The sequence below is a fragment of the Hypanus sabinus genome (assembly GCF_030144855.1).
Source record: "Hypanus sabinus isolate sHypSab1 chromosome 1 unlocalized genomic scaffold, sHypSab1.hap1 SUPER_1_unloc_12, whole genome shotgun sequence".
In the NCBI taxonomy this organism is placed as follows: domain Eukaryota; kingdom Metazoa; phylum Chordata; class Chondrichthyes; order Myliobatiformes; family Dasyatidae; genus Hypanus; species Hypanus sabinus.
Window position 1 is genome coordinate 459,899 of NW_026778906.1, and position 133,210 is coordinate 593,108.

Below are 133,210 nucleotides of genomic sequence, written 5' to 3' on the forward strand. Positions count from 1 at the left end.
CTCTCACACACGTCTGCATTTTTTCACCCCTATTCTCTCACACACGTGTGCATTTTTTCACCCCATTCTCTCACACATGTGTGCATTCTTTCACCCCTTTCTCTCACACACACGTGTGCATTATTTCACCCCCATTCCCTCACACACGTGTGAATTCTTTCACCCCCATTCTCTCACAGATGTGTGCATTTTTTCATCCCCATTCTCTCACACACACGTGTGCATTCTTTCACCCCGATTCTCTCACACACGTGTGCATTCTTTCACCCCGATTCTCTCACACATGTGTGCATTCTTTCACCCCCAGTCTGTCTCACACACGTGTGCATTCTTTCACCCCCACTCTCTCTGACACACGTGTGCATTATTTTACCCCCATTCTCTCACACACGTGTGCATTCTTTTACCCCATTCCCTCACACACGTGTGCATTCATTCACCCCATTCTCTCACACACGTGTGCATTCTTTCACCACATTCTCTCTCACATGTGTGCATTCTTTCACCCCGATTCTCTCACACACGTCTGCATTTTGTCACCCCCATTCTGTCACACACGTGTGCATTCTTTCACCCCCATTCTCTCACACACGTGTGCATTCTTTCACCCCCATTCTCTCACACACGTGCGCATTGTTTCACCCCATTCTCTCTCACACGTGTGCATTCTTTCACGAAAATTCTCTCACTCACGTGTGCATTCTTTCACCCCATTCCCTCACACACGTGTGCATTCTTTCACCCCCAGTCTCTCTCACACATGCGTACATTCTTTCTCCCCCATTCTCTCACACACGTGTGCATTCTTTCAACCCCAGTCTCTCTCACACATGTGTGCATTCTTTCACCCCGATTCTCTCACACATGTGTGCATTCTTTCACCCCTTTCTCTCTCACACACGTGTGCATTCTTTCACCCCGATTCTCTCACACACATGTGCATTCCTTCACCCCGATTCTCTCACACACGTCTGCATTTTTTCACCCCTATTCTCTCACAAACGTGTGCATTTTTTCACCCCATTCTCTCACACATGTGTGCATTCTTTCACCCCTTTCTCTCACACACACGTGTGCATTATTTCACCCCCATTCCCTCACACACGTGTGAATTCTTTCACCCCCATTCTCTCACAGATGTGTGCATTTTTTCATTCCCATTCTCTCACACACACGTGTGCATTCTTTCACCCCGATTCTCTCACACACGTGTGCATTCTTTCACCCCGATTCTCTCACACATGTGTGCATTCTTTCACCCCCAGTCTGTCTCACAGACGTGTGCATTCTTTCACCCCCACTCTCTCTGACACACGTGTGCATTATTTTACCCCCATTCTCTCACACACGTGTGCATTCTTTTACCCCATTCCCTCACACACGTGTGCATTCATTCACCCCATTCTCTCACACACGTGTGCATTCTTTCACCACATTCTCTCTCACACGTGTGTATTCTTACTCCCCGATTCTCTCACACACGTGTGCATTCTTCCACCCCGATTCTCTCACACACGTGTGCATTCTTTCACCCCCATTCTCCCACACACGTGTGCAATCTTTCAACCCTAGTCTCTCTCACACACGTGTGCATTCTTTCACCCCGATTCTCTCACACACGTGTGCATTCTTTCACCCCCATTCTCTCACACATGTGTGCATTCTTTCATCCCCATTCTCTCACACACATGTGCATTCTTTCACCCCGATTCTCTCACTCAGTTGTGCATTCTTTCACCCCGATTCTCTCACACATGTGTGCATTCTTTCACCCCTTTCTCTCTCACTCACGTGTGCATTCTTTCACCCCCATTCTGTCACACATATGTGCATTCTTTCATCCCCATTCACTCACACACATGTGCATTCTTTCACCCCGATTCTCTCACTCAGTTGTGCATTCTTTCACCCCCATTCTCTCACACATGTGTGCATTCTTTCATCCCCATTCTCTCACACACACGTGAGCATTCTATCACCCCGATTCTCTCACACGTGTGTGCATTCTTTCACCCCCTGTCTCTCTCACACACGTGTGCATTCTTTCACCCCCAGTCTCTCTGACACACGTGTGCTTTCTTTTACCCCCATTCTCTCACACACGTGTGCATTCCTTTACCCCATTCCCTCACACACGTGTGCATTCATTCACCCCATTCTCTCACACATGTGTGCATTCTTTCACCCTCATTCTCTCACACTCTTGTGCATTCTTTCACCCCCATTCTCTCACACACGTGTACATTCTTTCAACCCCAGTCTCTCTCACACACATGTGCATTCTTTCACCCCGATTCTCTCACTCACGTCTGCATTTTGTCACCCTCATTCTGTCACACACGTGTGCATTCTTTCACCCCGATTCTCTCACACACTTGTGCATTCTTTCACCCCCATTCTCTCACACACATGTGCATTCCTTCACCCCGATTCTCTCACACACGTCTGCATTTTTTCACCCCTATTCTCTCACACACGTGTGCATTTTTTCACCCCATTCTCTCACACATGTGTGCATTCTTTCACCCCTTTCTCTCACACACACGTGTGCATTATTTCACACCCATTCTCTCACAGATGTGTGCATTTTTTCATCCCCATTCTCTCACACACACGTGTGCATTCTTTCACCCCGATTCTCTCACACACGTGTGCATTCTTTCACCCCGATTCTCTCACACATGTGTGTATTCTTTCACCCCCAGTCTGTCTCACACACGTGTGCATTCTTTCACCCCCACTCTCTCTGACACACGTGTGCATTATTTTACCCCCATTCTCTCACACACGTGTGCATTCTTTTACCCCATTCCCTCACACACGTGTGCATTCATTCACCCCATTCTCTCACACACGTGTGCATTCTTTCACCACATTCTCTCTCACATGTGTGCATTCTTTCACCCCGATTCTCTCACACACGTCTGCATTTTGTCACCCCCATTCTGTCACACACGTGTGCATTCTTTCACCCCCATTCTCTCACACACGTGTGCATTCTTTCACCCCCATTCTCTCACACACGTGCGCATTGTTTCACCCCATTCTCTCTCACACGTGTGCATTCTTTCACGAAAATTCTCTCACTCACGTGTGCATTCTTTCACCCCATTCCCTCACACACGTGTGCATTCTTTCACCCCCAGTCTCTCTCACACATGCGTACATTCTTTCTCCCCCATTCTCTCACACACGTGTGCATTCTTTCAACCCCAGTCTCTCTCACACATGTGTGCATTCTTTCACCCCGATTCTCTCACACATGTGTGCATTCTTTCACCCCTTTCTCTCTCACACACGTGTGCATTCTTTCACCCCGATTCTCTCACACACATGTGCATTCCTTCACCCCGATTCTCTCACACACGTCTGCATTTTTTCACCCCTATTCTCTCACAAACGTGTGCATTTTTTCACCCCATTCTCTCACACATGTGTGCATTCTTTCACCCCTTTCTCTCACACACACGTGTGCATTATTTCACCCCCATTCCCTCACACACGTGTGAATTCTTTCACCCCCATTCTCTCACAGATGTGTGCATTTTTTCATTCCCATTCTCTCACACACACGTGTGCATTCTTTCACCCCGATTCTCTCACACACGTGTGCATTCTTTCACCCCGATTCTCTCACACATGTGTGCATTCTTTCACCCCCAGTCTGTCTCACAGACGTGTGCATTCTTTCACCCCCACTCTCTCTGACACACGTGTGCATTATTTTACCCCCATTCTCTCACACACGTGTGCATTCTTTTACCCCATTCCCTCACACACGTGTGCATTCATTCACCCCATTCTCTCACACACGTGTGCATTCTTTCACCACATTCTCTCTCACACGTGTGTATTCTTACTCCCCGATTCTCTCACACACGTGTGCATTCTTCCACCCCGATTCTCTCACACACGTGTGCATTCTTTCACCCCCATTCTCCCACACACGTGTGCAATCTTTCAACCCTAGTCTCTCTCACACACGTGTGCATTCTTTCACCCCGATTCTCTCACACACGTGTGCATTCTTTCACCCCCATTCTCTCACACATGTGTGCATTCTTTCATCCCCATTCTCTCACACACATGTGCATTCTTTCACCCCGATTCTCTCACTCAGTTGTGCATTCTTTCACCCCGATTCTCTCACACATGTGTGCATTCTTTCACCCCTTTCTCTCTCACTCACGTGTGCATTCTTTCACCCCCATTCTGTCACACATGTGTGCATTCTTTCATCCCCATTCACTCACACACATGTGCATTCTTTCACCCCGATTCTCTCACTCAGTTGTGCATTCTTTCACACCCATACTCTCACACACATGTGCGTTCTTTCACCCCGATTCTCTCACACACGTCTGCATTTTCACCCCCATTCTCTCACACACGTGTGCATTTTTTCACCCCATTCTCTCGCACTCGTGTGCATTCTTTCACCCCCATTCTCTCACACATGTGTGCATTCTTTCATCCCCATTCTCTCACACACACGTGAGCATTCTATCACCCCGATTCTCTCACACGTGTGTGCATTCTTTCACCCCCTGTCTCTCTCACACACGTGTGCATTCTTTCACCCCCAGTCTCTCTGACACACGTGTGCTTTCTTTTACCCCCATTCTCTCACACACGTGTGCATTCCTTTACCCCATTCCCTCACACACGTGTGCATTCATTGACCCCATTCTCTCACACATGTGTGCATTCTTTCACCCTCATTCTCTCACACTCTTGTGCATTCTTTCACCCCCATTCTCTCACACACGTGTGCATTCTTTCAACCCCAGTCTCTCTCACACACATGTGCATTCTTTCACCCCGATTCTCTCACACACGTCTGCATTTTGTCACCCTCATTCTGTCACACACGTGTGCATTCTTTCACCCCGATTCTCTCACACACTTGTGCATTCTTTCACCCCCATTCTCTCACACACATGTGCATTCCTTCACCCCGATTCTCTCACACACGTCTGCATTTTTTCACCCCTTTCTCTCACACACACGTGTGCATTATTTCACACCCATTCTCTCACAGATGTGTGCATTTTTTCATTCCCATTCTCTCACACACACGTGTGCATTTTTTCATCCCCATTCTCTCACACACACGTGTGCATTCTTTCACCCCGATTCTCTCACACACGTGTGCATTCTTTCACCCCGATTCTCTCACACATGTGTGCATTCTTTCACCCCCAGTCTGTCTCACACACGTGTGCATTCTTTCACCCCCACTCTCTCTGACACACGTGTGCATTATTTTACCCCCATTCTCTCACACTCGTGTGCATTCTTTTACCCCAATCCCTCACACACGTGTGCATTCATTCACCCCATTCTCTCACACACGTGTGCATTCTTTCACCACATTCTCTCTCACACGTGTGCATTCTTTCACCCCGATTCTCTCACACACGTGTGCATTCTTTCACCCCGATTCTCTCACACATGTGTGCATTCTTTCACCCCCTGTCTCTCTCACACACGTGTGCATTCTTTCACCCCCTGTCTCTCTGACACACGTGTGCTTTCTTTTACCCCCATTCTCTCACACACGTGTGCATTCTTTTACCCCATTCCCTCACACACGTGTGCATTCATTCACCCCATTCTCTCACACACGTGTGCATTCTTTCATCCCGATTCTCTCACACACGTGTGCATTCTTTCACCCTCATTCTCTCACACTCTTGTGCATTCTTTCACCCCCATTCTCTCACACACGTGTGCATTCTTTCAACCCCAGTCTCTCTCACACACATGTGCATTCTTTCACCCCGATTCTCTCACACATGTCTGCATTTTGTCACCCCCATTCTGTCACACACGTGTGCATTCTTTCACCCCCATTCTCTCACACACGTGCGCATTGTTTCACCCCATTCTCTCTCACACGTGTGCATTCTTTCACGAAAATTCTCTCACTCACGTGTGCATTCTTTCACCCCATTCCCTCACACACGTATGCATTCTTTCACCCCCAGTCTCTCTCACACATGCGTACATTCTTTCTCCCCCATTCTCTCACACACGTGTGCATTCTTTCAACCCCAGTCTCTCTCACACATGTGTGCATTCTTTCACCCCGATTCTCTCACACATGTGTGCATTCTTTCACCCCTTTCTCTCTCACACACGTGTGCATTCTTTCACCCCGATTCTCTCACACACTTGTGCATTCTTTCACCCCCATTCTCTCACACACATGTGCATTCCTTCACCCCGATTCTCTCACACACGTCTGCATTTTTTCACCCCTATTCTCTCACACACGTGTGCATTTTTTCACCCCATTCTCTCACACATGTGTGCATTCTTTCACCCCTTTCTCTCACACACACGTGTGCATTATTTCACCCCCATTCCCTCACACACGTGTGAATTCTTTCACCCCCATTCTCTCACAGATGTGTGCATTTTTTCATCCCCATTCTCTCACACACACGTGTGCATTCTTTCGCCCCGATTCTCTCACACACGTGTGCATTCCTTCACCCCGATTCTCTCACACATGTGTGCATTCTTTCACCCCCAGTCTGTCTCACACACGTGTGCATTCTTTCACCCCCACTCTCTCTGACACACGTGTGCATTATTTTACCCCCATTCTCTCACACACGTGTGCATTCTTTTACCCCATTCCCTCACACACGTGTGCATTCATTCACCACATTCTCTCACACACGTGTGCATTCTTTCACCACATTCTCTCTCACACGTGTGCATTCTTTCACCCCGATTCTCTCACACACGTGTGCATTCTTTCACCCCGATTCTCTCACACATGTGTGCATTCTTTCACCCCCTGTCTCTCTCACACACGTGTGCATTCTTTCACCCCTGTCTCTCTGACACACGTGTGCTTTCTTTTACCCCCATTCTCTCACACACGTGTGCATTCTTTTACCCCATTCCCTCACACACGTGTGCATTCATTCACCCCATTCTCTCACACACGTGTGCATTCTTTCACCCCATTCTCTCACACACGTGTGCATTCTTTCACCCCCTTTCTCTCACACACGTGTGCATTCTTTCACCCCATTCTCTCTCACACGTGTGTATTCTTTCATCCCGATTCTCTCACACACGTGTGCATTCTTTCACCCTCATTCTCTCACACTCTTGTGCATTCTTTCACCCCCATTCTCTCACACACGTGTGCATTCTTTCAACCCCAGTCTCTCTCACACACATGTGCATTCTTTCACCCCGATTCTCTCACACACGTCTGCATTTTGTCACCCCCATTCTGTCACACACGTGTGCATTCTTTCACCCCCATTCTCTCACACACGTGTGCATTCTTTCACCCCCATTCTCTCACACACGTGTGCATTGTTTCACCCATTTCTCTCTCACACGTGTGCATTCTTTCACGAAAATTCTCTCACTCACGTGTGCATTCTTTCACCCCATTCCCTCACACACGTGTGCATTCTTTCACCCCCAGTCTCTCTCACACATGCGTACATTCTTTCTCCCCCATTCTCTCACACACGTGTGCATTCTTTCAACCCCATTCTCTCTCACACGTGTGTATTCTTTCATCCCGATTCTCTCACACACGTGTGCATTCTTTCACCCTCATTCTCTCACACTCTTGTGCACTCTTTCACCCCCATTCTCTCACACACGTGTGCATTCTTTCAACCCCAGTCTCTCTCACACACATGTGCATTCTTTCACCCCGATTCTCTCACACACGTCTGCATTTTGTCACCCCCATTCTGTCACACACGTGTGCATTCTTTCACCCCCATTCTCTCACACACGTGTGCATTCTTTCACCCCCATTCTCTCACACACGTGTGCATTGTTTCACCCATTTCTCTCTCACACGTGTGCATTCTTTCACGAAAATTCTCTCACTCACGTGTGCATTCTTTCACCCCATTCCCTCACACACGTGTGCATTCTTTCACCCCCAGTCTCTCTCACACATGCGTACATTCTTTCTCCCCCATTCCCTCACACACGTGTGAATTCTTTCACCCCCATTCTCTCACAGATGTGTGCATTTTTTCATCCCCATTCTCTCACACACACTTGTGCATTCTTTCACCCCGATTCTCTCACACACGTGTGCATTCTTTCACCCCCAGTCTGTCTCACACACGTGTGCATTCTTTCACCCCCAGTCTCTCTGACACACGTGTGCATTATTTTACCCCCATTCTCTCACACACGTGTGCATTCTTTTACCCCATTCCCTCACACACGTGTGCATTCATTCACCCCATTCTCTCACACACGTGTGCATTCTTTCACCCCATTCTCTCACACACGTGTGCATTCTTTTACCCCATTCCCTCACACACGTGTGCATTCATTCACCCCATTCTCTCACACACGTGTGCATTCTTTCACCACATTCTCTCTCACACGTGTGTATTCTTACTCCCCGATTCTCTCACTCACGTGTGCATTCTTCCACCCCGATTCTCTCACACACGTGTGCATTCTTTCACCCCCATTCTCCCACACACGTGTGCATTCTTTCAACCCCAGTCTCTCTCACACACGTGTGCATTCTTTCACCCCGATTCTCTCACACACGTGTGCATTCTTTCACCCCCATTCTCTCACACATGTGTGCATTCTTTCATCCCCATTCTCTCACACACATGTGCATTCTTTCACCCCGATTCTCTCACTCAGTTGTGCATTCTTTCACCCCGATTCTCTCACACATGTATGCATTCTTTCACCCCTTTCTCTCTCACTCACGTGTGCATTCTTTCACCCCCATTCTGTCACACATGTGTGCATTCTTTCATCCCCATTCACTCACACACATGTGCATTCTTTCACCCCGATTCTCTCACTCAGTTGTGCATTCTTTCACACCCATACTCTCACACACATGTGCGTTCTTTCACCCCGATTCTCTCACACACGTCTGCATTTTCACCCCCATTCTCTCACACACGTGTGCATTTTTTCACCCCATTCTCTCGCACTCGTGTGCATTCTTTCACCCCCATTCTCTCACACATGTGTGCATTCTTTCATCTCCATTCTCTCACACACACGTGTGCATTCTTTCACCCCGATTCTCTCACACACGTGTGCATTCTTTCACCCCGATTCTCTCACACGTGTGTGCATTCTTTCACCCCCTGTCTCTCTCACACACGTGTGCATTCTTTCACCCCCAGTCTCTCTGACACACGTATGCTTTCTTTTACCCCCATTCTCTCACACACGTGTGCATTCCTTTACCCCATTCCCTCACACACGTGTGCATTCATTCACCCCATTCTCTCACACACGTGTGCATTCTTTCACCCCATTCTCTCACACACGTGTGCATTCTTTCACCCCCTTTCTCTCACACACGTGTGCATTCTTTCACCCCATTCTCTCTCACACGTGTGTATTCTTTCATCCCGATTCTCTCACACATGTGTGCATTCTTTCACCCTCATTCTCTCACACTCTTGTGCATTCTTTCACCCCCATTCTCTCACACACGTGTGCATTCTTTCAACCCCAGTCTCTCTCACACACATGTGCATTCTTTCACCCCGATTCTCTCACACACGTCTGCATTTTGTCACCCTCATTCTGTCACACACGTGTGCATTCTTTCACCCCCATTCTCTCACACACGTGTGCATTCTTTCACCCCCATTCTCTCACACACGTGTGCATTCTTTCACCCCCATTCTCTCACACACGTGCGCATTGTTTCACCCCATTCTCTCTCACACGTGTGCATTCTTTCACGAAAATTCTCTCACTCACGTGTGCATTCTTTCACCCCATTCCCTCACACACGTGTGCATTCTTTCACAGCCAGTCTCTCTCACACATGCGTACATTCTTTCTCCCCCATTCTCTCACACACGTGTGCATTCTTTCACCCCGATTCTCTCACACATGTGTGCATTCTTTCACCCCCTGTCTCTCTCACACACGTGTGCATTCTTTCACCCCCAGTCTCTCTGACACACGTGTGCTTTTTTTACCCCCATTCTCTCACACACGTGTGCATTCTTTTACCCCATTCCCTCACACACGTGTGCATTTTTTCACCCCATTCTCTCGCACTCGTGTGCATTCTTTCACCCCCATTCTCTCACACATGTGTGCATTCTTTCATCCCCATTCTCTCACACACACGTGTGCATTCTTTCACCCCGATTCTCTCACACACGTGTGCATTCTTTCACCCCGATTCTCTCACACGTGTGTGCATTCTTTCACCCCCTGTCTCTCTCACACACGTGTGCATTCTTTCACCCCCAGTCTCTCTGACACACGTGTGCTTTCTTTTACCCCCATTCTCTCACACACGTGTGCATTCTTTTACCCCATTCCCTCACACACGTGTGCATTCGTTCACCCCATTCTCTCACACACGTGTGCATTCTTTCACCCCATTCTCTCACACACGTGTGCATTCTTTCACCCCCTTTCTCTCACACACCTGTGCATTCTTTCACCCCATTCTCTCTCACACGTGTGTATTCTTTCATCCCGATTCTCTCACACACGTGTGCATTCTTTCACCCTCATTCTCTCACACTCTTGTGCATTCTTTCACCCCCATTCTCTCACACGCGTGTGCATTCTTTCAACCCCAGTCTCTCTCACACACATGTGCATTCTTTCACCCCGATTCTCTCACACACGTCTGCATTTTGTCACCCCCATTCTGTCACACACGTGTGCATTCTTTCACCCCCATTCTCTCACACACGTGTGCATTCTTTCACCCCCATTCTCTCACACACGTGCGCATTGTTTCACCCCATTCTCTCTCACACGTGTGCATTCTTTCAAGAAAATTCTCTCACTCACGTGTGCATTCTTTCACCCCATTCCCTCACACACGTGTGCATTCTTTCACAGCCAGTCTCTCTCACACACGTGTGCATTCTTTCACCCCGATTCTCTCACACATGTGTGCATTCTTTCACCCCTTTCTCTCTCACACACGTGTGCATTCTTTCACCCCTATTCTCTCACACACATGTGCATTCCTTCACCCCGATTCTCTCACACACGTCTGCATTTTTTCACCCCCATTCTCTCACACACGTGTGCATTTTTTCACCCCATTCTCTCACACATGTGTGCATTCTTTCACCCCTTTCTCTCACACACACGTGTGCATTCTTTCGCCCCCATTCCCTCACACACGTGTGCATTCTTTCACTCCCATTCTCTCACACAGGTGTGCATTCTTTCATCCCCATTCTCTCACACACACGTGTGCATTCTTTCACCCCGATTCTCTCACACACGTGTGCATTCTTTCACCCCGATTCTCTCACACATGTGTGCATTCTTTCACCCCCAGTCTGTCTCACACACGTGTGCATTCTTTCAACCCCAGTCTCTCTCACACACGTGTGCATTCTTTCACCCCGATTCTCTCACACATTTGTGCATTCTTTCACCCCTTTCTCTCTCACACACGTGTGCATTCTTTCACCCCAATTCTCTCACACACTTGTGCATTCTTTCACCCCCATTCTCTCACACACATGTGCATTCCTTCACCCCCATTCTCTCACACACGTGTGCATTTTTTCACCCCATTCTCTCACACTTGTGTGCATTCTTTCACCCCTTTCTCTCACACACACGGGTGCATTCTTTCGCCCCCATTCCCTCACTCACGTGTGCATTCTTTCACCCCCATTCTCTCACAGATGTGTGCATTTTTTCATCCCCATTCTCTCACACACACGTGTGCATTCTTTCACCCCGATTCTCTCACACACGTGTGCATTCTTTCACCCCGATTCTCTCACACATGTGTGCATTCTTTCACCCCCAGTCTGTCTCACACACGTGTGCATTCTTTCACCCCCAGTCTCTCGGACACACGTGTGCATTATTTTACCCCCATTCTCTCACACACGTGTGCATTCTTTTACCCCATTCCCTCACACACGTGTGCATTCATTCACCCCATTCTCTCACACACGTGTGCATTCTTTCACCCCATTCTCTCTCACACGTGTGTATTCTTACTCCCCGATTCTCTCACACACGTGTGCATTCTTTCACCCCGATTCTCTCACACACGTGTGCATTATTTCACCCTCATTCTCTCACACTCTTGTGCATTCTTTCCCCCCCATTCTCCCACACACGTGTGCATTCTTTCAACCCCAGTCTCTCTCACACACGTGTGCATTCTTTCACCCCGATTCTCTCACACATGTGTGCATTCTTTCACCCCTTTCTCTCTCACACACGTGTGCATTCTTTTACCCCATTCCCTCACACACGTGTGCATTCATTCACCCCATTCTCTCACACACGTGTGCATTCTTTCACCCCATTCTCTCACACACGTGTGCATTCTTTCACCCCCATTCTCTCTCACACGTGTGCATTCTTTCACCCCATTCTCTCTCACACGTGTGTATTCTTTCATCCCGATTCTCTCACACACGTGTGCATTCTTTCACCCTCATTCTCTCACACTCTTGTGCATTCTTTCACCCCCATTCTCTCACACACATGTGTGCATTCTTTCATCCCCATTCCCTCACACACGTGTGCATTCTTTCACCCTCATTCTCTCACACTCGTGTGCATTCTTTCACCCCCATTCTCTCACAGATGTGTGCATTTTTTCATCCCCATTCGCTCACACACACGTGTGCATTCTTTCACCCCGATTCTCTCACACACGTGTGCATTCTTTCACCCCGATTCTCTCACACATGTGTGCATTCTTTCACCCCCAGTCTGTCTCACACACGTGTGCATTCTTTCACCCCCAGTCTCTCTGACACACGTGTGCATTATTTTACCCCCATTCTCTCACACACGTGTGCATTCTTTTACCCCATTCCCTCACACACGTGTGCATTCATTCACCCCATTCTCTCACACACGTGTGCATTCTTTCACCCCATTCTCTCTCACACGTGTGTATTCTTACTCCCCGATTCTCTCACACACGTGTGCATTCTTTCACCCCGATTCTCTCACACACGTGTGCATTATTTCACCCTCATTCTCTCACACTCTTGTGCATTCTTTCCCCCCCATTCTCCCACACACGTGTGCATTCTTTCAACCCCAGTCTCTCTCACACACGTGTGCATTCTTTCACCCCGATTCTCTCACACATGTGTGCATTCTTTCACCCCTTTCTCTCTCACACACGTGTGCATTCTTTTACCCCATTCCCTCACACACGTGCGCATTGTTTCACCCCATTCTCTCTCACACGTGTGCATTCTTTCAAGAAAATTCTCTCACTCACGTGTGCATTCTTTCACCCCATTCCCTCACACACGTGTGCATTCTTTCACAGCCAGTCTCTCTCACACACGTGTGCATTCTTTCACCCCGATTCTCTCACACATGTGTGCATTCTTTCACCCCTTTCTCTCTCACACACGTGTGCATTCTTTCACCCCTATTCTCTCACACACATGTGCATTCCTTCACCCCGATTCTCTCACACACGTCTGCATTTTTTCACCCCCATTCTCTCACACACGTGTGCATTTTTTCACCCCATTCTCTCACACATGTGTGCATTCTTTCACCCCTTTCTCTCACACACACGTGTGCATTCTTTCGCCCCCATTCCCTCACACACGTGTGCATTCTTTCACTCCCATTCTCTCACACAGGTGTGCATTCTTTCATCCCCATTCTCTCACACACACGTGTGCATTCTTTCACCCCGATTCTCTCACACACGTGTGCATTCTTTCACCCCGATTCTCTCACACATGTGTGCATTCTTTCACCCCCAGTCTGTCTCACACACGTGTGCATTCTTTCAACCCCAGTCTCTCTCACACACGTGTGCATTCTTTCACCCCGATTCTCTCACACATTTGTGCATTCTTTCACCCCTTTCTCTCTCACACACGTGTGCATTCTTTCACCCCAATTCTCTCACACACTTGTGCATTCTTTCACCCCCATTCTCTCACACACATGTGCATTCCTTCACCCCCATTCTCTCATACACGTGTGCATTTTTTCACCCCATTCTCTCACACTTGTGTGCATTCTTTCACCCCTTTCTCTCACACACACGTGTGCATTCTTTCACCCCCATTCTCTCACAGATGTGTGCATTTTTTCATCCCCATTCTCTCACACACACGTGTGCATTCTTTCACCCCGATTCTCTCACACACGTGTGCATTCTTTCACCCCGATTCTCTCACACATGTGTGCATTCTTTCACCCCCAGTCTGTCTCACACACGTGTGCATTCTTTCACCCCCAGTCTCTCGGACACACGTGTGCATTATTTTACCCCCATTCTCTCACACACGTGTGCATTCTTTTACCCCATTCCCTCACACACGTGTGCATTCATTCACCCCATTCTCTCACACACGTGTGCATTCTTTCACCCCATTCTCTCTCACACGTGTGTATTCTTACTCCCCGATTCTCTCACACACGTGTGCATTCTTTCACCCCGATTCTCTCACACACGTGTGCATTATTTCACCCTCATTCTCTCACACTCTTGTGCATTCTTTCCCCCCCATTCTCCCACACACGTGTGCATTCTTTCAACCCCAGTCTCTCTCACACACGTGTGCATTCTTTCACCCCGATTCTCTCACACATGTGTGCATTCTTTCACCCCTTTCTCTCTCACACACGTGTGCATTCTTTTACCCCATTCCCTCACACACGTGTGCATTCATTCACCCCATTCTCTCACACACGTGTGCATTCTTTCACCCCATTCTCTCACACACGTGTGCATTCTTTCACCCCCATTCTCTCACACACGTGTGCATTCTTTCACCCCATTCTCTCTCACACGTGTGTATTCTTTCATCCCGATTCTCTCACACACGTGTGCATTCTTTCACCCTCATTCTCTCACACTCTTGTGCATTCTTTCACCCCCATTCTCTCACACACATGTGTGCATTCTTTCATCCCCATTCCCTCACACACGTGTGCATTCTTTCACCCTCATTCTCTCACACTCGTGTGCATTCTTTCACCCCCATTCTCTCACAGATGTGTGCATTTTTTCATCCCCATTCTCTCACACACACGTGTGCATTCTTTCACCCCGATTCTCTCACACACGTGTGCATTCTTTCACCCCGATTCTCTCACACATGTGTGCATTCTTTCACCCCCAGTCTGTCTCACACACGTGTGCATTCTTTCACCCCCAGTCTCTCTGACACACGTGTGCATTATTTTACCCCCATTCTCTCACACACGTGTGCATTCTTTTACCACATTCCCTCACACACGTGTGCATTCATTCATCCCATTCTCTCACACACGTGTGCATTCTTTCACCCCATTCTCTCTCACACGTGTGTATTCTTACTCCCCGATTCTCTCACACACGTGTGCATTCTTTCACCCCGATTCTCTCACACACGTGTGCATTATTTCACCCTCATTCTCTCACACTCTTGTGCATTCTTTCCCCCCCATTCTCCCACACACGTGTGCATTCTTTCAACCCCAGTCTCTCTCACACACGTGTGCATTCTTTCACCCCGATTCTCTCACACATGTGTGCATTCTTTCACCCCTTTCTCTCTCACACACGTGTGCATTCTTTTACCCCATTCCCTCACACACGTGCGCATTGTTTCACCCCATTCTCTCTCACACGTGTGCATTCTTTCAAGAAAATTCTCTCACTCACGTGTGCATTCTTTCACCCCATTCCCTCACACACGTGTGCATTCTTTCACAGCCAGTCTCTCTCACACACGTGTGCATTCTTTCACCCCGATTCTCTCACACATGTGTGCATTCTTTCACCCCTTTCTCTCTCACACACGTGTGCATTCTTTCACCCCTATTCTCTCACACACATGTGCATTCCTTCACCCCGATTCTCTCACACACGTCTGCATTTTTTCACCCCCATTCTCTCACACACGTGTGCATTTTTTCACCCCATTCTCTCACACATGTGTGCATTCTTTCACCCCTTTCTCTCACACACACGTGTGCATTCTTTCGCCCGCATTCCCTCACACACGTGTGCATTCTTTCACTCCCATTCTCTCACACAGGTGTGCATTCTTTCATCCCCATTCTCTCACACACACGTGTGCATTCTTTCACCCCGATTCTCTCACACACGTGTGCATTCTTTCACCCCGATTCTCTCACACATGTGTGCATTCTTTCACCCCCAGTCTGTCTCACACACGTGTGCATTCTTTCAACCCCAGTCTCTCTCACACACGTGTGCATTCTTTCACCCCGATTCTCTCACACATTTGTGCATTCTTTCACCCCTTTCTCTCTCACACACGTGTGCATTCTTTCACCCCAATTCTCTCACACACTTGTGCATTCTTTCACCCCCATTCTCTCACACACATGTGCATTCCTTCACCCCCATTCTCTCACACACGTGTGCATTTTTTCACCCCATTCTCTCACACTTGTGTGCATTCTTTCACCCCTTTCTCTCACACACACGTGTGCATTCTTTCGCCCCCATTCCCTCACTCACGTGTGCATTCTTTCACCCCCATTCTCTCACAGATGTGTGCATTTTTTCATCCCCATTCTCTCACACACACGTGTGCATTCTTTCACCCCGATTCTCTCACACACGTGTGCATTCTTTCACCCCGATTCTCTCACACATGTGTGCATTCTTTCACCCCCAGTCTGTCTCACACACGTGTGCATTCTTTCACCCCCAGTCTCTCGGACACACGTGTGCATTATTTTACCCCCATTCTCTCACACACGTGTGCATTCTTTTACCCCATTCCCTCACACACGTGTGCATTCATTCACCCCATTCTCTCACACACGTGTGCATTCTTTTACCCCATTCCCTCACACACGTGTGCATTCATTCACCCCATTCTCTCACACACGTGTGCATTCTTTCACCCCATTCTCTCTCACACGTGTGTATTCTTACTCCCCGATTCTCTCACACACGTGTGCATTCTTTCACCCCGATTCTCTCACACACGTGTCCATTATTTCACCCTCATTCTCTCACACTCTTGTGCATTCTTTCCCCCCCATTCTCCCACACACGTGTGCATTCTTTCAACCCCAGTCTCTCTCACACACGTGTGCATTCTTTCACCCCGATTCTCTCACACATGTGTGCATTCTTTCACCCCTTTCTCTCTCACACACGTGTGCATTCTTTTACCCCATTCCCTCACACACGTGCGCATTGTTTCACCCCATTCTCTCTCACACGTGTGCATTCTTTCAAGAAAATTCTCTCACTCACGTGTGCATTCTTTCACCCCATTCCCTCACACACGTGTGCATTCTTTCACCCCCAGTCTCTCGGACACACGTGTGCATTATTTTACCCCCATTCTCTCACACACGTGTGCATTCTTTTACCCCATTCCCTCACACACGTGTGCATTCATTCACCCCATTCTCTCACACACGTGTGCATTCTTTTACCCCATTCCCTCACACACGTGTGCATTCATTCACCCCATTCTCTCACACACGTGTGCATTCTTTCACCCCATTCTCTCTCACACGTGTGTATTCTTACTCCCCGATTCTCTCACACACGTGTGCATTCTTTCACCCCGATTCTCTCACACACGTGTCCATTATTTCACCCTCATTCTCTCACACTCTTGTGCATTCTTTCCCCCCCATTCTCCCACACACGTGTGCATTCTTTCAACCCCAGTCTCTCTCACACACGTGTGCATTCTTTCACCCCGATTCTCTCACACATGTGTGCATTCTTTCACCCCTTTCTCTCTCACACACGTGTGCATTCTTTTACCCCATTCCCTCACACACGTGCGCATTGTTTCACCCCATTCTCTCTCACACGTGTGCATTCTTTCAAGAAAATTCTCTCACTCACGTGTGCATTCTTTCACCCCATTCCCTCACACACGTGTGCATTCTTTCACAGCCAGTCTCTCTCACACACGTGTGCATTCTTTCACCCCGATTCTCTCACACATGTGTGCATTCTTTCACCCCTTTCTCTCTCACACACGTGTGCATTCTTTCACCCCTATTCTCTCACACACATGTGCATTCCTTCACCCCGATTCTCTCACACACGTCTGCATTTTTTCACCCCCATTCTCTCACACACGTGTGCATTTTTTCACCCCATTCTCTCACACATGTGTGCATTCTTTCACCCCTTTCTCTCACACACACGTGTGCATTCTTTCGCCCCCATTCCCTCACACACGTGTGCATTCTTTCACTCCCATTCTCTCACACAGGTGTGCATTCTTTCATCCCCATTCTCTCACACACACGTGTGCATTCTTTCACCCCGATTCTCTCACACACGTGTGCATTCTTTCACCCCGATTCTCTCACACATGTGTGCATTCTTTCACCCCCAGTCTGTCTCACACACGTGTGCATTCTTTCAACCCCAGTCTCTCTCACACACGTGTGCATTCTTTCACCCCGATTCTCTCACACATTTGTGCATTCTTTCACCCCTTTCTCTCTCACACACGTGTGCATTCTTTCACCCCAATTCTCTCACACACTTGTGCATTCTTTCACCCCCATTCTCTCACACACATGTGCATTCCTTCACCCCCATTCTCTCACACACGTGTGCATTTTTTCACCCCATTCTCTCACACTTGTGTGCATTCTTTCACCCCTTTCTCTCACACACACGTGTGCATTCTTTCGCCCCCATTCCCTCACTCACGTGTGCATTCTTTCACCCCCATTCTCTCACAGATGTGTGCATTTTTTCATCCCCATTCTCTCACACACACGTGTGCATTCTTTCACCCCGATTCTCTCACACACGTGTGCATTCTTTCACCCCGATTCTCTCACACATGTGTGCATTCTTTCACCCCCAGTCTGTCTCACACACGTGTGCATTCTTTCACCCCCAGTCTCTCGGACACACGTGTGCATTATTTTACCCCCATTCTCTCACACACGTGTGCATTCTTTTACCCCATTCTCTCTCACACGTGTGTATTCTTACTCCCCGATTCTCTCACACACGTGTGCATTCTTTCACCCCGATTCTCTCACACACGTGTGCATTATTTCACCCTCATTCTCTCACACTCTTGTGCATTCTTTCCCCCCCATTCTCCCACACACGTGTGCATTCTTTCAACCCCAGTCTCTCTCACACACGTGTGCATTCTTTCACCCCGATTCTCTCACACATGTGTGCATTCTTTCACCCCTTTCTCTCTCACACACGTGTGCATTCTTTTACCCCATTCCCTCACACACGTGTGCATTCATTCACCCCATTCTCTCACACACGTGTGCATTCTTTCACCCCATTCTCTCACACACGTGTGCATTCTTTCACCCCCATTCTCTCACACACGTGTGCATTCTTTCACCCCATTCTCTCTCACACGTGTGTATTCTTTCATCCCGATTCTCTCACACACGTGTGCATTCTTTCACCCTCATTCTCTCACACTCTTGTGCATTCTTTCACCCCCATTCTCTCACACACATGTGTGCATTCTTTCATCCCCATTCCCTCACACACGTGTGCATTCTTTCACCCTCATTCTCTCACACTCGTGTGCATTCTTTCACCCCCATTCTCTCACAGATGTGTGCATTTTTTCATCCCCATTCTCTCACACACACGTGTGCATTCTTTCACCCCGATTCTCTCACACACGTGTGCATTCTTTCACCCCGATTCTCTCACACATGTGTGCATTCTTTCACCACCTGTCTCTCTCACACACGTGTGCATTCTTTCACCCCCAGTCTCTCTGACACACGTGTGCATTATTTTACCCCCATTCTCTCACACACGTGTGCATTCTTTTACCCCATTCCCTCACACACGTGTGCATTCATTCACCCCATTCTCTCACACACGTGTGCATTCTTTCACCCCATTCTCTCTCACACGTGTGTATTCTTACTCCCCGATTCTCTCACACACGTGTGCATTCTTTCACCCCGATTCTCTCACACACGTGTGCATTATTTCACCCTCATTCTCTCACACTCTTGTGCATTCTTTCCCCCCCATTCTCCCACACACGTGTGCATTCTTTCAACCCCAGTCTCTCTCACACACGTGTGCATTCTTTCACCCCGATTCTCTCACACATGTGTGCATTCTTTCACCCCTTTCTCTCTCACACACGTGTGCATTCTTTTACCCCATTCCCTCACACACGTGTGCATTCATTCACCCCATTCTCTCACACACGTGTGCATTCTTTCACCCCATTGTCTCACACACGTGTGCATTCTTTCACCCCCATTCTCTCACACACGTGTGCATTCTTTCACCCCATTCTCTCTCACACGTGTGTATTCTTTCATCCCGATTCTCTCACACACGTGTGCATTCTTTCACCCTCATTCTCTCACACTCTTGTGCATTCTTTCACCCCCATTCTCTCACACACATGTGTGCATTCTTTCACCCCCATTCCCTCACACACGTGTGCATTCTTTCACCCTCAGTCTCTCACACTCGTGTGCATTCTTTCACCCCCATCCTCTCACACACCTGTGCATTCTTTCACCCCCAGTCTCTCTCACACACGTGTGCATTCTTTCACCCCCATTCTCTCACACATGTGTGCATTCTTTCATCCCCATTCTCTCACACACACGTGTGCATTCTTTCACCCCGATTCTCTCAAAGACGTGTGCATTCTTTCACCCCGATTCTCTCACACATGTGTGCATTCTTTCACCCCCAGTCTCTCTCACACACGTGTGCATTCTTTCACCCCTAGTCTCTCTGACACACGTGTGCATTCTTTTACCCCCATTCTCTCACACACGTGTGCATTCTTTTACCCCATTCCCTCACACACGTGTGCATTCATTCACCCCATTCTCTCACACACGTGTGCATTCTTTCACCCCATTCTCTCACACACGTGTGCATTCTTTCACCCCATTCTCTCTCACACCTGTGCATTCTTTCACCCCCATTCTCTCACACACGTGTGCATTCTTTCACCCCATTCTCTCTCACACGTGTGCATTCTTTCACCCCAGTCCCTCTCACACGCGTGTGCATTCTTTCACCCCTTTCTCTTACACACGTGTGCATTCTTTCACCCCGATTCTCTCACACACACGTGTGCATTCTTTCACCCCTTGTCTCTCTCACACACTTCTGCATTCTTTCACCCCCATTCTCTTTGTTACTCATTCACTCTCTTGTCTCCCTGCACTCTCATCTCTTTGTTCTCAATGTGTGTCTCTCTCTTTTGCCCACCTCCCTCCATCCCCCAGCTCTCTCCCCTCACTCTCTCCTCCTCCCTTCCCTACTCTCCCTTCCTCTTCTTGCTAATATATACATTAAGGAAGATTCCCATTATGTGGACTTCAACTGACGATTGGAGGACCTGCTGAAGCCAGAAACACCCAATGGGTCATGCAGCCTCTGTGCAGGAAGAGGCAAAGGGAACAGTTCACTCTGTTGTAATGAGGAAGAGGTAAGACAGCACTGCCAGTCGTAGAACCGTTGTGGGTCCAGCTAAGAAACTGCAAGGGGGAGAAGAGTTATATGCTGACCTCCAGACTGTAGCAAACCTGAGATCTACAAATTTCAGAGGTTTCAGAGCTACATTTAATGTCAGAGAAATGGATACAATATACATCCTGAAATGCTTTTTCTTCACAAACATCCATGAAAACAGAGGAATGCCCCACAGAATGAACAACAGCTAAATGTTAGAAAGCCAAAGTACCCCGCTGCTCTCTCTCCCTTCCCCCCACGCCTAAGCAGCAGCAACCAGCATTCAGCAAACCACAGGTTCTCTCTCTCCTTCTCAAGGGAGAAAGAGGTCTCCGTTTCACAGCACATAACGAACAGCTTGCTGGTTTACGATGTTCGAAGTCCATTGCATTGCTTTTTCCAAGCTCTGTGCCCAAAGATCTCGGGTGTCTGGGCTCACAGCCTTAGATCTTCCATCTCCCATGACCACACGATCTGCCCTTCACTGACTTTCGATCCACCCACCTCCAGAGCTACAAGACCCCGGCCCTCCAAAGGCGAGCTGAGCTCTTGGGCCCAGCCCTTGATGTGCCGAATAACGGCCGGTCATGAAACCCTGAGAACAGGTCCCATTCCCACAAAGAACCGAAGTCAGCGTGTAACTCCAGGTCAGGGTCTTCATAAGAACCCTGAAAGGGAAAAACAGAGATATTAAAGATGGAAATAGAGCAGATTCCAAAGATGCAAGCAAAGGAGTTGCCGTTAGGTGCCATTAATTCTCCTAAGCTACTACTCCTCAAATAACAACGGGAGATAGAAAAGACAAGTCAAAAGGCAATGTTACAATGGTCATGGGGGTTCCAGTGACGTCATCTCTCGCTCCTCTGGAAAAACGCGTATAAAGCCCCCTTAACCCATCAAATATATTTTTCGAGAAATATTTGAACTGAAAAGAGGGGCAAGAATGGGGAGAAGAAATGGAAATAAAAAAAAGCGACACTGTGGAGGGAGCCTGCGTCCGAGAGGAGTGCAGCGAGTGGCTCTCCTACCCAACCGCGTGCTAGCAAGGTGGACGCTGGGCCTCGTTCAGTCAAAGCGGCGAATGTCTTCGAAATCCTGAAAGAAATAATGGAGGTCCAGAAAGATATAAAGCAGCAGCTCCATGATATTAAGTCAGAGCTCGCCAGTGTTAATCAAAAAATAGCGGTGGCAGAGACTCGCATTGAGAAGATGGAAAATCGCGTTCAAAACGTGGAACGGATACCGAGTAAGATGATAAAAATATTAAATCACCAAGAAGGTAAACTGCTTGACCTGGAGGGAAGATCAGAGCGGAAAAATATCAGAATCTACAACATTCCCAAAGGAGCAGAGGGCCCGTCTATGACAGAGTTTGTTGGAAAGTTACTGCGGGACGCTCTGGATCTTCCCCTGGCTATGAAGCTGGAAGTCGAAAGAGCCCACTGCGTGTTAGTCCCAAAATCTACCGGCGATAGAAAGCCTCGCTCAATAATAGTTAAATTCCTTCGGTACAGCACCAAGGCGGAGATTCTACGAAGGGCCTGGGGTAAGAAGAGAGTGTTTTTAGAGGATAAATTAATATATTTCGACCAAGATTACCCCCCACCCGCAGTCCTGCAGATACGCACTCTGAAGTAAAGCGAGTATTAAAGCAAAATAAGATTAGATTTCAAACTCCATACCCTGCTAAACTTCGAGTGTTCTATGACAATGGGACGTGGTTGTACCAGACAGCGGAAGAAGCGACTACAGACATGAAGAACTCTCAGAGGGTTGCCCGTCAGCGTGACCAAAACGAGGGAAAGCCTGGCTGAGGAATTGTCCCGCTCGGCTTGGGAAATAGTGCAAGAATCGAGAAGGCAGGAGACGGGAGGAGGCCGAGAGAAATATATCAGGAAGAGACCGGGGGTTTCCCAAAGACAGTCCTCACCCCCTCCAGAAGAGCCACAAGGTTTGGTTAACTTTTAAAATGTTGAGAGGCTAAAAGGAAGCAAAAGTAGACGGTGATATACCTATCTCGAGAAATACTTATTATAATGTGGATTTTATATTACTTAGTTGTTATTCTTTATTCATTCACTTACTCCTTTATCCCCACCAAAATGAGAATATATATTATATATGTGTGTGTGTGTGTGTGTGTGTGTGTGTGTGTGTGTGTGTGTATATGTATGTAATGTGTGTGTGTATGTATGTATGTATGTATGTATATGTATGCACGCGCGTATGTGTGTGCATATATATAGGAGGCGTACACAGGGAAATCTTTTCTGTGTAATGGATTTATTCACTGACTTTTATGAATGCTGCACTGGGGGCCCTCAACTCACAAGTAGGAGGGGTTATCCCCCACAGCTAGACGTTTCCTCTAGCTCAACCCAGGGTCGTCTACTAGAGACCTCAGCCTTGGAATCACACGTTCGTTGCCATTTTTGTTATTATTTGCATTTCTTGGTTCTTATTTGTTCAGGGAGTAGATTGATTAAGTTTTATTCTGCTAATTTCAATGATACATTGACAGATAAATACAGATGGCTGACAATGTAAAATTCATTTCTTTTAATGTCAATGGGCTATTAAATCCAATCAAACGTAAGAGAATTTTATCCAAAATGAAAAAAAGAACAAGCCCATGTAGTATATTTGCAGGAAACTCATTTAAGTGATAATGAGCATAGAAAACAAAAGAGAATGGGCTTCACTAATCTGTTTTTCTCCTCATATAAATCAGGACATAGGAGAGGAGTTGCTATTCTTATCTCACATAAGCTAAATTTTGGAAAAAATATTCGAAATGGGAGATAAAGAAGGCAGATATATTCTGGTAAAGGGGAATATAGACGGCAATTCAGTTACTCTATTGAATATATACGCACCCCCGGGAAGTTATATTGGTTTCTTTCAGAAAATTACTGATATTATGTTAACAGAAACAGAAGGTCTCCTGATATGTGGGGGAAACTTAAATTTACAATTACAACCAAACTTTGACTCTTCCAATAGAAAAACCTATGAAACAAAATCTTTACATAAGAAAGTTAATACACTTTTTGAGGATGTTGGTTTAATTGATATATGGAGGGACCTTTTCCCTGACAGAAGGGATTACACTCATTATTCTGCTCCCCATTCTGTATATACAAGAATAGACTATTTCATAACATTTGGAAAAGACAAAGACAAAATAAGCACCTGTGAAATTGGGACAGTAGATGTAAATGACCATGCACTTATATATGTATCTGTTGATTTTGACCTACAACCAAAGAATACTATTTGGAAACTAAGTTCAAGTCTACTCAATGACCCGTACTTTAAGGAACAAATTAAAAAAGAAATTGGTCTCTACTTAGAATTTAATGATAATGGAGAGGTTTCACCTCCCATTTTATGGGATACTCTGAAGGCGGTCTTAAGAGGGAAAATTATAGTGATATCTTCACATAAGAAAAAAATAAAGAATAAAACATTAGAGGAATTACAACATAGGCTGAAGGAACTAGAGAAAAAAACACAAATTGAATTTGGCACAGGATACATTAGGGGAAATTAAAAGAATTAGGAATGAAATAAATAATTTGGCTATGCAAGAAATCAGGAAAAACTTAATGTTTCTGAAACAGAGACATTATGAAAGTGGATCGAAATCTATGAAAATACTTGTGTGGAAACTGAAAAAAAGATAGCAGAAAATACAATTCATAGAATTAGGGACCCAAGAACGAAAATGATAAAAAAATAAGCTAAGTGAAATTCAAGAAGCTTTTGAAGTGTTTTACAAAACTCTATATTCCAAAGTTCCAGGGGGAGCATAATCCAAATTGACACCATCTTGAATTCTCGAGAGTTACCCACTTTAAGTGAAGAACAAAATAGGATGACTGCTGACATAACTGAAGTTGAATTAAAAGCTGCAATTAGTAGGTTTAAATTAAGCAAGTCACCAGGATCAAATGGGTATATGGCAGAGTGGTACAAAGAATTTAAAAATGAGTTAATTCCTATTTTACTCCCCACACTGAACTGGGCTCTAAAAAAGGCTCAAATGTCACCCAGTTGGAAGGAAATGATAATCTCAGCTATACTGAAAGAAGGCAAGGATAAAATGGAATGCAGGTCATTTAGACCAATATCCGTTCTTAATGTAGATTATAGATTATTTACCTCCATAATAGCCAAACAATTAGAGGAGTTTCTACCCATACTGATAAGTAACAATCAGACAGGTTTTATACGACAACGCCAGACACAAGACAATATACGAAGGACACTTCACATTATGGATCATATACAAAAAAATTAAATCGAAGCAATAGTGATAAGCGTGGACGCTGAAAAGGTTAATTGGAATTTTCTTTACAGAGTTTTACATATATTTGGCTTCCAAGACACAATTATTAAAACTATACAGACACTATATGACAATCCTACTGCTAGGATTAAAATCAGTGGATATTTATCAAATAGCCTTACCCTAGAAAGGGGCATGAGACAGGGTTGTTCATGGTAACCGTTAATCCGCGTTATATCTGGAACCATTAGCTCAATACCTCAGACAAAATGAAGATATCAGGGAAATTACTATCAAAGGGACAGAGCATAAATTGGCTTGTTATGTAGATGACATTTTGATCTATCTAGGGCAACCAACATACTCTTTACTCAAATTGATGCAATCCTTTGAACAATATGGTCAATTATCAGGATACAAGATCAACATAGATAAAATCCAATTACTTTCATATTACTATAGCCCACCAAGAGAAATTGAAAGTCGATACCCCTGGGCATGGCACACAAAGTCTTTCAAATATTTGGGCATCATTATGCCAAAAGATTTGGCAAAATTATCAGAATGTAATTATCAGCCTTTATATAAAAAAATTAAGGAAGATGTGGCAAGATGGAACCCGATTTCGTTTTTCAGTCTCAGTTCAAGGATTGAGTCTATTAAAATGAATATACTGCCCAGACTGTTATATCTCTTTCAGACCCTACCAACAGAGATGAATCAAAATCAATTCAATGAATGGAACAAGATGCTATCAAGGTATATTTGGCAGGGTAAAAGGCCTAGAGTTCATCTCAAAACTTTGCAAATTAGCAAAGGAAAAGGGGGGTGGGGCCTACCTTCTCTTAGAGATTATTATTTTGCAGCACAGTTGAGAGCTGTGATATGTTGGTGCAACCCATCATATGACGCTCAATGGAAAAACATTGAGGAGTGGATACTTCCCATCCCCATACAAGCAATTTTGGCTGATAACAACCCGCAAAGGTACATAAATACTATTGATAACCCATGGGTGAAATTGACTCTTAAAATATGTAAAACTACTATAAAAGAATATAATCTAGAGGGAGATATTGCAATTCTTAAATGGTGTGCATATGATTCTGATTTTCCACCAAATAAATTTAAGTACTGGACAGCTAAAGGAATAACAGTTCTTTGCAATATAATGAAAGAAGGAACACTGTTCAGTTTTGAACTGCTTAAAGAAAACACTTATTAGAAAAACAAGATTTTTATCAGTATTTACAGATGCAACAATATGTTAATAAAAATGTAATTAAAATGTAACCAAGGCAAATACATGCTTGATAGAGCTATTTAGAAAAGCATATAATTCAGATAATGGTAGTAGAATCACTTCAAGCGTGTATAAGGGTTTGTCAAATCTTAAAACACATTTGACTTCATACATTAAAACAAAATGGGAGAAGGAAGGAGGGATAATTATATCTGAGGAAGAATGGACAACAGTATGGAGATATCAATGGAAGTGTACCAGTTCACAGAAATGGAGGGAGTTTGGATGGTAAAACTTGATAAGGTATTTTATTACACCCTCTCAGAAATCCCATTATGATAGTAACCTCCCTGTTTGCTGGAGAAATTGTGGAAATCAAAATGCAAATCATTATCACAATTTTTGGGACTGCTCTGTTATCAAAAACTATTGGAGGGGGGTACACAATGCCCTACAAGACATCTTTAAATGTGAAATACCCTTAGAGAGTAAGACCATATATTTTGGATATATACCTCAAGAATGGTTGAAAAGAGATAAATATTTAATGAATATACTGTTGGTGGCTGGTAAAAAGACTCTTACTAGGAAATGGTTATCACAGGAGAGCCCAACTTTAAATACATGGATGGAAATTACAATGGATATTTACAAAATGGAGAAGATAACAGCATCTATTAATCATAAGCTGGAACAATTTGATTCATTCTGGGGAAAATGGTTTAACTACATAATGCCTCATAGGCCTGATTTTATTCTCACAAATCAATGAATCTGTTGTAAAAAAAAAGATCACTCCCTACTTGTACATAGTTCTTTCCTTTTGCTTGTTTTTTCTTTCCACTCTTTGTATACCCCAGATAAATACTTTGTGGAGATTTGTGATATATATGATTATATGATATATATATATATATATACACAATGTCTGAAATACATCTTATGGAAATGTTTGTTTGATGATGAACTTCAATAAAAAAAATTACAAAAAAAAACAATGGTCATGGGGGATTTCAATATTCCGGTAGATTGGGAAAATCAGCAAGATCGCGGGGGGTGGAATTTCTAGAATGCCTATGAAATGCCTTTTTAGAGCAGCTCCTGGTAGGGGAGCAGCTATTTTGAATTGGGTCTTCTGCGATGAAATGGAATTGGTTAGAGAGTTTAAGGTAAAAGAACCCTTATGAGGAAGTAAACATAATATGATTGAATTCAATCTGAAATTTGCGGAGAAGCTAAAGTCAGATGAATAAACATTCTAGTGGAGTGAAAGGGGTTACGAAGCATGAGAGAGAAGCTGGCCAGGATTGATTGGAAGGGTACACGAGCAGAGATGACGGCAGAGCAGCAATGGCTGGAGTTTCTGGGGGCAATTCAGACACGTCCCAAAGTGGAAGTATTCTCGAGGCAGGATGAGGCAACCATGGCTGTCGAGGAAAGTCACAGGCAACATAAAAGCCAGAGAGGGCAAAAACTGGTGGGAAGTTGGAGGATTGGGAAGCTTTCAAAAACCAACAGAAGGCAACTAAAAAGTCAAAAAGAAGGAAAAGTTGTAATACAAAAGTAGATAATATATAAAATGTAAAAGAGAACTGAGAGTGGATATTGGACCATTGGAAAATGCTGCTGGAGATGTAGTAATGGAGGACAAGGAAATGTGGACAAACTGAAAAAGTATTTTGCGTCAGTTTTCACTGCGGAAACTATACCATGGCTTATGGTTGTTGACATCAATGGGACTGTAGTTGAGAGGGTGGGTAGTTTGAAGTTCCTCGGTGTACACGTCACTGAGGACCTCACGTGGTCTGTACACACCGGCTGTGTGGTGAAGTAAGCACAACAGCTCCTCTTTCACCTCAGATGGTTGAAGAAGTTTGATAACATCTTTCTACAGGGGCACAACTGAGAGCATCCTGACTGGCTGCATCACTGCCTGGAATGGGAACTGTACTTCCCTCAATCGCAGGACTCTGCAGAGAGTGGTGTGGACAGCCCAACACATCTGTAGTTGTGACCTTCCCACTATTCAGGACATTTACAAAGACAGGTGTGTAAAAATGGCCCAAAAGATTATTGGGGACCTGTGGTGAACTACATATACCTGTCTGGACACGCCCCCCCTACCCCCCCCCCCCCCCAGACTGCTCCTGTGGCTCCTCCCACTGACCCCGGTATAAAGGCGATTGTTGACACCGCCCCGGCTTCAGTCTCCAGGATGTAGTGTGGTGGTCAATTGCTGCTTGTTCTTTCTTCCAGCCGATAAAATTGATGCACCATCAATAACTCTCGGAAACGTACGCTCAATGGGTCCCCCATTACGCAGACAAGGCCCGTCCTTTGGTAAAGTCCACCACATTTCCCCTCTCAGCTGAGGCCCGCGAGGCCTTCAGCCGCATTAAAGGGGACATTGCCAAAGCAACGATGCATGCGGTGGACGAGACCATTCCCTTCCAAGTAGAGAGTGACGCCTCCGACTTTGCGCTGGCTGCTACCCTCAATCAGGTAGGCAGGCCAGTAGCATTCTTCTCTCGTACCCTTCAAGGCCCTGAAATTCAGCACTCCACGATGGAGAAAGAAGCCCAGGCCATAGTGGAAGCTATTAGACACTGGAGGCACTATCTCGCCGGCAAAAGGTTCACCTTGCTGACCGACCAGCGCTCAGTTGCGTTCATGTTCAGCAACCAACAGCGGGGCAAAATCAAAAATGATAAGATTTTGCGGTGGAGAATGGAACTCTCCACCTACAACTATGATATCCTGTACCGGCCTGGAAGGCTCAATGAGCCCCCTGATGCCCTATCCCGGGGATCATGTGCTAGTGCACAGCTCGACCAGCTGTACGCCCTTCATGCACAACTTTGCCATCCGGGGGTCACCCGATTTTACCATTTTGTGAAAGCCCGGAACCTGCCGTACTCCCTGGAGGACATCAGGACGATGACCAGGGACTGCCAAATTTGTGCTGAGTGCAAACCGCACTTCTACCGTCCTGACACTGCACAACTTGTCAAGGCCACCCGCCCTTTTGAATGACTGAGTGTTGACTTTAAGGGCCCCCCTCCCTCCACTGACCGCAATGTCTATTTTCTCAATATTATCGACGAGTACTCGCGGTTCCCCTTTGTCATCCCCTGCCCCGACACCACTGCCACGTCCGTCATAAAGGCCCTGCGCCAGCTCTTCACTCAGTTCGGATATCCCTGCTATATCCACAGCGATAGAGGGTCCTCCTTTATGAGTGACGAGCTGCGCTGGTACCTGCTGGCTAGGGGCATTGCTACTAGTCGGACCACGAGTTATAATCCCCGGGGTAATGGACAGGTGGAGAGGGAGAATGCCACAGTGTGGAAGGCCACACTTTTAGCCCTTAAGTCAAAGGGGTTGCCGGTCTCTCGATGGCAGGATGTCCTCCCCAAGGCACTCCACTCCATCCGCTCTCTGTTATGTACGTCCACCAATGCCACCCCTCACGAACACCTATTCTCTTTTCCCAGGAAGTCTGCCACTGGGAGACTCCCTAGACTCACAAGTCTCCCTGCCAGCTTGGCTGACATCCCCGGGGCCAGTGCTGCTCCGGAAACATGCGAGGAGCAATAAATACACCCCGCTGGTCGAGAGGGTTCAGTATGCCTACGTGGTCTTACCTGATGGGCGGGAGGACACGGTCTCTGTCCGCGACCTGGTGCCCGCAGGAGCAGCAGACCACTACCCCGAACGCTCCACGGTAACTATGAACCCTGTACCCGAGGTGACACCGCGCACACCAGGCCCTACACAGACTCCTCACAACACTCCCATACCGGGCGTCTCACACGCACGTATACCAGGTGGCTTGCACACGCACGAGGGATCACTGACGCCTAGTGGGCTGACACCTCCAGTTAGGCTGGAACCAGCACAACCTCCGTCTCCGGTGCAATCACCACCACCGTCTCCGGTGCAATCACCCCCACCAGCACCTGTGCAATCACCCCCACCGACACCTGTGCAATCACCACCAGCACCTGTGCAATCACCACCACCGGCACCTGTGCAATCACCACCGGCACCTGTGCAATCACCCCCACCGACACCTGTGCAATCACCACCACCGGCACCTGTGCAATCACCACCAGCACCTGTGCAATCTCCACCACTGGCACCTGTGCAATCACCACCGGCACCTGTGCAATCACCCCCACCAATACCTGTGCAATCACCCCCACCAACACCTGTGCAATCTCCACCACCAGCACCTGTGCAATCTCCACCGACACCTGTGCAATCACCCCCACCAGCACCTGTGCAATCACCACCGGCACCTGTGCAATCACCCCCACCAGCACCTGTGCAATCACCACCACCGGCACCTGTGCAATCTCCACCGGCACCTGTGCAATCACCACCAGCACCTGTGCAATCACCACCACCAGCACTTGTGCAATCACCACCACCAGCACCTGTGCAATCACCACCGGCACCTGTGCAATCACCACCACCGGCACCTGTGCAATCACCACCACCGGCACCTGTGCAATCACCACCGGCACCTGTGCAATCACCACCACCGGCACCTGTGCAATCACCACCGGCACCTGTGCAATCACCACCACCGGCACCTGTGCAATCACCACCGGCACCTGTGCAATCACCACCACCGGCACCTGTGCAATCACCACCACCGGCACCTGTGCAATCACCACCGACACCTGTGCAATCACCACCACCAGCACCTGTGCAATCACCACCGGCACTTGTGCAATCACCCCCACCAGCACCTGTGCAATCACCACCACCGACACCTGTGCAATCACCACCACCGGCACCTGTGCAATCACCACCGACACCTGTGCAATCACCACCACCGGCACCTGTGCAATCACCACCACCGGCACCTGTGCAATCACCACCACCGGCACCTGTGCAATCACAGCCGGTGCTATGTAGATCGCAGCGACAGATTCAACCACCTGATAGACTTAACCTGTAAATATACTTGTGAGAAACCTCGCCCCATGGGGACTCTCTTTTAAAACAGAGGGGGTGTGAATGTGGTGAACTACATATACCTGTCTGGACACGCCCCCCTGCTGACTGCTCCTGTGGCTCCTCCCACAGACCCCGGTATAAAGGCGATTGGAGGCACAGACCCTTCCTCAATCTCCAGGATGTAGTATGATGGTCAATTGCTGCTTGTTCCTTCTTCCAGTCAATAAAAGCCGATACCTCGCCTTTACGTCTCCGAGAGTTATTGATGGTGCATCAGGACCTGAGTCACCCCAACCACAAACTGTTCCAGCTGCTACCATCTGGGAAACGGTACCGCAGCATAAACGCCAGGACCAACAGGCTCTGGGACAGCTTCTTCCACCAGGGCAACAGACTGTTTAATTCATGCTGATACGATTGTATTTCTATGTTATACTGCATGTCCTGTTGTACCTACTATTTATTATAATAAATATTATAAGGTGGCTGTGGAAGCGAGCGAAGTCCTCAATGAATACTTGTCTTCGGTATTCACCACTGAAAGGGAACTTGAGGACAATATGAGTGAGGTTGATGTTCTGGAGCATGTTGACATTAAGGGAGAGGAGGTGTTGGAGTTGTTAAAATACATTAGCACGGATAAGTCCCCGGGGCCTGACGGAATATTCCCCAGGCTGCTCCACGAGGTGAGGGAAGAGATTGCTGAGTCCATGGGAATGGTATCGGAGGATTGGAGGGAGGTGTATGTTGTCCCCTTGTTCAAAAACGTAGTAGGGATAGTCCAGGTAATTACAGACCAATGAGCCTTACGTCTGTGGTGGGAAAGCTGTTGGAAAAGATTCTTAGAGATAGGATCTATGGGCATTTAGAGAATCATGGTCTGATCAGGGACGGTCAGCATGGCTTTGTGAAGGGCAGATCGTGCCTAACAAGCCTGATAGAGTTCTTTGAGGAGGTGACCAGGCATATAGATGAGCGTAATGCAGTGGATGTGATCTACATGGATTTTAGTAAGGCATTTGACAAGGTTCCATATGGTAGGCTTATTCAGAAAGTCAGAAGGCATGGGATCCAGGGAAGTTTGGCCAGGTGGATTCAGAATTGGCTTTCCTGCAGGAAGCAGAGAGAAAACAGAGGAGATTTACCAGGATGCTGCCTGGTTTAGAGAGTATGGATTATGATCAAAGATTGAGGGAACTAGGACTTTACTCTTTGGAGAGAAGGAGGATGAGAGGAGACATGATAGAGGTGTACAAGATATTAAGAGGAATAGACAGAGTGGATGGCCAGCGCCTCTTCCCCAGGGCACCTCTGCTCAGTACAAGAGGACATGGCTTTAAGGTAAGGGGAGGGAAGTTCAAGGGGGATATTAGAGGAAGGTTTTTCACTCAGAGAGTGGTTGGTGCGTGGAATGCACTGCCTGAGTCAGTGGTGGAGGCAGAAACACTAGTGAAGTTTAAGAGACTACTAGACAGGTATATGGAGGAATTTAGGGTGGGGAGGGATGTATGGGAGGCAGGGTTTGAGGGTCGGCACAACATTGTGGGCTAAAGGGCCTGTAATGTGCTGTACTATTCTATGTTCTATAAATTACTATAAACTGCACATTGCATTTTTAGATGGAGACGTAAAGTAAAGATTTTTATTCCTGGTGTGTATGAAGTAATGAAGTCAGTTCCTCAGTCGAATGGAGGAAGTTCCAGGTGCCGGATGGCAGAAGTGAGTGAAGTTGCCATCACTAGGGTGAAGGTGTGAAAGGTCTGAAGGTAGATAAGTCATCTGGACCAGATGATCTGCACCTCAGGGGTCTGAAAGAATTAGCTGAAGAGACTGTGGAGGCATTACTAATGATTGTCAAGAGTCACTAGATTATGCCATGGTTCCGGAGAACTGGAAAATTGCAAATGTCTGCCACTCTTCAAGAATGGAGAGAGGCAGAAGAAAGGAAACTACAGGCCAGTTAGCCCGACCTCAGTGGCTGGGAAGGTGTTGGGGGATGTGGTTTTGGAGTACTTGGAGACGCATGATAAAGTAGGCCAGAGTCACATGTTTTCCTAAGGGAAAGTCTTGTCTGACAAATCTGTTGAGATTTTTTGAAGAAATAACATTAGGATAAACAAAGGGTGAATCAGTAGATGTTGTGTACTTGGATTTTTAAAAGCATAGAAATATAGAAAACCTACGGCACAATACATACAGGTCCTTCGGCCCATGAAGTTGTGCCAAATATGTCCCTACTTTAGAAATTACTAGACTTCTCCATAGCCCTCTATTTCACTACCTATCTAAAAGTCTCTTAAAAGACCCTATCGTATCTGCCTCCACCACCGTTGCCCGCAGCCCATTCCATACACTCACCACTCTCTGAGTAAAAACTTACCCCTGACATCTCCTCTGTACCTACTCCCAAGCACCTTAAACCTGTGCCCTCTTGTGTTAGCCATTTCAGCCCTGGAGAAAAACCTCTGACTATCCACATGATCAATGCCTCTCATCATCTTACACACCTCTATCAGGTCACCTCCCATCCTCCGTCACTCCCAGGAGAAAAGGCCGAGTTCACTCAACCTATTCTCATAAGGCATGCTCCCCAATCCAGGCAACATCCTTGTAAATCTCATCTGCACCATTTCTATGGTTTCCACATTCTTCCACGTTCTTCCTGTAGTGATATGACCAGCCTTTGAGAAAGAGCCACACATGAGACTGCTAAACAAATTAAGAGCCCATGGTATTAAAGATATCAAGGATACTGAGGTGGATACAGCATTGTCTGGTTGGCTGTCAGTGATTAGTGGTGTTCCATAGAGGACTGTATGCCACCCCTTCTTGTTATGTTATATGTCAATAATTTGGACAATTAAATTGATGGCTTTGGGGCCAAGTTTGGACACTACTAATGTAGTTGGATGGGCTGGTAGTGTTGAGAGAGAGGCTACAGAAGGACTTAGGAGAAAGGGCAAAGAAGTGGCAGATGGAATATGGTGTTGGGAAGTGTATGGTCATGCACTTTGGTAGAAGAAATAAAAGCGTAGACTATTTTCTATGTAAATTGAGAGAAAATTCAAAAATCCCAGGTGTAAGGGGACTTGTGCAGGTTCCCCAAAGGTTAATTTGCAGGTTGGGTCAGTGGTAAGGAAAGTAAATGCGGTATCAGCATTAATTTTGAGAGAATTAGAATTAAAAGCAAGGATGTAATGTCAAGGCTTAAAAGCCTCGCTTGGAGTATTGTGAGCAGTTTTGGGCCCCTAATCCAAGAAAGGACGTGCTGACATTGGAGAGCGTTTAAAAAATGGTTCACGAAAATGATTCCAGAATCAAAAGTTTTCTCATAGGTGAAGTTTTTGATGGCTGTGGGCCTCAGAAGAATGAGAGAGGATGTCATTGAAACACAACGAATATTGAAAAGGCTCAAAATAATAGGGATGTCAAAACAAGAGGACACAGCCTCAGAATAGAGGGGCGTCCCTCTTAGTACAGAAATGAGGAAAAACTTCTTTAACCAGAGAGTGGTGACTGTGGAATTCATTGCCACAGGTGGCTGTGGAGGCAAGGTCATCAGGTATATTGAAGGCAGAAGTTGCTAGATTCTTGATTAGTCAGGGCATGAAGGAATACAGGGAGAAAGGAATGGCGCTGAGAGGGAAATGGATCAGCCACGATGAACTGGCCGGTCAGACTGGGTCAAATGGCCTAATTCTGGTCCTGTAGCTTAGGGTCTTACAATCCTTGAGCCTGATGGTATTTGCTTTTCGGCTTTTGGGAGAGGGGAGAAGAGAGAATGTCTGGGATGGGTGGGTGGGGCTGTGAGAAGTGTATGCAGAGTCCATTGAGGGGAAACTGGTTTCCGTGACGTGCAGCTACCATACCACAGCGTGACGCTTCCAGATAGGATGCACTCTGTGGTCCATCTGTAAACACTGAGGTCATTAGGGACATGCTGCATTTCTTTAGCCTCCTGAGGAAGTAGAGGTGCTGGTGACCTTTCGTCAGTATGTTTGGACCAGGACAGGATGTTGACTCTGGGAACTTAAAGCTCTCAATCAACCCTCTCGACCCCAACACTGTTGATGTACAGGAGCTTGAGCACTGCCCACTTCCCGAAGTCAATGACCAGTTCTTTTGTTTTGCTGAGAGGAAGGTCGTTGTCATGACACCGTGTCACTCAGCTCTCCATCTCCTTCCTGTACTCCGACTCACTTTGGTGGTGAGGTCTGCAAACTTGTAGATTCAGAGCTCCCTGCATGATCCATGAACCCTTCCTCAGTACTTTTCTCTCTCTCTTCCTGTACTATTTATTCGTTTTTTATATACTGCATACTTATTTGTAGTTTTGTTATTATACATTGCAAAACAACACATTTCACAACCTATGCCAGTGGTATTAAACCTGGTTCTGATTTTGACTGGGAGTTCGGGACACAGGGCGGAACTAAAGGAGCGGACGGAACTGTTTTGTGGGGAACCGGCAGACCGGCCGGATCTATTTCTCAGAGGTTCCGATCGTGCAGCCCTGGTGCTTGGCTGAGGAGGGTCCGGGCGGAGTCGAGCTGGAGCGCAGCGGCGGCGCCGGGGCGGTAAGTAACTTGTAAATATACTATTTATGCGCAATAATCCGGTTGTGCTAGTCCTGGGGGGAGCTGACATTCCTCTGGTTACATTTGTCCGAGATATTAACCGTCTTCTGTTATACTAGTTGTACCCATCACCTGCCATTTCTACTGGTCTGTGATACTAACTGCGTCCAAGTTAGACCAGTGCTACCGATCCGCTGCTGGTTATACTAGTTTAGGTTATTAGCTGTCTTATTGTACGAACTTGTGATACTATCTGCCTTCTAGTTATACTGGTGATACCAGCTGACTGCTAGTTAAGACTGGTGTGTGATATTAACCTTTAAGATTCTGTGTCCTAGTTTTATTAGTGATGACAGCTGTCTCCTTGTTATACTAATTATCTAGTCATACTATCAATAACTGCCTTTAATTACATTTGGAACATTAACTGTCTCCTGGTTATAGCAGACTGCGATACTTGCTGTCTCCTGTTATACTAGGAGAGGGTACTAACCACTTCCCATTTACACGATGGGACACTAACTGTCTACCTCCTACAATACTAATATGGAATACTGACTACTTATTATTCTAGTGTTGCCAACTGTCTTCTGGTTATACTGGTCTGTGGTGCTAACTCTGTCCGTTTAACTGGTCTGTGAAACTAGCCCTATCTTGGTTGCATGGAACTGTGTGGAAAATGAAGATGGCGCTGATAAGTGGCGACTCTGTGTGATCAGAAAATGCTGCAGAAAGCTCCAGACACAATCAGCTCCATCATGGGCCCTCACCCCATCATCGAGGACGGCTTCAAAAGGCAATGGCTCATTAAGGACCCGATTACCCAGGACTTGTCCCTTCTTATTGATGCCATCAGGGAGGAGGTAGGGGAGCCTGAAGCCACACACTCAACTTTTCAGGAACAGCTTCTTCCCCTCCACCATCAGATTTCAGAATGGACAATGAACCCATCAACAATTCCTCAGTATTTTTTTGGCTTCCTTTTTGCACCACTTATTTAATTTTTAACACATATTCCTTGTTGTAACCTAGTCCTGATGAAGGGTCTCGGCCCGAAACGTTGACAGTGCTTTTCTCTGTAGATGCTGCCTGGCCTGCTGCATTCCACCAGCATTTTGTGTGTGTTGCTTGAATTTCCAGCATCTGCAGATTTCCTCGTGTTTGCTTGTTGTAACTTAGTTCTTTTTATTATTATGTATTGCAGTGATCTGCTGCCGCAAAGCAAGAAACTTCAGTCAGTGATATTAAACCTGATTCTGCCCAGGGGTTTGGGACGCAGGGCAGCTGAAGGACTGGATGGTATGACTAACTAACATATCATAAGATATGGGAGCAGAATTAGGCCATTTGCCCATTGAGTCTGCTCTGCCATTTCATCATGGCTGATCCATTTCCCTGTCAGCCACAATCTCTTGCTTTCTCTCTGACTAATCAAACTCTGTGTACCTCTGCCTCAAATATACCCAATGACCTGGCCTCCACAGCTCCACTCTCTGGTAAAGAAATCCCTCCTCGTATCCGTTCTAAATGGATGACTTCTACTCTGAGGCTGTGTCCTCTGGTGAGGGACAGATCCTCTCCTCATCACCCTGCCGAGGCCTTTCAACATTCAATAGGTTTCAATTCGATTGCCCCTCATTCTTCTGAATTCCAATGAGTACAGGCCCAGAGCCACCAAGCAGTCCTAATGTGATAAGCCTTTCAATCCTGGAATCATTTTTGTGAACCTCCTTCGAACTCTCTCCAATGTCAGCACATCTTTTATTAGATAAGGAGCCCAAACCTGCTCACAGTACTTCGTGAGGCCTCACCAGTGTTTTCTGAAGTTTCAACATCTTGCTTTTATAATCAGAATCAGGTTTATTATCACCGGCATGTGATGTGAAATTTGTTAATGTAGCTGCAGCAGTTCAATGCAATGCATAATCTAGCAGAGACAAAAATAATAATAATAAATAAAATAAAACATAATAAATAAACAAGTAAACCAATTACGTATATTGAATAGATTTTAAAAATGTGCAAAAGCAGAAATACTGTATATTTTTAAAAAGTGAAGTAGTGACCAAAGCTTCAATGTCTATTTAGGAATCAGATGGCAGAGGGGAAGAAGTTGTTTCTGAATCACTGAGTGTGTGCCTTCAGGCTTCTGTACCTCCTACCTGATAGTAACAGTGAGAAAAGGGCATGTCCTGGTTCTGGAGGCCAATAATAATGGACACTGCCTTTCTGAGGCACCACTCCTTGAAGATGTCCTGGGTACTTTGTAGACTAGTACCCAAAAAGGAGCTGACAAGATTTACAACCTTTCGCAGCTTCTTTCAGTCCTGTGCAGTAGCCCCTCCACACCAGACAGTGATGCAGGCTCCATGCTCTCCATGGTACATCTATAGAAGTTTTTGGGTGTATTTGTTGACATCCCAAATCTCTTCAAACTCCTAATAAAGCTAATAGCCACTATCTATATATAACCACATTGATATGTTGGGACCAGGTTAGATCCTCAGAGATCCTAACACCGAGGAACTTGAAGCTGCTCACTCTCTCCACTTCTGATCCCTCCATGAGGATTAATATATGTCCTTCATCTTACCCTTCCTGAAGTCCACAATCATGTCTTTCATCTTACTGACGTTGAATGCCAGGTTGTTTCTGTGACACCACTCCACTAGCTGGCATCTCTCACTCCTGTATGCCCTCTTGTCACCAGCTGAGATTCTACCAACAATGGTTATGTCATCAGCAAATTTATAGATGGTATTTGAGCTATGCCTAGCCACACAGTCATGCGTATATAGAGAGTAGAGCAGTGGGCTAAGCACACACCCCTGAGGTGTGCCAGTGTTGATCGTCAGTGAGGAGAAGATGTTATCAGCAATCCGCACAGACTGTGGTCTTCCGGTTAGGAAGTCGAGGATCCAATTGCAGAGGGAGGTACAGAGGCCCAGGTTCTGTAACTTCTCAGTCAGGGTTGTGGGAATGATGATAATAAATGCTGAGCTATAGTCAATGAACAGCATCTTGACACAGGTGTTTGTGTTGTCCAGGTGGTCTAAGGCCGTGTGGACAGCCATTGAGATTGTGCCTGCTGTTGACCTATTGTGGCGATAGGCAAATACAGTGGATACAGGTCCTTGCTGAGACAGGAGTTCAGTCTGGTTAGAACCAACATCTCAAAGCATTTCATCACTAGTCCTTTCTCATCCTTTCAAAATGAATGCAAACATTGCATTTGCCTTCTTCACCACAGACTCAACCTGTAAATTAGCCTTCAGGGAATCCCGAACAAAGGGACTCCCAAACCCCTCAGCACCTCAGATTTTTTAATTTTCTCTTTATTTCTCCCACAGTGCATGACTCTACACTTCCTGACTCTATATGTCATCTACCATTTATTTGCCCATTTCCCTAATCCATCCTTCTGCAGCCTTTCTGCTTCCTCAACACCACCTGCCCCTCCTCTTATCTTTGTATCATCGTAAACTTTGCAATAAAACCATCAATTCATTGACTTGAGAAGTGTTGGTCCCAACACAGATCCCTGTGGAACGCCGCTGGTCACTGGCTGCCAACCAGAAAAGGCTCCCTTTATTCCCACTCTTTGCCTCCTGACGATCAGCCAACGTTTTATCCAGGCTGGAATCTTTCCCATAGAGCCACGGGTTCATAGCTTGTTAAGTAGCCTCATTTATAGCACCTTGTCAAAGGCCGTTGGAAAATTCAAGCTTGCAGCATTTACTGTTCACCCTTTGTCTATCCAGATTGTTATTTCTTCAAAGAATTCCAACAGATCAGGCAGGATTTTCCCTTGAGGAAGCCATGCTGACTATGGCCTGTTTTATCATGTGCCTCTAATAACCTGAAACCACATCCTAAACAATCGACTGCAACATCTTCCCAAACACTGAGGTCAGACTAACTGGTCTATAGTTTCCTTCCTTCGGCCTCCCTCGCTTCTTGACGAATGGAGTGACATTTGCAATTTTCCAGTCCTCTGGAACCGTGTCAGAATCTAATGATTCTTGAAGGAGCATTTCTAATGCCTCCAGTTAGCTCTTCCTGAGCTGCTGGTTTGTGATGCCCACCCCCGTGAGTTATACCCCCCCCCCAGGGAAAGGGGGGATGTGGTTCACCTGGAGGCAGGAGCTGACTATGAGCGGTTGGCATGGATTCGATCAGATCACACCCGTTGAGAAGTAGATCAGTTAAGGCAGAGCTGTAGACGTACGTGGCTCTTTCTGTTCCCTTTACAGCTTGGTAACGGGTCCAGCGAGTGTGCGCTGCCTGTGACCAATCCCGTAGGAATGGGGGAGGAAGCCCGAGAACCTGGGAACCCACACGGTCACGGGGAGAACGACAGGCAGCGGCAGGAACTCACTGACCGATGACCTTCCGTGCTGCCGTGTGTGTGTGTGTGTGTGTGTGTGTGTGTGTGCGCGCGCGCACACCCTACAGACCCGTGCCAGCTCACCGTCTCTCTCCTCACCCCACAGGCTGTCAGTGACCCACCAGTAGACACGGCCATGCAGAAGACACCGATCATCCTCGCTAAACCGCCCACCGAGAGGGTGAGATAGACCCCCGGGTGACTACGCGCGTTGAGGTGGGGTGGTGAGACACTGAGCAGGGTCAGTGCCCCCAGGGTGGGGGAAGTCTCTGGCTGATAAAGCCCAGGAAATGCATGGAGAGTCTCTGGGACAGCAGCAAACCAAGCCCAGATAGACGAGGGTCAGGGGAGCACCACCACCCACAGGATCCCCATTCCGCTGTCTGCACTTCTTCCTTCTCTCTCACCAGGTCTGAAACCAGGGACTTCCTTCCTCTCCCCAACAGCACCGTGGGAACCCCATCCCCAAAGGGACTGTGACAGCTTGGAGGGGCAGCTCCCCCCCACTGTGGGGTGGGGGGGCCTGGGACAGAGGGGGCAGATCATATTCTGGGGCAGATCATATTCTGGTGCAGATAATCAAATATATTCAGATTTTATCTTGCATTGAAATTTGCTGAATTCTCCCTCTCTCCAACCCTCACTTCCCCCTTGACCACTGACTCCCTGACAAATGCTTCTATTCTCCCCATTCCATACACCCCCCCTTCCCCCTCTCTTCCCCCCTCCCCCTCTCTTCCCCTCTCCCCCTCTCTTCCCCCCTCTCTTCCCCCCTCTCTTCCCCCCTCTCTTCCCCCTCTCTTCCCCCTCTCTTCCCCCTCTCTTCCCCCTCTCTTCCCCCTCTCTTCCCCCTCTCTTCCCCCTCTCTTCCCCCTCTCTTCCCCCTCTCTTCCCCCTCTCTTCCCCCCTCTCTTCCCCCCTCTCTTCCCCCCTCTCTTCCCCCCCTCTTCCCCCCTCTCTTCCCCCCTCTCTTCCCCCCTCTCTTCCCCCCCTCTCTTCCCCCCTCTCTTCCCCCCCTCTTCCCCCCTCTCTTCCCCCCTCTCTTCCCCCCTCCCCCTCTCTTCCCCCCTCCCCCTCTCTTCCCCCCTCCCCCTCTCTTCCCCCCTCCCCCTCTCTTCCCCCCTCCCCCTCTCTTCCCCCCTCCCCTCTCTCCCCCTCTCACCCTCCATCTGCTCCCCTTCCTCCATCAGCCCAACAAGCTGGCTGCCATGCCCCCTCCTGCAGCCGGTGCTCCGTCAGAGAAGCCGATCGTGCTGATGAAGTCTCGGGAGGAAGGAAAGGCCTCTGCAACCGGGGACGTCTCAACACCCCCCTTGGGCTCAGCAAAGGGGGAGAAGGAGGGGCAGAGACCCACACAGCCTGTCTACCAGATCCAGAACCGTGGCATGGGCCCATCGGCCCCCAGTGCTGCTGTGGACCGTGAGTACCTCCCTGCTTCATCTGCCATCGCCGCCCATGAGGGAGCGGGATCCGAAAGAGGGAGGTAAATGCAGGGTGGGTGGAAGGGGAGGGATGCAGGGAGAGTAGGGAGGAAGAGACAGGGAATACGAGGGGGTGAGGAGAGATCGGGATCTGAGCTGCGGAAGAATGTGTGGAAGGCAGTGCAGAGAGAGACTGGACTGAGGGGAGAGGGGCAAAGGTTGTCTGGAAGATGGGGGGTGAACTGGACAAGGAGAGGAAAGGAGGGATCGGGAGGAGTGGGGAAGAGGGATGAAGTGGAGAGTCAGTGAAGAGGGTAGAAGGGTTTGAGGGCGGGGGGTGAAGGGAAGAGATGGGAATCAGAATCATGTGACATGAAATTTGTTAACTTAGCAGCAGCAGTTCAATGCAATACATAATATGGAAACAGAATAAATAAAAAAATTGCAGTATACATATATTGGCTAGATTAAACATTGTGCAGAAAAACAGAAATAATATATATTAAAAAAGTGAGGTAAGGTGCACGGGTCCAGTATCTATTTAGGAATCAGATGGCAGAGGGGAAGAAGCTGTTCCTGAATCGCCGAGTGTGTGCCTTCAGGCTTCTGTATCTCCTACCGGATGGTAACAGTGAGAAAAGGGCATGCCCTGGGTGCTGGAATTCCTTAATAATGGACGCTGCCTTTCTGAGACACCACTCTTTGAATTTGTCCCGGGTACGTTGTAGGCTAGTACCCAAGATGGAGCCAATTAAATTTATGACCCTCTGCAGCTTCTTTTGGCCCTGCGCAGTATCCCCTCCCCCCCTACTCCAGACGGTGATGCAGCCTGTTAGAATGCTCTCCACGATACAACTATAGAAGTTTTTAAGTGTATTTCTTGACTTGACAAATCTCTTCGAACTCTTAATGAAGTATAGTCACTGTCTTGCCTTCTTTATAACTGCATCTATATGTTGGGACCAGGTTAGGTCCTTGGAGATCTTGACACCCAGGAACTTGAAGCTGCTCACTCTCTCCACTTCTGATCCCTCTATGAGGATTGGTATGTGTTCCTTCGGCTTACCCTTCCTGAAGTCCACAACCAGCTCTTTCATCTTACTGACATTGAGTGCCAGGTTGTTGCTGTGGCACCACTCCGCTAGTTGGCATATCTTACTCTTGTACACCCTCCCTCACCACCTGAGATTCTACCAGCAATGGTTATATCATTAGCACATATATAGATGGTATTTGAGCTATACGTAACCAGAGCAGAGCAGTGGGCTAAGCACACACCCCTGAGGTGCACCAGTGTTGACCATCAGCAAGGAGGAGATGTTATCACCAATCCGCACAGACTGTGGTCTTCTGGTTAGGAAGTCAAGGATCCAACTACAGAGGCCCAGGTTCTGTAACTTCTCAATCAGGGTTGTGGGAATGATGGTGTTAAATACTGAGCTATTGGTGATGAACAGCATCCTGACACAGGTGTTTGTGTTGTCCAGGTGGTCTAAGGCCATGTAGAGGGCCATTGAGATTGCATCCGCCGTTGACCTATTGTGGTGATAGGCAAGTTGCAATGGGTCCAGGTCTTTGCTGAGGCAGGAGTTCAGTCTAGTCATAACTAATCTTTCAAAGCATTTCAGCACTGTAGATGTGAGTGTTACCAGGCGAATGTCATTTGGGCAGCTCACATTATTCTTCTTGGGTACTGATGTAAACGTTGCCTTTTTGAAGCAAATGGGAACTTTCACCCATGACAGTGAGTGGTTGAAAATGTCCTTGAATACACCCACTAGTTGGCACATGTTTTCAAAGCCTTACCAGGTACTCCATTGGGACCTTCTGCCTTGCGAGGGTTCACCCTCTTTAAAGACAGTCTAGCATCGGCCTCCAAGACAGAGATCACAGGGTTACTGGGTGCAGCAAACCCTTTCAAAGCGGGCATAGAAGGCATCGAGTTCATCTGGTAGTGAAGCATCGCTGCCATTCATGCTATTTTTTCATCCATGTTCCTATCCGAGTCCCTTAAATGTATCTGCCTGTACCACCATGCCTGGTAGTGTGTTCCACACACACACCACTCTGAGTGTAAAAAAAACACTACCCCTGACATCCCCCCTTACTTTCCTTGAATCAGCTTAAGGTTATGCCCACTCATATCCATTCTGTCTCTGGCTGTCCACTCGGTCTAGGTCCCTTATTCTCTATCAGGTCATCTTTCACCCTGCTTCGCTCCAAAGGGAAATCCCCTAGCTCGCTCAACATAAGACATGCTTACTAGTTCAGTCAGCATCCTCTGCACCTCCTCTGTCCTTCCTAAATGATGTGACCAGAATGGAGCACAGCACTGCAAGTGAGATTTAACCAGGGTTTTATAGAGCTGCAACGTTACCAAAAGGTGCTTGAGTTAACGTACACAGGGAAGTAGTCTCTCTTTGGAAATGTCCCCCTTTCCCCATCTCTCTTGCCCCACCCACCTGTTTCTCCCCCACTCATCTCTCTCTCTCCCCTCCCTCCCTGTCTCTCCCCGCCCATCCATCCCTCTACCCCCTCTCCCCCTCCCCATCTGCTTCTTACATCTCTCTCCCCCTCCATCCTTCACTCATGCCCACATCTCTCTATCACCCCCATCCCCCCCTCCCTCCCTCACCCCCTCTTCCCTCATCCTCTTTCCTGCTCTCCCTCTGATCACGGTGTTGCTGTACCGAAGCAGTGATTAGGGTCGTGCGGGCTGGTTCAAGAACTGAATGGTTGAAGGGAAGGAGCTGTTCCTGACTGGGTGATGTGGGACTTCAGGCTTCTGGCCCTCCTGCCCCGTGGGAGCTGAGAGAAGATGGTGTGACCTAGGTGGTGGGGATCCTTGATGATGGGTGTTTCTTTCTCGAGGTAGTATATGTATATACTCTGTATATGTGTGTGTATACACACACCTCTGTGTATGAGCAGAGGTGGGGAGGGCTGCACCTGGATTGGACTGTGTCCACTGCTCTGAGGTATCCTTGCTGTTACAGTGAAGGAGTCTTTTCTTGTTTCCCCGAACCCTATCCCCACCACCACACAGCTGTCATTGGACAAGCAAAGCTCCACCCCCCCGAGAGGATGAAACACAGCGTAAAGCTGGTGGACGACCAGATGAACTGGTGCGACAGTGCCATGGAGGTGAGTGATTGGTATGGGGAGGGTACGGGTAAGGACGAGACAATGGTGTGAGAGGTGAGGGTGATCTCCAGGGCAGAGAGTGGGTCACTGCTGTTGCTGGAATGCAGACTAGCGTGAACCTTCCTGCACATGGTGCTCCGCTGAAGGCAGAACTCGCCAAATTCTGGACACAGTGTGCTGGCTGATTGGACCAGATGAGAGTTCCGATACAGGTAGTGATCAGTCCTTCCCGTGGGGAGCCTCCCGCTCTTTCCTGACTGGTTAACCCAAATTTCCACCACTCCCCATCGAGCCAGTCCTTTCCTGAATTTCATGAGACCTGACCCCAGGTGCAGTCAGAAAGCGCACTCAGGTTGGAGGGAGACAGGAGGATAGCAGGAACCAGAGGTCTGCTGTGACGGTTTCCTGTGTTACAGTACCTGCTGGACCAGACAGACGTGTTGGTGGTGGGAGTGATCGGCCTCCAGGGCACAGGCAAATCCACTGTCATGTCTCTCCTATCGGCGAATCACCCAGAGGAGGACCCAAGGTACGAGTAAATACCCCTCCCTCACAACCTTACACACGCACCCTCCATCCACATCTTCATCCCTCACAACCCCACACACTCACCCCTCCATCCTCATCTTCATCCCTCACAACCCCACACACCCACTCCTCCATCCACACCTTCATCCCCCTCAACCCCACACACCCACTCCTCCATCCTCATCTTCAACCCACTCAACCCCACACACCCACCCCTCCATCCTCATCTTCATCCCTCACAACCCCACACACCCACCCCTCCATCCTCATCTTCATCCCCCTCAACCCCACACACCCACCCCTCCATCCTCATCGTCATCCCCCTCAACCCCACACACACACCCCTCCATCCTCATCTTCATCCCTCACAACCCCACACACCCACCCCTCCATCCTCATCTTCATCCCCCTCAACCCCACACACCCACCCCTCCATCCTCATCTTCATCCCTCACAACCCCACCCACTCACCCCTCCATCCTCATCTTCATCCCTCACAACCCCACACACACACCCCTCCATCCTCATCTTCATCCCCCTCAACCCCACACACACACCCCTCCATCCTCATCTTCATCCCCCTCAACCCCACACACACACCCCTCCATCCTCATCTTCATCCCTCACAACCCCACACACCCACCCCTCCATCCTCATCTTCATCCCCCTCAACCCCACACACACACCCCTCCATCCTCATCTTCATCCCTCACAACCCCACACACCCACCCTCCATCCTCATCTTCATCCCCCTCAACCCCACACACTCACCACTCCATCCTCACCTTCATCCCCCTCAACCCCACACACCCATCCTCCATCCTCATCTTCATCCCTCACAACCCCACACACCCACCCTCCATCCTCATCTTCATCCCCCTCAACCCCACACACCCACCCTCCATCCTCATCTTCATCCCCCTCAACCCCACACACTCACCCCTCCATCATCTTCATCCCTCACAAACCCACACACTCACCCCTCCATCATCTTCATCCCTCACAACCCCACACACCCACCCTCCATCCTCATCTTCATCCCTCACAACCCCACACACCCACCCTCCATCCCCCTCAAATCCACACTCACCCCTCCATCCTCAACTTCATCCCTCACAACTACACACACTCACCCCTCCATCCTCATCTTCATCCCTCACAACCACACACACTCAACCTCCATCCTCATCTTCATCCCCCTCAACCCCACACACCCACCCTCCATCCTCATCTTCATCCCTCACAACCCCACACACCCACCCTCCATCCTCATCTTCATCCCCCTCAACCCCACACACCCACCCTCCATCCTCATCTTCATCCCCCTCAACCCCACACACTCACCCCTCCATCATCTTCATCCCTCACAAACCCACACACCCACACCTCCATCCTCATCTTCATCCCTCACAACCCCACACACCCACCCTCCATCCTCATCTTCATCCCTTCACAACCCCACACACCCACCCCTACATCCTCATCTTCATCCCTCACAACCCCACACACCCACCCCTCCATCCGCATCTTCATCCCTCACAACCCCACACACCCACCCCTCCATCCTCATCTTCATCCCTCACAACCCCTCACACCCACCCCTCCATCCTCATCTTCATCCCTCACAACCCCTCACACCCACCCCTCCATCCTCATCTTCATCCCTCACAACCCCACACACTCACCCCTCCATCCTCATCATTATCCCTCACAACCCCACACACCCACCCCTCCATCCTCATCTTCATCCCTCACAACCCCACACACCCACCCCTCCATCCTCATCGTCATCCCCCTCAACCCCACACACCCACACCTCCATCCTCATCTTCATCCCTCACAACCCCACACACTCACACCTCCATTCTCATCTTCATCCCTCACAACCACACACACCCTCCTCTCCATCCTCATCTTCATCCCTCACAACCCCACACACTCACCCGTCCATCCTCATCTTCATCCCTCACAAACCCACACACCCACCCTCCATCCTCATCTTCATCCCTCACAACCACACACCCACCCTCCATCCTCATCTTCATCCCTCACAACCCCACACACTCAACCTCCATCCTCATCTTCATCCCCCTCAACCCCTCACACCCACCCTCCAGCCTCATCTTCATCCCCCTCAACCCCACACACCCACTCTCCATCCTCTTCTTCATCCCTCACAACCCCACACATCCACCCTCCATCCTCATCTTCATCCCTCACAACCACACACACCCACTCCTCCATCCTCATCTTCATCCCTCACAACCACACACACCCACCCCTCCATCCTCATCTTCATCCCTCACAACCACACACACCCACTCCTCCATCCTCATCTTCATCCCCCTCAACCCCACACACTCACCGCTACATCATCTTCATCCCTCACAACCCCACACACCCACCCCTCCATCCTCATCTTCATCCCTCACAATCCCACACACCCACCCCTCCATCCTCATCTTCATCCCTCACAACCCCACACACTCACCCCTCCATCCTCAACTTCATCCCTCACAACCACACACACCCACCCTCCATCCTCATCTTCATCCCTCACAACCACACATACTCACCCCTCCATCTTCATCTTCATCCCCCTCAACCCCACACACTCACACCTCCATCCTCATCTTCATCCCTCACAATCCCACACACCCACCCCTCCATCCTCATCTTCATCCCTCACAACCCCACACACTCACCCCTCCATCCTCAACTTCATCCCTCACAACCACACACACCCACCCTCCATCCTCATCTTCATCCCTCACAACCACACATACTCACCCCTCCATCTTCATCTTCATCCCCCTCAACCCCACACACCCACCCCTCCATCCTCATCCTCATCCCTCACAACCCCACACACCCACCCTCCATCCTCATCTTCATCCCCCTCAACCCCACACACCCACCCTCCATCCTCATCTTCATCCCCCTCAACCCCACACACTCACCCCTCCATCATCTTCATCCCTCACAACCCCACACACCCACCCTCCATCCTCATCTTCATCCCTTCACAACCCGACACACCCACCCTCCATCCTCATCTTCATCCCCCTCAACCCCACACACCCACCCTCCATCCTCATCTTCATCCCCCTCAACCCCACACACTCACCCCTCCATCATCTTCATCCCTCACAAACCCACACACTCACCCCTCCATCCATCCCTCACAACCCCACACACCCACCCTCCATCCTCATCTTCATCCCTCACAACCCCACACACCCACCCTCCATCCTCATCTTCATCCCTTCACAACCCGACACACTCACCCCTCCATCCTCATCTTCATCCCTCACAACCCCACACACTCACCCCTCCATCCTCATCTTCATCCCTCACAACCCCACACACTCACCCCTCCATCCTCATCTTCGTCCCTCACAACCCCACACACCCACCCCTCCATCCTCATCTTCATCCCTCACAACCCCACACAATCACCCCTCCATCCTCATCTTCATCCCCCTCAACCGCACACACTCACCCCTCCATCCTCATCATCATCCCCCTCAACCCCTCACACCCACCCTCCATCCTCATCTTCATCCCTCACAACCCCACACACCCACCCCTCCATCCTCATCTTCATCCCCCTCAACCCCACACACCCACCCCTCCATCCTCATCGTCATCGCCCTCAACCCTACACACCCACACCTCAATCCTCATCCTCATCCCCCCTCAGCGACACACACCCACCCCTCCATCCTCATCTTCATCACCCTCAACCCCACACACCCACCCCTCCATCCTCATCTTCATCACCCTCAACCCCACACACCCACCCCTCCATCCTCATCTTCATCCCCATCAACCCCACACACCCACCCCTCCATCCTCATCTTCATCACCCTCAACCCCACACACCCACCCCTCCATCCTCATCTTCATCACCCTCAACCCCACACACCCTCCTCTCCATCCTCATCTTCATCCCCATCAACCCCACACACCCACCCCTCCATCCTCTTCTTCATCTCTCACAACCCCACACACCCACCCCTCCATCCTCATCTTCATCCCTCACAACCCCACACACCCACCCCTCCATCCTCATCTTCATCCCTCACAACCCCACACACCCACCCTCCATCCTCATCTTCATCCCTCACAACCCCACACACCCACCCTCCATCCTCATCTTCATCCCTCACAACCCCATACACCCACCCCTCCATCCTCTTCTTCATCCCTCACAACCCCACACACTCACCCCTCCATCCTCATCTTCATCCCTCACAACCCCACACACCCACCCCTCCATCCTCATCCTCATCCTCATCCCTCACAACCCCACACGCCCACCCCTCCATCCTCATCTTCATCCCCTCAACCCCACACACCTACCCCTCTGTCCTCATCTTCATCCCTCAGAACCCCACACACCCACCTCTCCATCCTCATCTTCATCCCTCACAACCCCACACACCCACTCCTCCATCCTCATCTTCATACCCTCAATTCCACACACCCACCCCTCCATCCTCATCTTCATCCCCCTCAACCCCACACACCCACCTCTCCATCCTCATCTTCATCCCCCTGTACCCCACACACCCACCTCTCCATCCTCATCTTCATCCCCCTGTACCCCACACACCCACCTCTCCATCCTCATCTTCATCCCCCTGTACCCCACACACCCACCCTCCATCCTCATCTTCATCCCTCACAACCCTTCACTCCCAACCATCTGTTCTGTCCTCTCGCTGACTCAACTCTACATGCCTATCCCTCCATCCTCACGCTATACACCCACCCCTCATCCTCTCCTCTCGCCACCTCAAGCCTACACAAACACCAGCCATGCTGTCCTCTCTCCCCCTTTGTCCTCCCTGTTCACAACCTCTAATTTATTGCCTTGCATTCCTCACCTCCTTCGTCCTCTGTCCCTCCTCCTATTTTGCACCTACTTTCTCTCTATCTGTCTGCTTCCTCTCTCATCTCTGACACTCTGTCACCGTGGGTATGGATGGTAACCCTTCCCGTGGGTTGTGCCTCCACCATCACCACCTGTGGAAGCGGGAGAGAAGGAGAACGAATTGACGGAAGACCTGCCGATACCCCTTCCCCTCACCCCTGCGCAACCTCTCCTCCCTCATTTCCCCTTTCTTCTTCCGCTCCCCTATCCCTCCTCAATTATAAACCTCCCCACTCTGCCTCCTGCTGAAGGTTTGGCTGTGAATGCTCCACTGCAGTTGGCCCAAACCTGCCAGATCTTGGGACGGAAGCTCATTGTTTGCAGATTGGCAGGACGTGATGAGGTCAACCCAGGGAGGTCTTGTTTTTATCGGAAGCTGTGGATTGTGGTGTGTTCCTTCTGTTGACAGAACAGAACTGATCTTACCACACAGCACATTACTCAGACTCTCGCTTCTGTGCCAGGGCTCACTCCTCCCCACTCCCTAGCACCCTCGAAATCTCGCCTTTTCTGCAGTCGCATTACCTTTCCTACACCGCTCTTTCATCCACTCTCCATCTCCTGCACCCCTCCTGTCTGTGACCCTCTCTATCCCCTACACCCCTCCTGTCTCTGTGACCCTCTCTCCATCCCCTACTCCACTCCTGTCTGTGACCCTCTCTCCATCCCCTACTCCACTCCTGTCTGTGACCCTCTCCATTCCCTACACTCCTCCTTTCTCTGACCCTCTCCATCCCCTGCACCGCTCCTTTCTGTGACCCTCTCCATCCCCTACACCCCTCCTGTCTCTGACCCTCTCCATCCCCTACATCCCTCCTGTCTCTGTGACCCTCTCCATCTCCTACACCCCTCCTGTCTGTGACCCTCTCCGTCCCCAACACCCCTCCTTCTGTGACCCTCTCTCCATCCCCTACACCCCTCCTGTCTGTGACCCTCTCCATCCCCAACACCCCTCCTTCTGTGACCCTCTCTCCATCCCCTACACCCCTCCTGTCTGTGACCCTCTCCATCCCCTACACCGCTCCTTTCTGTGACCCTCTCCATCCCCTACACCCCTCCTGTCTCTGACCCTCTCCATCCCCTAAACCACTCCTATCTGTGACCCTCTCTCCGTCCCCTACACCCCTCCTGTCTCTGACCCTCTCTTCGTCCCCTACACCCCTCCTGTCTCTGTGACCCCCTCCGTCCCCTACACTCCTATCCATGACCCTCTCCATTCCCTCCACCCCTCCTTTCTGTGACCCTCTCCATTCCCTACACCCCTCCTGTCTCTGTCCGTCTCTATCCCCTACACCCCTCCTGTCTCTGACCCTCTCCATCCCCTACAACCCTCCTTCTGTGACCCTCTCCATCCCCTACACCCCTCCTGTCTCTGATCCACTCTCCGTCCCCTACACCCCTCCTGTCTCTGACCCTCTCCATCCCCTACACACCTCCTTTCTCTAACCCTCTCCATCCCCTACACCCATCTTGTCTCTGACCCTCTCCATCCCCTACACTCCTCCAGTCTGTGACCCTCTCCATCCCCTACACCCCTCCTGTCTCTGACCCTATCCATCCCCTACACCCCTCCTGTCTCTGACCCTCTTCATCCCCTACACCCCTCCTGTCTCTGTACCCCTCTCCGTCCCCTACACCCCTCCTGTCTGTGACCCTCTCTCCATCTCCTACACCCCTCCTGTCTCTGTGACCCTCTCCATTCCCTACACGCCCCCTTTCTCTGACCCTCTCCATCCCCTACACCCCTCCTGTCTCTGACCCTCTCAATCCCCTACACACCTCCTTTCTCTAACCCTCTCCATCCCCTACACCCATCTTGTCTCTGACCCTCTCCATCCCCTACACCCCTCCTGTCTCTGTGACCCTCTCCGTCCCCTTCACCCCTCCTGTCTGTGACCCTCTTCGTCCCCTAAACCCCTCCTGTCTGTGACCCTCTCTCCATCTCCTACACCCCTCCTGTCTCTGAGACCCTCTCCATTCCCTACACGCCCCCTTTCTCTGACCCTCTCCATCCCCTACACCCCTCCTTTCTGTGATCCTCTCCATCCCCTACACCCCACCTGTCTCTGATCCAGTCTCCGTCCCCTACACCCCTCCTGTCTGTGACCCTCTCCATCCCCTACACCCCTCCTTTCTGTGATCCTCTCCATCCCCTACACCCCACCTGTCTCTGATCCAGTCTCCATCCCCTACACCCCTCCTGTCTCTGACCCTATCCATCCCCTACACCCCTCCTGTCTGTGACCCTCTCCGTCCCCAATACCCCTCCTTCTGTGACCCTCTCTCCATCCCCTACACCCCTCCTGTCTGTGACCCTCTCCATCCCCAACACCCCTCCTTCTGTGACCCTCTCTCCATCCCCTACACCCCTCCTGTCTGTGACCCTCTCCATCCCCTACACCGCTCCTTTCTGTGACCCTCTCCATCCCCTACACCCCTCCTGTCTCTGACCCTCTCCATCCCCTAAACCCCTCCTATCTGTGACCCTCTCTCCGTCCCCTACACCCCTCCTGTCTCTGACCCTCTCTTCGTCCCCTACACCTCTCCTGTCTCTGTGACCCCCTCCGTCCCCTACACTCCTATCCATGACCCTCTCCATTCCCTCCACCCCTCCTTTCTGTGACCCTCTCCATTCCCTACACCCCTCCTGTCTCTGTCCGGCTCTATCCCCTACACCCCTCCTGTCTCTGACCCTCTCCGTCCCCTACAACCCTCCTTCTGTGACCCTCTCCATCCCCTACACCCCTCCTGTCTCTGATCCACTCTCCGTCCCCTACACCCCTCCTGTCTCTGACCCTCTCCATCCCCTACACACCTCCTTTCTCTAACCCTCTCCATCCCCTACACCCCTCCTGTCTCTGACCCTCTCCATCCCCTACACTCCTCCAGTCTGTGACCCTCTCCATCCCCTACACCCCTCCTGTCTCTGACCCTATCCATCCCCTACACCCCTCCTGTCTCTGACCCTCTTCATCCCCTACACCCCTCCTGTCTCTGTGCCCCTCTCCGTCCCCTACACCCCTCCTGTCTGTGACCCTCTCTCCATCTCCTACACCCGTCCTCTCTCTGTGACACTCTCCATTCCCTACACGCCCCCTTTCTCTGACCCTCTCCATCCCCTACACCCCTCCTGTCTCTGACCCTCTCCATCCCCTACACACCTCCTTTCTCTAACCCTCTCCATCCCCTACACCCATCTTGTCTCTGACCCTCTCCATCCCCTACACTCCTCCAGTCTGTGACCCTCTCCATCCCCTACAACCCTCCTGTCTCTGACCCTCTTCATCCCCTACACCCCTCCTGTCTCTGTGCCCCTCTCCGTCCCCTACACCCCTCCTGTCTGTGACCCTCTCTCCATCTCCTACACCCCTCCTGTCTCTGTGACCCTCTCCATTCCCTACACGCCCCCTTTCTCTGACCCTCTCCATCCCCTACACCCCTCCTGTCTCTGATCCACTCTCCGTCCCCGACACCCATCCTGTTTCTGTGACCCTCTCCGTCCCCTACACCCCTCCTGTCTCTGACCCTCTCTCCATCCCCTACACCCCTCCTGTCTCTGTGACCCTCTCCGTCCCCTTCACCCCTCCTGTCTGTGACCCTCTTCGTCCCCTAAACCCCTCCTGTCTGTGACCCTCTCTCCATCTCCTACACCCCTCCTGTCTCTGAGACCCTCTCCATTCCCTACACGCCCCCTTTCTCTGACCCTCTCCATCCCCTACACCCCTCCTTTCTGTGATCCTCTCCATCCCCTACACCCCGCCTGTCTCTGATCCAGTCTCCGTCCCCTACACCCCTCCTGTCTGTGACCCTCTCCATCCCCTACACCCCTCCTTTCTGTGATCCTCTCCATCCCCTACACCCCACCTGTCTCTGATCCAGTCTCCATCCCCTACACCCCTCCTGTCTCTGACCCTATCCATCCCCTACACCCCTCCTGTCTCTGACCCTCTTCATCCCCTACACCCCTTCCTGTCTCTGTGCCCCTCTCCGTCCCCTACACCCCTCCTGTCTGTGACCCTCTCTCCATCTCCTACACCCCTCCTGTCTCTGTGACCCTCTCCATTCCCTACACGCCCCCTTTCTCTGACCCTCTCCATCCCCTACACCCCTCCTTTCTGTGACCCTCTCCATCCGCTACACCCCTCCTGCCTCTGATCCACTCTCCGTCCCCTACACCCCTCCTGTCTGTGACCCTCTCCATCCCCTACACCCCTCCTGTCTGTGACCCTCTCCATCCCCTACACCCCTCCTGTCTGTGACCCTCTTCATCCCCTACACCCCTCCTGTCTCTGACCCTCTCCATCCCCTACACCCCTCCTGTCTGTGACCCTCTCCATCCCCTACACCCCTCCTGTTTCTGACCCTCCCTCCATCCCCTACACCCCTCCTTCTGTGACCCTCTCCATCCCCTACACCGCTCTTGTCTTTGATCCACTCTCCATCCCTACACCCCTGTTGTCTGTGACCCTCTCCATCCCCTACACCCCTCCTGTCTCTGATCCACTCTCCGTCCCCTACACCCCACCTGTCTCTGATCCACTTTCCGTCCCCTACACCCCTCCTGTCTCTGATCCACTCCATCCCCTATACCCCTCCTGTCTGTGACCCTCTCCATCCCCTACACTCCTCCTTTCTCTAACCCTCTCCAACCCCTACACCCCTCCTGTCTGTGACCCTCTCCGTTCCCTACACCCAAACTGTCTCTGACCCTCTCCATCCCCTACACCCCTCCTGTCTCTGTGACCCTCTCCGTCCCCTTCACCCCTCCTGTCTGTGACCCTCTTCGTCCCCTAAACCCCTCCTGTCTGTGACCCTCTTCATCCCCTATACCCCTCCTCTGATCCACTCCATCCCCTACACCCCTCCTTTCTGTGACCCTCTCCATCCCCTAAACCCCTCCTGTCTGTGACCCTCTCCATTCCCTACAACCCTCCAGTCCGTGACCCTCTCCATTCCCTACACCCATCCTGTCTCTGACCTTCTCCATCCCCTACTCCCCTCCTGTCTCTGATCCACTCTCTGTCCCCTACACCCCACCTGTCTCTGCGACCCTCTCCGTCCCCTACACCACTCCTGTCTCTGACCCTCTCTCCATCCCCTACACCCCTCCTGTCTCTGTGACCCTCTCCGTCCCCTTCACCCCTCCTGTCTGTGACCCTCTTCGTCCCCTACACCCCTCCTGTCTGTGACCCTCTTCATCCCCTACACCCCTCCTTTCTCTGACCCTCTCCATCCCCTACACCCCTGGTGTCTCTGACCCTCTCCGTCCCCTACACCCCTCCTGTTTGTGACCCTCCCTCCATACCCTACACCCCTCCTGTATGTGACCCTCTCCGTCCCCAACACCCCTCCTTCTGTGACTCCCTCTCCATCCCCTACTCCACTTCTGTCTGTGTCCCTCTCCATCCCCTGCACCCCTCCAGTCTGACCCTCTCTATCCCCGATACCACTCCTGTCTGTGACCCTCTCCATCCCCTATACCACTCCTGTCTCTGACCCTCTCTCCATCCCCTACACCCCTCCTGTCTGTGACCCTCTCTCCGTCCCCTGCACCCCTCCTTTCTGTGACCCTCTCCATCCCCTATACCACTCCTGTCTCTGATCCACTCCGTCCCCTACACCCCTCCTGTCTCTGATCCACTGTACATCCCCTACACCCCTCCTGTCTCTGTGACCCTATTCGTCCCCTACTCCACTTCTGTCTGTGTCCCTCTCCATCCCCTGCACCCCTCCAGTCTGACCCTCTCTATCTCCGATACCACTCCTGTCTATGACCCTCTCCATTCCCTACACCCATCCTGTCTCTGTGACCCTATTCGTCCCCTACACCCCTCCTGTCTCTGACCCTCTCTCCATCCCCTACAACTCTCCTGTCTCTGTGACCCTATCCATCCCCTACACCCCTCCTGTCTCTGACCCTCTTCATCCCCTACACCCCTCCTGTCTCTGTGCCCCTCTCCGTCCCCTACACCCCTCCTGTCTCTGATCCACTCTCCGTCCCCGACACCCATCCTGTTTCTGTGACCCTCTCCGTCCCCTACACCCTCCTGTCTCTGACCCTCTCTCCATCCCCTACACCCCTCCTGTCTCTGTGACCCTCTCCGTCCCCTTCACCCCTCCTGTCTGTGACCCTCTTCGTCCCCTAAACCCCTCCTGTCTGTGACCCTCTCTCCATCTCCTACACCCCTCCTGTCTCTGAGACCCTCTCCATTCCCTACACGCCCCCTTTCTCTGACCCTCTCCATCCCCTAAACCCCTCCTGTCTGTGACCCTCTCTCCATCTCCTACACCCCTCCTGTCTCTGAGACCCTCTCCATTCCCTACACGCCCCCTTTCTCTGACCCTCTCCATCCCCTACACCCCTCCTTTCTGTGATCCTCTCCATCCCCTACACCCCACCTGTCTCTGATCCAGTCTCCGTCCCCTACACCCCTCCTGTCTGTGACCCTCTCCATCCCCTACACCCCTCCTTTCTGTGATCCTCTCCATCCCCTACACCCCACCTGTCTCTGATCCAGTCTCCATCCCCTACACCCCTCCTGTCTGTGACCCTCTCCATCCCCTACACCCCTCCTGTCTGTGACCCTCTCCATCCCCTACACCCCTCCTGTCTGTGACCCTCTCCATCCCCTACACCCCTCCTGTCTCTGACCCTCTCCATCCCCTACACCCCTCCTGTCTGTGACCCTCTCCATCCCCTACACCCCTCCTGTTTCTGACCCTCCCTCCATCCCCTACACCCCTCCTTCTGTGACCCTCTCCATCCCCTACACCGCTCTTGTCTTTGATCCACTCTCCATCCCTACACCCCTGTTGTCTGTGACCCTCTCCATCCCCTACACCCCTCCTGTCTCTGATCCACTCTCCGTCCCCTACACCCCTCCTGTCTCTGATCCACTTTCCGTCCCCTACACCCCTCCTGTCTCTGATCCACTCCATCCCCTACACCCCACCTTTCTGTGACCCTCTCCATCCCCTATACCCCTCCTGTCTGTGACCCTCTCCATCCCCTACCCTCCTCCTTTCTCTAACCCTCTCCATCCCCTACACCCCTCCTGTCTGTGACCCTCTCCGTTCCCTACACCCAAACTGTCTCTGACCCTCTCCATCCCCTACACCCCTCCTGTCTCTGTGACCCTCTCCGTCCCCTTCACCCCTCCTGTCTGTGACCCTCTTCGTCCCCTAAACCCCTCCTGTCTGTGACCCTCTTCATCTCCTATACCCCTCCTCTGATCCACTCCATCCCCTACACCCCTCCTTTCTGTGACCCTCTCCATCCCCTAAACCCCTCCTGTCTGTGACCCTCTCCATTCCCTACAACCCTCCAGTCCGTGACCCTCTCCATCCCCTATACCCCTCCTGTCTGTGACCCTCTCCATCCCCTACACCCCTCCTTTCTCTAACCCTCTCCAACCCCTACACCCCTCCTGTCTGTGACCCTCTCCGTTCCCTACACCCATCCTGTCTCTGACCTTCTCCATCCCCTACACCCCTCCTGTCTCTGATCCACTCTCTGTCCCCTACACCCCACCTGTCTCTGCGACCCTCTCCGTCCACTACACCACTCCTGTCTCTGACCCTCTCTCCATCCCCTACACCGCTCCTTTCTGTGACCCTCTCCATCCCCTACACCCCTCCTGTCTCTGACCCTCTCCATCCCCTAAACCCCTCCTATCTGTGACCCTCTCTCCGTCCCCTACACCCCTCCTGTCTCTGACCCTCTCTTCGTCCCCTACACCTCTCCTGTCTCTGTGAACCCCTCCGTCCCCTACACTCCTATCCATGACCCTCTCCATTCCCTCCACCCCTCCTTTCTGTGACCCTCTCCATTCCCTACACCCCTCCTGTCTCTGTCCGTCTCTATCCCCTACACCCCTCCTGTCTCTGACCCTCTCCGTCCCCTACAACCCTCCTTCTGTGACCCTCTCCATCCCCTACACCCCTCCTGTCTCTGATCCACTCTCCGTCCCCTACACCCCTCCTGTCTCTGACCCTCTCCATCCCCTACACACCTCCTTTCTCTAACCCTCTCCATCCCCTACACCCCTCCTGTCTCTGACCCTCTCCATCCCCTACACTCCTCCAGTCTGTGACCCTCTCCATCCCCTACACCCCTCCTGTCTCTGACCCTATCCATCCCCTACACCCCTCCTGTCTCTGACCCTCTTCATCCCCTACACCCCTCCTGTCTCTGTGCCCCTCTCCGTCCCCTACACCCCTCCTGTCTGTGACCCTCTCTCCATCTCCTACACCCGTCCTCTCTCTGTGTCACTCTCCATTCCCTACACGCCCCCTTTCTCTGACCCTCTCCATCCCCTACACCCCTCCTGTCTCTGACCCTCTCCATCCCCTACACACCTCCTTTCTCTAACCCTCTCCATCCCCTACACCCATCTTGTCTCTGACCCTCTCCATCCCCTACACTCCTCCAGTCTGTGACCCTCTCCATCCCCTACAACCCTCCTGTCTCTGACCCTATCCATCCCCTACACCCCTCCTGTCTCTGACCCTCTTCATCCCCTACACCCCTCCTGTCTCTGTGCCCCTCTCCGTCCCCTACACCCCTCCTGTCTGTGACCCTCTCTCCATCTCCTACACCCCTCCTGTCTCTGTGACCCTCTCCATTCCCTACACGCCCCCTTTCTCTGACCCTCTCCATCCCCTACACCCCTCCTTTCTGTGATCCTCTCCATCCCCTACACCCCGCCTGTCTCTGATCCAGTCTCCGTCCCCTACACCCCTCCTGTCTGTGACCCTCTCCATCCCCTACACCCCTCCTGTCTGTGACCCTCTCTCCATCTCCTACACCCGTCCTCTCTCTGTGACACTCTCCATTCCCTACACGCCCCCTTTCTCTGACCCTCTCCATCCCCTACACCCCTCCTGTCTCTGACCCTCTCCATCCCCTACACACCTCCTTTCTCTAACCCTCTCCATCCCCTACACCCATCTTGTCTCTGACCCTCTCCATCCCCTACACTCCTCCAGTCTGTGACCCTCTCCATCCCCTACAACCCTCCTGTCTCTGACCCTATCCATCCCCTACACCCCTCCTGTCTCTGACCCTCTTCATCCCCTACACCCCTCCTGTCTCTGACCCTCTTCATCCCCTACACCCCTCCTGTCTCTGTGCCCCTCTCCGTCCCCTACACCCCTCCTGTCTGTGACCCTCTCTCCATCTCCTACACCCCTCCTGTCTCTGTGACCCTCTCCATTCCCTACACGCCCCCTTTCTCTGACCCTCTCCATCCCCTACACCCCTCCTGTCTCTGATCCACTCTCCGTCCCCGACACCCATCCTGTTTCTGTGACCCTCTCCGTCCCCTACACCCCTCCTGTCTCTGACCCTCTCTCCATCCCCTACACCCCTCCTGTCTCTGTGACCCTCTCCGTCCCCTTCACCCCTCCTGTCTGTGACCCTCTTCGTCCCCTAAACCCCTCCTGTCTGTGACCCTCTCTCCATCTCCTACACCCCTCCTGTCTCTGAGACCCTCTCCATTCCCTACACGCCCCCTTTCTCTGACCCTCTCCATCCCCTACACCCCTCCTTTCTGTGATCCTCTCCATCCCCTACACCCCGCCTGTCTCTGATCCAGTCTCCGTCCCCTACACCCCTCCTGTCTGTGACCCTCTCCATCCCCTACACCCCTCCTTTCTGTGATCCTCTCCATCCCCTACACCCCACCTGTCTCTGATCCAGTCTCCATCCCCTACACCCCTCCTGTCTCTGACCCTATCCATCCCCTACACCCCTCCTGTCTCTGACCCTCTTCATCCCCTACACCCCTCCTGTCTCTGTGCCCCTCTCCATCCCCTACACCCCTCCTGTCTGTGACCCTCTCTCCATCTCCTACACCCCTCCTGTCTCTGTGACCCTCTCCATTCCCTACACGCCCCCTTTCTCTGACCCTCTCCATCCCCTACACCCCTCCTTTCTGTGACCCTCTCCATCCGCTACACCCCTCCTGCCTCTGATCCACTCTCCGTCCCCTACACCCCTCCTGTCTGTGACCCTCTCCATCCCCTACACCCCTCCTGTGTGTGACCCTCTCCATCCCCTACACCCCTCCTGTCTGTGACCCTCTCCATCCCCTACACCCCTCCTGTCTCTGACCCTCTCCATCCCCTACACCCCTCCTGTCTGTGACCCTCTCCATCCCCTACACCCCTCCTGTTTCTGACCCTCCCTCCATCCCCTACACCCCTCCTTCTGTGACCCTCTCCATCCCCTACACCGCTCTTGTCTTTGATCCACTCTCCATCCCTACACCCCTGTTGTCTGTGACCCTCTCCATCCCCTACACCCCTCCTGTCTCTGATCCACTCTCCGTCCCCTACACCCCTCCTGTCTCTGATCCACTTTCCGTCCCCTACACCCCTCCTGTCTCTGATCCACTCCATCCCCTATACCCCTCCTGTCTGTGACCCTCTCCATCCCCTACACTCCTCCTTTCTCTAACCCTCTCCAACCCCTACACCCCTCCTGTCTGTGACCCTCTCCGTTCCCTACACCCAAACTGTCTCTGACCCTCTCCATCCCCTACACCCCTCCTGTCTCTGTGACCCTCTCCGTCCCCTTCACCCCTCCTGTCTGTGACCCTCTTCGTCCCCTAAACCCCTCCTGTCTGTGACCCTCTTCATCCCCTATACCCCTCCTCTGATCCACTCCATCCCCTTCACCCCTCCTTTCTGTGACCCTCTCCATCCCCTAAACCCCTCCTGTCTGTGACCCTCTCCATTCCCTACAACCCTCCAGTCCGTGACCCTCTCCATCCCCTATACCCCTCCTGTCTGTGACCCTCTCCATCCCCTACACCCCTCCTTTCTCTAACCCTCTCCAACCCCTACATCCCTCCTGTCTGTGACCCTCTCCGTTCCCTACACCCATCCTGTCTCTGACCTTCTCCATCCCCTACACCCCTCCTGTCTCTGATCCACTCTCTGTCCCCTACACCCCACCTGTCTCTGCGACCCTCTCCGTCCCCTACACCACTCCTGTCTCTGACCCTCTCTCCATCCCCTACACCCCTCCTGTCTCTGTGACCCTCTCCGTCCCCTTCACCCCTCCTGTCTGTGACCCTCTTCGTCCCCTACACCCCTCCTGTCTGTGACCCTCTTCATCCCCTACACCCCTCCTTTCTCTGACCCTCTCCATCCCCTACACCCCTGGTGTCTCTGACCCTCTCCGTCCCCTACACCCCTCCTGTTTGTGACCCTCTCTCCATACCCTACACCCCTCCTGTATGTGACCCTCTCCGTCCCCAACACCCCTCCTTCTGTGACTCCCTCTCCATCCCCTACTCCACTTCTGTCTGTGTCCCTCTCCATCCCCTGCACCCCTCCAGTCTGACCCTCTCTATCCCCGATACCACTCCTGTCTGTGACCCTCTCCATCCCCTATACCACTCCTGTCTCTGACCCTCTCTCCATCCCCTACACCCCTCCTGTCTGTGACCCTCTCTCCGTCCCCTGCACCCCTCCTTTCTGTGACCCTCTCCATCCCCTATACCACTCCTGTCTCTGATCCACTCCGTCCCCTACACCCCTCCTGTCTCTGATCCACTGTACATCCCCTACACCCCTCCTGTCTCTGTGACCCTATTCGTCCCCTACTCCACTTCTGTCTGTGTCCCTCTCCATCCCCTGCACCCCTCCAGTCTGACCCTCTCTATCTCCGATACCACTCCTGTCTATGACCCTCTCCATTCCCTACACCCATCCTGTCTCTGTGACCCTATTCGTCCCCTACACCCCTCCTGTCTCTGACCCTCTCTCCATCCCCTACAACCCTCCTGTCTCTGTGACCCTATCCATCCCCTACACCCCTCCTGTCTCTGACCCTCTTCATCCCCTACACCCCTCCTGTCTCTGTGCCCCTCTCCGTCCCCTACACCCCTCCTGTCTGTGACCCTCTCTCCATCTCCTACACCCCTCCTGTCTCTGTGACCCTCTCCATTCCCTACACGCCCCGTTTCTCTGACCCTCTCCATCCCCTACACCCCTCCTGTCTCTGATCCACTCTCCGTCCCCGACACCCATCCTGTTTCTGTGACCCTCTCCGTCCCCTACACCCCTCCTGTCTCTGACCCTCTCTCCATCCCCTACACCCCTCCTGTCTCTGTGACCCTCTCCGTCCCCTTCACCCCTCCTGTCTGTGACCCTCTTCGTCCCCTAAACCCCTCCTGTCTGTGACCCTCTCTCCATCTCCTACACCCCTCCTGTCTCTGAGACCCTCTCCATTCCCTACACGCCCCCTTTCTCTGACCCTCTCCATCCCCTAAACCCCTCCTGTCTGTGACCCTCTCTCCATCTCCTACACCCCTCCTGTCTCTGAGACCCTCTCCATTCCCTACACGCCCCCTTTCTCTGACCCTCTCCATCCCCTACACCCCTCCTTTCTGTGATCCTCTCCATCCCCTACACCCCACCTGTCTCTGATCCAGTCTCCGTCCCCTACACCCCTCCTGTCTGTGACCCTCTCCATCCCCTACACCCCTCCTTTCTGTGATCCTCTCCATCCCCTACACCCCACCTGTCTCTGATCCAGTCTCCATCCCCTACACCCCTCCTGTCTCTGACCCTATCCATCCCCTACACCCCTCCTGTCTCTGACCCTCTTCATCCCCTACACCCCTCCTGTCTCTGTGCCCCTCTCCATCTCCTACACCCCTCCTGTCTCTGTGACCCTCTCCATTCCCTACACGCCCCCTTTCTCTGACCCTCTCCATCCCCTACACCCCTCCTTTCTGTGACCCTCTCCATCCGCTACACCCCTCCTGCCTCTGATCCACTCTCCGTCCCCTACACCCCTCCTGTCTGTGACCCTCTCCATCCCCTACACCCCTCCTGTCTGTGACCCTCTCCATCCCCTACACCCCTCCTGTCTGTGACCCTCTCCATCCCCTACACCCCTCCTGTCTCTGACCCTCTCCATCCCCTACACCCCTCCTGTCTGTGACCCTCTCCATCCCCTACACCCCTCCTGTTTCTGACCCTCCCTCCATCCCCTACACCCCTCCTTCTGTGAACCTCTCCATCCCCTACACCGCTCTTGTCTTTGATCCACTCTCCATCCCTACACCCCTGTTGTCTGTGACCCTCTCCATCCCCTACACCCCTCCTGTCTCTGATCCACTCTCCGTCCCCTACACCCCTCCTGTCTCTGATCCACTTTCCGTCCCCTACACCCCTCCTGTCTCTGATCCACTCCATCCCCTACACCCCACCTTTCTGTGACCCTCTCCATCCCCTATACCCCTCCTGTCTGTGACCCTCTCCATCCCCTACCCTCCTCCTTTCTCTAACCCTCTCCATCCCCTACACCCCTCCTGTCTGTGACCCTCTCCGTTCCCTACACCCAAACTGTCTCTGACCCTCTCCATCCCCTACACCCCTCCTGTCTCTGTGACCCTCTCCGTCCCCTTCACCCCTCCTGTCTGTGACCCTCTTCGTCCCCTAAACCCCTCCTGTCTGTGACCCTCTTCATCTCCTATACCCCTCCTCTGATCCACTCCATCCCCTACACCCCTCCTTTCTGTGACCCTCTCCATCCCCTAAACCCCTCCTGTCTGTGACCCTCTCCATTCCCTACAACCCTCCAGTCCGTGACCCTCTCCATCCCCTATACCCCTCCTGTCTGTGACCCTCTCCATCCCCTACACCCCTCCTTTCTCTAACCCTCTCCAACCCCTACACCCCTCCTGTCTGTGACCCTCTCCGTTCCCTACACCCATCCTGTCTCTGACCTTCTCCATCCCCTACACCCCTCCTGTCTCTGATCCACTCTCTGTCCCCTACACCCCACCTGTCTCTGCGACCCTCTCCGTCCCCTACACCACTCCTGTCTCTGACCCTCTCTCCATCCCCTACACCCCTCCTGTCTCTGTGACCCTCTCCGTCCCCTTCACCCCTCCTGTCTGTGACCCTCTTCGTCCCCTACACCCCTCCTGTCTGTGACCCTCTTCATCCCCTACACCCCTCCTTTCTCTGACCCTCTCCATCCCCTACACCCCTGGTGTCTCTGATCCTCTCCGTCCCCTACACCCCTCCTGTCTGTGACCCTCTCTCCATACCCTACACCCCTCCTGTATGTGACCCTCTCCGTCCCCAACACCCCTCCTTCTGTGACTCCCTCTCCATCCCCTACTCCACTTCTGTCTGTGTCCCTCTCCATCCCCTGCACCCCTCCAGTCTGACCCTCTCTATCCCCGATACCACTCCTGTCTGTGACCCTCTCCATCCCCTATACCTCTCCTGTCTCTGACCCTCTCTCCATCCCCTACACCCCTCCTGTCTGTGACCCTCTCTCCGTCCCCTGCACCCCTCCTTTCTGTGACACTCTCCATCCCCTATACCACTCCTGTCTCTGATCCACTCCGTCCCCTACACCCCTCCTGTCTCTGTGACCCTATTCGTCCCCTACTCTACTTCTGTCTGTGTCCCTCTCCATCCCCTGCACCCCTCCAGTCTGACCCTCTCTATCTCCGATACCACTCCTGTCTATGACCCTCTCCATTCCCTACACCCATCCTGTCTCTGTGACCCTATTCGTCCCCTACACCCCTCCTGTCTCTGACCCTCTCTCCATCCCCTACAACTCTCCTGTCTCTGTGACCCTATCCATCCCCTACACCCCTCCTGTCTCTGACCCTCTTCATCCCCTACACCCCTCCTGTCTCTGTGCCCCTCTCCGTCCCCTACACCCCTCCTGTCTGTGACCCTCTCTCCATCTCCTACACCCCTCCTGTCTCTGTGACCCTCTCCATTCCCTACACGCCCCCTTTCTCTGACCCTCTCCATCCCCTACACCCCTCCTGTCTCTGATCCACTCTCCGTCCCCGACACCCATCCTGTTTCTGTGACCCTCTCCGTCCCCTACACCCCTCCTGTCTCTGACCCTCTCTCCATCCCCTACACCCCTCCTGTCTCTGTGACCCTCTCCGTCCCCTTCACCCCTCCTGTCTGTGACCCTCTTCGTCCCCTAAACCCCTCCTGTCTGTGACCCTCTCTCCATCTCCTACACCCCTCCTGTCTCTGAGACCCTCTCCATTCCCTACACGCCCCCTTTCTCTGACCCTCTCCATCCCCTACACCCCTCCTTTCTGTGATCCTCTCCATCCCCTACACCCCACCTGTCTCTGATCCAGTCTCCATCCCCTACACCCCTCCTGTCTCTGACCCTATCCATCCCCTACACCACTCCTGTCTCTGACCCTCTTCATCCCCTACACCCCTCCTGTCTCTGTGCCCCTCTCCGTCCCCTACACCCCTCCTGTCTGTGACCCTCTCTCCATCTCCTACACCCCTCCTGTCTCTGAGAACCTCTCCATTCCCTACACGCCCCCTTTCTCTGACCCTCTCCATCCCCTACACCCCTCCTTTCTGTGACCCTCTCCATCCGCTACACCCCTCCTGCCTCTGATCCACTCCATCCCCTACACCACTCCTGTCTGTGACCCTCTCCATCCCCTACACCCCTCCTGTTTCTGACCCTCCCTCCATCCCCTACACCCCTCCTTCTGTGACCCTCTCCATCCCCTTCACCGCTCTTGTCTTTGATCCACTCTCCATCCCTACACCCCTGTTGTCTGTGACCCTCTCCATCCCCTACACCCCTCCTGTCTGTGACCCTCTCCATCCCTTATACCCCTCCTGTCTCTGATCCACTCCATCCCCTACACCCCTCCTTTCTGTGACCCTCTCCATCCCCTAAACCCCACCTGTCTGTGACCCTCTCCATTCCCTACAACCCTCCAGTCTGTGACCCTCTCTATCCCCTGTACCCCTCCTGTCTGTGACTGTGTCCATCCCCTATACCCCTCCTTTCTCTGACCCTCTCCATCCCCTACACCCCTCCTGTCTGTGACCCTCTCCATCCCCTACACCCATCCTGTCTCTGACCCTCTCCATTCCCTACAACCCTCCAGTCTGTGACCCTCTCCATCCCCTGTACCCCTCCTGTCTGTGACTCTGTCCATCCCCTATACCCCTCCTGTCTCTGACCCTCTCCATTCCCTACACCTTTCCTGTTTCTGACCCACTCCATCCCCTTCACCGCTCCTTTCTGTGACCTTCTCCATTCCCTACACTCCTCCTGTCTCTGACCCTCACTCCATCCCCTAGACCCCTCCTGTCTCTGTGACCCTCTCGGTCCCCTACAACCCTCCTTCTGTGACCCTCTCCATCCCCTACACCCCTCCTGTCTCTGATCCACTCTCCGTCCCCTACACCCCTCCTGTCTCTGATCCACTTTCCGTCCCCTACACCCCTCCTGTCTCTGATCCACTCCATCCCCTACACCCCACCTTTCTGTGACCCTCTCCATCCCCTATACCCCTCCTGTCTGTGACCCTCTCCATCCCCTACACCCCTCCTTTCTCTAACCCTCTCCAACCCCTACACCCCTCCTGTCTGTGACCCTCTCCGTTCCCTACACCCATCCTGTCTCTGACCTTCTCCGTCCCCTACACCCCTCCTGTCTCTGATCCACTCTCCGTCCCCTACACCCCACCTGTCTCTGCGACCCTCTCCGTCCCCTACACCACTCCTGTCTCTGACCCTCTCTCCATCCCCTACACCCCTCCTGTCTCTGTGACCCTCTCCGTCCCCTTCACCCCTCCTGTCTGTGACCCTCTTCGTCCCCTACACCCCTTCTGTCTCTGACCGTCTCCGTCCCCTACACCCCTCCTGTCTGTGACCCTCTCTCCATACCCTACACCCCTCCTGTATGTGACCCTCTCCGTCCCCAACACCCCTCCTTCTGTGACCCCCTCTCCATCCCCTACTCCACTTCTGTCTGTGTCCCTCTCCATCCCCTGCACCCCTCCAGTCTGACCCTCTCTATCCCCGATACCACTCCTGTCTGTGACCCTCTCCATCCCCTATACCTCTCCTGTCTCTGACCCTCTCTCCATCCCCTACACCCCTCCTGTCTGTGACCCTCTCTCCGTCCCCTGCACCCCTCCTTTCTGTGACCCTCTCCATCCCCTATACCACTCCTGTCTCTGATCCACTCCGTCCCCTACACCCCTCCTGTCTCTGATCCACTGTACATCCCCTACACCCCTCCTGTCTCTGTGACCCTATTCGTCCCCTACTCCACTTCTGTCTGTGTCCCTCTCCATCCCCTACACCCCTCCTATCTCTGACCCTCTCTATCACCGATACCACTCCTGTCTATGACCCTCTCCATTCCCTACACCCATCCTGTCTCTGTGACCCTCTCTGTCCCCTACACCCCTCCTGTCTCTGACCCTCTCTCCATCCCCTACACCCCTCCTGTCTGTGACCCTCTCTCCGTCCCCTACACCCCTCCTTTCTCTGACCCTCTCCATCCCCTACACCCCTCCTGTCTCTGACCTTCTCTCCATCCCCGATACCCCTCATGTCTGTGACACTCTCCATCCCCTATACCCCTCCTGTCACTGACACTCTCTCCATCCCCTACACCCCTCCTGTCTGTGACCCTCTCCATTCCCTACACCTTTCCTGTTTCTGACCCACTCCATCCCCTTCACCGCTCCTTTCTGTGACCTTCTCCATTCCCTACACTCCTCCTGTCTCTGACCCTCACTCCATCCCCTAGACCCCTCCTGTCTCTGTGACCCTCTCGGTCCCCTACAACCCTCCTTCTGTGACCCTCTCCATCCCCTACACCCCTCCTGTCTCTGATCCACTTTCCGTCCCCTACACCCCTCCTGTCTCTGATCCACTCCATCCCCTACACCCCACCTTTCTGTGACCCTCTCCATCCCCTATACCCCTCCTGTCTGTGACCCTCTCCATCCCCTACACTCCTTTCTCTAACCCTCTCCATCCCCTACACCCCTCCTGTCTGTGACCCTCTCCGTTCCCTACACCCAAACTGTCTCTGACCCTCTCCATCCCCTACACCCCTCCTGTCTCTCTGACCCTCTCCGTCCCCTTCACCCCTCCTGTCTGTGACCCTCTTCGTCCCCTAAACCCCTCCTGTCTGTGACCCTCTTCATCCCCTATACCCCTCCTTTCTCTGATCCACTCCATCCCCTACACCCCTCCTTTCTGTGACCCTCTCCATCCCCTAAACCCCTCCTGTCTGTGTCCCTCTCCATTCCCTACAACCCTCCAGTCCGTGACCCTCTCCATCCCCTATACCCCTCCTGTCTGTGACCCTCTCCATCCCCTACACCCCTCCTTTCTCTAACCCTCTCCAACCCCTACACCCCTCCTGTCTGTGACCCTCTCCGTTCCCTACACCCATCCTGTCTCTGACCTTCTCCGTCCCCTACACCCCTCCTGTCTCTGATCCACTCTCCGTCCCCTACACCCCACCTGTCTCTGCGACCCTCTCCGTCCCCTACACCACTCCTGTCTCTGACCCTCTCTCCATCCCCTACACCCCTCCTGTCTCTGTGACCCTCTCCGTCCCCTTCACCCCTCCTGTCTGTGACCCTCTTCGTCCCCTACACCCCTTCTGTCTGTGACCCTCTTCATCCCCTACACCCCTCCTTTCTCTGACCCTCTCCATCCCCTACACCCCTGGTGTCTCTGACCGTCTCCGTCCCCTACACCCCTCCTGTCTGTGACCCTCTCTCCATACCCTACACCCCTCCTGTATGTGACCCTCTCCGTCCCCAACACCCCTCCTTCTGTGACCCCCTCTCCATCCCCTACTCCACTTCTGTCTGTGTCCCTCTCCATCCCCTGCACCCCTCCAGTCTGACCCTCTCTATCCCCGATACCACTCCTGTCTGTGACCCTCTCCATCCCCTATACCTCTCCTGTCTCTGACCCTCTCTCCATCCCCTACACCCCTCCTGTCTGTGACCCTCTCTCCGTCCCCTGCACCCCTCCTTTCTGTGACCCTCTCCATCCCCTATACCACTCCTGTCTCTGATCCACTCCGTCCCCTACACCCCTCCTGTCTCTGATCCACTGTACATCCCCTACACCCCTCCTGTCTCTGTGACCCTATTCGTCCCCTACTCCACTTCTGTCTGTGTCCCTCTCCATCCCCTGCACCCCTCCAGTCTGACCCTCTCTATCTCCGATACCACTCCTGTCTATGACCCTCTCCATTCCCTACACCCATCCTGTCTCTGTGACCCTATTCGTCCCCTACACCCCTCCTGTCTCTGACCCTCTCTCCATCCCCTACAACTCTCCTGTCTCTGTGACCCTATCCATCCCCTACACCCCTCCTGTCTCTGACCCTCTTCATCCCCTACACCCCTCCTGTCTCTGTGCCCCTCTCCGTCCCCTACACCCCTCCTGTCTGTGACCCTCTCTCCATCTCCTACACCCCTCCTGTCTCTGTGACCCTCTCCATTCCCTACACGCCCCCTTTCTCTGACCCTCTCCATCCCCTACACCCCTCCTGTCTCTGATCCACTCTCCGTCCCCGACACCCATCCTGTTTCTGTGACCCTCTCCGTCCCCTACACCCCTCCTGTCTCTGACCCTCTCTCCATCCCCTACACCCCTCCTGTCTCTGTGACCCTCTCCGTCCCCTTCACCCCTCCTGTCTGTGACCCTCTTCGTCCCCTAAACCCCTCCTGTCTGTGACCCTCTCTCCATCTCCTACACCCCTCCTGTCTCTGAGACCCTCTCCATTCCCTACACGCCCCCTTTCTCTGACCCTCTCCATCCCCTACACCCCTCCTTTCTGTGATCCTCTCCATCCCCTACACCCCACCTGTCTCTGATCCAGTCTCCATCCCCTACACCCCTCCTGTCTCTGACCCTATCCATCCCCTACACCACTCCTGTCTCTGACCCTCTTCATCCCCTACACCCCTCCTGTCTCTGTGCCCCTCTCCGTCCCCTACACCCCTCCTGTCTGTGACCCTCTCTCCATCTCCTACACCCCTCCTGTCTCTGAGAACCTCTCCATTCCCTACACGCCCCCTTTCTCTGACCCTCTCCATCCCCTACACCCCTCCTTTCTGTGACCCTCTCCATCCGCTACACCCCTCCTGCCTCTGATCCACTCCATCCCCTACACCACTCCTGTCTGTGACCCTCTCCATCCCCTACACCCCTCCTGTTTCTGACCCTCCCTCCATCCCCTACACCCCTCCTTCTGTGACCCTCTCCATCCCCTACACCGCTCTTGTCTTTGATCCACTCTCCATCCCTACACCCCTGTTGTCTGTGACCCTCTCCATCCCCTACACCCCTCCTGTCTGTGACCCTCTCCATCCCTTATACCCCTCCTGTCTCTGATCCACTCCATCCCCTACACCCCTCCTTTCTGTGACCCTCTCCATCCCCTAAACCCCACCTGTCTGTGACCCTCTCCATTCCCTACAACCCTCCAGTCTGTGACCCTCTCTATCCCCTGTACCCCTCCTGTCTGTGACTGTGTCCATCCCCTATACCCCTCCTTTCTCTGACCCTCTCCATCCCCTACACCCCTCCTGTCTGTGACCCTCTCCATCACCTACACCCATCCTGTCTCTGACCCTCTCCATTCCCTACAACCCTCCAGTCTGTGACCCTCTCCATCCCCTGTACCCCTCCTGTCTGTGACTCTGTCCATCCCCTATACCCCTCCTGTCTCTGACCCTCTCCATTCCCTACACCTTTCCTGTTTCTGACCCACTCCATCCCCTTCACCGCTCCTTTCTGTGACCTTCTCCATTCCCTACACTCCTCCTGTCTCTGACCCTCACTCCATCCCCTAGACCCCTCCTGTCTCTGTGACCCTCTCGGTCCCCTACAACCCTCCTTCTGTGACCCTCTCCATCCCCTACACCCCTCCTGTCTCTGATCCACTCTCCGTCCCCTACACCCCTCCTGTCTCTGATCCACTTTCCGTCCCCTACACCCCTCCTGTCTCTGATCCACTCCATCCCCTACACCCCACCTTTCTGTGACCCTCTCCATCCCCTATACCCCTCCTGTCTGTGACCCTCTCCATCCCCTACACCCCTCCTTTCTCTAACCCTCTCCAACCCCTACACCCCTCCTGTCTGTGACCCTCTCCGTTCCCTACACCCATCCTGTCTCTGACCTTCTCCGTCCCCTACACCCCTCCTGTCTCTGATCCACTCTCCGTCCCCTACACCCCACCTGTCTCTGCGACCCTCTCCGTCCCCTACACCACTCCTGTCTCTGACCCTCTCTCCATCCCCTACACCCCTCCTGTCTCTGTGACCCTCTCCGTCCCCTTCACCCCTCCTGTCTGTGACCCTCTTCGTCCCCTACACCCCTTCTGTCTCTGACCGTCTCCGTCCCCTACACCCCTCCTGTCTGTGACCCTCTCTCCATACCCTACACCCCTCCTGTATGTGACCCTCTCCGTCCCCAACACCCCTCCTTCTGTGACCCCCTCTCCATCCCCTACTCCACTTCTGTCTGTGTCCCTCTCCATCCCCTGCACCCCTCCAGTCTGACCCTCTCTATCCCCGATACCACTCCTGTCTGTGACCCTCTCCATCCCCTATACCTCTCCTGTCTCTGACCCTCTCTCCATCCCCTACACCCCTCCTGTCTGTGACCCTCTCTCCGTCCCCTGCACCCCTCCTTTCTGTGACCCTCTCCATCCCCTATACCACTCCTGTCTCTGATCCACTCCGTCCCCTACACCCCTCCTGTCTCTGATCCACTGTACATCCCCTACACCCCTCCTGTCTGTGACCCTCTCTCCGTCCCCTACACCCCTCCTTTCTCTGACCCTCTCCATCCCCTACACCCCTCCTGTCTCTGACCTTCTCTCCATCCCCGATACCCCTCATGTCTGTGACACTCTCCATCCCCTATACCCCTCCTGTCACTGACACTCTCTCCATCCCCTACACCCCTCCTGTCTGTGACCCTCTCCATTCCCTACACCTTTCCTGTTTCTGACCCACTCCATCCCCTTCACCGCTCCTTTCTGTGACCTTCTCCATTCCCTACACTCCTCCTGTCTCTGACCCTCACTCCATCCCCTAGACCCCTCCTGTCTCTGTGACCCTCTCGGTCCCCTACAACCCTCCTTCTGTGACCCTCTCCATCCCCTACACCCCTCCTGTCTCTGATCCACTCTCCGTCCCCTACACCCCTCCTGTCTCTGATCCACTTTCCGTCCCCTACACCCCTCCTGTCTCTGATCCACTCCATCCCCTACACCCCACCTTTCTGTGACCCTCTCCATCCCCTATACCCCTCCTGTCTGTGACCCTCTCCATCCCCTACACTCCTTTCTCTAACCCTCTCCATCCCCTACACCCCTCCTGTCTGTGACCCTCTCCGTTCCCTACACCCAAACTGTCTCTGACCCTCTCCATCCCCTACACCCCTCCTGTCTCTCTGACCCTCTCCGTCCCCTTCACCCCTCCTGTCTGTGACCCTCTTCGTCCCCTAAACCCCTCCTGTCTGTGACCCTCTTCATCCCCTTTACCCCTCCTTTCTCTGATCCACTCCATCCCCTACACCCCTCCTTTCTGTGACCCTCTCCATCCCCTAAACCCCTCCTGTCTGTGTCCCTCTCCATTCCCTACAACCCTCCAGTCCGTGACCCTCTCCATCCCCTATACCCCTCCTGTCTGTGACCCTCTCCATCCCCTACACCCCTCCTTTCTCTAACCCTCTCCAACCCCTACACCCCTCCTGTCTGTGACCCTCTCCGTTCCCTACACCCATCCTGTCTCTGACCTTCTCCGTCCCCTACACCCCTCCTGTCTCTGATCCACTCTCCGTCCCCTACACCCCACCTGTCTCTGCGACCCTCTCCGTCCCCTACACCACTCCTGTCTCTGACCCTCTCTCCATCCCCTACACCCCTCCTGTCTCTGTGACCCTCTCCGTCCCCTTCACCCCTCCTGTCTGTGATCCTCTTCGTCCCCTACACCCCTTCTGTCTGTGACCCTCTTCATCCCCTACACCCCTCCTTTCTCTGACCCTCTCCATCCCCTACACCCCTGGTGTCTCTGACCGTCTCCGTCCCCTACACCCCTCCTGTCTGTGACCCTCTCTCCATACCCTACACCCCTCCTGTATGTGACCCTCTCCGTCCCCAACACCCCTCCTTCTGTGACCCCCTCTCCATCCCCTACTCCACTTCTGTCTGTGTCCCTCTCCATCCCCTGCACCCCTCCAGTCTGACCCTCTCTATCCCCGATACCACTCCTGTCTGTGACCCTCTCCATCCCCTATACCTCTCCTGTCTCTGACCCTCTCTCCATCCCCTACACCCCTCCTGTCTGTGACCCTCTCTCCGTCCCCTGCACCCCTCCTTTCTGTGACCCTCTCCATCCCCTATACCACTCCTGTCTCTGATCCACTCCGTCCCCTACACCCCTCCTGTCTCTGATCCACTGTACATCCCCTACACCCCTCCTGTCTCTGTGACCCTATTCGTCCCCTACTCCACTTCTGTCTGTGTCCCTCTCCATCCCCTGCACCCCTCCAGTCTGACCCTCTCTATCTCCGATACCACTCCTGTCTATGACCCTCTCCATTCCCTACACCCATCCTGTCTCTGTGACCCTATTCGTCCCCTACACCCCTCCTGTCTCTGACCCTCTCTCCATCCCCTACAACCCTCCTGTCTCTGTGAACCTCTCCGTCCCCTTCACCCCTCCTGTCTGTGACCCCCTCCGTCCCCTACACCCCTCCTGCCTCTGATCCACTCTCCGTCCCCTACACCCCTCCTGTCTTTGATCCACTCTCCGTCCACTACCCCCTCCTGTCTGTGACCCTCTCCGTCCCCTACCCCCCTCCTGTCTGTGACCCTCTCCGTCCCCAACACCCCTCCTTCTGTGACCCCCTCTCCATCCCCTACTCCACTTCTGTCTGTGTCCCTCTCCATCCCCTGCACCCCCTCCAGTCTGACCCTCTCTATCCCCGATACCACTCCTGTCTATGACCCTCTCCATTCCCTACACCCATCCTGTCTCTGTGACCCTATTCGTCCCCTACACCCCTCCTGTCTCTGACCCTCTCTCCATCCCCTACAACCCTCCTGTCTCTGTGAACCTCTCCGTCCCCTTCACCCCTCCTGTCTGTGACCCCCTCCGTCCCCTACACCCCTCCTGCCTCTGATCCACTCTCCGTCCCCTACACCCCTCCTGTCTTTGATCCACTCTCCGTCCCCTACCCCCCTCCTGTCTGTGACCCTCTCCGTCCCCTACACCCCTCCTGTCTCTGATCCACTGTCCATCCCCTACACCCCTCTGGTCTGTGAACGTCTCCATCCTCTACACCCATCCTGTCTGTAACCCTCTCTGTCCCCTACACCCCTCTTGTCTCTGACCCTCTCCATCCCCTACACCCCTCCTGTCTCTGACCCTATCCATCCCCTACACCCCTCCTGTCTCTGACCCTATCCATCCCCTACACCCCTCCTGTCTCTGACCCTCTCCATCCCCTACACCCCTCCTGTCTCTGTGCCCCTCTCCGTCCCCTACACCCCTCCTGTCTGTGACCCTCTCTCCATCTCCTACACCCCTCCTGTCTCTGTGACCCTCTCCATTCCCTACACGCCCCCTTTCTCTGACCCTCTCCATCCCCTACACCCCTCCTGTCTCTGATCCACTCTCCGTCCCCTACACCCCTCCTGTCTGTGATCCTCTCCATCCCCTACACCCCACCTGTCTCTGATCCACTCTCCGTCCCCTACACCCCTCCTGTCTCTGTGCCCCTCTCCGTCCCCTAAACCCCTCCTGTCTGTGACCCTCTCTCCATCTCCTACACCCCTCCTGTCTCTGTGACCCTCTCCATTCCCTACACGCCCCCTTTCTCTGACCCTCTCCATCCCCTACACCCCTCCTGTCTCTGATCCACTCTCCGTCCCCTACACCCCTCCTGTCTGTGACCCTCTCCATCCCCTACACCCCTCCTGTCTCTGACCCTCTCCATCCCCTACACCCCCCCCCCGTCTCTGACCCTCTCTCCATCCCCTACATCCCTCCTGTCTCTGTGACCCTCTCCATCCCCTACACCCCTCCTGTCACTGACCCTCTCCATCCCCTACACCCCTCCTGTCACTGACCCTCTCCATCCCCTACACCCCTCCTGTCTCTGACCCTCTCCATCCCCTACACCCCTCCTGTCTGTGACCTTCTCCATCCCCTACACCCCTGGTGTCTCTGACCCTCTCCGTCCCCTACACCCCTCCTGTCTGTGACCCTCTCTCCATACCCTACACCCCTCCTGTATGTGACCCTCTCCGTCCCCAACACCCCTCCTTCTGTGACCCCCTCTCCATCCCCTACTCCACTTCTGTCTATGTCCCTCTCCATCCCCTGCACCCCTCCAGTCTGACCCTCTCTATCCCCGATACCACTCCTGTCTGTGACCCTCTCCATCCCCTATACCTCTCCTGTCTCTGACCCTCTCTCCATCCCCTACACCCCTCCTGTCTCTGACCCTCTCTCCATCCCCTACACCCCTCCTGTCTGTGACCCTCTCTCCGTCCCCTGCACCCCTCCTTTCTGTGACCCTCTCCATCCCCTATACCACTACTGTCTCTGATCCACTCCGTCCCCTACACCCCTCCTGTCTCTGATCCACTGTACATCCCCTACACCCCTCCTGTCTCTGTGACCCTATTCGTCCCCTACACCCCTCCTGTCTGTGACCCTCTCTCCATACCCTACACCCATCCTGTCTGTAACCCTCTCTGTCCCCTACACCCCTCTTGTCTCTGACCCTCTCCATCCCCTTCACCCCTCCTGTCTGTGACCCTCTTCGTCCCCTACACCCCTCCCGTCTGTGACCCTCTTCATCCCCTGCACCCCTCTTTTCTCTGACCCTCTCCATCCCCTACACCCCTCCTGTCTGTGACCCTCTCCATTCCCTACACCCATCCTGTCCTGACCCTCTCCATCCCCTACACCCCTCCTGTCTCTGATCCACTCTCCATCCCCTACACCCCTCCTGTCTCTGTGACCCTATTCGTCCCCTACACCCCTCCTGTCTCTGTGAACCTCTCCGTCCCCTTCAGCCCTCCTGTCTGTGACCCCCTCCGTCCCCGACACCCCTCCTGTCTGTGACCCCCTCCGTCCCCTACACCCCTCCTGTCTGTGACCCTCTCTCCATCTCTTACACCCCTCCTGTCTCTGTGACCCTCTCCATTCCCTGCAACCCCCCTTTCTCTAATCCAGTCCCCGTCCCTTACACCCCTCCTGTCTGTGACCCTCTCCATCCCCTACACCCCTCCTGTCTCTGACCCACTCTCCGTCCCCTACACCCCTCCTGTCTCTGACCCTCTTCATCCCCTACACCCCTCCTTCTGTGACCCACTCCGTCCCCTACACCCCTCCTGTCTGTGACCCTCTTCATCCCCTACACCCCTCCTTCTGTGACCCACTCCGTCCCCTACACCCCTCCTGTCTCTGGTCCACTCTCCGTCCCCTACACCCCTCCTGTCTGTGACCCTCTCCGTCCCCTACACCCCTCCTGTCTCTGACCCTCTCCATCCCCTACACTCCTCCTGTCTGTGATCCCCTCCGTCCCCGACACCCCTCCTGTCTGTGACCCCCTCCGTCCCCTACACCCCTCCTGTCTGTGACCCTCTCTCCATCTCTTACACCCCCTCCTGTCTCTGTGACCCTCTCCATTCCCTGCACCCCACCTTTCTCTGATCCAGTCCCCGTCCCCTACACCCCTCCTGTCTGTGACCCTCTCCATCCCCTACACCCCTCCTGTCTCTGACCCACTCTCCGTCCCCTACACCCCTCCTGTCTCTGTGACCCTCTCCGTCCCCTTCACCCCTCCTGTCTGTGACCCTCTTCATCCCCTACACCCCTCCTGTCTGTGACCCTCTCCGTCCCCTACACCCCTCCTGTCTCTGACCCTCTCCATCCCCTACACTCCTCCAGTCTGTGACCCTCTCCATCCCCTACACCCCTCCTGTCTCTGACCCTATCCATCCCCTACACCCCTCCTGTCTCTGACCGTCTTCATCCCCTACACCCCTCCTGTCTCTGTGCCCCTCTCCGTCCCCTACACCCCTCCTGTCTGTGACCCTCTCCATCCCCTACACCCCTCCTGTCTCTGACCCTATCCATCCCCTACACCCCTCCTGTCTCTGACCGTCTTCATCCCCTACACCCCTCCTGTCTCTGTGCCCCTCTCCGTCCCCTACACCCCTCCTGTCTGTGACCCTCTTCATCCCCTACACCCCTCCTGTCTGTGACCTTCTCCATCCCCTACATCCCTCCTGTCTCTGTGACCCTCTCTGTCCCCTACACCCCTCCTGTCTCTGATCCTCTCTCCATCCCCTACACCCCTCCTGTCTGTGACCCTCTCTCCGTCCCCTACACCCCTCCTTTCTCTGACCCTCTCCATCCCCTACACCCCTCCTGTCTCTGACCTTCTCTCCATCCCCTATACCCCTCATGTCTGTGACACTCTCCATCCCCTATACCCCTCCTGTCACTGACACTCTCTCCATCCCCTACACCCCTCCTGTCTGTGACCCTCTCCATCCCTTATACCCCTCCTGTCTGTGACCCTCTCCATCCCCTACACCCCTCCTGTTTCTGACCCTCCCTCCATCCCCTACACCCCTCCTTCTGTGACCCTCTCCATCCCCTACACCCCTCCTGTCTTTGATCCACTCTCCATCCCCTACACCCCTCCTGTTTCTGACCCTCCCTCCATCCCCTACACCCCTCCTTCTGTGACCCTCTCCATCCCCTACACCCCTCCTGTCTTTGATCCACTCTCCATCCCCTACACCCCTGCTGTCTGTGACCCTCTCCATCCCCTACACCCATCCTGTCTATGACCCTCTCCGTCCCCTACACCCCTCCTGTCTGTGACCCTCTCCATCCCCTACTCCACTCCTGTCTGTGACCCTCTCCATCCCCTGCACCCCTCCAGTCTGTGACCCTCTCTGTCCCCGATACCCCTCCTGTCTGTGACCTTCTCCATCCCCTACACCCCTGGTGTCTCTGACCCTCTCCGTCCCCTATACCCCTCCTGTCTGTGACCCTCTCTCCATCCCCTACACCCCTCCTGTATGTGACCCTCTCCGTCCCCAACACCCCTCCTTCTGTGACCCTCTCTCCATCCCCTACTCCACTTCTGTCTGTGACCCTCTCCATCCCCTGCACCCCTCCAGTCTGTGACCCACTCTGTCCCCGATACCCCTCCTGTCTCTGACCCTCTCCATCCCCTGCACCCCTCCTGTCTCTGACCCACTCCATCCCCTACACTCCTCCTGTCTCTGACCCTCTCCATCCCCTGCACCCCTCCTGTCTCTGACCCACTCCATCCCCTACACCCCTCCTGTCTCTGACCCTCTCCATCCCCTGCACCCCTCCTGTCTCTGACCCACTCCATCCCCTACACCCCTCCTGTCTCTGACCCTCTCCATCCCCTGCACCCCTCCTGTCTCTGACCCACTCCATCCCTTACACTCCTCCGGTCTGTCAGAGCCTACACCTCTCCCATCCCTGTGATCTTGTTTTCCTTTCCTACACCCTTCCTGTTTTTGTGACTCGCCCTCCCTTTTCTGCAGCCCTCCTGTATCTGTAATCCTTATAGCTCATATTTTCCTCTTCATCTCTGTCCACCCCATTCAACCTTTACAACTCTCCCCATCTCCCCTTTTGCCCCATGCCCTTCTGCTCCCTACCCTTCCCCTGCTCCCCCTCCCCCACTTCCATTCGGCCTGGAGTTCTCTCTGTTGTACCATTGCCGTTGACCCGCTGGCACCAAACCCTGCTGTTCCTGCCAGGCCCAGCACACTTGGCCGTTGCCTCTGGCTGGCATTCCACAGGCCTGCCAAGATATTCTCACAAACCGCAGCACTCCAGCTTCCTGCTTCTGAAACCTCTCCCCATCTCGGTAACCCCTACCGCCCCTATACTCCTCCCCGTGTAACTGCCCCTGACATCTGCACCTCTCTCCATCTCCGTAACCCCTACCGGCGCCTATACTCCACCCCTTGTAACTGCCCCTGACATCTGCACCTCTCCCCAGCTCGGTAACCCCTTCCGGCCCCTATACTCCACCCCTTGTAACTGCCCCTGACATCTGCACCTCTCCCCATCTCGATAACCCCTACCGGCCCCTATACTCCTCCCCGTGTAACTGCCCCTGACATCTGCACCTCTCCCCATCTCGATAACCCCTACCTGCCCCTATACTCCTCCCCGTGTAACTGCCCCTGACATCTGCACCTCTCTCCATCTCGGTAACTCTTACCGGTCCCTATACTCCTCCCCGTGTAACTGCCCCTGACATCTGCACCTCTCCCCATCTCTGTTCCCCCTACTGGCCCCTATACTCCTCCCTGTGTAACTGCCCTTGTCATCTGCACCTCTCCCCATCTCTGTTCCCCCTACTGGCCCCTATACTCCTCCCTGTGTAACTGACCCTGACATTTGCACCTCTCCCGATCTTGGTAACCCCTACCTGCCCCTATACTCCTCCCCGTGTAACTGCCCCTGACATCTGCGCCTCTCTCCATCTCCGTAACCCCTACAGGCCCCTATTATCCTCCCCATGTAACTGCCCTTGACATCTGCACCGCTCCCCATATCTGTTACCCCTACAGGCCCCTATACTCCTCCCTGTGTAACTGCCGTTGACATCTGCATCTCCCCCCATATCTGTTACCCCTACAGGCCCCTATACTCCTCCCCGTGTAACTGCCCCTGACATCTGCACCTCTCCCCATCTCTGTTACCCCTACAGGCCCCTATACTCCTCCCTGTGTAACTGCCCCTGACATCTGCACCTCTCCCCATCTCTGTTACCCCTACCGGCCCCTATACTCCTCCCCGTGTAACTGCCCCTGGCAACTGCACCTCTCCCCATCTCAGTAACCCCTACCGGCCCCTATACTCCTCCCCTTGTAACTGCACCTGACATCTGCACCTCTCTCCATCTCGGTAACCCCTACCGGCCCCTATACTCCTCCCCGTGTAACTGCCCGACATCTGCACCTCTCCCCATCTCGGGAACCACTACCGGCCCCTATACTCTTCCCGTGTATCTGCCCCTGGCAACTGCACCTCTCCCCATCTCTGTTACCCCTCATTTCCCTTAAACCCCTCCCATTGTTTGTGATCTTCTGTGACCGGCGTGCGGCCAGCACAATCTCGGGCCCCTCGGCTTGCTGACACTCTCCCTCCTCAGGTCGTATGTGTTTCGCTGCCAGACTCAGGAGATGAAGGAGCGTGGGGGGACGCAAACCAGCGGCATTGACTTCTTCGTCACCCAGGAGAGGGTCATCTTCCTGGACACACAGGTGGGATGAGGAGCTCTACAACTGTGTGGGGACATTCTGCACCCTTACTCTTACCCTGCCGAACCCCCCCCTCTCGGCGCCCGCGAAACCCCCCTCTCTGCGCCCGCGAATCCCACCTCGCCGCGCCTGCGAATCCCCCTCTCGCTGCGCCCGCGAAACACCCCTCGCCGCACCCGCGAAACCCCCCTCGCTGCTGCCGCGAACCCCCTTCGCCGTGCCCGCTAAACCCCCCTGGCCGCGCCCGCGAATCCCCCTCTCGCCGCGCTCGCGAAAACCCCCTCTCCGCACCCGCAAAACCCCACCCTCTGCGCCCGCGAATCACCCCCACTGCGCCCGCGAAGCCCCCCTCGCCGCTGCTGCGAACCCCCTCGCCGCGCCCGCGAAACCCCCCTCACACCGCACCCGCGAAACCCCCCCCCTCCGTGCCCGTGAATCACCACCTCCGCGCCCGCGAACCCCCCTCTTCTCCGCGCCCGCGAAAACCCCCTCCCCGGTCCCGCGAACCCCCCTCTCGCTGCGTCAGTGGAACCCCCCCTCTCCGCGCCCGCGAAATCCCACTCTCGCTGCGCCAGTGGAACTCACCCTCTCCGCGCCCGCCAAAACCCCCTCTCGCTGCGCCAGTGGAATCCCCCCCTCCACGCCCGCGAACCCGCCCCCCCCTCGCCCGGCTGAAAACCCACTCTCTCACCCGAACCTCACTTCTCTCTCGCCCTTGTTCCCTCTCTCATCCTACCCAGCACAATCCCTCTGGGTCTATTTCAACCCCTTGTGTCGCCATCCACATTTCCACTCTCTCACCCTCAATCTGCCCTACCCCTCCTTTTCCCAGCACCCGCTCTTTCTCTGCAGCAGGATGTGGAAACAGGGACTGTTCCAGGGAGTGTGTGCTGTGTGGGAGGGGATCAGAGTGTCTTTAACCTAGATTGTCTTTTGTCCCCCTCGCAGCCCATCCTGAGCCCAGCCGTACTCGACCATCTCATCAACAACGACCGAAAGTTACCCCCCGAGTACAACCTGCCACACACCTATGTGGAGATGCAGGTAGGGAGTATGACTGGCCCACGAGGTCCAGGCTCCTTCTGGAACATGACTCCCCAGCTGATTCCCCCCTCCCAGCACATGCACCTTGTGCTTCCCCACCTCACCACCTCTGAAAGCAGTCAGCTCCCCATCTCTGACCCTCACCGTCTACTCCTCCATCTCCCCGTCTCTGTCACTCACCATCTGCTCCTCCATCTCCCCGTCTCTGTCACTCACCGTCTACTCCTCCATCTCCCCGTCTCTGTCACTCACCGTCTGCTCCTCCATCTCCCCGTCTCTGTCCCTCACCGTCTCCTCCTCCATCTCCCCATCTCTGACCCTCACCGTCTACTCCTCCATCTCCCCATCTCTGTCCCTCACCGTCTACTCCTCCATCTCCCCGTCTCTGACCCTCACCGTCTACTCCTCCATCTCCTCCTCCATCTCCCCATCTCTGTCCCTCACCGTCTACTCCTCCATCTCCCCGTCTCTGACCCTCACCGTCTACTCCTCCATCTCCCCGTCTCTGTCCCTCACCGTCTACTCCTCCATCTCCCCGTCTCTGTCCCTCACCGTCTGCTCCTCCATCTCCCCGTCTCTGTCCCTCACTGTCTCCTCCTCCATCTCCCCGTCTCTGACCCTCACCGTCTACTCCTCCATATCCCCGTCTCTGTCCCTCACCGTCTCCTCCTCCATCTCCCCGTCTCTGTCCCTCACCATCTGCTCCTCCATCTCCCCGTCTCTGTCACTCACTGTCTACTCCTCCATCTCCCCGTCTCTGTCCCTCACCATCTGCTCCTCCATCTCCCCGTCTCTGTCCCTCACCATCTGCTCCTCCATCTCCCCGTCTCTGTCACTCACTGTCTACTCCTCCATCTCCCCGTCTCTGTCACTCACCGTCTGCTCCTCCATCTCCCCGTCTCAGACCCTCACTGTCTACTCCTCCATCTCCCCGTCTCTGACCCTCACTGTCTACTCCTCCATCTCCCCGTCTCTGTCACTCACTGTCTACTCCTCCATCTCCCCGTCTCTGTCACTCACCGTCTGCTCCTCCATCTCCCCGTCTCAGACCCTCACCGTCTCCTCCTCCATCTCCCCGTCTCTGTCACTCACCGTCTACTCCTCCATCTCCCCGTCTCTGTCCCTCACCATCTGCTCCTCCATCTCCCCGTCTCTGTCACTCACTGTCTACTCCTCCATCTCCCCGTCTCTGTCCCTCACCATCTGCTCCTCCATCTCCCCGTCTCTGTCACTCACTGTCTACTCCTCCATCTCCCCGTCTCTGTCACTCACCGTCTGCTCCTCCATCTCCCCGTCTCAGACCCTCACCGTCTGCTCCTCCATCTCCCCGTCTCTGACCCTCACCGTCTACTCCTCCATCTCCCCGTCTCTGACCCTCACCGTCTACTCCTCCATCTCCCCGTCTCTGACCCTCACCGTCTACTCCTCCATCTCCCCGTCTCTGTCCCTCACCGTCTGCTCCTCCATCTCCCCGTCTCTGTCCCTCACCGTCTGCTCCTCCATCTCCCCGTCTCTGACCCTCACCGTCTACTCCTCCATCTCTCCGTCTCTGTCACTCACCATCTGCTCCTCCATCTCCCCGTCTCTCACTCACTGTCTTCCTCCCTCATTCAAAGTTCAGAGTAAAGCTTACATCACCATATACCCTGATGTTCTTGTTGGTGAGGGCATTTTCAATGGATCTATGGAATAGTAACCATGCAGAATGAATGAAAGACCGCCCATCTTCGGCACTCAACCAGAGTATGGATTACAATAAGCCTTGCAAATTCAGAAAGAAGGAAATAATAATAGTAAATAACCAGCAATAAATAATGTGAAATTGAGATGAAGGATCCTTGAAAATGAGTCCATAAGTTGTGGGAATATTTCAGAGATGTGACAAGAGAAGTTGAGTGAATTTATCCCCTTTGATTCGGGAGCTTGATGAGGGGTGACCCTGGTGGTGTGAGTCCTGAGGCTCTTGTACCTTCCTGCTGGCAGCTGAACAAAAGAGAGTATGTCCTGTCTGGATAATGGATGCTGCTTTCCTGCGACGGTGTTCCATGTAGATGTGCTCCATGGTGATGGATTGGGCTGTATCCACTACCTTTTGTAGGATTCTCCATTCAAGGGGATTGGTATTTTCATTCTAGGCTGTGATGCAGTCAGTCAATATACTCTCCACCACACATCTATAGAAGTTTGGCAAAGTTTTAGATAGAAACATAGAAAACCTTCAGCACAATACAGGCCCTTCGGCCCACAAAGATGTGCAGAACATGTCCCTACTCTAGAAATTACTAGGCTTACCCATAGCCCTCTATTTTTCTAAGCTCCATGTACCTATCCAAAAGTCTATTAAAAGGCCCTATCGTATCCGCCTCCACCACCGTTGCCGGCAGCCCATTCCACGCACTCACCACTCTCTGAGTCACTCCCTGACATCTCCTCTGTACCTACTCCCCAGCATCTTAAACCTGTGCCCTCTTGTGGCAACCATTTCAACCCTGGGAAAAAACCTCTGACTGTCTACACGATCAATGCCTCTCATCATCTTGTACACCTCTATCAGGTCACCTCTCATCCTCCGTCACTCCAAGGAGAAAAGGCAACATCCTTGTAAATCTCCTCTGCACCCTTTCTATGGCTTCCACATCCTTCCTGTAGTGAGGCGACCAGAACTGAGCACAATACTCCAAGTGGGGTCTGACCAGGGTCCTATGTAGCTGCAACATTACCTCTCGGCTCCTAAATTCAATTCCACGATTGATGATACCATACTCCTTCTTAACCACAGAGTCAACCTGCTCAGCTGCTTTGAGCGTCCTATGGACTCGGACCCCAAAATCCCTCTGATCCTCCACACTGCCAAGAGTCTTACCATTAATACTATATTCTGACATCTTATTTGACCTACCAAAATGAACCACTTTTCACTTACCTGGGTTGAACTCCATCTGCCACTTCTCAGCCCAGTTTTGCATCCTATCAATGTCCTGCTGTAATCTCTGACAGCCCTCCACACTATCCACAACACCCCCACCCTTTGTGTCATCAGCAAACTTACTAACCCATCCTCCACTTCCTCATCCAGGTCATTTATAAAAATCACAAAGAGTAAGGGTCCCAGAACAGATCCCTGAGGCACACCACTGTTCCCCGGCCTCCATGCAGAATATGACCCATCTACAACCACTCTTTGCCTTCTTCTGGATCCACAAAGCAATGTCCCCTTGGGTCCCTTGCCGAATCTTCACAAACTTCTAAGGAAGTAGAGGTGGTGCTATGCTTTCTTTGTCATTGCATTTAAGTGCAGGGCTCAGGACAGGTCCACTGAGTAGTTTAAAGTCGCTGTAAGCTCCACGGTCTTGCTGACATTGAGAGAGATTGTTGTTGTGGCATGACTCCTCCAGATTTTCCATCTCCCTCCTATCTGCTGATTTCATCAAAGTGAGCAGAGCAGGCGGCTAAGCACAAGCTTGTGGTGCACCTGGATCGTGGACGACATGTTGTTACCAATCTGACCTGAGGAAATCAAGGATCCAATTTGAAGTCGGCTTGAATCTTATTGGTTAGTTCTGAGGGGATGCTGGAATTGAATGCTGAGCTGTAGTTAAGAAAGAGCATTCTGATGTCCAGACGTTTCAGTGTTGAGTGAAAAGCCAATGAGATGGCATTTGCTTTGGTCCTGTAGGTCTGGTAGCAAATTGGAGCAGATCTAAGGCGTCTCTCAGTCTGGAGATGATGTGTTTCCCGTCAAAGCACTTCATCACTACTGGGTGCTAGTTATTGAGGCAGGTCACTAGAGGAATCAGGTGGGTGCCTCAGACTGCCAAAGCGAGAGGTTAAAGATCTCAGTGAGCACTCCGGCGCTGGTCTTTAGTATTTGCCCAGGTACCCTGTCTGGACCAGATACTTCTGTGGGTTCATCCTAGCACAACCACCTCAGAGACTGAAATCATCGGGAGATGTGGGAGTCCGTTTCGACGGTCAAAGTGAGATCACCTGGAAGAGAAGCCCTGTTATCGGCTATGTCGCTTGATTTAACTTTATAAGAGATGACAGTATTCAAGCCCTGTCACAACTGTCAAGCAAATCTTCTTCTAACTTTCTTGGTCACCAGACTTGAGTGCCTCTGATATGGTTCTCAGCAGATTGCGAATCTCCTGATTCACCCAGGGTTTCTGACTGGAGATACACTTCTCTACAGCTGTTTTAATAAAGTCTGTTACAGCCATAATGTATCCATTCTGACCCGCAGAAGAGTCCATGTGCCTGGCCCAGGCTGCTCTCTAATGCTCCCCCAGTGACAACCTCTTCGGATTTTTTTTAGTTTTTCCCTGTATGCAGGTAGGAAAAGGAGAGCCAAGTGATTCATTTTACCAAAATGCAGTCTGGGCAAGGAATGGTAGACATTAATTATGTAACCCTCCGGTTCTGTCGGCAGCGTTAGTCTAGGGAAGATGATCCTGGCCCCGCCAAGCGTGTGAAATCTGGGGTGCAAAACCTCTTGTTTGTGTGGATGCTGCGTGATCTGTTGCCCTGTTACAAATCAGTACCATGAAATAACAGAGAGTACGCCGTATACAATTAAAAGATTTAACTTTATAATTCTTAATTTGAATAAAGGGTTAGTAAAAGGCCCATTTTAATGAAGCTGTCTAACACGCACAAGTTGGAGCTCGCGGTATAATCATGCTTGATTATGGCTGGCCAGTGGTGGAGAACTCCCTCGCAAACTAGAACAGATGGTACTTGAACGTCAGGGGTTCAGAGGTTGGGGGAATACAGGCTCAACAAAGCAGCCATGTTGGAGTACCACCAGGAGTTTATCATGAAACACCCACCTCCACCTCTTTCCATTTCTGAATCAGCAGTTCGGTCCGTTTGGTAACTCAGGAAGCCTGCAGTTTGACCGCTATCTGCCGTGGTGGGAGACATAGGATACAACAGCCCCTTATTTGCTGGGTAGAGAGGGACAAATCCCTCTGCTTTCTGTCTTGGAGTGCCCTCCCCTGCTTCAATTCTGACCATGGCGATGAACGCCATTCTCTTAAAGGTACCATACCTGCCTGGTCCACCAAGACACTCAAACAGTCGTGAAATCTGCAGATCATTAAGTTGATTTAAAAGTACACTACTTAGAGGGAAGTTACATACTGCAGGTTGCAGTGAGAGTAATTCAGGAGAGGTATATTTACAACAACCCACAGAGTGTCCTCGTGGTAACTGGCGCTATCATGATGTGAATGTCCATTGTCTTTCTATTTCCCCTTCTCTCACCCTCTTTGTTTGCTCTCCCCATCCGTCTCTCACCCCTTGCCCCCCTCACTGTTTGTTCCTCCGTCTCTCACCCCCATTGTCTGCTTCTCCCACAGTCACTACAGTTGGCTGCCTTCCTGTTCACGGTCTGTCATGCTGTCATCGTAGTCCAGGACTGGTTCACCGACATTAACCTGTACAGGTAGGACCTTCCCCCAGCCCAGCTCCACTCCATCTCCACCCAAACGCACCCCTTCCCTGACGACCCACACTGGCCCCCGCACCCTGCTGTACCACAAAACCACACTGGCAATATTTGGGTTTAGGGGTGAGAATTTTCGGTTAGTATTTGGAGCTTTGGAGTGAGAGTTTGGGGGTCAGTATTTGGTGTTTGGATGAGTGGCGTCAGTGTTTGGGGTAAGGGGTCAGTGTTTGGGGTAAGGGTCTGTGTATGAGGTTTGTGGTGAGTGGGGTCAGTGTTTGGGGTAATGGGTCTGTGTATGGGGTTTGAGGTGAATGGGGTCAGTGTTTGGGGTAAGGGGTCTGTGTATGGGGTTTGAGGTGAGTGGGGTCAGTGTTTGGGGTAAGGGGTCTGTGTATGGGGTTTGAGGTGAGTGGGGTCAGTGTTTGGGGTAAGGGGTCTGTATATGGGGTTTGAGGTGAGTGGGGTCAGTGTTTGGGGTAAGGGGTCTGTGTATGGGGTTTGAGGTGAGTGGCGTCAGTGTTTGGGGTAAGGGGTCAGTGTTTGGGGTAAGGGGTCAGTGTTTGGGGTAAGGGGTCAGTGTTTGGGGTAAGGGTCTGTGTATGAGGTTTGTGGTGAGTGGGGTCAGTGTTTGGGGTAATGGGTCTGTGTATGGGGTTTGAGGTGAGTGGGGTCAGTGTTTGGGGTAAGGGGTCTGTGTATGGGGTTTGAGGTGAGTGGGGTCAGTGTTTGGAGTAAGGGGTCTGTATATGGGGTTTGAGGTGAGTGGGGTCAGTGTTTGGGGTAAGGGGTCTGTGTATGGGGTTTGAGGTGAGTGGGGTCAGTGTTTGGAGTAAGGGGTCTGTATATGGGGTTTGAGGTGAGTGGGGTCAGTGTTTGGGGTAAGGGGTCTGTGTATGGGGTTTGAGGTGAGTGGGGTCAGTGTTTGGGGTAAGGGGTCTGTATATGGGGTTTGAGGTGAGTGGGGTCAGTGTTTGGGGTAAGGGGTCTGTGTATGGGGTTTGAGGTGAGTGGAGGTCGGTGTTTGAGTGACTGGGGTCAGTGTTTGTGGTTTGAGGTGAGTGGGGTCAGTGTGGTTTGAGGTGAGTGGGGGTCGGTGTTTGAGTGACTGGGGTCAGTGTTTGTGGTTTGAGGTGAGTGGGGTCAGTGTGGTTTGAGGTGAGTGGGGGTCGGTGTTTGAGGTAAGGGGTCAATGTTTGTGGTTTGAGGTGAGTGAGGGTCGGTGTTTGAGTGACTGGGGTCAGTGTTTGTGGTTTGAGGTGAGTGGGGTCAGTGTTTGTGGTAAGGGGTCTGTGTATGTGGTTTGAGGTGAGTGGGGGTCGGTGTTTGAGGTGACTGGGGTCAATGTTTGTGGTTTGAGGTGAGTGGGGTCAGTGTTTGACTGGGGTCAGTGTTTGTGGTTTGAGGTGAGTGGGCGGTGTTTGAGGTGACTGGGTCAATGTTTGTGGTTTGAGGTGAGTGGGGTCAGTGTTTGTGGTAAGGGGTCAATGTTTGTGGTTTGAGGTGAGTGAGGGTCGGTGTTTGAGTGACTGGGGTCAGTGTTTGTGGTTTGAGGTGAGTGGGGGTCGGTGTTTGAGGTGTCTGGGGTCAGTGTTTGTGGTTTGAGGTGGGTGGGGGTCGGTGTTTGAGTGACTGGGGTCAGTGTTTGTGGTTTGAAGTAAGTGGGGGTCGGTGTTTGAGGTGTCTGGGGTCAGTGTTTGTGGTTTGAGGTGGGTGGGGGTCGGTGTTTGAGTGACTGGGGTCAGTGTTTGTGGTTTGAGGTGAGTGAGGGTCGGTGTTTGAGTGACTGGGGTCAGTGTTTGTGGTTTGAGGTGAATGGGGGTCAGTGTTTGAGGTGTCTGGGGTCAGTGTTTGTGGTTTGAGGTGACGGGTCAGTGTTTGTGGTTTGAGGTGACGGGTCAGTGTTTGTGGTTTGAGGTGAGTGGGGGTCGGTGTTTGAGGTGACTGGGGTCAGTGTTTGTGGTTTGAGGTGAGTGGGGGTCAGTGTTTGAGGTGAGTGGGGTCAGTGTGGTTTGAGATGAGTGGGGGTCGGTGTTTGAGTGACTGGGGTCAGTGTTTGTGGTTTGAGGTGAGTGGGGATCGGTGTTTGAGTGTCTGGGGTCAGTGTTTGTGGTTTGAGGTGAGTGGGAGTGTTTGAGTGAGTGGGGTCAGTGTTTGTGGTTTGAGGTGAGTGGGGGTTGGTGTTTGAGTGTCTGGGGTCAGTGTGGTTTGAGGTGAGTGGGGTCAGTGTTTGAGTGACTGGGGTCAATGTTTGTGGTTTGCGGTGAGTGGGGGTCGGTGTTTGAGTGACTGGGGTCAGTGTTTGACTGGGGTTGGTGTTTGAGTGACTGGGGTCAGTGTTTGTGGTTTGAGGTGAGTGGGGGTCGGTGTTTCAGGTGACTGGGGTCTGTTTGTGGTTTGAGGTGAATGGGGGTCGGTGTTTGAGGTGACTGGGGTCAATGTTTGTGGTTTGAGGTGAGTGAGGGTCGGTGTTTGAGTGACTGGGGTCAGTGTTTGTGGTTTGAGGTGAGTGGGGGTCAGTGTTTGAGTGTCTGTGGTCAATGTTTGTGGTTTGAGGTGAGTGGAGGTCGGTGTTTGAGGTGAGTGGGGTCAATGTTTGTGGTTTGAGGTGAGTGGGGGTCGGTGTTTGAGGTGACTGGGGTCAATGTTTGTGGTTTGAGGTGAGTGGGTGTCGGTGTTTGAGGTGACTGGGGTCAATGTTTGTGGTTTGAGGTGAGTGGGGTCAGTGTGGTTTGAGGTGAGTGGGGGTCGGTGTTTGAGTAACTGGGGTCAGTGTTTGTGGTTTGAGGTGAATGGGGGTCGGTGTTTGAGGTGACGGGTCAATGTGGTTTGAGGTGAGTGGGGGTCGGTGTTTGAGTGATTGGGGTCAATGTTTGTGGTTTGAGGTGAGTGGGGGTCGGTGTTTGAGTAACTGGGGTCAATGTTTGTGGTTTGAGGTGAGTGGGGGTCGGTGTTTGAGTGTCTGGGGTCAGTGTGGTTTGAGGTGAGTGGGGGTCGGTGTTTGAGGTGACTGGGGTCAATGTGGTTTGAGGTGAGTGGAGGTCGGTGTTTCAGTTGACTGGGGTCAGTGTTTGTGGTTTGAGGTGAGTGGGGGTCAGTGTTTCAGTTGACTGGGGTCAGTGTTTGTGGTTTGAGGTGAGTGGGGGTCGGTGTTTGAGTGTCTGGGGTCAGTGTGGTTTGAGGTGAGTGGGGGTCGATGTTTGAGGTGAGTGGGGTCAGTGTTTGTGGTTTGAGGTGGGTGGGGGTCGGTGTTTGAGGTGAGTGGGGTCAGTGTTTGTGGTTTGAGGTGGGTGGGGGTCGGTGTTTGAGTAACTGGGGTCAGTGTTTGTGGTTTGAGGTGAATGGGGGTCGGTGTTTGAGGTGACGGGTCAATGTGGTTTGAGGTGAGTGGGGGTCGGTGTTTGAGTGATTGGGGTCAATGTTTGTGGTTTGAGGTGAGTGGGGGTCGGTGTTTGAGTAACTGGGGTCAATGTTTGTGGTTTGAGGTGAGTGGGGGTCGGTGTTTGAGTGTCTGGGGTCAGTGTGGTTTGAGGTGAGTGGGGGTCGGTGTTTGAGGTGACTGGGGTCAATGTGGTTTGAGGTGAGTGGAGGTCGGTGTTTCAGTTGACTGGGGTCAGTGTTTGTGGTTTGAGGTGAGTGGGGGTCAGTGTTTCAGTTGACTGGGGTCAGTGTTTGTGGTTTGAGGTGAGTGGGGGTCGGTGTTTGAGTGTCTGGGGTCAGTGTGGTTTGAGGTGAGTGGGGGTCGATGTTTGAGGTGAGTGGGGTCAGTGTTTGTGGTTTGAGGTGGGTGGGGGTCGGTGTTTGAGGTGAGTGGGGTCAGTGTTTGTGGTTTGAGGTGGGTGGGGGTCGGTGGTTGAGGTGAGTGGGATCAATGTTTGTGGTTTGAGGTGAGTGGAGGTCGGTGTTTGAGTGACTGGGGTCAGTGTTTGTGGTTTGAGGTGAGTGGAGGTCGGTGTTTGAGTGACTGGGGTCAGTGTTTGTGGTTTGAGGTGAGTGGGGGTCGGTGTTTGAGGTGACTGGGGTCAATGTGGTTTGAGGTGAGTGGAGGTCGGTGTTTCAGTTGACTGGGGTCAGTGTTTGTGGTTTGAGGTGAGTGGGGGTCAGTGTTTCAGTTGACTGGGGTCAGTGTTTGTGGTTTGAGGTGAGTGGGGGTCGGTGTTTGAGTGTCTGGGGTCAGTGTGGTTTGAGGTGAGTGGGGGTCGATGTTTGAGGTGAGTGGGGTCAGTGTTTGTGGTTTGAGGTGGGTGGGGGTCGGTGTTTGAGGTGAGTGGGGTCAGTGTTTGTGGTTTGAGGTGGGTGGGGGTCGGTGGTTGAGGTGAGTGGGATCAATGTTTGTGGTTTGAGGTGAGTGGAGGTCGGTGTTTGAGTGACTGGGGTCAGTGTTTGTGGTTTGAGGTGAGTGGAGGTCGGTGTTTGAGTGACTGGGGTCAGTGTTTGTGGTTTGAGATGAGTGGAGGTCGGTGTTTGAGGTGAGTGGGGTCAATGTTTGTGGTTTGAGGTGAGTGGAGGTTGGTGTTTGAGTGACTGGGATCAGTGTTTGTGGTTTGAGGTGAGTGGAGGTCGGTGTTTGAGTGACTGGGATCAGTGTTTGTGGTTTGAGATGAGTGGAGGTCGGTGTTTGAGGTGAGTGGGGTCAATGTTTGTGGTTTGAGGTGAGTGGAGGTCGGTGTTTGAGTGACTGGGGTCAATGTTTGTGGTTTGAGGTGAGTGGAGGTCGGTGTTTGAGTGACTGGGGTCAATGTTTGTGGTTTGAGGTGAGTGGAGGTCGGTGTTTGAGGTGAGTGGGGTCAATGTTTGTGGTTTGAGGTGAGTGGGGGTCAGTGTTTGAGTGTCTGTGGTCAATGTTTGTGGTTTGAGGTGAGTGGAGGTCGGTGTTTGAGGTGAGTGGGGTCAATGTTTGTGGTTTGAGGCGAGTGGGGGTCGGTGTTTGAGGTGTCTGGGGTCAATGGTTGTGGTTTGAGGTGAGTGGAGGTCGGTGTTTGAGGTGAGTGGGGTCAATGTTTGTGGTTTGAGGTGAGTGGGGGTCGGTGTTTGAGGTGACGGGTCAATGTTTGTGGTTTGAGGTGAGTGGGGGTCAGTGTTTGAGGTGACTGGGGTCAGTGTTTGTGGTTTGAGGTGAGTGGGGGTCGGTGTTTGAGGTGACTGGGGTCAGTGTTTGTGGTTTGAGGTGAGTGGGGGTCGGTGTTTGAGTGACTGGGGTCAGTGTTTGTGGTTTGAGGTGACTGGGGTCAATGTTTGTGGTTTGAGGTGAGTGGGGGTCGGTGTTTGAGGTGAGTGGGGTCAGTGTTTGAGTGACTGGGGTCGGTGTTTGAGGTGACTGGGGTCAGTGTTTGTGGTTTGAGGTGAGTGGGGTCAATGTTTGTGGTTTGACGTGAGTGGGGGTCGGTGTTTGAGGTGAGTGGGGTCAGTGTTTGTGGTTTGAGATGAGTGGGGGTCGGTGTTTGAGGTGAGTGGGGTCAATGTTTGTGGTTTGAGGTGAGTGGGGGTCGGTGTTTCAGTTGACTGGGGTCAGTGTATTGGGGCTTGGATTTGCTTGGGGTCAAGGGTTTTTTTTCGGTGTCCTGTTGTGGTTGGGTAGCGTTAGGGTTCGGTGTGAGGGCGAGTATTGTGGATCAGGTTCGAGCTTTTATAAGACCTGGAAGCTGCAGGTAAGCAATCTAGGCCACTTGCCCCTTCAGCACTCTGTTCTCCCAAGCTCATGGACCAGCCACCACCTTCCTTTTAATGGGCAGTGTTCTGCACTCCAGCCAAAATACAGCCCGCGGCCTCTGAAGTCAGCTCCGACCCCTGAGGATCTCTGAAGGTGGGGGTTGTCTCCATGGGACGGAATGCATCCTGAGAACGGAATTCAGGACGACTTGGCAGCAACTCCTGCACTGATTGGTCCCACTTCAGACTCAGATTAACAATCCTTGGCCACAGCTCCGCAAAGCAAACAAGCCCCCGGAATTTCGGAAAGATCCATTCCAATGTCAGGTGGTGCCAAGGAAAATCATCATCAGTCCGTACTCGAGAATTTAAGACACATTCCAGGATTCTGTAGGTTGCGGTGTTGGAAAGGCCAGATATCCTGTTTCATGTTATAATCCAAGGAAAGAATGCAGACCCCCCCCCGCGCCGCCCCTCCCACAGCGTCCCTCCTCACTCTCACAGCTTACACTCAGCACCACCCTTTCCACAGCGCGTCGTCCTCACTGCCCCTCCCAAAGTGCACCCTTCTCACCCCTCCCACGAATCTCCCTTCCCGCTGCCCCTCCCACGAATCTCCCTTCCCGCTGTCCCTCCCACGACTCTCCCTTCCCGCTGTCCCTCCCACGACTCTCCCTTCCCGCTGTCCCTCCCACGACTCTCCCTTCCCTCTGCCCCTCCCACGACTCTCCCTTCCCGCTGTCCCTCCCACGACTCTCCCTTCCCGCTGTCCCTCCCACGACTCTCCCTTCCCTCTGCCCCTCCCACGACTCTCCCTTCCCTCTGCCCCTCCCACGACTCTCCCTTCCCGCTGTCCCTCCCACGACTCTCCCTTCCCGCTGTCCCTCCCACGACTCTCCCTTCCCGCTGTCCCTCCCACGGGTCTCCCTTCCCGCTGTCCCTCCCACGACTCTCCCTTCCCTCTGCCCCTCCCACGACTCTCCCTTCCCGCTGTCCCTCCCACGACTCTCCCTTCCCGCTGCCCCTCCCATGACTCTCCCTTCCCGCTGCCCATCCGACGGGTCTCCCTTCCCTCTGCCCCTCCCACGACTCTCCCTTCCCTCTGCCCCTCCCACGGGTCTCCCTTCCCTCTGCCCCTCCCACGACTCTCCCTTCACGCTGCCCCTCCCACGGCGCTCCCTGCCCGCGGCCCCTCCCACGACTCTCCCTTCCCGCTGCCCCACCCACGACTCTCCCTTCCCTCTGCCCCTCCCACGACTCTCCCATCCCGCTGCCCCTCCCACGACTCTCCCTTCCCTCTGCCCCTCCCACGACTCTCCCTTCCCGCTGCCCCTCCCACGACTCTCCCTTCCCGCTGCCCCTCCCACGACTCTCCCTTCCCGCTGCCCCTCCCACGACTCTCCCTTCCCTCTGCCCCTCCCACGACTCTCCCTTCCCTCTGCCCCTCCCACGGGTCTCCCTTCCCTCTGCCCCTCCCACGACTCTCCCTTCACGCTGCCCCTCCCACGGCGCTCCCTGCCCGCGGCCCCTCCCACGACTCTCCCTTCCCGCTGCCCCTCCCACGACTCTCCCTTCCCGCTGCCCCTCCCACGACTCTCCCTTCCCGCTGCCCCTCCCACGACTCTCCCTTCCCGCTGCCCATCCGACGGGTCTCCCTTCCCGCTGTCCCTCCCACGGGTCTCCCTTCCCTCTGCCCCTCCCACGGGTCTCCCTTCCCGCTGTCCCTCCCACGACTCTCCCTTCCCGCTGTCCCTCCCACGGGTCTCCCTTCCCGCTGTCCCTCCCACGACTCTCCCTTCCCGCTGTCCCTCCCACGACTCTCCCTTCCCGCTGCCCCTCCCACGACTCTCCCTTCCCTCTGTCCCTCCCACGACTCTCCCTTCCCGCTGTCCCTCCCACGACTCTCCCTTCCCGCTGCCCCTCCCACGACTCTCCCTTCCCGCTGCCCCTCCCACGACTCTCCCTTCCCTCTGCCCCTCCCACGACTCTCCCTTCCCGCTGCCCCTCCCACGACTCTCCCGTCCCGCTGTCCCTCCCACGACTCTCCCTTCCCTCTGCCCCTCCCACGACTCTCCCTTCCCGCTGCCCATCCGACGGGTCTCCCTTCCCGCTGTCCCTCCCACGACTCTCCCTTCCCGCTGCCCCTCCCACGACTCTCCCTTCCCTCTGCCCCTCCCACGACTCTCCCTTCCCGCTGCCCATCCCACGACTCTCCCTTCCCTCTGCCCCTCCCACGACTCTCCCTTCCCGCTGCCCATCCCACGACTCTCCCTGCCCGCGGCCCCTCCCACGACTCTCCCTTCCCGCTGTCCCTCCCACGACTCTCCCTTCCCGCTGTCCCTCCCACGACTCTCCCTTCCCGCTGCCCCTCCGACGACTCTCCCTTCCCGCTGTCCCTCCCACGACTCTCCCTTCCCGCTGTCCCTCCCACGACTCTCCCTTCCCGCTGTCCCTCCCACGACTCTCCCTTCCCTCTGCCCCTCCCACGGGTCTCCCTTCCCTCTGCCCCTCCCACGACTCTCCCTTCCCGCTGTCCCTCCCACGACTCTCCCTTCCCTCTGCCCCTCCCACGACTCTCCCTTCCCTCTGCCCCTCCCACGACTCTCCCTTCCCGCTGTCCCTCCCACGACTCTCCCTTCCCTCTGCCCCTCCCACGACTCTCCCTTCCCGCTGCCCCTCCCACGACTCTCCCTTCCCGCTGTCCCTCCCACGACTCTCCCTTCCCGCTGCCCCTCCGACGACTCTCCCTTCCCGCTGCCCCTCCGACGACTCTCCCTTTCCGCTGCCCCTCCGACGACTCTCCCTTCCCTCTGCCCCTCCCACGACTCTCCCTTCCCGCTTCCCTCCCACGACTCTCCCTTCCCGCTGCCCATCCCACGACTCTCCCTTCCCTCTGCCCCTCCCACGACTCTCCCTTCCCGCTGCCCATCCCACGACTCTCCCTGCCCGCGGCCCCTCCCACGACTCTCCCTGCCCGCGGCCCCTCCCACGACTCTCCCTTCCCGCTGTCCCTCCCACGACTCTCCCTTCCCGCTGTCCCTCCCACGACTCTCCCTTCCCGCTGCCCCTCCGACGACTCTCCCTTCCCGCTGTCCCTCCCACGACTCTCCCTTCCCGCTGTCCCTCCCACGACTCTCCCTTCCCGCTGCCCCTCCCACGACTCTCCCTTCCCGCTGTCCCTCCCACAACTCTCCCTTCCCGCTGCCCATCCCACGACTCTCCCTTCCCGCTGTCCCTCCCACGACTCTCCCTTCCCGCTGTCCCTCCCACGACTCTCCCTTCCCTCTGCCCCTCCCACGACTCTCCCTTCCCGCTGCCCCTCCCACAACTCTCCCTTCCCGCTGCCCATCCCACGACTCTCCCTTCCCACTGTCCCTCCCACGACTCTCCCTTCCCGCTGTCCCTCCCACGACTCTCCCTTCCCTCTGCCCCTCCCACGACTCTCCCTTCCCTCTGCCCCTCCCACGGGTCTCCCTTCCCGCTGTCCCTCCCACGACTCTCCCTTCCCTCTGCCCCTCCCACGACTCTCCCTTCCCTCTGTCCCTCCCACGACTCTCCCTTCCCGCTGCCCCTCCCACGGCTCTCCCTTCCCGCTGTCCCACCCACGACTCTCCCTTCCCGCTGCCCCTCCCACGACTCTCCCTGCCCGCTGCCCCTCCCACGACTCTCCCTGCCCGCGGCCCCTCCCACGACTCTCCCTTCCCGCTGCCCCTCCCACGACTCTCCCTGCCCGCGGCCCCTCCCACGACTCTCCCTTCCCGCTGCCCCACCCACGACTCTCCCTTCCCGCTGCCCCTCCCACGACTCTCCCTTCCCTCTGCCCCTCCCACGACTCTCCCTTCCCGCTGTCCCTCCCACGACTCTCCCTTCCCGCTGCCCCTCCCACGGCGCTCCCTGCCCGCGGCCCCTCCCACGACTCTCCCTTCCCGCTGTCCCTCCCACGACTCTCCCTTCCCTCTGCCCCTCCCACGGGTCTCCCTTCCCTCTGCCCCTCCCACGACTCTTCCTTCCCTCTGCCCCTCCCACGGGTCTCCCTTCCCTCTGCCCCTCCCACGACTCTCCCTGCCCGCTGCCCCTCCCACGACTCTCCCTTCCCGCTGCCCCACTCACGACTCTCCCTTCCCGCTGCCCCTCCCACGACTCTCCCTTCCCGCTGTCCCTCCCACGACTCTCCCTTCCCACTGCCCCTCCCACGACTCTCCCTTCCCGCTGTCCCTCCCACGACTCTCCCTTCCCGCTGTCCCTCCCGCGGCTCTCCCTTCCCGCTGTCCCTCCCGCGATGCTCCCTTCCCGCTGCCCCTCCCACGACTCTCCCTTCCCGCTGTCCCTCCCGCGGCTCTCCCTGCCCGCTGCCCCTCCCACGATGCTCCCTTCCCGCTGCCCCTCCCACGATGCTCCCTTCCCGCTGCCCCACCCACGACGCTCCCGGCCCGCTGCCCCTCCCACGGTGCTCTTTGCCCCTCCCCTGGCGCTCCCTTCCCACAGCACCTTTCTGTCTGGAACAGAGTTTGTTCTGGTCTTGTTAACTGTCATGTGTCAGCGAATGTGGGAGACTTTCTGCCTGGGAGAGTGGTCCTGGACTGAAACGATGGTAATGGATGGATTTTCATTTTGTGTCTGGCCCTGCAGATTCCTGCAGACAGCGGAGATGCTGAAACCCTCCACACCCTCCCCCAGCCATGAACTGAGCGGGGGCTCTGGCGCTGATGAAGGCACAGAGTACTACCCAAACATTGGTAAGGTATTCACCCTGTGTCTGACCCCGGGAGTGTGTGATGGGACAGTCTGGAGGGAGATTCACTCTGTGTCTGACCCTGGGATTGTGTGATGGGACAGTGGTGGAGGGAGATTCACTCTGTGTCTGACCCTGGGAGTGTGTGATGGGACGGTGTGTAGGGAGTTTCACTCTGTGTCTGACCCCGGGAGTGTGTGATGGGACAGTGTGGAGGGATATTCACTCTGTGTCTGACCCCGGGAGTGTGTGATGGGACGGTGTGGAGGGAGAGTCACTCTGTGTCTGACCCGGGGAGTGTTTGATTGGACGGTGTGGAGGGAGATTCACTCTGTGTCTGACCCGGGGAGTGTGTGATGGGACGGTGTGGAGGGAGATTCACTCTGTGTCTGACCCCGGGAGTGTGTGATGGGACAGTGTGGAGGGAGATTCATTCTGTGTCTGACCCCGGGAGTGTATGATGGGACGGTATGGAGGGAGATTCACTCTGTGTCTGACCCCGGGACTGTGTGATGGGACGGTGTGGAGGGAGATTCACTCTGTGTCTGACCCCGGGAGTGTGTGATGGGACGGTGTGATGGGAGATTCACTCTGGTCTGACCCTGGGAGTGTGTGATGGGACGGTGTGGAGGGAGATTCACTCTGTGTCTGACCCCGGGAGTGTGTGATGGGACAGTGTGGAGGGAGATTCACTCTGTGTCTGACCCCGGGACTGTGTGATGGGATGGTGTGGAGGGAGATTCACTCTGTGTCTGACCCTGGGAGTGTGTGATGGGACAGTGTGGAGGGAGATTCACTCTGTGTCTGACCCCGGGACTGTGTGATGGGACGGTGTGGAGGGAGATTCACTCTGTGTCTGACCCCGGGAGTGTGTGATGAGACGGTGTGGAGGGAGATTCACTCTGTGTCTGACCCCGGGAGTGTGTGATGGGATGGTGTGGAGGGAGATTCACTCTGTGTCTGACCCTGGGAGTGTGTGATGGGACGGTGTGGAGGGAGATTCACTCTGTATCTGACCCCGGGAGTGTGTGATGGGACGGTGTGGAGGGAAATTCACTCTTGTATCTGACCCTGGGAGTGTGTGATGGGACGGTGTGGAGGGAGATTCACTCTGTGTCTGAGCCCGGGAGTGTGTGATGGGATGGTGTGGAGGGAGATTCACTCTGTGTCTGACCCCGGGAGTGTGTGATGGGACAGTGTGGAGGGAGATTCACTCTGTGTCTGACCCCGGGAGTGTGTGATGGGACAGTGTGGAGGGAGATTCACTCTGTGTCTGACCCCGGGAGTGTGTGATGGGATGGTGTGGAGGGAGATTCACTCTGTGTCTGATCCCGGGAGTGTGTGATGGGACGGTGTGGAGGGAGATTCACCCTGTGTCTGACCCCGGGAGTGTGTGATGGGACAGTCTGGAGGGAGATTCACTCTGTGTCTGACCCTGGGATTGTGTGATGGGACAGTGGTGGAGGGAGATTCACTCTGTGTCTGACCCTGGGAGTGTGTGATGGGACGGTGTGTAGGGAGTTTCACTCTGTGTCTGACCCCGGGAGTGTGTGATGGGACAGTGTGGAGGGAGATTCACTCTGTGTCTGACCCGGGGAGTGTGTGATGGGACGGTGTGGAGGGAGAGTCACTCTGTGTCTGACCCGGGGAGTGTGTGATGGGACGGTGTGGAGGGAGAGTCACTCTGTGTCTGACCCGGGGAGTGTTTGATTGGACGGTGTGGAGGGAGATTCACTCTGTGTCTGACCCTGGGAGTGTGTGATGGGACGGTGTGGAGGGAGATTCACTCTGTGTCTGACCCCGGGACTGTGTGATGGGACGGTGTGGAGGGAGATTCACTCTGTGTCTGACCCCGGGAGTGTGTGATGGGACGGTGTGATGGGAGATTCACTCTGGTCTGACCCTGGGAGTGTGTGATGGGACGGTGTGGAGGGAGATTCACTCTGTGTCTGACCCCGGGAGTGTGTGATGGGACAGTGTGGAGGGAGATTCACTCAGTGTCTGACCCCGGGACTGTGTGATGGGATGGTGTGGAGGGAGATTCACTCTGTGTCTGACCCTGGGAGTGTGTGATGGGACAGTGTGGAGGGAGATTCACTCTGTGTCTGACCCCGGGACTGTGTGATGGGACGGTGTGGAGGGAGATTCACTCTGTGTCTGACCCCGGGAGTGTGTGATGAGACGGTGTGGAGGGAGATTCACTCTGTGTCTGACCCCGGGAGTGTGTGATGGGATGGTGTGGAGGGAGATTCACTCTGTGTCTGACCCTGGGAGTGTGTGATGGGACGGTGTGGAGGGAGATTCACTCTGTATCTGACCCTGGGAGTGTGTGATGGAACGGTGTGGAGGGAGATTCACTCTGTATCTGACCCCGGGAGTGTGTGATGGGACGGTGTGGAGGGAAATTCACTCTTGTATCTGACCCTGGGAGTGTGTGATGGGACGGTGTGGAGGGAGATTCACTCTGTGTCTGAGCCCGGGAGTGTGTGATGGGACGGTGTGGAGGGAGATTCACTCTGTGTCTGACCCCGGGAGTGTGTGATGGGACAGTGTGGAGGGAGATTCACTCTGTGTCTGACCCCGGGAGTGTGTGATGGGATGGTGTGGAGGGAGATTCACTCTGTGTCTGATCCCGGGAGTGTGTGATGGGACGGTGTGGAGTGAGATTCACTCTGTGTCTGACCCCGGGAGTGTGTGATGGGACGGTGTGGAGGGAGATTCACTCTACGTCTCATCCCGGGAGTGTGTGATGGGATGGTGTGGAGGGAGATTTACTCTGTGTCTGACCCGGGGAGTGTGTGATGGGACGGTAGGAAGGAAACTGCACTCTGTGTCTGACATTGCATTAGGATTAAGGTTTGGTTGAGGTTAACACTCTCCATTTCCTTACACCTGCTTACTTCTGTAACTAGTTTTGACCCTTCCCACATTGTGAGCCCCTACACTTCACCTATCTCCATCCTAACTCCCCACTGTTCCTCCCAGCCTCAGTTCCTTCTGGTCATGTCTTCAGCTGCCAGAAATCACTCTGACCCTCTGTCCTCCCCGTCTCCAACCAAGCCAAGGGTCAGCTGCCCCCGTTTCTCCCTCACCGGAGAAGCTGGGATGGTTTTTATTCATTAATACCCCAGGATGTATACTGGAACATTTCCTGCACTCGGATTCCTTACCTGAGTTTAACTTTCTGTCCCCCCTCCACAGTGTTCCTCCAGAATAAGGCCCATCGTGAAGACTTCTGCCCTCGAAACCTGAAGAAAATGCACACAGTCATCAACAAGCTGATGTTGCACTCCCACCTCAAGTACAAAGGTAATCAGGCATCAGTCCCCAACATGGGTAACGGGAAACAAGGTCAGGTTATTAAAGCCCCTCCTCGCCTGATTGCCCTCCTGGGCAGAACTTAGTACATGTTAAAAACTGCCTGACTCTTGGTGCATTGTTGTACTAGGCAGAGTTAATGGCTTTAATTAAGTATGTAGTCCTGTCTCTGCGGATATTCTTAGCCGACACAACGAAGCCTACATAATCCTTGACCGTCCTCCCTTCAAAGTCTGTCTGGAGCATAGAAAACTTCCATTATGTGTAGAAAGTATGTAATTGTAATGTGACATGTTTACATAGAAAGTTTATATGTGGAAAATATGTAATTGTAATGGGATGCTTTTTCCACATTAACTTTCTATGTAATTGTAACATGACTCCTTTACATAGAAATTTTTTCTATGGAAAGTGTGTAATTGTCACATGACATGTTTACATACAAATTTCATATGTAGAAAGCACGTAATTGTAACATGATGTGTTTACATAGAGAGTTTATATGTGGAAAGAGAGTGAATGTAATGCGATTATATGGAAAAAGTGTGATGTGCACATTTAGATAGTTTATAATTATACATGGAAAGAATGTATTTTCATGCATTTACAGAGGCAATTTACAAAGTGTGGAACCATTGGAGGTTGGTGTTGCAGGAGCTGGACTACCATCATTGCAACAGTAGTGGTGCTGCTGACATTCCCTTCTTCCCATGTGCCTAGGTGCCATATCCATGCTGGACTGCAACATCTTTCCAGGCTTGAGCAGCGATTTCCTGGAGTCTGAAGTCAACCTGTTCCTGTTGCCGGTGATGGAAAGCGAAGCTGATGAAAACCTCTCAAGGGCAGGTAGGGTTACCGACCGAGAGTCAGTGAAACACCCTCCACTACGCCCCATCACACACTCACACAGGTTACGATGTTTCAGAAGCAATCTCACCCTCCCTCCTATATTGTCCTCCATTTTTCTGTCATTAATATATCTGTGTAAGTGTCCCTGATGTATCTGCCCTTGACCACCACTGCTGGCTGGGCTTTCCACTCACCCACCACTCTGTGTCTAAAGCAAACCTACCTCTGACATCCCTTCTATACTTTTCTCCAAGCACCTTAAAACTATGCCCCTTCATATTAGCTATTTCCTCAGCCCTGGCTGCCCACTTGATCTTTGCCCCTCGTCTCCTTGTACACCTCTGTAACCCTGGCTTCAGCTAGGCCTGATAACCCCCCCGGCCCCGCCAAACTTTGGGTGGATGCTGCCGGATGTGTTCCCTGTCACAAATCAGTACCCCAAAATTACAAACAGTACACAATATGTGATTAAACGATTGAGCTTTATAATTCTTACTTTGACTATAGGGTTAGTAAAGAAAACAAAAAAAAAGAGAAAGGACTCATTCTCATGAAACAGTCCACTGCGCAAGGTTGGAGCTCACCGATCAGCCGGCCGTTCACCATCGGCCTCCTCCGATCTTCGCTGCCCTCCGGACCCTCGCTCCAAGGCCACTCCGTCTGGCGGTCTACCAACTCTCTCCATTCGCATCTTCTCTCCCCGGCAAAAGATCGCGAAAATCTCTCTTCCAAACTCACAAAAAAGAACAACAGTTTTTCTTATTGGATAGCGCCCCCCCCCCCACAGCATTCCAAACCCCGTTATTTCCAGTCATAACCCAAACATCGCTGCTACACAGAAACCATTCACTAGCAGTGAAACCTTACAGCATGTTACACCTCTATCAAGTCGACTCTCATCGGTTTTCACTCGAAAGAGAAAAGCCCCAGTTCACTCAGCCTGTCCTCATGGCCTGCTCTCCAATCCAGGGAGCATTGCAGAGCCGAACATGAAAAATTACTATCAAAAATAAATTATGCAAAAGGGAAATAGCGATGCGAGTGTTTATGCGTTTGCAGACCATTCGGAAATCTGGTGGCAGAGAGGGAGAATCTGTTCCTAAAGTGTTCAGTGTGTATCTTCAGGCTCCTGTATGTCCCTGATAATCGTAGCGAGAAGAGGCGTGTTCTGGATGGCCAGGGTTGTTAGTAGTACCTCCTCGAGGCACCGCCTTTCGACGCTCTTCAATGCTGGGGAGGCTAGTACCTGTAAAGCAGCTGACTAAGTCTTCGACCCTCCGCAGCCAGTTAGACTCTTTGTGACAAACCAGATTGATGATGTCGAGCCCATGGAGTGTCTTATTTGGATTGAAGGAAAGCCAGTAATTGGGTTATTCTTGGCACATGTACTGAGAGAGTGGAACTGTTACGTTTGTGTGTCACCCCGAAAGATAATTCCATATGTGTGTGGACTTTCAGATAAACACATTGCAAAGTATAGTAAGGACAAGAGATTGGAAATCCAGAGTGACATGTACAAAATGCTGGAAGAACTCAGCGAGACAGGCAGCATCTATGGAGAGGAATAAACAGTCAAAGTTTCAGGCTGAGATGTAGCTTCTGCCCGATGGGAGGGGGAAAGAGAGAATGTCTGGTGCGTAGGATTTTTGATTGTAACTGCTTTTCCAAGATGGTGAGATGTGTGGACAGAGTTCAGGGGTGTTGTGCTGAGCTGTGTCCGCAACTCTCTGCAGTTCCTTGCAGTCTCATGCAGACCAGTTGCCATATCAAGACACACACAAATCTTCAGGAACAGCTTCTTGCCCTCTGCTATCAGATACCTGAATGGTCCATGAACACTACCTCACTATTTTTGCATTATTTATTTAATTTTACTTTTTTTTGGTAAGTATTTTTATATATACTCTAGTGCAGCTGCTAAACAGCAATTAGTATCGATTTATATTGTCACGTTCTGAGATACAGTGAAAAGCTTGTCTTGCAGACTGTTCGTACAGATCACATTGTGTATTGTGGTAGAACACGGTTAAACATTCACAGAACTACTGAGGATTCTGAGAGGATCATTGAGGGCTGTCTTCCAGCCATCACCAGCACTGCGCGTGCAGGGCCCTCAGCGTTTCAATGAATTCCCCCCCCCCCCAATCGTCCCCCAATCTCCTTGCCCCCCTACCGTCAGGCAGGACGCACTGTGGCATTAGGACAAGGGCTGTTAGGACAGGAAACAACTTCTCTGTAGGAGTTCTGAACTTCCTGCCACCTCCCAAATCTCATGTACAAAGTGCCAGTAGCTTTAAACTGTTTATTTTTTAACTTGTGTGTAAATATACTATATAATTTGTTAATTTATAGTAAGACTTTACGTGTTATCTGCATTACGTTCTGCTGTTCGGCCCACAGGAACGTTGTCTCCTTCAGCGTGGTGAATGACAATAAACATACAGAGGAAATGTGTGATTAAACAAACGGATACAGAGAAAGTTGGTGTGATAAAACAATCATAATGAGGCAGATTTAATGACACATTGGTGATAATGGATTGAGTTTATTCACAGCAGGATGCTCCCTGTCTCCCATAGGGGCTGGTGGGATCTCCCTGTTCCCTCTGCTGCCTGGTTACAGAGGGCACCCCAGCTTCCAGGGCTTGATTGGGAAACTCCGAGGACAGGTCCTTTCCATGGCGAGACCACAGCTCTCTCACACAATCCTCACTGAGAAAAACTGGTATGGAGAGGGGCGGTGCTGAGGGAGTGTGAGGGAGGGACGGTGGTGAGGGAGGGTCAGTGGTGAGGAACTGTGAGGGAGGGTCGGTGGTGAGGGAGGGTCAGTGGTGAGGAACTGTGAGGGAGGGTCGGTGGTGAGGGAGTGTGGGGAGGGTCGGTGGTGAGGGAGTGTGAGGGAGGGTCGGTGGTGAGGGAGTGTGGGGAGGGTCGGTGGTGAGGAACTGTGAGGGAGGGTCAGTGGTGAGGAACTGTGAGGGAGGGTCGGTGGTGAGGGAGTGTGGGGAGGGTCGGTGGTGAGGGAGTGTGAGGGAGGGTCGGTGGTGAGGGAGTGCGGGGGAGGGTCGGTGGTGAGGAGTGCGGGGGAGGGTCGGTGGTGAGGGAGGGTCAGTGGTGAGGAACTGTGAGGGAGGGTCGGTGGTGAGGAGTGCGGGGGAGGGTCGGTGGTGAGGGAGTAGGAGGGAGGGTCGGTGGTGAGGGAGTGCGGGGGAGGGTCGGTGGTGAGGGAGTAGGAGGGAGGGTCGGTGGTGAGGAGTGCGGGGGAGGGTCGGTGGTGAGGGAGGGTCGGTGGTGAGGGAGTGCGGGGGAGGGTCGGTGGTGAGGAGTGTGGGGAGGGTCGGTGGTGAGGGAGTGTGAGGGAGGGTCGGTGGTGAGGGAGTGCGGGGGAGGGTCGGTGGTGAGGAACTGTGAGGGAGGGTCGGTGGTGAGGGAGTGTGGGGTCGGTGGTGAGGAGTGCGGGGGAGGGTCGGTGGTGAGGAACTGTGAGGGAGGGTCGGTGGTGAGGGAGTGCGGGGGAGGGTCGGTGGTGGAGTAGGAGGGAGGGTTGGTGGTTAGGAGTGCGGAGGAGGGTCGGTGGTGAGGAGTGCGGTGGAGGGTCGGTGGTGAGGAACTGTGAGGGAGGGTCGGTGGTGAGGAACTGTGAGGGAGGGTCGGTGGTGAGGGAGTGTGGGGAGGGTCGGTGGTGAGGAACTGTGAGGGAGGGTCGGTGGTGAGGGAGTGTGGGGAGGGTCGGTGGTGAGGAACTGTGAGGGAGGGTCGGTGGTGAGGAACTGTGAGGGAGGGTTGGTTGTGAGGAGTGCGGGGGAGGGTCGGTAGTGAGGAACTGTGAGGGAGGGTCGGTGGTGAGGGAGTGTGGGGAGGGACGGTGGTGAGGGAGTGTGGGGAGGGTCGGTGGTGAGGGAGTGTGAGGGAGGGTCGGTGGTGAGGGAGTGTGGGGAGGGTCGGTGGTGAGGGAGTGTGAGGGAGGGTCGGTGGTGGAGTAGGAGGGAGGGTCGGTGGTGAGGGAGTAGGAGGGAGGGTCGGTGGTGAGGAGTGCGGGGGAGGGTCGGTGGTGAGGAGTGTGGGGAGGGTCGGTGGTGAGGGAGTGTGAGGGAGGGTCGGTGGTGAGGGAGTAGGAGGGAGGGTCGGTGGTGAGGGAGTAGGAGGGAGGGTCGGTGGTGAGGAGTGCGGGGGAGGGTCGGTGGTGAGGAGTGCGGGGGAGGGTCAGTGGTGAGGAACTGTGAGGGAGGGTCGGTGGTGAGGGAGTGTGCGGAGGGTCAGTGGTGAGGAACTGTGAGGGAGGGTCGGTGGTGAGGGAGTGTGGGGAGGGTCAGTGGTGAGGAACTGTGAGGGAGGGTTGGTTGTGAGGAGTGCGGGGGAGGGACGGTGGTGAGGGAGTAGGAGTGAGGGTCGGTGGTGAGGGAGTGCGGGGGAGGGTCGGTGGTGAGGGAGTAGGAGGGAGGGTCGGTGGTGAGGAGTGCGGGGGAGGGTCGGTGGTGAGGAGTGCGGGGGAGGGTCGGTGGTGAGGAACTGTGAGGGTGGGTCGGTGGTGAGGGAGTGTGGGGAGGGTCGGTGGTGAGGAACTGTGAGGGAGGGTCGGTGGTGAGGGAGTGTGGGGAGGGTCAGTGGTGAGGAACTGTGAGGGAGGGTCGGTGGTGAGGAACTGTGAGGGAGGGTTGGTTGTGAGGAATGCGGAGGAGGGTTGGTGGTGAGGAACTGTGAGGGAGGGTTGGTGGTGAGGAACTGTGAGGGAGGGTTGGTGGTGAGGAGTGCGGGGGAGGGTCGGTGGTGAGGAACTGTGAGGGAGGGTTGGTGGTGAGGAACTGTGAGGGAGGGTTGGTGGTGAGGAGTGCGGGGGAGGGTCGGTGGTGAGGAACTGTGAGGGAGGGTCGGTGGTGAGGAACTGTGAGGGAGGGTTGGTGGTGAGGAGTGCGGGGGAGGGTCGGTGGTGAGGAACTGTGAGGGAGGGTCGGTGGTGAGGAACTGTGAGGGAGGGTTGGTGGTGAGGGACTGTGAGGGAGGGTCGGTGGTGAGGGAGTGCGGGGGAGGGTTGGTGGTGAGGGAGTGTGGGGAGGGTCGGTGGTGAGGGAGTGCGGGGGAGGGTCGGTGGTGAGGGAGTGTGGGGAGGGTCGGTGGTGAGGGAGTGCGGGGGAGGGTCGATGGTGAGGGAGTGCGGGGGAGGGTCGGTGGTGAGGGAGTGTGGGGAGGGTCGGTGGTGAGGAGTGCGGGGGAGGGTCGGTGGTGAGGGAGTGTGGGGAGGGTCGGTGGTGAGGGAGTGTGGGGAGGGTCGGTGGTGAGGAGTGCGGGGGAGGGTCGGTGGTGAGGGAGTGTGAGGGAGGGTTGGTGGTGAGGGACTGTGAGGGAGGGTCGGTGGTGAGGGAGTGCGGGGGAGGGTTGGTGGTGAGGGAGTGTGGGGAGGGTCGGTGGTGAGGGAGTGCGGGGGAGGGTCGGTGGTGAGGGAGTGTGGGGAGGGTCGGTGGTGAGGGAGTGCGGGGGAGGGTCGATGGTGAGGGAGTGCGGGGGAGGGTCGGTGGTGAGGGAGTGTGGGGAGGGTCGGTGGTGAGGAGTGCGGGGGAGGGTCGGTGGTGAGGGAGTGTGGGGAGGGTCGGTGGTGAGGGAGTGTGGGGAGGGTCGGTGGTGAGGAGTGCGGGGGAGGGTCGGTGGTGAGGGAGTGTGAGGGAGGGTCGGTGGTGAGGGAGTGTGGGGAGGGTCGGTGGTGAGGAGTGCGGGGGAGGGTCGGTGGTGAGGGAGTGTGGGGAGGGTCGGTGGTGAGGGAGTGTGGGGAGGGTCGGTGGTGAGGAGTGCGGGGGTCGGTGGTGAGGGAGTGTGAGGGAGGGTCGGTGGTGAGGGAGTGCAGGGAGGGTCGGTGGTGAGGGAGTGTGGGGAGGGTCGGTGGTGAGGGAGAGTCGGTGGTGAGGGAGTGCGGGGGAGGGTCGGTGGTGAGGGAGTAGGAGGGAGGGTCGGTGGTGAGGAGTGCGGGGGAGGGTCGGTGGTGAGGAGTGCGGGGGAGGGTCGGTGGTGAGGAACTGTGAGGGTGGGTCGGTGGTGAGGGAGTGTGGGGAGAGTCGGTGGTGAGGAACTGTGAGGGAGGGTCGGTGGTGAGGGAGTGTGGGGAGGGTCAGTGGTGAGGAACTGTGAGGGAGGGTCGGTGGTGAGGGAGTGTGCGGAGGGTCAGTGGTGAGGAACTGTGAGGGAGGGTCGGTGGTGAGGGAGTGTGGGGAGGGTCAGTGGTGAGGAACTGTGAGGGAGGGTTGGTTGTGAGGAGTGCGGGGGAGGGACGGTGGTGAGGGAGTAGGAGTGAGGGTCGGTGGTGAGGGAGTGCGGGGGAGGGTCGGTGGTGAGGGAGTAGGAGGGAGGGTCGGTGGTGAGGAGTGCGGGGGAGGGTCGGTGGTGAGGAGTGCGGGGGAGGGTCGGTGGTGAGGAACTGTGAGGGAGGGTTGGTGGTGAGGAACTGTGAGGGAGGGTTGGTGGTGAGGAACTGTGAGGGAGGGTCGGTGGTGAGGGAGTGTGGGGAGGGTCGGTGGTGAGGAGTGAGGGGGAGGGTCGGTGGTGAGGGAGTGTGGGGAGGGACGGTGGTGAGGGAGTGTGGGGAGGGTCGGTGGTGAGGGAGTGTGAGGGAGGGTCGGTGGTGAGGGAGTGTGGGGAGGGTCGGTGGTGAGGGAGTGTGAGGGAGGGTCGGTGGTGGAGTAGGAGGGAGGGTCGGTGGTGAGGGAGTAGGAGGGAGGGTCGGTGGTGAGGAGTGCGGGGGAGGGTCGGTGGTGAGGAGTGTGGGGAGGGTCGGTGGTGAGGGAGTGTGAGGGAGGGTCGGTGGTGAGGGAGTAGGAGGGAGGGTCGGTGGTGAGGGAGTAGGAGGGAGGGTCGGTGGTGAGGAGTGCGGGGGAGGGTCGGTGGTGAGGAGTGCGGGGGAGGGTCAGTGGTGAGGAACTGTGAGGGAGGGTCGGTGGTGAGGGAGTGTGCGGAGGGTCAGTGGTGAGGAACTGTGAGGGAGGGTCGGTGGTGAGGGAGTGTGGGGAGGGTCAGTGGTGAGGAACTGTGAGGGAGGGTTGGTTGTGAGGAGTGCGGGGGAGGGACGGTGGTGAGGGAGTAGGAGTGAGGGTCGGTGGTGAGGGAGTGCGGGGGAGGGTCGGTGGTGAGGGAGTAGGAGGGAGGGTCGGTGGTGAGGAGTGCGGGGGAGGGTCGGTGGTGAGGAGTGCGGGGGAGGGTCGGTGGTGAGGAACTGTGAGGGTGGGTCGGTGGTGAGGGAGTGTGGGGAGGGTCGGTGGTGAGGAACTGTGAGGGAGGGTCGGTGGTGAGGGAGTGTGGGGAGGGTCAGTGGTGAGGAACTGTGAGGGAGGGTCGGTGGTGAGGAACTGTGAGGGAGGGTTGGTTGTGAGGAATGCGGAGGAGGGTTGGTGGTGAGGAACTGTGAGGGAGGGTTGGTGGTGAGGAACTGTGAGGGAGGGTTGGTGGTGAGGAGTGCGGGGGAGGGTCGGTGGTGAGGAACTGTGAGGGAGGGTTGGTGGTGAGGAACTGTGAGGGAGGGTTGGTGGTGAGGAGTGCGGGGGAGGGTCGGTGGTGAGGAACTGTGAGGGAGGGTCGGTGGTGAGGAACTGTGAGGGAGGGTTGGTGGTGAGGAGTGCGGGGGAGGGTCGGTGGTGAGGAACTGTGAGGGAGGGTCGGTGGTGAGGAACTGTGAGGGAGGGTTGGTGGTGAGGGACTGTGAGGGAGGGTCGGTGGTGAGGGAGTGCGGGGGAGGGTTGGTGGTGAGGGAGTGTGGGGAGGGTCGGTGGTGAGGGAGTGCGGGGGAGGGTCGGTGGTGAGGGAGTGTGGGGAGGGTCGGTGGTGAGGGAGTGCGGGGGAGGGTCGATGGTGAGGGAGTGCGGGGGAGGGTCGGTGGTGAGGGAGTGTGGGGAGGGTCGGTGGTGAGGAGTGCGGGGGAGGGTCGGTGGTGAGGGAGTGTGGGGAGGGTCGGTGGTGAGGGAGTGTGGGGAGGGTCGGTGGTGAGGAGTGCGGGGGAGGGTCGGTGGTGAGGGAGTGTGAGGGAGGGTCGGTGGTGAGGGAGTGTGGGGAGGGTCGGTGGTGAGGAGTGCGGGGGAGGGTCGGTGGTGAGGGAGTGTGGGGAGGGTCGGTGGTGAGGGAGTGTGGGGAGGGTCGGTGGTGAGGAGTGCGGGGGTCGGTGGTGAGGGAGTGTGAGGGAGGGTCGGTGGTGAGGGAGTGCAGGGAGGGTCGGTGGTGAGGGAGTGTGGGGAGGGTCGGTGGTGAGGGAGAGTCGGTGGTGAGGAGTGCGGGGGAGGGTCGGTGGTGAGGAACTGTGAGGGAGGGTCGGTGGTGAGGGAGTGTGAGGGAGGGACAGTGGTGAGGGAGTGTGGGGAGGGTCGGTGCTGAGTAGTGTGGGGAGGGTCGGTGGTGAGGGAGTGTGAGGGAGGGTCGGTGGTGAGGGAGTAAGAGGGAGGGTCGGTGGTGAGGAGTGCGGGGGAGGGTCGGTGGTGAGGAGTGTGGGGGAGGGTCGGTGGTGAGGGAGTAGGAGGGAGGGTCGGTGGTGAGGAGTGCGGGGGAGGGTCGGTGGTGAGGGAGTAGGAGGGAGGGTCGGTGGTGATGAGTGCGGGGGAGGGTCGGTGGTGAGGGAGTAGGAGGGAGTGCGGGGGAGGGTCGGTGGTGAGGGAGTAGGAGGGAGGGTCGGTGGTGAGGGAGTAGGAGGGAGGGTCGGTGGTGAGGAGTGCGGGGGAGGGTCGGTGGTGAGGGAGTAGGAGGGAGGGTCGGTGGTGAGGGAGTGCGGGGGAGGGTCGGTGGTGAGGGAGTAGGAGGGAGGGTCGGTGGTGAGGAGTGAGGGGGAGGGTCGGTGGTGAGGAGTGCGGGGGAGGGTCGGTGGTGAGGAACTGTGAGGGAGGGTCGGTGGTGAGGAACTGTGAGGGAGGGTCGGTGGTGAGGGAGTGTGGGGAGGGTCGGTGGTGAGGAACTGTGAGGGAGGGTCGGTGGTGAGGGAGTGTGGGGAGGGTCGGTGGTGAGGAACTGTGAGGGAGGGTCGGTGGTGAGGAACTGTGAGGGAGGGTTGGTTGTGAGGAGTGCGGGGGAGGGTCGGTGGTGAGCAACTGGGAGGGTTGGTGGTGACGAACTGTGAGGGAGGGTTGGTGGTGAGGAGTGCGGGTGAGGGTCGGTGGTGAGGAACTGTGAGGGAGGGTTGGTGGTGAGGAACTGTGAGGGAGGGTTGGTGGTGAGGAGTGCGGGTGAGGGTCGGTGGTGAGGAACTGTGAGGGAGGGTTGGTGGTGAGGAACTGTGAGGGAGGGTTGGTGGTGAGGAACTGTGAGGGAGGGTCGGTGGTGAGGGAGTGTGGGGAGGGTCGGTGGTGAGGAGTGAGGGGGAGGGTCGGTGGTGAGGGAGTGTGGGGAGGGACGGTGGTGAGGGAGTGTGGGGAGGGTCGGTGGTGAGGGAGTGTGAGGGAGGGTCGGTGGTGAGGGAGTGTGGGGAGGGTCGGTGGTGAGGGAGTGTGAGGGAGGGTCGGTGGTGGAGTAGGAGGGAGGGTCGGTGGTGAGGGAGTAGGAGGGAGGGTCGGTGGTGAGGAGTGCGGGGGAGGGTCGGTGGTGAGGAGTGTGGGGAGGGTCGGTGGTGAGGGAGTGTGAGGGAGGGTCGGTGGTGAGGGAGTAGGAGGGAGGGTCGGTGGTGAGGAGTGCGGGGGAGGGTCGGTGGTGAGGAGTGTGGGGGAGGGTCGGTGGTGAGGGAGTAGGAGGGAGGGTCGGTGGTGAGGAGTGCGGGGGAGGGTCGGTGGTGAGGGAGTAGGAGGGAGGGTCGGTGGTGAGGAGTGCGGGGGAGGGTCGGTGGTGAGGGAGTAGGAGTGAGGGTCGGTGGTGAGGGAGTGCGGGGGAGGGTCGGTGGTGAGGGAGTAGGAGGGAGGGTCGGTGGTGAGGAGTGCGGGGGAGGGTCGGTGGTGAGGAGTGCGGGGGAGGGTCAGTGGTGAGGAACTGTGAGGGAGGGTCGGTGGTGAGGGAGTGTGCGGAGGGTCAGTGGTGAGGAAATGTGAGGGAGGGTCGGTGGTGAGGGAGTGTGGGGAGGGTCGGTGGTGAGGAACTGTGAGGTAGGGTCGGTGGTGAGGAACTGTGAGGGAGGGTTGGTTGTGAGGAGTGCGGGGGAGGGTCGGTGGTGAGGAACTGTGAGGGAGGGTTGGTGGTGAGGAAATGTGAGGGAGGGTTGGTGGTGAGGAGTGCGGGGGAGGGTCGGTGGTGAGGAACTGTGAGGGAGGGTCGGTGGTGAGGAACTGTGAGGGAGGGTTGGTGGTGAGGAGTGCGGGGGAGGGTCGGTGGTGAGGAACTGTGAGGGAGGGTCGGTGGTGAGGAGTGTGGGGGAGGGTCGGTGGTGAGGGAGTAGGAGGGAGGGTCGGTGGTGAGGAGTGCAGGGGAGGGTCGGTGGTGAGGAACTGTGAGGGAGGGTTGGTGGTGAGGAACTGTGAGGGAGGGTTGGTGGTGAGGAGTGCGGGGGAGGGTCGGTGGTGAGGAACTGTGAGGGAGGGTCAGTGGTGAGGAACTGTGAGGGAGGGTTGGTGGTGAGGAGTGCGGGGGAGGGTCGGTGGTGAGGAACTGTGAGGGAGGGTCGGTGGTGAGGAACTGTGAGGGAGGGTTGGTGGTGAGGGACTGTGAGGGAGGGTCGGTGGTGAGGAGTGCGGGGGAGGGACGGTGGTGAGGGAGTAGGAGTGAGGGTCGGTGGTGAGGGAGTGCGGGGGAGGGTCGGTGGTGAGGGAGTAGGAGGGAGGGTCGGTGGTGAGGAGTGCGGGGGAGGGTCGGTGGTGAGGAGTGCGGGGGAGGGTCGGTGGTGAGGAACTGTGAGGGTGGGTCGGTGGTGAGGGAGTGTGGGGAGGGTCGGTGGTGAGGAACTGTGAGGGAGGGTCGGTGGTGAGGGAGTGTGGGGAGGGTCAGTGGTGAGGAACTGTGAGGGAGGGTCGGTGGTGAGGAACTGTGAGGGAGGGTTGGTTGTGAGGAATGCGGAGGAGGGTCGGTGGTGAGGAACTGTGAGGGAGGGTTGGTGGTGAGGAACTGTGAGGGAGGGTTGGTGGTGAGGAGTGCGGGGGAGGGTCGGTGGTGAGGAACTGTGAGGGAGGGTTGGTGGTGAGGAACTGTGAGGGAGGGTTGGTGGTGAGGAGTGCGGGGGAGGGTCGGTGGTGAGGAACTGTGAGGGAGGGTCGGTGGTGAGGAACTGTGAGGGAGGGTTGGTGGTGAGGAGTGCGGGGGAGGGTCGGTGGTGAGGAACTGTGAGGGAGGGTCGGTGGTGAGGAACTGTGAGGGAGGGTTGGTGGTGAGGGACTGTGAGGGAGGGTCGGTGGTGAGGGAGTGCGGGGGAGGGTTGGTGGTGAGGGAGTGTGGGGAGGGTCGGTGGTGAGGGAGTGCGGGGGAGGGTCGGTGGTGAGGGAGTGTGGGGAGGGTCGGTGGTGAGGGAGTGCGGGGGAGGGTCGATGGTGAGGGAGTGCGGGGGAGGGTCGGTGGTGAGGGAGTGTGGGGAGGGTCGGTGGTGAGGAGTGCGGGGGAGGGTCGGTGGTGAGGGAGTGTGGGGAGGGTCGGTGGTGAGGGAGTGTGGGGAGGGTCGGTGGTGAGGAGTGCGGGGGAGGGTCGGTGGTGAGGGAGTGTGAGGGAGGGTCGGTGGTGAGGGAGTGTGGGGAGGGTCGGTGGTGAGGAGTGCGGGGGAGGGTCGGTGGTGAGGGAGTGTGGGGAGGGTCGGTGGTGAGGGAGTGTGGGGAGGGTCGGTGGTGAGGAGTGCGGGGGTCGGTGGTGAGGGAGTGTGAGGGAGGGTCGGTGGTGAGGGAGTGCAGGGAGGGTCGGTGGTGAGGGAGTGTGGGGAGGGTCGGTGGTGAGGGAGAGTCGGTGGTGAGGAGTGCGGGGGAGGGTCGGTGGTGAGGAACTGTGAGGGAGGGTCGGTGGTGAGGGAGTGTGAGGGAGGGACAGTGGTGAGGGAGTGTGGGGAGGGTCGGTGCTGAGTAGTGTGGGGAGGGTCGGTGGTGAGGGAGTGTGAGGGAGGGTCGGTGGTGAGGGAGTAAGAGGGAGGGTCGGTGGTGAGGAGTGCGGGGGAGGGTCGGTGGTGAGGAGTGTGGGGGAGGGTCGGTGGTGAGGGAGTAGGAGGGAGGGTCGGTGGTGAGGAGTGCGGGGGAGGGTCGGTGGTGAGGGAGTAGGAGGGAGGGTCGGTGGTGATGAGTGCGGGGGAGGGTCGGTGGTGAGGGAGTAGGAGGGAGTGCGGGGGAGGGTCGGTGGTGAGGGAGTAGGAGGGAGGGTCGGTGGTGAGGGAGTAGGAGGGAGGGTCGGTGGTGAGGAGTGCGGGGGAGGGTCGGTGGTGAGGGAGTAGGAGGGAGGGTCGGTGGTGAGGGAGTGCGGGGGAGGGTCGGTGGTGAGGGAGTAGGAGGGAGGGTCGGTGGTGAGGAGTGAGGGGGAGGGTCGGTGGTGAGGAGTGCGGGGGAGGGTCGGTGGTGAGGAACTGTGAGGGAGGGTCGGTGGTGAGGAACTGTGAGGGAGGGTCGGTGGTGAGGGAGTGTGGGGAGGGTCGGTGGTGAGGAACTGTGAGGGAGGGTCGGTGGTGAGGGAGTGTGGGGAGGGTCGGTGGTGAGGAACTGTGAGGGAGGGTCGGTGGTGAGGAACTGTGAGGGAGGGTTGGTTGTGAGTAGTGCGGGGGAGGGTCGGTGGTGAGCAACTGGGAGGGTTGGTGGTGACGAACTGTGAGGGAGGGTTGGTGGTGAGGAGTGCGGGTGAGGGTCGGTGGTGAGGAACTGTGAGGGAGGGTTGGTGGTGAGGAACTGTGAGGGAGGGTTGGTGGTGAGGAGTGCGGGTGAGGGTCGGTGGTGAGGAACTGTGAGGGAGGGTTGGTGGTGAGGAACTGTGAGGGAGGGTTGGTGGTGAGGAACTGTGAGGGAGGGTCCGTGGTGAGGGAGTGCGGGGGAGGGTTGGTGGTGAGGGAGTGTGGGGAGGGTCGGTGGTGAGGGAGTGCGGTGGAGGGTCGGTGGTGAGGGAGTGTGGGGAGGGTCGGTGGTGAGGGAGTGCGGGGGAGGGTCGGTGGTGAGGAGTGCGGGGGAGGGTCGGTGGTGAGGGAGTAGGAGGGAGGGTCGGTGGTGAGGAGTGTGAGGGAGGGTCGGTGGTGAGGGAGTAGGAGGGAGGGTCGGTGGTGAGGGAGTGCGGGGGAGGGTCGGTGGTGAGGAAGTGTGAGGGAGGGTCGGTGGTGAGGGAGTGTGGGGAGGGTCGGTGGTGAGGAGTGCGGGGGAGGGTCGGTGGTGAGGGAGTGTGGGGAGGGTCGGTGGTGAGGGAGTGTGGGGAGGGTCGGTGGTGTGGAGTGCGGGGGAGGGTCGGTGGTGAGGGAGTGTGAGGGAGGGTCGGTGGTGAGGGAGTGCGGGGAGGGTCGGTGGTGAGGGAGTGTGGGGAGGGTCGGTGGTGAGGGAGTGTGAGGGAGGGTCGGTGGTGAGGAGTGCGGGGGAGGGTCGGTGGTGAGGAACTGTGAGGGAGGGTCGGTGGTGAGGGAGTGTGAGGGAGGGTCGGTGGTGAGGGAGTGTGGGGAGGGTCGGTGGTGAGGGAGTGTGGGGAGGTTCGGTGGTGAGGGAGTGTGAGGGAGGGTCGGTGGTGAGGGAGTGTGGGGAGGGTCGGTGGTGAGGGAGTGTGGGGAGGGTCGGTGGTGAGGGAGTGTGAGGGAGGGTCGGTGGTGGAGTAGGAGGGAGGGTCGGTGGTGAGGGAGTGTGAGGGAGGGTCGGTGGTGAGGAGTGCGGGGGAGGGTCGGTGGTGAGGAACTGTGAGGGAGGGTCGGTGGTGAGGGAGTGTGAGGGAGGGTTGGTGGTGAGGGAGTGTGGGGAGGGTCGGTGGTGAGGGAGTGTGGGGAGGGTCGGTGGTGAGGGAGTGTGAGGGAGGGTCGGTGGTGAGGGAGTGTGGGGAGGGTCGGTGGTGAGGGAGTGTGAGGGAGGGTCGGTGGTGGAGTAGGAGGGAGGGTCGGTGGTGAGGGAGTAGGAGGGAGGGTCGGTGGTGAGGAGTGCGGGGGAGGGTCGGTGGTGAGGAGTGCGGGGGAGGGTTGGTGGTGAGGGAGGGTCGGTGGTGAGGAGTGTGAGGGAGGGTCGGTGGTGAGGGAGTGCGGGGGAGGGTCGGTGGTGAGGAACTGTGAGGGAGGGTCGGTGGTGAGGAGTGTGAGGGAGGGTCGGTGGTGAGGGAGTGCGGGGGAGGGTCGGTGGTGAGGAGTGTGAGGGAGGGTCGGTGGTGAGGGAGTGTGAGGGAGGGTCGGTGGTGAGGGAGTAGGAGGGAGAGTCGGTGGTGAGGAGTGCGGGGGAGGGTCGGTGGTGAGGGAGTAGGAGGGAGGGTCGGTGGTGAGGGAGTGCGGGGGAGGGTCGGTGGTGAGGGAGTAGGAGGGAGGGTCGGTGGTGAGGGAGTGCGGGGGAGGGTCGGTGGTGAGGGAGTAGGAGGGAGGGTCGGTGGTGAGGGAGTAGGAGGGAGGGTCGGTAGTGAGGGAGTAGGAGGGAGGGTCGGTGGTGAGGAGTGCGGGGGAGGGTCGGTGGTGAGGGAGTGCGGGGGAGGGTCGGTGGTGAGGGAGTAGGAGGGAGGGTCGGTGGTGAGGGAGTGCGGGGGAGGGTCGGTGGTGAGGGAGTAGGAGGGAGGGTCGGTGGTGAGGGAGTGCGGGGGAGGGTCGGTGGTGAGTGTGAGGGAGGGTCGGTGGTGAGGGAGTGTGAGGGAGGGTCGGTGGTGAGGGAGTGTGAGGGAGGGTCGGTGGTGAGGGAGTAGGAGGGAGAGTCGGTGGTGAGGGAGTGCGGGGGAGGGTCGGTGGTGAGTGTGAGGGAGGGTCGGTGGTGAGGGAGTGTGAGGGAGGGTCGGTGGTGAGGGAGTAGGAGGGAGAGTCGGTGGTGAGGAGTGCGGGGGAGGGTGTCGGTGGTGAGGAACTGTGAGGTGAGGGAGCGCTGGGGAGGGGAGATGTCGGAGCCCCAGGTGAGGTGAGGTGATGATGGATGAGCGCCTGGGAGTGGTGGTGAGGAAGGAATTGTGTGCAGCGTGAACAGGTATCATATCGTCACCCCTAAAGAACCCACCAGTCACCCCCCCCCATGTGGTATCTTGTTCTGCCCAGTTCTCCGGCCTGCCTGTCCATGGTGGGACTGATACCTTTGCTCTCTTCTGCAGGTTGCACTACGCTGCTCGGATCTGGGACAGTGTGAAGAAATCGACAGTGTTATCAGAGTACAGCCGTCTGCTCTCCTAGCAGCCAGACCGGCTAATTGACCGTGGGAGGCGGCAGCAGCACTGAATCCCTGTCCCCTCCGACCCACCCCCTGTCTCCTCTGTCCCACCTTTGGCAGCAGGTTAGAGGTTCAGGTTCCTCCCTCCCTCCTTCCAGAGGGAGGGAGGGGAGGAACTTGTCAGAAGGTATTTGCCCATCCCTCCTCCTCCCGCCCCACCCCCGGGGCAAGAGTTACATCTGTTTCCCAGTTCTGGACAGGAAGGTCTTTGTGTATGAGGCAGCCTTTAGTTCCTCCGTGTGTGAGTGTGTGCGTGCATGTCTGTGCGTGTGAGTGTGCGCACATGTCTTGGTGTGTGCACGTGAGTGTGTGCGTGTGTGAGTGTGAGTTTGTGTGTGTGTGTGTGTGTGCGTGTGTGAGTGTGAGTTTGTGTGTGTGTGTGTGTGAGAGCGTGCACCTAGGATGGGGTGAGACTCCCTCCACATCCCACCCCGCCCAGCACCAGCCACTGTCACACCAGATAAGGTTCATTCCCCCCCCCCCACACTGAGGTCACTGTTGTTTTCCACATCCTACTTACAGGCATGACTGACAGTCCCATTCCAAGATCAATATTTATTCTCAAATAAAGGTTGAATTTCTTGGCATGTCCACACTGTTGCCTTCAGACATTGGTGCAGAACCTTCGTACCAGCACCAAGGCCAGTCACGACATCCTGCATCATCGGAAATAGTAGTCTTATCCAGGTCTGACTCTATACCCTTGGGGAACAGCAACTGTCTTCCCAAACACAATCCCCTCCTTTCCTCCCTCATAATCCCCCCTCCCTGTCCTCCCTCCCAACCCATCCTCCCTCTCCCCCCTCCCAACCCATCCTCCCTCTGCTCTCTCCCAACCCATCCTCTCTCTCCCCCCTCCCAACCCACCCTCCCTGTCCTCCCTCCTAACCCATCCTCCCTCTCCTCTCTCTCCCCCTCCCAACCTGCCCTCCCTGTCCTCCCTCTCCCCCTCCCAACCTGCCCTCCCTGTCCTCCCTCTCCTCTCTCTCCTCCCTCCCAACCCACCCTCCCTATCCTCTCTCCCAACCCACCCTCCCTCTCCTCTGTCCTCCCTCCCAACCAACCCTCTCTCTCCTCCCTCCCAACCCACCCTCCCTGTCCTCCCTCCTCTCCCTCCCAACCCACCCTCTCTCTCCTCCCTCTCCTCTCCCTCCCAACCCACCCTCTCTCTCCTCTCTCCCAACCCACCCTCCCTCTCCTCTGTCCTCCCTCCCAACCCACCCTCCCTGTCCTCCCTCTCCTCTCCCTCCCAACCCACCCTCTCTCTCCTCCCTCTCCTCTCCCTCCCAACCACCCTCTCTCTCCTCTCTCCCAACCCATCCTCTCTATCCTCTCTCCCAACCCACCCTCTCTGTCCTCCCTCCTAATCTGCCCTCCCTCCAAATGCCCATCACTCTCCTCCCACACACTCCAATCCAGCCTGTCCCTTTCTCTCACCTCTGCGTGACTTTTCAGTTCAAGGCACAGCAGTCTGTGATCACCCTCCACTCAAACTCTCTTCACCCATCTCAGTCTCTGTGACCCCCCCTTCCACCTAACCCTGTCTCTGTGACCCCCCCCCACAACCCTTCCTCTATCTCTGTCATCCCAAAACCACTCCCCATCTCCCTTACCCCCTACACTCCTCCTGTCTCCGGCCCAACACCCCTCCCCTCCCTCCCCTCCCCATCTCTCTGACCCGCTACACTTCCCCATGAACACTACACCCCTCCCTGTCTCCTTGGCCAGTACCCTCCTCCCTGTCCGTGATCACTGCACTCTCCCCTGTCCCCGTGAACCCCTACACACCTCCCCCCTCCCTGTGACCCTTACACCAACCCGTGTCCGTGACCCCTACACCCCTCCCCATCCCTGTGACCCCTACACCCCTCCCCATCCCTGTGACCCCTACACACCTCCCCATCTCTGTGACCCCTACACCCCTCCCTGTCTCTGTGACCCCTACACCCCTCCCCGTCTCTGTGACCCCTACATACCACCCCATCTCTGTGACCCCTACACCCCTCCCCGTCTCTGTGACCCCTACACCCCTCCCCATCTCTGTGACCCCTACATACCTCCTCGTCCCTGTGACCCCTACACACCTCCCCATCTCTGTGACCCCTACAGCCCTCCCTGTCTCTGTGACCCCCATACCTCTCCCTGTCTCTGTGACCCCTACACCCCTCCCCGTCCCTGTGACCCCTACACACCTCCCCATCTGTGACCCCTGCACCCCTCCCCATCTGTGACCCCTGCACCCCTCTCCGTCTCTGTGATCCCGTACGCCCCTCCCCATCTCTGTGACCCCTACACCCCTCCCTGTCTCTGTGACCCCTACACCCCTCCCCATCTCTGTGATCCCGTACGCCCCTCCCCATCTCTGTGACCCCTACACCCCTCCTTGTCTCTGTGACCCCTACACCCCTCTCCGTCTCTGTGACCCCCACACCTCTCCCTGTCTCTGTGGCCCCCTACACCCCTCCCCATCTCTGTGACCCCTACACCCCTCCCCATCTCTGTGACCCCTACACCCCTCCCCATCTCTGTGACCCCTACACCCCTCTCCATCTCTGTGACCCCCACACCTCTCCCTGTCTCTGTGACCCCCTACACCCCTCCCCATCTCTGTGACCCCTACACCCCTCCTCTTCTCTGTGACTACCCTCCCCATACACCTATCCACACCTCTTTAACATCTCCTGCATCTTTGGAACTCCCCAGCACCCCTCCTGCGATCGGTGGGCTATGATAGTGGCTATGAGGAGTGAGCATCGGGGAGCTCTTGTTGTCAGACCCCTCCCTGAACACAGGCTCCAATGTCTCTCCCTTGTCGGAGAAGATCAGCAGAGGTGAAGTTCTTCACTCCGTTAATTCTGTGCCAAGTTACCCTGTGAGAGTGTTACACTTTCGCACGCTCTGTTTGGCCGGCTTGAGAGGTTCTGAAAGGACCCTTTCTTCATCTTCAGCCTCCTCGGGGACCTCTGCAAATTCAGTGCAAACTTGCCAAAGCAATATCGGTTACATCCTTTTACAAAAAGCCGCATAACTCCCAGACTCTTCAGCCCATGCTGTTGTTCCAGCCCTTCAAATACTCACAGATAACTCTGCCGTGGTGGATCCCAAGCCTGGCTAAGAAAGGCCATCCCAGAGAAACCCAGAGCTACCAAAATGCCTAATGAATCTTCAAAGACCACTCAGACATGAAGTGCGGGCAGCCGCAGGCTGGATCAGGGCCACCGCCAGACTGGCCTGGGATAGAGGACTCTGGCGAGCTGCTTTTGGTGCCGGTAGGGGTCACGGGGCTTAAGAAAAAGCTCAATCTAACTCTTACTTCCCACAGAACTCCACATTTCTATCACCCATCTGCTCAAGCATCTCTTCAATGTTCCTAATGTACCCCCACCCCAAGCAGGGTAATCCACTCACTCACTCAGAGTGAATCTCCCTCCACACCGTACCATCACACACTCCCGGGGTCAGACACAGAGTGAATCTCCCATCACACACTCCCACGGTCAGACACAGAGTGAATCTCCCTCCACACCGCCCCATCAAACACTCCCACGGTCAGACACAGAGTGAATCTCCCTCCACACCGTCCCATCACACACTCCCGGGGTCAGACACAGAGTGAATCTCCCTCCACACCGTCCCATCACACACTCCCGGGGTCAGACACAGAGTGAATCTCCCTCCACACCATCCCATCACACAGTCCCGGGGTCAGACACAGAGTGAATCTCCCTCCACACCGTCCCATCACACACTCCCGGGGTCAGACACAGAGTGAATCTCCCATCACACACTCCAACGGTCAGACACAGAGTGAATCTCCCTCCACACCGTCCCATCACACACTCCCGGGGTCAGACACAGAGTGAATCACACTCCACACCGTCCCATCGCACACTCCCGGGGTCAGACACAGAGTGAATCTCCCTCCACACCGTCCCATCACACACTCCCGGGGTCAGACACAGACTGAATTTCTCTCCACACCGTCCCATCACACACTCCCGGGGTCAGACACAGAGTGAATCTCTCTCCACACTGTCCCATCAAACACTCCCACGGTCAGACACAGAGTGAATCTCCCATCACACACTCCCAGGGTCAGACATAGAGTGAATCTCCCATCACACACTCCCAGGGTCAGACACAGAGCGAATCTCCCTCCACACCGTCCCATCACACACTCCCGGGGTAAGACACAGAGTGAATCTCTCTCCACACCGTCTCATCACACACTCCCAGGGTCAGACACAGAGTGAATCTCCCTCCACACCGTCCCATCACACACTCCCGCGGTCAGACACAGAGTGAATCTCCCATCACACACTCCAACGGTCAGACACAGAGTGAATCTCCCTCCACACCGTCCCATCACACACACCCGGGGTCAGACACAGAGTGAATCACACTCCACACCGTCCCATCGCACACTCCCGGGGTCAGACACAGAATGAATCTCCCTCCACACCGTCCCATCACACACTCCCGGGGTCAGACACAGACTGAATTTCTCTCCACACCGTCCCATCACACACTCCCGGGGTCAGACACAGAGTGAATCTCTCTCCACACTGTCCCATCAAACACTCCCACGGTCAGACACAGAGTGAATCTCCCATCACACACTCCCAGGGTCAGACATAGAGTGAATCTCCCATCACACACTACCAGGGTCAGACACAGAGCGAATCTCCCTCCACACCGTCCCATCACACACTCCCGGGGTAAGACACAGAGTGAATCTCTCTCCACACCGTCTCATCACACACTCCCAGGGTCAGACACAGAGTGAATCTCACTCCACACCATCCCATCACACACTCCCAGGGTCAGACACAGAGTGAATCTCACTCCACACCGTCCCATCACACACTCCCAGGGTCAGACACAGAGTAAATCTCCCTTCACACGTCCCATCACACACTCCCGGGCTCAGACACAGAGTGAATCTCCCTCCACACCGTCCCATCACACACTCCCAGGATCAGGCACAGAGTGAATCTCCCTCCACACCGTCCCATCACACACTCCCGGGGTCAGACACAGAGTGAATCTCCCTCCACACCATCCCATCACACACTCCCAGGGTCAGACACAGAGCGAATCTCCCTCCACACCATCCCATCACACACTCCCAGGATCAGGCACAGAGTGAATCTCCTTACACACCGTCCCATCACACACTCCCGGGGGCAGACACAGATTGAATCTCACTCCACACCATCCCATCACACACTCCCGGGGTCAGACACAGAGTGAATCTCCCTCCACACCGTCTCAGCACACACTCCCAGGGTCAGACACAGAGTGAATCTCCCTCCACTCCATCCCATCACACACTCCCGGGGTCAGACACAGAGTGAATCTCCCTCCACACTGTCCCATCACACACTCCCAGGATCAGGCACAGAGTGAATCTCCTTACACACCGTCCCATTACACACTCCCGGGGTCAGACACAGAGTGAATCTCACTCCACACTGTCCCATCACACACTCCCAGGGTCAGGCACAGAGTGAATCTCCTTACACACCGTCCCATTACACACTCCCGGGGTCAGACACAGAGTGAATCTCCCTCCACACCATCCCATCACAGACTCCCAGGGACAGACACAGAGTGAATCTCCCTCCACACCGTCCCATCTCACACTCCCAGGGACAGACACAGAGTGAATCTCCCTCCACACCGTCCCATCTCACACTCCCAGGATCAGACACAGAGTGAATCTCCCTCCACACCATCCCATCACACACTCCCAAAGTCAGTGGAAGAGTGAATTTCTCTCCACACATTCCCACACAAATTATCCACAAGTTGGACACCATTGGTATCCCATCTGGACTGGAATTGGCTGGGATTCAAGAGGATTGAAGCCTTGGGCATTTCCAATGCTTTACGAAAAGTTCCCATTGCTTGGGCTAATGCAAGCTGTGATCTGTCTGAAGCTGACTGAAAACCAAGATCTGGAATCGAACACACAGTTGACATGGGAACTTGGGAAGAATCCAGCTGAAAGCAAGTGTTTGACCTGGCTTCCACGCGCATCCCGGAGTCCCGTTCAACTGAAAATAAACACACTCTCTCCACAATTCTCCCCCTGCAGTGCAGTCACATTCAGATTCATTATCACCTTCTTCTATTTCCTTTTGTGGCAGCACTACAGCATGAAAACAACGTTTTAAATTAGTACAACAAACAAGAGGAGTAATACTCATGAAGTTAGAAATCTGATGGCAGAGGGAAGAAGTTGTACCTAAGTCCTCAGGCTCCTGTACTCCCTGCTGGTGGTAGTAACGAGGAAAGGGTGACATTGAGTGTGTGTCCTCGGGCTCCTGTACTCCCTGCCGGTGGTAGAAATGAGGAAAGGGTGACATTGAGTGTGTGTCCTCCGGCTCCTGTACTCCCTGCTGGTGGTGGAAACGAGGAAAGGGTGACATTGAGTGTGTGTCCTCGGGCTCCTGTACTCCCTGCTGGTGGTAATAATGAGGAATGTGTGACATTGAGTGTGTGTCCTCGGGCTCCTGTACTCACTGCCGGTGGTAGAAATGAGGAAAGGGTGACATTGAGTGTGTGTCCTCGGGCTCCTGTACTCCGTTCCGGTGGTAGAAATGAGGAAATGGTGACATTGAGTGTGTGTCCTCGGGCTCCTGTACTCCCTGCGGGTGGTAGAAATGAGGAAAGGGTGACATTGAGTGTGTGTCCTCGGGCTCCTGTACTCCGTTCCGGTGGTAGAAATGAGGAAATGGTGACATTGAGTGTGTGTCCTCAGGCTCCTGTACTCCCTGCGGGTGGTAGAAATGAGGAAAGGGTGACATTGAGTGTGTGTCCTCGGGCTCCTGTACTCCCTGCTGGTGGTAGAAATGAGGAAAGGGTGACATTGAGTGTGTGTCCTCCGGCTCCTGTACTCCATGCTGGTGGTAGTAACGAGGAAAGGGTGACATTGAGTGTGTGTCCTCAGGCTCCTGTACTCCCTGCTGGTGGTAATAATGAGGAAAGGGTGACATTGAGTGTGTGTCCTCGGGCTCCTGTAATCCGTTCCGATGGTAGAAATGAGGAAAGGGTGACATTGAGTGTGTGTGCTCGGGCTCCTGTACTCCCTGCCGGTGGTAATAATAAGGAAAGGGTGACATTGAGTGTGTGTCCTCCGGCTCCTGTACTCCCTGCCGGTGGTAGAAATGAGGAAAGGGTGACATTGAGTGTGTGTCCTCGGGCTCCTGTACTCCCTGCTGGTGGTAGAAATGAGGAAAGGGTGACATTGAGTGTGTGTCCTCCGGCTCCTGTACTCCCTGCCGGTGGTAGAAATGAGGAAAGGGTGACATTGAGTGTGTGTCCTCCGGCTCCTGTACTCACTGCCGGTGGTAGAAATGAGGAAAGGGTGGCATTGAGTGTGTGTCCTCGGGCTCCTGTACTCCCTGCCGGTGGTAGAAATGAGGAAAGGGTGACATTGAGTGTGTGTCCTCGGGCTCCTGTACTCCCTGCCGGTGGTAGAAATGAGGAAAGGGTGACATTGAGTGTGTGTCCTCAGGCTCCTGTACTCCCTGCTGGTGGTAATAATGAGGAAAGGGTGACATTGAGTGTGTGTCCTCGGGCTCCTGTACTCCCTGCCGGTTGTAGAAATGAGGAAAGGGTGACATTGAGTGTGTGTCCTCGGGCTCCTGTACTCCCTGCCGGTTGTAGAAATGAGGAAAGGGTGACATTGAGTGTGTGTCCTCGGGCTCCTGTACTCCCTGCCGGTTGTAGAAATGAGGAAAGGGTGACATTGAGTGTGTGTCCTCCGGCTCCTGTACTCCCTGCCGGTGGTAGAAATGAGGAAAGGGTGACATTGAGTGTGTGTCCTCGGGCTCCTGTACTCCCTGCTGGTGGTAGAAATGAGGAAAAGGTGACATTGAGTGTGTGTCCTCAGTCTCCTGTACTCCGTTCCGGTGGTAGAAATGAGGAAAGGGTGACATTGAGTGTGTGTCCTCAGTCTCCTGTACTCCGTTCCGGTGGTAGAAATGAGGAAAGGGTGACATTGAGTGTGTGTCCTCAGTCTCCTCTACTCCGTTCCGGTGGTAGAAATGAGGAAAGGGTGACATTGAGTGTGTGTCCTCAGTCTCCTGTACTCCCTGCTGGTGGTAGAAATGAGGAAGGGGTGACATTGAGTGTGTGTCCTCAGGCTCCTGTACTCCGTTCCGGTGGTAGAAATGAGGAAAGGGTGACATTGAGTCTGTATCCTCAGGCTCCTGTTCTCCGTTCCGGTGGTAGAAATGAGGAAAGGGTGACATTGAGTGTGTGTCCTCGGGCTCCTGTACTCCCTGCTGGTGGTAGAAACGAGGAAAGGGTGACATTGAGTGTGTGTCCTCAGGCTCCTGTACTCCCTGCTGGTAATAATGAGGAAAGGGTGACATTGAGTGTGTGTCCTCAGTCTCCTGTACTCCCTGCTGGTGGTAGTAACGAGGAAAGGGTGACATTGAGTGTGTGTCCTCGGGCTCCTGTACTCCCTGCCGGTGGTAGAAATGAGGAAAGGGTGACATTGAGTGTGTGTCCTCCGGCTCCTGTACTCCCTGCTGGTGGTGGAAACGAGGAAAGGGTGACATTGAGTGTGTGTCCTCGGGCTCCTGTACTCCCTGCTGGTGGTAATAATGAGGAATGTGTGACATTGAGTGTGTGTCCTCGGGCTCCTGTACTCACTGCCGGTGGTAGAAATGAGGAAAGGGTGACATTGAGTGTGTGTCCTCGGGCTCCTGTACTCCGTTCCGGTGGTAGAAATGAGGAAAGGGTGACATTGAGTGTGTGTCCTCAGACTCCTGTACTCCATGCTGGTGGTAGAAATGAGGAAAGAGTGATATTGAGTGTGTGTCCTCAGTCTCCTGTACTCCATGCCGGTGGTGGAAACGAGGAAAGGGTGACATTGAGTGTGTGTCCTCAGGCTCCTGTACTCCCTGCTGGTGGTAGAAATGAGGAAAGGGTGACATTGAGTGTGTGTCCTCGGGCTCCTGTACTCCCTGCCGGTTGTAGAAATGAGGAAAGGGTGACATTGAGTGTGTGTCCTCGGGCTCCTGTACTCCCTGCCGGTTGTAGAAATGAGGAAAGGGTGACATTGAGTGTGTGTCCTCGGGCTCCTGTACTCCCTGCCGGTTGTAGAAATGAGGAAAGGGTGACATTGAGTGTGTGTCCTCCGGCTCCTGTACTCCCTGCCGGTGGTAGAAATGAGGAAAGGGTGACATTGAGTGTGTGTCCTCGGGCTCCTGTACTCCCTGCTGGTGGTAGAAATGAGGAAAAGGTGACATTGAGTGTGTGTCCTCAGGCTCCTGTACTCCGTTCCGGTGGTAGAAATGAGGAAAGGGTGACATTGAGTGTGTGTCCTCAGTCTCCTGTACTCCGTTCCGGTGGTAGAAATGAGGAAAGGGTGACATTGAGTGTGTGTCCTCAGTCTCCTCTACTCCGTTCCGGTGGTAGAAATGAGGAAAGGGTGACATTGAGTGTGTGTCCTCAGTCTCCTGTACTCCGTTCCGGTGGTAGAAATGAGGAAAGGGTGACATTGAGTGTGTGTCCTCAGTCTCCTGTTCTCCGTTCCGGTGGTAGAAATGAGGAAAGGGTGACATTGAGTGTGTGTCCTCAGTCTCCCTGTACTCCGTTCCGGTGGTAGAAATGAGGAAAGGGTGACATTGAGTGTGTGTCCTCAGTCTCCTGTACTCCGTTCCGGTGGTAGAAATGAGGAAAGGGTGACATTGAGTGTGTGTCCTCAGTCTCCTGTACTCCGTTCCGGTGGTAGAAATGAGGAAAGGGTGACATTGAGTGTGTGTCCTCAGTCTCCTGTACTCCGTTCCGGTGGTAGAAATGAGGAAAGGGTGACATTGAGTGTGTGTCCTCAGTCTCCTGTACTCCGTTCCGGTGGTAGAAATGAGGAAAGAGTGACATTCAGTGTGTGTCCTCAGTCTCCTGTACTCCCTTCCGGTGGTAGAAATGAGGAAAGGGTGACATTGAGTGTGTGTCCTCAGTCTCCTGTACTCCGTTCCGGTGGTAGAAATGAGGAAAGGGTGACATTGAGTGTGTGTGCTCGGGCTCCTGTACTCCCTGCCAGTGGTAATAATAAGGAAAGGGTGACATTGAGTGTGTGTCCTCGGGCTCCTGTACTCCCTGCCAGTGGTAGAAATGAGGAAAGGGTGACATTGAGTGTGTGTCCTCAGTCTCCTGTACTCCGTTCCGGTGGTAGAAATGAGGAAAGGGTGACATTGAGTGTGTGTCCTCAGTCTCCTCTACTCCGTTCCGGTGGTAGAAATGAGGAAAGGGTGACATTGAGTGTGTGTCCTCAGTCTCCTGTACTCCGTTCCGGTGGTAGAAATGAGGAAAGGGTGACATTGAGTGTGTGTCCTCAGTCTCCTGTACTCCGTTCCGGTGGTAGAAATGAGGAAAGGGTGACATTGAGTGTGTGTCCTCAGTCTCCTGTACTCCGTTCCGGTGGTAGAAATGAGGAAAGGGTGACATTGAGTGTGTGTCCTCAGTCTCCTGTACTCCGTTCCGGTGGTAGAAATGAGGAAAGGGTGACATTGAGTGTGTGTCCTCAGTCTCCTGTACTCCGTTCCGGTGGTAGAAATGAGGAAAGGGTGACATTGAGTGTGTGTCCTCAGTCTCCTGTACTCCGTTCCGGTGGTAGAAATGAGGAAAGAGTGACATTCAGTGTGTGTCCTCAGTCTCCTGTACTCCGTTCCGGTGGTAGAAATGAGGAAAGGGTGACATTGAGTGTGTGTCCTCAGTCTCCTGTACTCCGTTCCGGTGGTAGAAATGAGGAAAGGGTGACATTGAGTGTGTGTCCTCAGGCTCCTGTACTCCCTGCTGGTGGTAGTAACGAGGAAAGGGTGACATTGAGTGTGTGTCCTCAGGCTCCTGTACTCCCTTCTGGTGGTAGTAACGATGATAGGGCGACAGGGATCCTTAATGATGGGTGCCGTATTTTGAAGATGTTCTGTATGTTGGGGAGGCTGGAGTCCATGATGGAGCTGGCTGAGGTTATAAGTTGCTGCTGTTTTTTCCACCCCTGTACAGTGGCCTTTCCATACCAGTCAGCGATGCAGCCAGTTAGAATGTCACCCAGCATACGTCTGTCGAAATTTGCTAGAGTCTTTGCTGACAAACTGAATCCTTAATGATTGCATCAGTATGTAGATCCTTGAAGCTGGTCCCCCTTTTCACTGCTGACCTCAATAAGGTCTGACGTGTGTTCTCCTAATTTCCCCTCTCTGAAGTCCCTCGGTCAATTCAATCAGTTCTTGGTCTTGTGGTGATGTGCAAGACTGTCATTGCAACACCATTCTCCCAACTGATCTACCTCACTCCTGTACCCATCCTCGTCACTCCTGATATTCTGCCAACAACCGTTGTGGGTGACGTTATAGATGGTGTTTGAGTAATGGCTCATGAAAGGTTAAATATTTAACTGTCTGCAGTGACTGGCTATTAACCAGCAACTGTGTCGCTATTCTTTTGTTGAGGTTCCCAAGCTATCTTGGGAATCACCTCACAGTGAAGGTAAACATCAAATTCACTGCCTTTAGATGCATCCTAGCGGTCTACATGATACACGAGCCAGGGGAGTACGATATGGAGAGTGAGCTGTTGCCCATGCAGTTGATTAACTAGGCTGTCAGGGAAGCACCACTAGTGGCAGGTTTATCGTACTCTACCCAGGGGGAGCTCGTCCACATTTGGTTCCCACCAGTCACCCAGGTCTCACCTGTGGCTCAAGTAACTGTTTGCACGTGACAGTAGACACACCCCAGTACACTGCTTCGACAGGGGCACAAGAATACCCTGAAGATCAGAATAGTAATCCATGTTCAGGGCCAGAGGAGATGGTGAGGTCTTGTTGAATTCTTTGCATCTGTATCCACTCAGGAGATAAACTCAGTCTATAGAATTGTGGCAAAGCAGCATCGACTTCAGAGACCCTGTACAGATTACAGAGGCAGAGGGGGTTGCTGTCCTGGGGAAAATCCCCAGGGCCTGACAATGTGTTCCCTTAGACACTGCGGGAGGGAAGATCAGAAATTGCTGGGGCCCTGGCAGAGATATTTGAATCATCCTTAGTGACAGGGAAGGTCCCAGAGGGCTGGAGGATAGTCAGTGTTGTTCTGCTGTTCCAGAACAGCTCTGAAATAAATCAGAAAATCACAAGTGACATCAGTTATTGGAAGGTATTCTAAGGGACTGGATATACAAGTATTTGGATATTATGAACAGTCAGCATGGCTTTGTGCGTGGTAGGTCATGTCTAATCAATCTTATGGTTTTCGAGGAAGTTATCAGGAAAGTGGGTGAAGGCAATTGTATGATCTTTATTGTCATTACACATAGGTACAGTGAAACTGTTTGGCTTCCTCTCAGGCAATCAAACAAAGCGGTAGATAAAAATAAGACAGTGATACAGAAACAGTATTAAATAGAGAAGTAGCAGAAAATAAGTTGCAGCAACACCAGAATATCCCAGTAATGCAGAAAGTGCCGTTAGTGCAAGTATTTGAGTCCTTGTGTGTGCTCACAGTTTCAGTCATTGTTCTGTGGGAGTGGTGTGATGGAGGCCACAGCTCTGGGGTAGAAGCTGTTCCTCTGTCTACTTGTTCTGGCTGTTAGTGTCCTGAACCTTTTGCTGGACGACAGCAGGTCAAACAGGGAGTGGCCGGGGTGTGTGGTGTCTCTGGTTATGCTGACAGCTTTCCTCCTGAGTCTGCTGGAGTAGATGGTGTCCAGTCCTGGGAGCTGCATCCTGACAAGGCAGTGGATCTGGCCTACAAGGTCCCGCATAAGACATTGGTCAGAAATGTTCAGTTACTTGCCGTTTGAGATGAGCTAGTGAACTGGATTAGACATTGGCTTTGTGGGAGAAGATGGCGGTCGATGTTTGTCTCTGACTGGTGACTAGTGGAGTACCACAGAGATTGGTGTTTATCATCCATATCAATGAGCTGTATGATAATGTGGTTAATTGATCAGAAAATTTGCGGATGACACCAGGATTGGGGGTGTAATAAACAGCAAGGAAGGCTATCAGAGCTTGCGGAGGGATCTGGACCAGCTGGGAAAATGGTCTGAGAAATTACAGATGGAATTTAAAACAGACAAGTGTGAGGTTTTACACTTTGGCAGGACATACAGAGTGAAGTGTAGGTACCGAGGGGTGTTCTAGAGCAAAGGAATCTGGGAATACCGGTCCATAGTTCACAGGTAGAGAGGGTCATAAGGAAAGCTTTTGACGTGTTGGCCTTCATAAAGTATTGAGTATAAAAGACGGGGTATTATGTTGAAGTTGTATGAGCCATTGGTAAGGCCTAATTTGGAATACAGTTTTGGTCACCAACCTACAGGGAAGATGTGAAAAAAGGTTGAAAGAGTACAGAGAAAATTTATAAGGATGTTGCTGGGAGCAGAGCACCTGAGTTATAAGGGAAGATTGAATAGATTAGAACTTTATTCCTTGGAACGTAGAAGACTGAGGGGAGATTTGATTGGGGTGTACAATACAACTGGAGCAGAGAAAGGAGGAGGGATGGAGGGGAAAGCAAGTGAGAGAGGGATAGAGGCAAGGGGAGAGGGAGAGAAGGGAGGATGAAAGTAGAGCGGGAAGGAGAGATGAAGAAACAGACAGGAGATAGACAAATGAGTCGAGGGGTAGATGTGAGCGAGAGGGAGGAAGGAAGAGAGTTGCAGTGGGGAAGGACGAATGGATAGAGGATGTGAGAGGGCATTCCGCACTTAGCGCCTGCTTCCCAAGGGAGGTGTAGCCGGTGACGCCGACATTGTCCCCTGCCTGGGAGGGAGCAGACTCCAACATGACCCTGCCGTCCCTGCCCGGCCCCTGCCCTGTGACACGTCAGTCTGTCTCAGCCCTACTCAACACAGGATACTCTGCCTATCCTTCCCCTCTGAACACCGCCCTCCCCGACATAAACCAGCTAAAATGTTTGTACAATTTGTCAGGTCATCATCTCCCCCCCCCCCCCCAATCTGTGCCGGATCTCACTGGTAGGAATGTGCGAGGTTGGGGAATTCATTGCCACAGGTGGTTTATTTAAAGCAGAGATAGTTAGGTTCTTGATTGGTCAAAGGTTAGAGGAGAATGGGGACCATGAGCCGGGATGGAGACTCGATGGTGGTTGTGGGTGCGGGCGGATCTCATTGAAACCGATCCGATGTTGAAAAGTCCAGATGTGGGGAGGATGTTTCCTATATTAAGTGAGAGGGCACAGAGCGTCCCTTTAGAACAGAGATGAGGAGGAATTTTTTTAGCCAGAGGGTGGTGAGTCTGCGGAGTTCGTTGCCACAGATGTGGGCCGTCTTTAAAGGTTGATAAATTCTTCATTATTCAGGACAGCAAAGATTACGACGAGAAGGCAGGAGAACCACAGAAAACCTACAGCGCAATGCAGGCCCTTCAGCCCACAATGCTGTACCGAACATGTCCGTACTTTAGAAATTACCCAGGCTTACCCGTAACCCTCTATTTTTCTGAGCTCCATGTACCTGTCCAGGAGTCTCTTAAAAGACCCTATTGTATCCGCCTCCACCGCCGCCGGCTGCCCATTCCACACACTCACCACCCTCTGCGTAAAAAACTTACCCCTGACATCTCCTCTGTACTTACTCCCCAGCATCTTAAACCTTTGCCCCCTCATATTAGCCATTTCGGCCCTGGAAAAAGCCTCTGACTATCCACACGATCAATGCCTCTCATCATCTTGTACACCTCTATCAGGTCACCTCTCATCCTCCGTCACTCCAAGGAGAAAACCTTGAGTGAAATCCTCCAAGTTCACTCAAACTATTCTCATAAGGCATGCTCCCCAATCCAGGCAACATCCTTGTAAATCTCCTCTGCACCCTTTCTATGGTTTCCACATCCTTCCTCCGATAAGATTGAAAGGGAAAATTAATCAGCCATGATGGAATGGCAGGGCAGACTCGTTGGACCGAGTGGCCTCATTCAGCCCTGATACAGTCTTGTCCAGAGGTGACCCCAACAGACCCTCTCCTATCGGGCAGAAGGTGCAACAGGCTGAAGCGCGTAGCTTCTGTCCGGCTGGGGTCATCCAGGACGATAGGGTGGGCACTGCCCCCACTACTACCTCCTCATGATCTTTTCACTGTCCACCTTACACTTCATTCTGTGGTTGCTTTATCAATGATCTGAATGCAAGACAAACTTTTCACTGGATCAATACATGACAATAATAAACCAGTTCTGGTGCCGGCGATCTCCCCGGCGGAATCCGGCTGGTCAGCCGCGGTCCTGGCTGCGGTTTGGCGGCCTGGCGCTCGGCGCTGTGTTCGCGTGTCGCGGCCTCTCCGCGGGGACTGGCTGTTCGAGAGAGAGAGGAAGCGGGCGCCCTCTCCTCCCTCCCTCCCTCCCTCCCGCTAGCGCCTTGCCGGTGGAGAAACACAGGAGGGCGGATCTCGGACCGAAGGGAAATGGTTTGGAGGCGGTGTTCGCAGATCCTCAAATTGCGAAGGCGGGGAAGTTGCTCGCCTATTCGCACCGGACCGAGATGAAGCTCTCACAGGTCCCGTTGGTTGTTCTGCTGACCGTCGGAAGCGGTAGGGACTAAAATGTGTTCTCGCTTCTCAACACCCCCTCCCCGGGCACAGACTCTGGGCAAAGATGCAGTCGCTGCCCCGCGGAGGGTGAGGGTTAATCCTGCGCAGAGAGTTAATAGGAGGGTTCGCTGAGAGTGGACGGCCCAAAGACATGGTTAATATCACAAATTCACCGCTGATATCCTCTCAGGGTTACTATCACCGGCAAATGTCGTGACATTTGTTAATTTAGCAACAACGACACGGCGCCAACTTTCCCCGGCGCGGGGAGGGAGGAGGGGGTGAGCTTCGAGTGGCTTCAGTCGGACAATAACCGGACCCGGACAGGTG

At 54.3% G+C, this 133,210-nt stretch overlaps 1 protein-coding gene across 1 annotated transcript; it reads left to right on the forward strand.

Moving 5' to 3' along the window:
* The first annotated feature begins 36,378 nt into the window (after positions 1-36,378).
* Positions 36,379-117,353, forward strand: smg9 (SMG9 nonsense mediated mRNA decay factor). The gene is made up of 12 exons (XM_059957415.1): positions 36,379-36,509; positions 42,087-42,315; positions 45,364-45,461; positions 45,878-45,990; positions 80,986-81,097; positions 82,043-82,138; positions 87,499-87,584; positions 97,863-97,969; positions 101,167-101,274; positions 102,004-102,129; positions 104,712-104,856; positions 117,201-117,353. The coding sequence occupies exons 2-12, from the start codon at positions 42,105-42,107 to the stop codon at positions 117,277-117,279; spliced, it is 1,281 nt and encodes a 426-aa protein (XP_059813398.1). The 5' UTR covers positions 36,379-36,509; positions 42,087-42,104; the 3' UTR covers positions 117,280-117,353.
* Positions 117,354-133,210: the final 15,857 nt, after the last annotated feature.

What these genes read in the sequence shown, in the direction of transcription:
- smg9 (XM_059957415.1), top strand. Translation starts at nt 42,105, where the DNA reads ATGCCCCCTCCTGCAGCCGGTGCTCCGTCAGAGAAGCCGATCGTGCTG. An exon ending in ACCGACATTAACCTGTACAG is followed by an intron (nt 87,585 to 97,862) that starts GTAGGACCTTCC and finishes CTGGCCCTGCAG; the next exon opens with ATTCCTGCAGACAGCGGAGA. An exon ending in AGAGTACTACCCAAACATTG is followed by an intron (nt 97,970 to 101,166) that starts GTAAGGTATTCA and finishes CCCCCTCCACAG; the next exon opens with TGTTCCTCCAGAATAAGGCC.